General features: G+C 36.9%; 16 protein-coding genes, 1 long non-coding RNA gene and 1 pseudogene across 21 annotated transcripts; 9 read left to right on the top strand and 9 right to left on the bottom strand.

Moving 5' to 3' along the window:
• The first annotated feature begins 17,692 nt into the window (after positions 1-17,692).
• Positions 17,693-21,187, top strand: LOC137717983 (aldehyde oxidase GLOX1-like). The gene is made up of 4 exons (XM_068457515.1): positions 17,693-18,399; positions 18,721-18,881; positions 18,972-19,543; positions 20,493-21,187. The coding sequence occupies exons 1-4, from the start codon at positions 17,740-17,742 to the stop codon at positions 21,086-21,088; spliced, it is 1,989 nt and encodes a 662-aa protein (XP_068313616.1). The 5' UTR covers positions 17,693-17,739; the 3' UTR covers positions 21,089-21,187.
• Positions 21,188-23,562: 2,375 nt separating this feature from the next.
• On the top strand, positions 23,563-25,035 carry LOC137725243 (probable xyloglucan endotransglucosylase/hydrolase protein 26). The gene is made up of 4 exons (XM_068463903.1): positions 23,563-23,725; positions 23,952-24,052; positions 24,154-24,347; positions 24,458-25,035. Exons 1-4 carry the CDS (start codon positions 23,563-23,565, stop codon positions 24,864-24,866), a joined length of 867 nt encoding a protein of 288 aa, XP_068320004.1. The 3' UTR covers positions 24,867-25,035.
• A 461-nt stretch (positions 25,036-25,496) lies between these two features.
• On the bottom strand, positions 25,497-26,226 carry LOC137717004 (uncharacterized). Its single transcript, XM_068456330.1, has one exon. It carries the CDS (start codon positions 26,160-26,162, stop codon positions 25,755-25,757), a length of 408 nt encoding a protein of 135 aa, XP_068312431.1. The 5' UTR covers positions 26,163-26,226; the 3' UTR covers positions 25,497-25,754.
• Positions 26,227-28,458: 2,232 nt separating this feature from the next.
• Positions 28,459-32,160, top strand: LOC137733700 (casein kinase 1-like protein 3). Of its 2 annotated transcripts, none has more exons than XM_068472862.1 (15): positions 28,459-28,707; positions 28,790-28,830; positions 29,048-29,117; positions 29,226-29,374; positions 29,628-29,723; positions 29,816-29,886; positions 30,028-30,089; positions 30,164-30,227; positions 30,382-30,466; positions 30,540-30,666; positions 30,911-30,978; positions 31,082-31,139; positions 31,275-31,420; positions 31,538-31,722; positions 31,844-32,160. In XM_068472862.1, the coding sequence occupies exons 1-14, from the start codon at positions 28,632-28,634 to the stop codon at positions 31,712-31,714; spliced, it is 1,290 nt and encodes a 429-aa protein (XP_068328963.1). In that variant the 5' UTR covers positions 28,459-28,631; the 3' UTR covers positions 31,715-31,722; positions 31,844-32,160. The 2 variants fall into 2 exon arrangements, with proteins under 2 accessions (XP_068328963.1, XP_068328971.1); XM_068472870.1 differs by having other exon boundaries at positions 31,850-32,160.
• A 696-nt stretch (positions 32,161-32,856) lies between these two features.
• On the bottom strand, positions 32,857-36,422 carry LOC137733716 (probable RNA methyltransferase At5g51130). The gene is made up of 8 exons (XM_068472881.1): positions 36,231-36,422; positions 35,562-35,676; positions 35,235-35,282; positions 34,392-34,593; positions 33,731-33,818; positions 33,496-33,561; positions 33,268-33,336; positions 32,857-33,174 (listed from the first exon to the last, which is right to left on the bottom strand). Exons 1-8 carry the CDS (start codon positions 36,354-36,356, stop codon positions 33,085-33,087), a joined length of 804 nt encoding a protein of 267 aa, XP_068328982.1. The 5' UTR covers positions 36,357-36,422; the 3' UTR covers positions 32,857-33,084.
• Positions 36,423-37,548: 1,126 nt separating this feature from the next.
• On the bottom strand, positions 37,549-40,549 carry LOC137735067 (probable lactoylglutathione lyase, chloroplastic). Its single transcript, XM_068474440.1, has 9 exons — positions 40,313-40,549; positions 39,759-39,963; positions 39,515-39,639; positions 39,317-39,381; positions 38,951-39,163; positions 38,781-38,828; positions 38,286-38,393; positions 37,942-38,082; positions 37,549-37,825 (listed from the first exon to the last, which is right to left on the bottom strand). Exons 1-9 carry the CDS (start codon positions 40,449-40,451, stop codon positions 37,784-37,786), a joined length of 1,086 nt encoding a protein of 361 aa, XP_068330541.1. The 5' UTR covers positions 40,452-40,549; the 3' UTR covers positions 37,549-37,783.
• Positions 40,550-43,391: 2,842 nt separating this feature from the next.
• LOC137742449 (protein phosphatase 2C and cyclic nucleotide-binding/kinase domain-containing protein-like) lies at positions 43,392-50,777 on the top strand. Of its 4 annotated transcripts, none has more exons than XM_068482336.1 (16): positions 43,393-43,902; positions 44,000-45,075; positions 45,290-45,421; positions 45,543-45,773; positions 45,895-46,020; positions 46,581-46,643; positions 46,739-46,821; positions 47,146-47,377; positions 47,450-47,766; positions 47,956-48,043; positions 48,152-48,218; positions 48,479-48,756; positions 48,850-48,915; positions 49,046-49,167; positions 49,676-49,832; positions 49,940-50,777. In XM_068482336.1, exons 2-16 carry the CDS (start codon positions 44,044-44,046, stop codon positions 50,183-50,185), a joined length of 3,240 nt encoding a protein of 1,079 aa, XP_068338437.1. In that variant the 5' UTR covers positions 43,393-43,902; positions 44,000-44,043; the 3' UTR covers positions 50,186-50,777. The 4 variants fall into 4 exon arrangements, with proteins under 4 accessions (XP_068338442.1, XP_068338437.1, XP_068338428.1 ...); XM_068482327.1 differs by having other exon boundaries at positions 43,393-43,806; XM_068482341.1 differs by having other exon boundaries at positions 43,392-45,075; positions 45,290-45,403.
• Positions 50,778-52,144: 1,367 nt separating this feature from the next.
• On the bottom strand, positions 52,145-53,500 carry LOC137730668 (E3 ubiquitin-protein ligase ATL42-like; annotated as a pseudogene).
• Positions 53,501-54,061: 561 nt separating this feature from the next.
• LOC137720053 (E3 ubiquitin-protein ligase ATL42-like) lies at positions 54,062-55,493 on the bottom strand. Its single transcript, XM_068459058.1, has one exon. It carries the CDS (start codon positions 55,451-55,453, stop codon positions 54,182-54,184), a length of 1,272 nt encoding a protein of 423 aa, XP_068315159.1. The 5' UTR covers positions 55,454-55,493; the 3' UTR covers positions 54,062-54,181.
• A 2,126-nt stretch (positions 55,494-57,619) lies between these two features.
• Positions 57,620-60,894, bottom strand: LOC137734376 (ninja-family protein mc410-like). Its single transcript, XM_068473656.1, has 3 exons — positions 60,758-60,894; positions 58,629-59,710; positions 57,620-58,383 (listed from the first exon to the last, which is right to left on the bottom strand). The coding sequence occupies exons 2-3, from the start codon at positions 59,635-59,637 to the stop codon at positions 57,884-57,886; spliced, it is 1,509 nt and encodes a 502-aa protein (XP_068329757.1). The 5' UTR covers positions 59,638-59,710; positions 60,758-60,894; the 3' UTR covers positions 57,620-57,883.
• Positions 60,895-72,851: 11,957 nt separating this feature from the next.
• LOC137746639 (putative B3 domain-containing protein At4g03160) lies at positions 72,852-73,172 on the bottom strand. Its single transcript, XM_068486673.1, has one exon. The coding sequence runs from the start codon at positions 73,170-73,172 to the stop codon at positions 72,852-72,854; it is 321 nt and encodes a 106-aa protein (XP_068342774.1).
• A 2,639-nt stretch (positions 73,173-75,811) lies between these two features.
• On the top strand, positions 75,812-79,217 carry LOC137736214 (sugar transport protein 14-like). Its single transcript, XM_068475534.1, has 4 exons — positions 75,812-76,177; positions 77,359-77,681; positions 77,774-78,403; positions 78,624-79,217. Exons 1-4 carry the CDS (start codon positions 75,868-75,870, stop codon positions 79,095-79,097), a joined length of 1,737 nt encoding a protein of 578 aa, XP_068331635.1. The 5' UTR covers positions 75,812-75,867; the 3' UTR covers positions 79,098-79,217.
• Positions 79,218-79,720: 503 nt separating this feature from the next.
• Positions 79,721-82,884, bottom strand: LOC137736203 (CRS2-associated factor 1, chloroplastic-like). The gene is made up of 5 exons (XM_068475527.1): positions 81,844-82,884; positions 81,508-81,635; positions 81,111-81,336; positions 80,880-81,007; positions 79,721-80,775 (listed from the first exon to the last, which is right to left on the bottom strand). The coding sequence occupies exons 1-5, from the start codon at positions 82,697-82,699 to the stop codon at positions 79,792-79,794; spliced, it is 2,322 nt and encodes a 773-aa protein (XP_068331628.1). The 5' UTR covers positions 82,700-82,884; the 3' UTR covers positions 79,721-79,791.
• An 8,226-nt stretch (positions 82,885-91,110) lies between these two features.
• On the top strand, positions 91,111-94,890 carry LOC137739662 (probable glycosyltransferase At3g07620). Its single transcript, XM_068479321.1, has 5 exons — positions 91,111-91,333; positions 91,758-92,680; positions 92,758-92,888; positions 92,978-93,326; positions 93,697-94,890. Exons 2-5 carry the CDS (start codon positions 91,844-91,846, stop codon positions 94,363-94,365), a joined length of 1,986 nt encoding a protein of 661 aa, XP_068335422.1. The 5' UTR covers positions 91,111-91,333; positions 91,758-91,843; the 3' UTR covers positions 94,366-94,890.
• A 1,477-nt stretch (positions 94,891-96,367) lies between these two features.
• LOC137739668 (uncharacterized) lies at positions 96,368-97,284 on the top strand. Its single transcript, XR_011069102.1, has 3 exons — positions 96,368-96,797; positions 96,991-97,104; positions 97,242-97,284. It is a non-coding gene; the product is annotated as an uncharacterized lncRNA (long non-coding RNA).
• Positions 97,285-107,993: 10,709 nt separating this feature from the next.
• Positions 107,994-109,383, top strand: LOC137715887 (ethylene-responsive transcription factor TINY-like). Its single transcript, XM_068455252.1, has one exon. The coding sequence runs from the start codon at positions 108,343-108,345 to the stop codon at positions 109,177-109,179; it is 837 nt and encodes a 278-aa protein (XP_068311353.1). The 5' UTR covers positions 107,994-108,342; the 3' UTR covers positions 109,180-109,383.
• A 15,373-nt stretch (positions 109,384-124,756) lies between these two features.
• On the top strand, positions 124,757-125,941 carry LOC137746826 (uncharacterized mitochondrial protein AtMg00810-like). The gene has a single exon (XM_068486865.1). It carries the CDS (start codon positions 124,757-124,759, stop codon positions 125,939-125,941), a length of 1,185 nt encoding a protein of 394 aa, XP_068342966.1.
• Positions 125,942-129,894: 3,953 nt separating this feature from the next.
• On the bottom strand, positions 129,895-132,304 carry LOC137718385 (pentatricopeptide repeat-containing protein At2g22070-like). The gene has a single exon (XM_068457927.1). It carries the CDS (start codon positions 132,293-132,295, stop codon positions 130,208-130,210), a length of 2,088 nt encoding a protein of 695 aa, XP_068314028.1. The 5' UTR covers positions 132,296-132,304; the 3' UTR covers positions 129,895-130,207.
• Between the last annotated feature and the right edge of the window lie 5,038 nt (positions 132,305-137,342).

The following is a 137,342-nucleotide window of genomic DNA, read 5'->3' on the forward strand; positions in this document are numbered from 1 at the left end:
GACTACTGGTCCAAAAACACTTCGCCTTTCCAAGGAATTTAATTCTGCCTGGATTGCATCTTTCCACATAGGATAATCTTGTCTTTGTTTGCATTCTTCAACAGAGCGGGGCTCAATATCATCGCTTAATATAATTTCTGTGGCTATTGCAAATGCAAACATGTCGTCGATGATTATTTCATTTCGATCCCACAATTCATTAGTACATGCATAATTTATGGATATTTCTTTGCTTTCATGTACTTCTATCTCTTCAGGGACATATGTCTCATCAAGGACATTTTCTTTTTCTAGAGGTACAGAATCATGAATTGTGGATTTATCATTCATTTTTTTCCTGAATGATTTCATTTGGGTTCAACTGTGCCCTTATCTTTTTTTTTCGAGGGGCTGAATCTTTTGAACCTGGGGGTCTACCACCCTTCAGGTGTGCACTAGATAAATCATTCGCTGCCACTTTATTTTGTCCAACAAGGACATCAATTCTTGCAGGTGCATTTGCAGCTGGTATATGTGACTTTGTCACTTTCGAAGCATCATTAAATGCATCTGGCATTTGATTAACAATACTTTGAAGATTAACAATCATTTTCACTTCATTTTCACATTGAATGCTTTGCTGATCAAAATGAGACAAGGTGGGGAACAACCCATGTTAGCTTTTGCAGTTCTTCTAGAACAATCTTCTCTCCCCTAACGACGGAAAGATTGTTTCATCAAAATGACAATCAGCAAAACGAGTTGTAAACATATCATCTGTCAACGGTTCCAAATATCTAATGATAGATGGTGAATCAAAACCCACATAAATTCCCAGTCTACGTTGATGTCCCATTTTAGTACGTTGTGACGGTGCAACAGGCACATAAATAGCACAACCAAAAACTCGTAAATGTGAAATGTTTGGCCGATGTCCAAACACGAGTTGTATTAATGAGTATTGGTGGTTGGCTATGGGTCTCAGTCGAACCAATGATGCAGCATGTAAAATGGCATGTCCCCATGCAGAGACTGGCAATTTTGTTTTCATGAGCAGAGTGCGAGCTATTAATTGAAGCCATTTGAAAAATGCCTCTGCTAAACCATTTTGAGTATGGACATGAGAAACAGGATGTTCAACATCAATGCCCAGTGCCATACAGTAATCATCAAAGGTTTCAGACGTAAATTCACCAGCATTATCAAGTCGGATTGACTTAATAGGATGACCTGGGAACTGTGCTTGTAACTTAATTATTTGAGGAAGAAGTCTCGCAAAAGCTACATTTCAAGTAGACAATAGGCAAACATGTGACCATCGGGAAGATGCATCAACCAAAATCATAAAATATCGAAATGGTCCACAAGGTGGTTGAATAGGCCCACAAATATCCCCTTGAATTCTTTGCAAAAATGATGGGGATTCAGCATCAACCTTTAGTTGTGATGGTCTAATTACCAACTTCCCTTGAGAACAAGCCTTGCAAGGGATATCATTTGAGGTTGTAATGTGTTTGCTCAATAATGGATGTCCATTAGAGTTGGTAATGATCCTACACATCATGGTGGATCCCGGATGACCTTCACGGTCATGCCAAAACATGTAAACTTTTGAATCTATGAACTTCTGGTTCATGACAACATGTATCTCAATTGTCTTTATGTATGTATAATACAATCCACTTGATAAACCATGCAACTTCTCCAATATACGATTCTGGGTATCATTAGAGGTAATGCATAAATATTCCACATTTTCTGCACTTTTCGTTTCAATATGGTATCCATTTAGAGTATAACTTTACTAGGTTGGTGAAGGAAGATTTGTGAAAAACAAGTTCATTTGAGCAACATCAACAACATGCAATTAACAATTAAAAGGCGGAATCATGTTTATATGCACTCAAAAACAAAACTTAACCCATGAACTTCAAAGCCTAGTAGATAGGTGAACCAAGACTCAACTCAAAACAAAGTGAGTTGAGAAATCAATACCTTTGTAGATTCCTCTTTGCATAAGCAAAGGCTAATCACCCAAAGAGAGGGCCTTCATTCCTTGCATCTTAGATCCATGGATTTGGATGGATGAAAAGGTTTCTCCAAGTTCCCAAAATTGAGAACCTCTAATGATTCATCACCAAGGCATAATGAAGAAGAAATGAGTGACCTTGGAGGAGTTTGATTGCTAGATGATCCCTCCAAGGTGGCCGAAATTTTAGAGAGAAAAGAGAGCTTGTATTCTCATCTTTTCCCCAAAAATAACCCTTAATGAATTTTAGGCTATAAAGTCCTTTATATAGTCCCTTCAAATAAGTGACCTAATGGACCAAAATCCCTATTCTTCTAACATGACCGGCCATAGGGTTTATTGGGCTTTCAAGCCCTTTGTTTATTCAAGTTGTCATACAACTTGAGTTAATGGGCTTGACATTCAAATCCCATTGGGCCTTGCGGCCAAAAACTAACCCGAGGTCTTTAACGAACTTATTCGTTTGATTAATTAACATATTAATTAATCCTAGCCTTAGATAAATAATTAAACCATTTAATTATTCTTACTCATCTCCGTTGTTTCTTCAAACTCTACCTTACTCGGTGAACGATCCATTAGGTTCCTTTTAGCGAGGCAGTGGGCGATTAAAACTCTTTCTAATCGATTGTGAATTGAAACTTACTTTCAATTCTCCCGTTAGTGATAATACACTTTTAGGGCTTCCACAAACCATGGTTGACGCCTAGCAGCATGTCATGGTTACCCAAGCTAATCAGAAGAGGTGGAGAACCTATTCAGTTTAGGATTACAAATGCAATACGGTCTTTCTCTAATACAATACTCTTGACCACATTGTTTGGTTTGATAGTTTATTCATGTCTACTATCCAATGTGAGTCTTGTGCTTATATGATTACCTTGAATGTGATTTGGAACGCATTCCAACATCTCATTCATACTCTGGCCAGAGATTCTAAATCATATCATAGAGTATTCTCCCTCAAACAGTTTGAAGGTTAGAGATCCCTTGTTGCGCATTCACTTGCCTCCATGGCTAAGTGGCTTAACCCCAACGATGCCGTGGACACCCTCCTGATGGAGTGACTTTGACATAATCAAAGATTAAGGACCTAACCACAAGACAACTGTGATGCCTCAGGTCAAAAGACTAATTTGCATTATCCCAACCATGAGTTCTTATGTGACATGAATATGAGAACTCTTCGTTGATCGTGTTCAGTGAACTCATTCTCTATTGAGCACCTACGTACTTGTCTTGATGTCACACACACCAATGACTCGAGACTAGTCACTCTCCCTGAGAGAAGACATAGCACGTACTGATCTTAACGGACTGTCAATGCCCAATTGACAATCCTATGATCATGAACATTTAGGATGTGTCAACGAAAGAATGGTCTCATGAATCTAACTTCTTTAGATCGCATTCTTCCAATCACATATTCCTTGGACTTATCGTTTAAGCATATAACATTTATATGAGACGGCTCAAACAATAATCTTTGCCCTTTACATTAAACTAGATTAGTTTAACATGTGAAATGTCGATAAAGTATCATCATATGATTGGTTTTAGGGCACATTTCCAACAGTTTGCTCAATATGGTATCCATTTAGATGTTCCATTTGGTAACATAATCTGGACTTTTTCTAAGCCTTCAATTACATCTGAGTGCCCTAATATTGTTGTTACCTTTACTTTTGCATGTACCAAGTTCGAGAAATACTTTCGATCTCGAAGTATTGAATGCGTGGTTGTGCAGTCTACAAGACAAAAATCTCCGCCATTACTCTTGTTTTGAGAATAACCATAATTTTTATCCATGTTCTCTGAGTAAAGAAATTACAGTTAAAAAACAGTTTATTCATATTGGAATACTACTTTTATCGAATTGAAAATGCGAGCATTAAACCACAAGTACAAATAACTAGAGTACATTAAACACAAATGATTCAACCGGACCCATAAACTTCATTTCCTCTTTCAATAATAAAGTCTGAAACATCCATGTGAGTTGTGTTCAACTGTCCTGATAAATTGGACACTGGATTAGGTATTTCCATTGGTTGAGTTTGGTCGAGAAAATTGGTCTTGACACCCTTCTCCTTAAGGGAGGCTTGATACAAATCCACCAGATGTTTTGGGGTACGACACGTACGCACCCAGTGCCCATTGCCACCACACATATGGCAAACTCTTTCAGGATTCCTAGGAGTGTTCATATAAGCTTTGCCTTTCTAGCGATTTGCATTCTTAAAGCTCAGGCCTGTATTATGCCTTGGAACCTGGTTGTGAAAATGGACATCATGGTTATTGCCTTTCCCATTCCACTGGCCTCGCTTGTGGCCATGTCCTCGTTTGTAATTATTGCCATAAGAGGATGTGGTATTCCCTTTAAGGGAAACATCATTCACTTCTAGGAATGGTGCAGATCCAGTAGGCCGGAACTGATGATTCTTCATCAGAAGCTCATTGTTTTGCTCGGCTACAAGAAGTACAGATATCAGCTGGTTGTACTTAGTAAAGCCTATTTCTCTATATTGCTGCTGCAGGAGTACGTTAGAGACATAAAATGTGTTGAAAGTCTTTTTCATCATATCTTCCTCAATTATTGTTTTTCCACAAAGCTTCAACTGGGAACTAATTCTTAACATTGTAGAATTGTATTCAGCCACCGTCTTGAAATCCTGGATTCTTAGGTGGGCCCACTCATAACAAGCCTTTGGAAGAATCACCATTTTCTGGTGATTGTATCTATTTTTCAGTGCCTTCCAGAGGGTTATTGGATTTTCCACTATGAGGTACTCGCTCTTCAGTCCTTCATCAAGGTGGCGACGGATAAAGATCACGACCTTCGCCCAATCTTGAGATGATGCACGGGTACCCTCCTTGATGGTATTCCTAAGATTTCCTGTCTCCAGATGGATCGTGGCATCCATTACCTAGGTAAGGTAGTTTTTTCCAATAATATCCAGGGCAACAAAATCAAGTTTTACCAAGTTCGTCATTTTCTTTTCTAAAAGAAAAATGAGGTGTGTAAGAACTTGCAATAATATGTATTCTAAAGGAATATATTGTTAGAACTTCTGGTTATTACAAATTTTGATCTTCAGGTCAAAATGAGAAGTACTCGAAACTTTAGGCTCGAGATTTACATGATTAATGAGAAGGGCGATTGCACCGCACCATTCTCATCGAAACAAATATAGGATGGACGATTATTCCGCACCACTTTAAATAGCAGGAAAATTTAAATATACAGAGCAAGGTAGACGATTATACCGCACCACCTAAAATTGCGATAAAATTTAAATATGCAGAGCAGGGTAGGTAATTATTCCACACCACCTAAAATTGCAATAAAATTAAATATGCAGAGCAGGGTGGGTGATTATTCTACACCACCTAAATTTGCAATAAAATTAAATAGCAGACAAATTTAAATATGCAGGATAAGGTGGGCGATTATACCGCTCCACCTAAAATTTGCAGTAAAATTAAATCTACAGTCCAAGATAGGCGATGATACCGCACCATTTTGGATTGCATAAATAAACATTGGGTTAGTAGTCAAGAGTTACACCAAACAAAAAATCAAAGATATAAGTAACTGTTAGGTTAAGAACTGGAAGTAAACATGGTGCAAACAGTTCTTCGGGAGGGTATATGTTACGCCCCAATCCCGACATACGTCCAGAATTGACACGTGACGTCACCAAAAATCCATATCCATCATACACCACCTTCGGAATATGGGCAAAGCACAACTCAATAATCGAATCGCATAGAAATTTTTCGTATGCCTTATGGCTGCATCTAACCTTCTCGTTAGATTACCTATGTACCCTAAGCAGTGATCAAGCCATTCGTAGTTCATCATGCACAATAATTGACATATATCACAGTCCGATTAAGTCGAAAGGCATAACATTTCTCAATCAATCAATAGAACTTGACAAGCATGAAATTACTCGACTCAGGGTTACATAACAAACCTACCTGAAAATCATGATTTCCCCTCCATCTATATATAAATTATTATGTCGCAACATGATACCGCAATTGACAACATATATCATTTCAAAGAACCAACGAAGCACAATACCATTCTCTAGCCACATTTATCAACAAGTCTAATCATAACAATAACAATGATATCCAACATAACAATCCCACATGACGATTAACATTTCCACTTCATCCATCACATAATTCATCACGTTTCCCACATAAAATCACATTTCATAGTGTGTAATATAGTTAAGAATTAACAAAGTAAACATTATTCTCTAGAAATATTAATCAACTAAAATACTCATGATAACCACACTCATATCCAACGTCATTTCATAATCACATCAATCAATAATGTGAACCATTGCATCATCAATAACACATATAACATGTCGAAATGCAACGCTAGAGTAACAATTCAGTTGAAGACTACATCTTTGGAAAAGGGGATTTTGGACCACCTAACGGACCAAGGCACCAAAAGGGATTCCGGACCATCACTCAACGGAATCCAAGCAGAACTCAGTTCCAGACCACCCAACCGAATTGAACGGAAGTCCAAGAAGCATAACAACGGCTCGAAGGAACAAGACATGATTCAAGTTACCCAATTCACGAAAACTCAACGAAACGAAGCAATACCGAGCACAAATCCACATCACAATGGGTTATCGATCAATTACAAGACCTCACATCTCCCAAGCAATTCAATATGCATTTCAATCACATGTCACAACCATTTCCAATACACAAGTCAAATCACATTTCACTTCATCATACAAATCATTATGCTTCCAACATTATATCTCAATATATAGCTTGTAACATATCAAGGAATCACGAAGTACAATATTAATATTTAATTACGTTAATCAATCAGTGAGATAGCATATCATTTCACGAATTTAATTAAAGAACTCTACATAATTCCCAACTTGGGTTATGAATAATAACATGGTAATTCTAATTTATTTTCACAATATCTATTGTGGGTAATTCTCATCTACTCGAATTTAGGATTCTAAGATCACCTTACAGAATGAACAAGAGCAAGGATTCCGGACCACTCAACGGAATCCAACAACATTGGGTTCCGGACCACTCAACGGAACCAAAATATCAAGCAGTTTCTCATAATTTACCCAGACCTGTCATATGTAAAGTTTATGCCAATATTATGGAATTGGTGCACTGGCAAATCAGGCACTCAGATAAGCTGAGAGTCTCGGGTGAGGGACAATAAAATAAGCATATGATACAATAATAAAATCAGCCATCAATCACAATTTATAAACCTTGAATATAAATCTTTCATAAGAAATCAATACCAAACTTTTGAAAACTCCGAGGGAGTCACCCAAACATCCAAAAGTTCATTTCAAACAACCATAACATCTCACACCCATATTCACATACACACAATGAAAGTAGAATTAGGGTGACACAGTTCATCCAAAGCCTACACCTTTGCAACCATCTCAAACTAAACTCAATGAGCTAAGGTGGATACAATCCCGGACCATCACTCAACGGGATCGCGGAGTAAGAAGGATTCCGGACCATCACTCAACAGAACCTAAACCAAGATACGATTCCTGACAATCACTCAACGGAATCGCGGAGTGGAGTAGGAAGGATTCCGGACCATCACTCAATGGAATCCAAACCAGGATACGATTCCGGACCATCACTCAACGGAATCGCGAAGTACATTGCATAACAACCAATCAATGAAACAACACATGAATCAAGTTACTCAAGTTATAAAAGCTCAACGAAACAAGAAATGAAATAATGAAACGAGCATTGACACATGTTTCGAAACAACAAACCCCATGACAATGGGTTAACGGTCCACCACTAGCCCTCACCTTTATCAAATCAAGCCAATCTTACAAATCAAACCATATTTCCAATATGCACGTCAAATCCCACTTCATATAACTACATCATTGGCTAAATATAAAAATTAACAATTTATAGGAAAAATGATTATAAAACCATTTCATATTCACATATATTAAAGTCACTCACATTTCATCATATCCTACCATCTATGTAAATCAACCACATATCGAATATGCACGTCAAATCACATATCACGATCATCATTAGTACACAAGCCAAATCATGTTTAATAAAGATAGGTCTATGGCTAAATATATATATATATATATATAATCACATTTCAATAGAATCACATCATAAGACCAAGTCAAATTCACAGATGATACCAATATAAGAAATCAAGGTAATAACCATATCACATATGTTCAAGTCACTCTCTAACCAATGTAGGCCCACTAGACTTCACTTAAGTCTCCCATAGTACTAATTTTATTATTTAAAACGTTCCGAGACATGTTGACCACAATTCAACTCTCGGTCAACGATGGGGTCCACAACAATCCGCAAATCAGATTTATGATCCATAACTTCCCAAAGTCCACATTATGCTTCGAGAATAACATACCAAAGTTTCATTATGATCCAACGGTCGGATTGTCGTCAATCACACAAACAAGTGGCGGTCCAAATTGATCACCACACCAAACAATTGAATCTTTGAAAACCGAGCTAGACATAGGTTCAACTGGTCACTAGAAGGTATTTGAAACCTAGACAACACTTGTGAACGATCCGACGCACCGCCACATGCAGTGGAAGTCAAGATGGAGGGTTTAGAAACCCCGAATTTTCAACATTAACTAGATGAACTCAAATTTACGTGGTAGCTAAAGCTCAACAAGGGAAACATTTTTCACAACTAGGCCGACGATAAATTCCAACTAGAAACTGTTCTTTCACCAGAGAAAACCGGATTTCTAGGGTTCTAAACACCCAACTCTAAAATGAATACGAAAGCACAAACTAAGCATACCAACTTGAAGATTATGAAGAGTAGATGAAGTTTCATACCTAACTCGAAGGAAATCGTTGTCGAAATCGCTGGAAAAATGATAAAATCACCGGAAAAGTCGTGGACTTTGCGACCTTGAACTGCAAAGATGGAAAAGAAATGGGAAAATCTAACATCACAGAGATGTAGGGCTTGTCAAGAGCTTTCCATGGACACCAAGATCACCCAAAACGGAGCTCGGATGAAGAAGATACAAGGGGGTCAAGTTTGGTGGGTTTATGGGTCCAAGTCTCCCTAAAACGGGTTAGTAACAGCTTTTTTTTTCATTTTTCAGAAACCTCCCCCTTTTCCGGAGGTTTCACTCCCATTTATAGCATTTTGGTAAAATTACCAAAATGCCACCAGCTTCAAACGAATCTAACTTCTCCGCTGACTCGAAAATAAGATATGTTTACGCCTATGTGCTCATGGAATCGAACTCTACCTAACCAATTCAAGAGTTGACCGAAAAGGTCGAGAAAATTGGAAATGACTAAAGTACCCCTCACTTCGTTTTTCTTAAATTTGGAGAAATAAAGAACTAGTTCCAATCAAAATTTTGAAATACGTCAAGAATAAAATAAAATAATAATTTTGGGGACTGGATATCACAGTATATCCAGCAATTGAGGCAGAGGAAGAAGAAGAATAGTAAAAACCTTAGAGGAAACAATTTTTTTTTCTTTCGGCGAAGAGAAATGAGACAATGTTTTAGGGTTAGAGAGTCGTGATGATAACGTGTTATAAATAGGCAAAAGTTAAAGAAATAACCTTTGCTAGGGATATGAGCAAGGTTGTTGCAAAATATTACACAAAATGATTGCAGATTAGAGAGAAATAAGAGGATACTGAAAATATTCTAACTTATCTTTCTTTTCTTATTGCTTTTGTATCATATATTTTGAACACTCATAGTGCTCTATTTATAAAGTAACTATTTTGAAAAATTACAAAAACTTCACTATTTAGCGTATGAATCTTTACTGTATACATGTGGGTAAACATACCCACTGTTCACAACACTACCTACATTTTCCTTTTCCCGCTTGCCTTTCCCATTTACTAAGTGACACCTTGACTCCACTACTATTTAAAACTCAATATTTAACGTGTTAAAATATTTATTATTTAATTCTTACATTTTTTTTTTTTTTGGAAACTATTTAATTCTTACATTTTGCCCTTCACTAATATACCATTATGAACCTACCAAAAGTTAAACTTGAAAAGCTAGCTCTCCCTCACACTAGATCCCTTCATGTTACCCGTCTATTTTTTCTTGCTTCTCTTGTTAATGTTATTCAACCGAATTGCAGAAGAAAAAAAAATCAAAAATTTCAAATAATACCAAATGAAGTCAACACAAATCAAATATTGAAAAACCCATATTCCCACCCAAATCACTAACACCAAACCAATATAACAAAAAAAAAAAATCGTAATCAGATGAATCGTGACGAAAGGTCGTCACTTCCACATGTCTGCCACCCCTAAAATCAGGAAGTGGGATGGTTACAGGATTGGGAAAGAGAGGTTAGGAGCGACGAACTGGGAAGAGCATAAATCGTGGATTTGGAAGGGGGCTGGGGTGGCGTGATGGTGGTGTTCATTGGTAAAGATTTATTGCTTGAAATAAACATAAAAGCTTGACAATAAAAAAAGGTAGCTAGCATTCCTCTAAGACGAAAGATTTATACCAAAAACATACTAAGACAACTCGCCTATAGAAAGACTACAAGGAAACTCAAACGGAAGCCCTTGTAAACCATTGTCTATCAGGTGCTAGAGAGAGAAGAGATAAGAGATAGAGATAGAGAGAGATAGAGAGAGATTTAGCTAAAAAGATTGTATTTTCATTAAGCCATTATGACAGTACAAGCATGCTTTTATACAACTACAATATATTCATTTCTTACACAGTAAGTCATAGTAACTAACTCTAACAACATTCCCTAACTAACTCAGATGATCTTTGACAAGTAGCACTCTCTATAGTCATTGGATTACAATCTTCAACATCCCTCCTCAAGGTCAGTGATGGGAAGTCTAAGACTGAGATTATGACAGTGAGTTTGGTAGAGAGGTGCAGATAATCCTTTTGTCAAGATATATGTATATTGTTCTATAGAAGGAATAAATTGAATGTGTAACAGCTTTTTAGCCACTCTTTCTCTAACAAATTGAATGCCCACCTCAATATGCTTTGTTCTTTGGTGTAATACAAGATTACAAGTCAAGGCAATGGCTGAGATGTTATCACAATAGAGAACAATTTGATAGGGAATCGAAACTTGCATAAATGATAGTAAATGTTTGATATAATCCAATTCAGCAGTGGTAGATGACAAGGCTGGATACTTGGCCTCTGTTGAAGATCTTGAAACTATTTGCTACTTTTTAGATGACCATGATATTAGATTGAAACCTAAAAACACCACAAATCCTGTTATTGATATTTTATCATTGGGATCACCAGCCCAATCTGCATCAGAAAAGGCTTTCACATCTAATTCACCTTTGATATACTTGACTCCCAAGTTAATTGTACCTTTCAAATATCGAAGTATCCTTTTTACTGCAATGAAATGTGATTTCATTGGATTTTGCATGAATTGACATACATGATGCACTGCAAATGCAATATCATGTCTAGTAAATGTTAGGTACTGCAATGCCCCAAATATGCTTCTATATAATCTTGGCTTATTATAAGGTTTCCCATTATCAAAAACCAATATGTTGTAAGGCAAGCATGGCGTAGCACATGATTTTGAATCTTTCATTTCTATCTTGGCAAGAAGATCCCTTACATACTTTGCTTTAGACATAAATAAGCCATAAAATTGAGATATAATCTGTATTCCCATAAAATAATGAAGTTGCCCCAAGTCTTTAAGTTCAAACTCTTGTGTCAAAGCACCAATTACTACATTAATCGTTGAAGATGCATTACAGTAATGATAATATCATCAACATAGAGAAGTAATATGACTATTGAACTGCTAGTTTGTTTGACAAATAATGAAAAGTCTGCATAAGTTAAGATGAAGCCAAAAGATGGGAGAATGCTTGTAAATTTCTGATTCTAAGCCTTTGGGGCTTGCTTTAAACTATATAATGATTTGTGTAACTTGCACACGTAATCTAAGTGATAAGAATCAACAAAACCAGGAAGTTGTGACATGTAGACTTCTTCTTGCAGTATGTCATGCAACAAAACATTCTTTACATCTAACTGCCTTAATAATTATCCATAGTGAGCTGCTAATGCTAATACAAAATCAAACATTGTTGGTTTAACAACTAGACTGAAAGTCTCTCCACAATCAATCACTTCCTCTTAACTAAACCTTTTTACAACAAGTCTAGCCTTGTATCTCCCAATTGAGTCATCTGCATTTTTCTTGATTTTAAACACCCATTTACATCCAACAAGATTTTTGTGATGTGGTAGAGGCACTAAGCTCCATGTACCTTGAGAGTGTAATGCAAAAAGTTCTTCTTTCATTGCCTTAACCTAAATTGAACTTTTCAGTGCAGACCTGTAAGTTTCAGGTTTCACAGTAGTCAAATCAATACCTCAATTCTCATGAACAGTAAATAACGCTGCCATTCTCTTGACGATACCACTCTTTGATCTAGTTTGCATTAGATGCAGATTCAGTAGAGGAATTAGTAAGATGACTTGAAGGCTCTCAAGTTGGAATTCAGGAACCACATGATTTGAATTTGAGACATTCTGTTCATTTGCAATAATGAATTGGGATGGCATTGACACAAGTGATGATACTGGAAAGATGACACAGAAACAGATGAAGCATAAGATGAACCTTCAATGTTTGATAGACTAAACTCACTAGAGGTTGAAGTAATAGAGATATTAGGCTGAGGTATAATCAAGACATTTTCCAAATTGGGTATTGTAGCTAATGTATTTGACATTGTAAGTGATGATGAATCTCTAGGTTGATAATTTGCAGAACTCGATGTTTGGTATGGAAACTCTCCTTCATCAAATATTACATGCCTAGATATATGAGCCCTCTTTTTAGCAACCTCATAACATATATACCCTTTGTATTTTGATGCATATCCCAGAAAAATGCATTTGGTGGTTCTAGGTTGTAGCTTTTATGTGTTTAAAGGTCTTAAAACAGGGTAACATGAACATCCAAAGATCTTTAAGTGATGTACATCAAGTGCAGATTCACATAATGCTTCAAATGGTGATTTTTTATTCAATATTTGATAAGACATTTTATTTATAAGGTATATTGAGGTTTGAACTGCAAAAGACCAGAAATTTGCAGATAAATGAGCTATTTGCAATCGGGTTGGTTTTCTCAATAATATGGCGATGTTTCATTTTTGCCAAGAAGGCTTGAAACTGTTTTCCTATATACTCACCCCCACCATCACTCTGCAATGTCTTTATTGAAACTCAAAATTGATTTAACACAAACTAATAGAACTTAATGAATGTGTTACAAACATCAGCTTTATTAACAATTGAAAAAATCCAACAAAATCTAGTACATTCATCTATGAAGGTTACATAGAATTTAAACCCTTCAATATACAGGCAAGGAGCAAGGCCCTATACATCACTATGCACTACTTCAAATAGTGTAACATACCTATTTTTAACATTTTGAAATGGTAATTTGGTGACCCAAATAGGTTGAGCACAGACTAGGTATTGTATCAGAAACTATGAAAATATGAGACTTTTTAAGCATTTGAGACACAACAAGATTGGAAGGATAACCTAATCTGTGATGCCAAAGACTGGAGGTTACTTATTTCCCAATATATGTTGCAAGTTGTAAAGCTTGCTTTGATTGACTAGATGGAATTGGGATAAGGTATAATCTATTATTGCAGAGACCTTTGAACAGAATTCTCCATGTGGCTTTGTCCTGAATCCAAAAGCAAAATGCATCAAATATCAGTAAACAGTTGTTATCAAGACAAATTATATGTACTGAGAGCAAGTTCTGTGATATTTTAGAGACATATAGAATAAGATTTAATTTCAGATTGTGAAATGGAGTCTGCAATATGGAAGAACCCTTGTGAGAGACATGCAACCTTCTCCACTTGCTGTTTGAATCATCTTATTTGATGAAAAATGTGTAGCTAGGGACAAATTGTTCAAATCAGCTGTTATGTGGCTCATTACTCTAAAGTTTGTCAGCCAAACTTGTAGTGATTGAGACTCCATAGGTGGTGCAGATGCAGAAACATACATTGCAATCATTGAAGAAGTGTTATTTTGGATGTTGGTATTACTTTGAAGTGACAAAATTGAGCACTGTGATAACCATCGTTTACAGAAGAATCAACATTCCTGAATCTGCAAGTATCTGCAAGATGACCATATTTACCACAAATCTGACAAGGTGGCATTGATGTATTGTTGTAAAATTGTTGTCTTGGTGGTGAAGTACCAAGAATTCTAGGAGCTGCATTGTTGTATAATGGATTATTTCCAAATCTTGATCCATATTGAAATTCACCCTTGCCTCTATTCTTGTTAAAGAAAGGCTTATATGCAGATGAACTCTCTTGATGATTATAAGAACCCCCAGAAGATGAACCTTGAGATTAAGACCCAAAATTGGAAGACCCTTTAGATTGACCCCCATTTGCACCAACCACCTTTGTAGTTTGGAATGTTGGAGCTTAAGCATTGTTAATCATTGCTTCTTCAGCAAGTAATTGAGCCCTTAAATTCTTATTTGAAATCACATTGTCCCTACCTCGAATAATGGACCTAATAGTGTTACAATCAGAACGAAGACCATTGAGAGTAAGGATAACAATGTCATCATACTCAAACAGCACACCAGCAGTAGCTAAGTAGTCCTAAGCCTCTTTAATTCGTTGCAGGTATGTTGTAATCGAATAAGACCCTTTCTTGATATTCTAAAGATCGAATTTGAGTTGAAAAATACTTGTACAAGTAACAGTAGAGAATTGTTCCTTCAATCTTGTCCACATATCACCAGCACTGATACTTCCAATCACACAAGAAATAACTGGAGATAAGAAAGTAGTTGTGGGTAATTGCATTGACGCACTATCGTGCATCTTCCAAATCCTAAATTCATCACTTTCAACCGAGGAAAAAGAATTGCCTGAATTTGCTAGATGCAAGTGTGAGCAATCGAGGAGGGCAAAGGGATGAACCATCAACAAACCCCATAAGATCATGCCCTTCAAGAAAAAGGTGCATCTGAAAATTCCAAGTCAAGTAGTTTGCATCATCAAGCTTCACTGTCACTGACGTTAATACAGTTGAAATCAGAGAGTTAATAGGAGATTGAATAATTTATAGTTGTGCAGCAGTCACCATTGTTGCAAGAAACCAAAAAATTTGTATAGAAAAACCAACAGAAGACTTGTGTCAAGCACTTCGTGTGCAATCAAGAACCAGTTGAAGAAGAAAGAAACGGAGAAATCACAAAGCTCCAAGAAATGTAGAGAAAGAAACAACAAGTCTTTGTTGTGAGCAGAAGCAACCAAGATCGAACTTCAAGCGCTTAGCTTTGCAAGCTCTGATACCATGTAAACCATTGTGTATCAGGTGCTAAAGAGAGACAGAAGAGAGAAGAGATAGAGAGAGAGAGAGAGAGAGATAGAGAGATTTAGCTAAGAAGATTGTATTTTCATTAAGCTGTTATGACAGTACAAGCATGCTTTTATATAACTACAATATATTCGTTTCTTACACAGCAAGTCATAGTAACTAACTCTAACAGCATTTCCTAACTAGCTCAACTGATCTTTGACAAGTGGCACACTTTATAGTCATTGGATTACTATCCTTAATAGCCCTTCCTCTAAGCAAATGCACTCACCAAAATAAAAGCCCACCTCTAAGACCAAAAGCGACTCTTGCTGCCATGAGGAGCCGCCATCGCTTTTGACATGGGGTGGACGCCGATGTTGAGGTATAAATGACTACAACATATCAAAACAGCGCACCACAAACCAAGTCAAGTGAGCAAGAAAGAACCTGAAGCAAAGGAAAAGCCATGAGTCAGTCATAGGCAAAGACATGTGGAATTTCCTTTTTCTCTCACTCTCAATTCACATTCACAATTTTCGCGTGCTTGTTTTAATTCTTTTGGTTAGTTTTTAAAGACATTTAGCAACCTATAATTGAAGTGTTTTTTTTATTAGCACCCAATATATTGTTGAATACACTACACATAAAATTTATTATTAAGAGACTTATATATAAACCTAATATAAAATGACTATTTATGCCGGATAAACTTGAAAAAAAAAAATCTTTTCAAAATACACCCCAAATTATTTTCGACATGTATTCTAAGATTGTTTTTCTTCAAACTCTTAAAGTCACTCACATCCTTCATTGCAGAACAAAATCTACATGAAACCTAAACCTTAACCATTAAAAGAACAAAATGTTGATGAAAAAAGATTATTTTTCATCCTCGTTTTGCAGGTCTTCAATTTGATTCTCTAGTAAGAGAATTTTTGGAATTAGAGAAAGGGGAAGGGAAACGTGGGGTGTGTATCAAGTAGCATGTTTCTGCTCCCCCACAAAAAAATTCCTACACACACATAGCTAATTGAGTTCAAGAAGCGAAGCTTCCTAATGAATTAATTAAGAATTATTTACTGAATCTTACTAACAATATCTAAAAATTAGCAGCTTCTAGAAGTCTGATAGGTAATCTCCCTCCGTTCGTTCATAAACAAAAACATCGAAGTAAAACAGAAAGCGAAGACTGAATGAAGATCGAGTAGAACTCTTCTGATTTGTTGATGCCTTTGTTAAAATGTACGGAATGTCATTGTAACCATAAACTGTCCCAAAACTACGTGCTTTAACTAATTGGAATTAGCTGACTCTTAGAGAGAAACAAATTAAGTTTAATCATAAGACAAAAACTAATTATGTCCCTGTCAGTACTTTCTTTTGGGTCAATAATTCCTCTTAGTAGTGGGTAAAGATTGGTTCAATGTGACACTTACAGGCGAGAGAGATATAGAGGTGGCCCATTATACACTAAACAAATATGATACATAAATTCAAAAAACAAAATTCATCATTAATTAATTATGCTCGAAAGGGTGAGACATATACTTTTCATGTGTGGAGGGGAGGGTTCTCCAAGTTAAACGTCTGTTTAATGAAGGTCTCTCTGATTAAAAAAGAACAGAAAAAAAATGCTGTCAAAAAACAAATTGGGATCCATTTTTCCAGGCTCACCTACTAATTAAATGTACATGTCGTTTTCTATCAAAGATAAATTTGTTGTACGGTTGAAGTTTAATGAATGAATATCGTTACTTGAAAAAAAAAAAGTGTACATGTAATGAAACTTATGTAACAGGAAAAAAAAATGTGAGATATTCAAAGGCAACTAATATGTTTCGGAAATTGCTTTACGATGGGTTTAAGGGGTGATTACCAAAATTTAACGGTCACTGCAAAAACATCAATTGCTTGTTGCTTGTCTGTCGGTGGAACTGCTAGAAATAGGATCACCACAGCCATTAACACCCCTAAATTAATGAACTGGTGCATTTGAATTAAATTCAAAATTAAGCGATGATACAAAATGAGGAAATAGTGACAGCCGATAAAAATGATTAGTAGCTAGCTTCGTACGATTAGGGGTTCTTGCAAACAAGATTAACAACTACATTGCTATTTTTGCATAAGGCCATAACCTATTGGTGGCGATACTTACAATGTATAAAAAGGAGAGATGGAGAGCTAAAGCAGGGAAGCAAAACAAAGAAGCACAAAGCAAGCATATAAAGAGCCATTGGAGAAATTTTGAGCTCTTCAATGGCTGCCTTGGACAACAAGCTTTTCTTTTTTCTCCCTCTCCTCTTCATAATTAATGGGATTGATGCACAAATTCATTTTCCTCATTTTCCTCATTTTCCTCATTTTCCTCAAATCCCTTTCTTCAACCCCTTGGGTTTCGGTCGACATAGTGGCAATGGCGGCAACATAGGTGAGGGCCCGGCTTTTGCTACTATTGAAGGCTTCGATCCAAGGGCTGATAGGCCAGAGCGCCGTGATGGTCCTACTGCCGGTAGGGGAGAGCCTGCTGCTGATCTTAAAGATAGACAAGAGCTCCGTGGTATTCCTAAGCTCGGCAAGCCAGTAGGTGGTGATCCCAAGCCTGGCAAGCCAGTGGGCGGTGATCCTGAGCCTGGCAAGCCAGCAGCGGATGCACCTACACAGCCCGACTTCCCAACCCAGTTCACAGGGGCATGGGAAGTTGTTCAATTGGACTCAGGCGTATCGGCCATGCATTTGAATTTGCTCCCCAACAACAAGATCATGATGTACGACGCCTCTGCCTTCCATATTTCCAACCTCAAATTGCCTAATGGACAATGCGTGCCCTACAAGAATGACAAGGGCGTGGAGCTAACAGATTGTTGGTCTCATGCAGTTGAATATGACGTTGAAACTAATGCAGTCAGGCCACTCAAGGTTCGGATCATATGTTGTTCAAATTTATGCATATATTACAACATGAATAACGCTCTTATCAAACTTATGTCAGTGTCATATAAATGTTTACGTTTGTTAATTGTGAATCTTGATCATGTATAAGCATTTTATGTTGCTATACAGTCCATGAATGTTTGCATGCTTATGTTGCTATACATTCCATGACTGTTCGCATGCTTACGTTGATATACAGTCCATGCACATTTGCATGCGAACGTTCAAAAATATGGTTGAGTTTTTCATGTTTTACGAATCTATTTCCAATTACGGGCTACAGTGACGGTGGTTATCTATAAACAGGTCGTTACAGACCCATGGTGCTCATCAGGAGGGCTGACGGCTGACGGTAACTTCATAAGCACCGGTGGTTGGATGGATGGAACTAGAGCTGTTAGATACTTCGATGCATGCCCCACGTGTGACTTTAGGGATCTCCCCAACGTGTTGGCCGAACCAAGATGGTACATATACATTAATTTAAATAAAGATTTTCAAACAAACGTTTATTTATAAACTTGTGTTAATTAAGATTTTTGTTGTTTAAATCATAGGTATGCAACGCAAGTAACCCTACCTGACGGTAGATTCTTTATAGCCGGTGGCCGCAAGTCATACAGCTTTGAGTACGTTCCACCGGAAGGACAAGTCAACAAGCAAGCCATCTTCTTCCCACTGCTCGACGAAACCACCGACCTAGACGAAAACAACCTCTACCCTTTCGTCCACGTTTCGACAGATGGCAACCTCTTCATCCTCGCCAACCGCCGCTCCGTCCTGCTCAATCCTCAGACCAACGAAGTCATCAAAGAGTTCCAGGTATTGGGTGGTGGATCGCGAAACTACCCAGCATCAGGGATGTCAGCCCTGCTGCCGATTGACCTCAGTGTCCCCAACCCTCAGCTCATCCCGGCTGAGGTCATTGTTTGCGGTGGTGCGAAACCCGAGGCTTATGGGCTTGCCGGCAAGCAGAAGTTCCTTCCAGCCTTGCAAGATTGTGCCAGGCTTAGGATTACAGACCCTAATCCTAAGTGGGTTAAGGAAAACATGCCCTCTCGCCGTGTCATGGGAGATATGCTTATTCTCCCCACCGGAGACCTCTTGATTATTAACGGTGCCCAACAAGGTATATGCTTGCCTTGCCTCAATCTCGTAAAGGTTTTTCTAAACTTTATTTTCCCTAGGCTTGGTAAGTAAAATGGTTTTCTTGATTAAGTTCGGATGTTAAATTAGATTTTGATTTATGTCTATTTGATTAGCGGTAAATTATTCTGATAATATTGGCTTGTTTGGATTCTGGAATCACTTCTAAATTCTCCTTAGGATTTAAGTCTGATTTAAATTATTTTGAACCCACCAAACTGTCATATTTAAAACTTTTTTTTTGTTTTTTACTTCTAATCTAACAGTTATGATCAGATGAGTTCAAATCTAATGGTAAAAAAAAATGATGGCCCAAAATTAAATCTAACGTCTTAATCAAATTTAACTTGAAACTTTATAAATACATATGCATTTGTATGATTTTTATTACTTATAAGAATTTAAATATTTTTAGATTAAAATGTTCGTAAAAATAAATTAGGATAATCTACATAATTTTATTTTTAAAAAAGTTACCGACAAAAAAAAAAAGGCTAAAATCATTATTTAATAATCTCGGGTTAAAATTTTAAAGCTATAAGGATTGGAGGATAAAAACAGTTTCTGGGTTATGATTTAAAATTTTTTAACTTAAATTTTTAAACTTTATTCCCGGGTTGGAGATGGTCTTAGAATCATTTTCAAAATTTATTAAAATTTAAGTGTTTTTTGAAAACGCAATTGAGGAGACTGCTTGTATGAGCTAAAGATCCTTTCATTTTTCCAGAAGCAGTCTCAAAAAACCCTAAACATACATGTAGTCCTTATACCAATTTACTTGTACCCTAAGAGCGATCATCAAAATCTAATCCAAAACTAAGGAAGATATTCTAAATTTCTATTGTGTCAAGTAACATAAATGACAAAAAAGAACGATAATAATTAGTGGTGCAAAAAATACAGCAATTTGTAACACTAATTTTCTTCAACAGGTGCGTCAGCATGGTTTCTGGCAGAGCAGCCCAACTTCACTCCTGTGCTCTACAGTCCCAACAACAAACCAGGAACCCGATTCAGGAACCTGCAACCGACCCAGATTGCAAGAATGTACCACTCAACCTCCGCACTCCTCCCTAATGGAAAAATCCTTGTAGCAGGCAGCAACACCAACCCAGGCTACGACTTCAAGGCCAAGTACCCAACCGAGTTGAGAGTCGAGCACTTCTCGCCACCTTACCTGGACCCGGCATTGGCTGTCCACCGCCCTGCCATCATGGTCCAGAACTCCGGCATCAAGTTGAAGTACGGCCAGCCATTCAACGTCCAGTTTCAGCTCCAAGACAAACCCGTGACCAAGGCAGACATCAAGTTGACAATGTACGCGCCGCCTTTCACGACTCACGGGTACTCGATGAATCAGAGGTTGCTTATTCTGGGAAAGAATGACCTGAAGGATGTGGCACCGGATGTTTACATGCTTCAAGCGGTGGCGCCGCCTTCGAGCGTGTTCGCTCCGCCAGGGTACTACCTGGTTTTTGTGGTCTATCGTGGTGTGCCTAGCGTGGGAATGTGGGTGCAGATTAGGTAATTAATTTGGTCTGGCTTAATTAGCTAGCTTCATGTTCACCCGCCGTTCATTCATGTTTAATTAAATCAAAATCAATTAAATAATTAATTAATAATTTAATTATACCATGATATCTTTCTCTTTTCTTTTCTTTGTTATATTAACTTTGATCGAACATAAACAAACCTTGAAGTATGCACAGATTCATTTGGGATAAAGACAGTATTGACCCGAACAATGATGTGTGAACTTTTGAATGACTCAATATTATGCATTCTAGTCCAACAAAAAATTTTATTTGAAGGGGACAAATTGGTGTTATTTTTATAATTCTTGGTATTTACTAGACTGAGTTAAACCTGTCGATTAGCGCAATATATTCACCATTTTCCTTATTCATCACCTTTTAAAATGTAAAACAAAAAGCGATTTCAAATCTTTTATCTCTAATTTCTTCGCACCCTTTTGGTCACCCAAACAAAAATGCATGGTAAGTTTTGTTTGCCCGCAGCCCATGGGTGTTGGTGAATATTACTCGTGACCGTCCATTTATATATTAAGGAATATTGTTACGTTCATCATCTATTTTTTTTAGTTCAAGTACTTTATCTCACTGAATAAGAGGGAATACGTACAGAAAAAAAAGATAGGTGCTAACAATGGACCTTGATAACTAAATAAAAACTTGTCAGGAATTTCAACCCAGATGAAGAGAAAAAAAGTGTTTCACACCAAAAAATTTAAATAGTAGAGCTATCCTCAAACAAAATATCAAAAACTACTTCGGGAAGTTCCGCTCCCAAATAGTAGTGCTACACTCACCAGTCACCACCTATTTGTATAATCTCTCTAATTGAGGTAAGACAAGTCAATGCATGTGGGCCTCATCTCTATTAGAGAGATGGTACAAATGATGGTACAACTATGTGGTAAGAGTAGCACTTTTGTAAATTAAGGTTAAACAGGTACATATAACCCTAACTAATAAACATGTATTCTTAACTATCAATTTTAATGGGTCGCATTACTGCTGGTATCTACATTTATTTTGCTCATCCCTGATTAATGTGAATGATTAATTCGATTGCGTGGAAACTAAAATATAGATTACCTTTAGATTATAACCGAAAAGAAAAAAAGAGTTGATGACATTTGACATAATAGTTTGAGAAAATGGATATGGCAATTAAAATGCTGAAAGAGGTTTCACATTCGAATCATCTTTCTTTTGCCGCTCACAACGGGCGCCAAAGCCGTTAGGTTAATGCAGGCTCAACCCGACGAGAGGGAACTATTTGATTGAACTCTTTGAACCAACCATGGAAGCACCATATATATATATATATATATATATATATATATATATATAGATAGTTGAGAACTTTGTACGAAAGCCTCTCTGCAGGGGTGCACGTCCGGCCAAGCAAGTCATGAACTCGTCATTTCACAGCTGGCCAGCCCAGCAGTCCACACTAGCCATACTTGCATAAGTCCCAGGCACTATTTTCCCGTAAATTCACAATCGCACCGCATCCCAGCTAATGACACCCGTTCTCTCCTACCCTTACAACATCTATGACATTTGCACCACGACCCCACGAACATATTGGCAATGAACAAATGATTAGCATTCAAGTTCCCACTCAGTATTACGGTTTAATGGTATTCATTTTTATTTGTAAGTAAGAGATCTTAAGTTTGATTTTCTCGCCAAAGACGAATTTGAACCGCATTAGTAATAACTCATTGTGAGGCTAAGCCCACTCCCCTCCCTTTTAGTGTAGATTGTATAGTTTGTTCAAAAAAAAAAATTAGCATTCAACTTATTAATCAATAATTTTAGCGTTTGTAATCATTGAGTCTTTAATTTTATGTTAATTTTTACATTATAGATATATGAGAAAGAGGAATGTTAGTTACCTTCCCCATTTGCCTTTTCTCACTTGCCTTTTCCATTCAATGGATGCCTTGTGGACTAATTTTACACCTAAATATATCTAAGTATTAATTGTGTCTAAAACTTCTTCTCCTCTTTCCACTAAACATTAAATTCAAACTTACGACATAAACAAAAAAAACATTGTTCATTCTTCCATCAAACTCTACCACCACATCTACTTTCTTTTTCAAAATCTTGAACTTTGTACATCCGGCTAAAATAGTTCAACAATGTGCTCTCCTCTATATCCAAGTTCGAATTCCCCTCTTTGGTAAAATTATATTAGAACATCGCTTGAATAAAAATAAATAAATAAATTATTTGCAGTATAATTTGTAAGTTTTGAAGAGCATGCTTCAACGCGCTTTTTTTTTTTCTAAAATAGGAATGTCAAAAGCTATGCCGTAGTGGTAGGAGAGAATATTTTGCACACTGCAAAATAGAAAGTTATATAAAGCCATCAAGAATCCAAATTAAGCAAGACGCATCCCGTTTCGACAAACAAATTGTTGTCCTAGAAAAAGAGGAAAATTTAGTTGGGACTGAAGAAGTTGAAATGGCGCTAGTTTTGCAAGCATTTCTGGTAGCTCTGTGCATCACTGCGTTCCATCAAAATTTAGCCGATGCAAAAGTTTCGAAGAGCATGTACCTCACCTGGGGTACCCAACACGCTACGATTCAAGGCGAGAATCTTAACCTCGTGCTCGATCAAATTTCAGGTTACAACTACTTTTAACTCTTTCGATTTCTTGTGATCTACGTGCGTGCATCCGTAAGAACTTGGATTAGACGATTAATTAGTTTGTTATAACGCGTTAGTCCATCCCTAATGTGGCATTAATCATGTTTTGCACTAGAATTCTAACTAATCTGTTCGTAGAATAGTATCCATCGATGAAATGTCTCCTCTAACCAGACTACGTCAATACTGCCTTTGCTTTGCAGGGTCTGCTGCAATGTCAAAGAGAGGTTTCTTATTCGGAAGCATCGAGATGCTGATTAAGTTGGTACCTGGGAATTCCGCCGGGATAGTGACAGCCTACTATGTAAGTCACTACCTGAAGCAAGATAAAAACACGGAGAAAACCCGAGCGAGATACATAGTAAACTAACGCGTGCTAATTTGTTCATACTCGAATTTGTGCAGCTATCGTCAACAGGACCCAAACACGATGAGATAGATTTTGAATTCCTAGGGAACGTTTCTGGACAACCTTACATTGTCCACACAAACATATATACACAAGGAAATGGAACCAAAGAGCAGCAATTTTACCTCTGGTTTGACCCGACCGCTGATTTCCACAACTACACCATACATTGGAACCCTACTGAAATTGTGTAAGCTAACTTTGCTTTCAATCTTAACAGGGTGAAAAGGAATCATCTTTTGTTCTACGAGTCGTGCAACCAAACAACTTGTAAACTTCAATCCACTTTTATGATTTCAGGTGGTACGTCGATAGTTTGCCCATTCGTGTTTTCCGAAACTACGAGAACCAGGGGATTGCCTACCCCAACAAGCAAGGGATGAGGGTTTACTCCAGCTTATGGAATGCTGATAACTGGGCAACTAGAGGTGGGCTAGAGAAGATAAACTGGACCGGTGCACCCTTCACAGCCGGGTTCAAAAACTTCAGGGCAAGAGCCTGCAAGTGGGATGGAGCCGCCAGCATTAGTGCATGCACCGCCACTTCCCGGGCTAACTGGTGGACCTCCCCTATGTACAGCCAGCTGAGCAGCAGTAAGCTCGGCCAGCTACAGTGGGTCAGGAATAACCACATGATCTACGACTACTGCAAAGACACAAAACGATTCAATGGAAAGATGCCACCTGAATGTTCTAAACAACAATTCTGATTTGAGGCTAAGCAATCAAGCTACAGAAAGAAACCCGAATCCCGTTTCAACCAGACGACTGATTCTGCAGCCTTAATTGGCTTTCCTCTTCCCGTTCAAGACTGCCAATTAAATTTCCTTGTGGCTTTTTTGTGTTTCGATTTTTCAATTATGTTGTATTCTGCTATAATTCAAACAGATTTACCATTTTTGTTCCTTTTTAATGATTCACTCACATTTGTATCATTCTTTTACTTGTGTTCCAGCTACATTGATATATAAAACCATAAACTTTCAGAGACAAAGAAGTATCAATTACGTGACCAAATTGCTCTTGATCTTCCATTCTTTTCTCAGCAGCCAAACACTCAAACATAAATAACCAAACAAATCAAGCCCCCTTGATTTTCCGTTCTTTTCTCAGAAGCCAAACACTCAAACATCAATAACCAAACAAATCAAGCTAACTATGCCCCGGAACTCGATTTTAATCAAACAAATCAAGCATGCTAATGCAACGTAAGTAATTTTAACGGATATTTAACAGATAGACAATTCCGGCAACACGAAGCTTGAGTTACAAGAGGAAAAGTGAGATTAAAATCGAGTTATACGGGTATATAAAAAAATAAGCCTAAAATGTATACAAACCGAAACATAGAGTAAATGAACCCAATAAGTAAAATTTGCAATTCAAATTGTTAATCAATCATTCACATTTGTCTCATTCTCTTACTTTTTCAGTTCCTCTGATCAATAAAATTTCAGAGAAAAATCAAGTATTACTAAAATGACAATTTTCCTCTGGATTTTCCATCATTTTCTTAGCAGCCAAACACTCAAGCATTCAGTAATCGAACGAAACAAGCTGATCTACGCATAGAATTTATACAAAACTTGAAAATCCGATTAATTGATACAAAGCCAAATGCCCAAAACAATCAAAGCCGTACCGAACATAGCGAGACCGAGGTGGGTCTGCTCCCCCAAGAGCAAGCCAAACACGGCGGTGGCGGCGAAGGTCGTCGCATTGGTGACGGGTACGGCAAGCGAGATCGGAGTGTGGCTGAGTATGGCGAAGAAAGTGGCGGAGGCGGAGAGGTTGACGAAGAAGGGGACTGTGTACTGCCAGATTGCGAGGAGCTTGAGCCAGCTCATCAAGGAGGCAAGAAGCTTGTGGTGGATTGGGCCGGGCTGGGCCTGGGCAGAGGAGGATTTGAGGGCTTGGTCCCAGAGGAGAGCGCCGCGGCGCATTAGGGCGTTGGTGGCGCCCCAAACGAGACCAACTCCGATCATCTTCTCGACCTCTCCGATCATCGGCGTTGATCTGATCTGTCTGTGTGTCTGTGCTTTGTGTTGCAGCTACATGACATCCAGCCCCAGTTTTACTGGACCATATGAGATAAGTTGCAATTAATTAAAATTGATTAAAAGAAAAAAATTAATGAAAAAAATTTAAAAATTTTAAATTCGTAATAGAGTGAATTATCTAATATATCCTCATGAGTTATAAATCATGTCTTGCATGTCCATGTCAAGCTACTTATATCCCCAAGACATAGGCCTGGTTTGGTATTAAGGTAATTCTGAAAAAAATTGATATCAGAAAAAACTGAGAGTTGTTTTTGTGTTTGGTAAACATTCAGTTTTAGCTTTTTCATAGTTTTGGATGAAAAATAACAAAAAACAAGAAGCTGTAAAACTCAGTTTTGAAAAACCGGTTTTTTTCCACCTCTGTTTTACATAAAAGTTTACCAAACACTATAATACTGCTTCTTTTTTTTTCAAAAAAACTTTTACAAAAAAGTTTACCAAACATTCTGCTACTTATTTTCACAGTACAATGAAATCAACTTTTTTTTAAAATACAACAATACCAAACCAACCCATAATATCATCCCGCTTATCAAACGACATGTAAGATTCGGTACTAAATAGAGCAAAACCACGGCGTATTGAATAATTCGGTATTTCGGTTGTTTTAGAACTTATACATGTAACAATTTTTACTAAGCACCTCTATCAAGCATTTTATTTTTAATGAGGTGAATTTGTGGCATCATTTTTTTTTTTTTTTTACATAACTTTTTACACATATTTTTGTAAAACTTATTCCGTAATATATTTTAATGATCCGAATCATCTATCTTTTAGAACATCATCATATATCATTCTTACACAAAATTAGGCAAATCTAAAACCATTAAGACATTCATTTACAGTAAAAAAAATAGATGAATACATTTCTATAGAGAAACCAACCCTTAATCTAATCATATGATTTCAAATTTGGGTGATCTAAAACCATAGACATTCTTTTATAGTGAAAAAAATAGACGAATATGTTTCTACAAAGAAACCCAACCCTTAATCTAATTATATAATTTTCAGATTTGGCTAATTTTTGGTAGATATGATCTTTGAGGAAATACCTAAAAGATAGACAGTTCGGATCATTAAAATACATTATGAAGTAGGCTCCACGAAAACCTGTGTAAATATTTAAGAAAAGTAGTGTCATGGATCCGTCCTTATTTTTAAAGAAAAACTAATGAAAAATGCTAGAAAACTTTGAGTTTTAATGATAAAGACAAAATAAAGAGTAAAGTGAATAGTATCATGATTGATTTTTTAGTATAAAAATATAGTTTTTCATTAAAGTGAACAATACCAAGAGCTTTTCATTAAAGTTCCTTATTTTTAATACAAGGATATTATATTTTACGGTAGAATATAAATAAGTATTAGACTGCACTACATAATGATCAGTTACTAATTAAATATTGAACTTAGTATAAATGTAATATTTTAGTACTATTTATGTGAGTCAAACTTGAGAACACTACGTATAAGTAAAAGAAAAATATCACTTAGAACTAATTAATCCTATCGGAAACATTTTTACTCATAAATATTTTACTTTTGTTAACAAACATTGTCTTAAGTTTATTTAGCTATTTAAAAATGAGAAATTTTAATTTTCTGTTAAATTAAAATTAAAGGTGAACGCAAATCAAAGCACTTTAGTTTCAAAGATTTTTTGCTGACCAAAACAATTTTATTCCCCTGATTACATCACACTTCGTATCCCCAATCATAATCAAGGGTAGCATTGTAATCCAACTCAACTATTATTGCATGTTGTCGAGCCGGATTTTGACGTGAACAAATCTACTCGGCGATAAAACAAGACCGCGACGGCGCTGAACTGCAATCCCCTGCAGACGCTTTCTGTGTTTCTCCCATAAACCCACGGTTCCATCACAACAAAGCCCCAAACCGGCAAGAAAAAGTACATCCGAAAAGCGCGCATTTCAAAAGCGTACTAAACGCTAGCAGAGGAACAAAACCTGCGCGGGTATCACGTGGCCTCAATCCCACATTTACCCGCCATCCACCACGTTATTTACGGAACTGACACCAACGCATTTGGCGGTAAAAGCAACTTAGTTGACAAGAATACCCTTAATCAAAAAACCAAATCCCCGGAACCCTCATCCGTTACGACATAAATCTGTACCAAGTCAATAAGTCAACGGCTCCACAATTCAAAGTTCCGAAACTACCCTTCTACTTTCGCTCTTTATCCTCCCCACGACTGAACCTATCTGTCTCTTGTTGGTCGGGCCTTCGCCTCTGTGTGGCTTGAGTTTCTCAGTTCCAACGTATAAAAATCCATTTTTCGAATATTGAATTTTTCAATTTTTCTCGATTTCTCGGGTTTTCGATTCGGATCCAAAATCCGAAGTTCTATGAGTTGACTGATCCGATCCGGGGGATTCGGGCATGGAGCGGGTCATCGGCGGAAAGTACAAGCTCGGCCGCAAGATCGGCAGCGGATCGTTCGGCGAAATCTTCCTAGGTGAGTGCTGTGGTTTGAATCTGAGCCGTTGATCGTAGTAACAGTGGCTGATCTCTGTAAATTATTTGAATTTCGTCTGCAGCTACCCACACCGATACGTTCGAGATCGTCGCCGTTAAGATTGTAAGCTCCTTATTATCTCTCTCTGTTTTTTTTTTTTTTTTTTTTTTCAATTTTCAGTAGAAATTACCGATTTTTTAAAACTTGATTTATGTTTATGCAGTTCAATTGTCAGCAAATCTGAAGTTTTTACGTACTTAATTAGTGAAGAAGCATTTTTTTAGTTTAATTACTAGTTAATTTAAGTGATTAAGTTTATTTTAATTTCTGGTAAATGCAGGAGAACAGTAAAACAAAGCATCCGCAGCTGCTTTACGAGGCGAAATTATACAAAATCCTTCAAGGAGGAAGTACGTGGTGTATACGTATTCGAATACGTATACTTTTTCTTAGTAGATGTTGGTTTAGTGTTCTGTGAGCATTACTGTTTTGTTAATTGATTGTGTGTAAATGTTTAGGCGGTATTCCGAACATAAAATGGTCGGGAATTAACGGCGAGGACAATGTGCTGGTTCTCGATTTGCTGGGACCGAGTCTTGAGGATTTGTTTGTGTATTGTGGGAGAAAGTTTTCACTCAAGACTGTCTTAATGCTAGCCGATCAAATGGTAATACATTGTGACGGATTTTAAGTAGAGCTTACGCAGCGCAGCTCATGCGTTACATTCATTGGCATATCATTAATCTGCGTTGCCACCTTACTATTTTCAGCTTATTTTCCTTTTGAAAGTTACAATTTTTCGTGATGAAATTTATTTTCACTTTTGTAATTTGTATTCTTCGTATCACTGAATGATACGATGTTTATGTGTGGTCGTATCAATTGATAATTATTTCTTTCTTTTGATTCTTTAATTCAAGATTACGAGGATAGAGTTTGCGCACTCGAAAGGTTTTCTACACAGAGACATAAAACCTGATAATTTCCTCATGGGTCTTGGTCGAAAAGCAAATCAGGTGATGCATCTTCTCTGTCTTCTTTTTTTTTCATTTAAGATGTATTTCAGTTTATATTGTGATCAATCTCTTCTTTTCATATATCTTATTAGGTTTACATAATTGATTTTGGTCTTGCGAAAAGATATCGAGACGCGACAACAAATCGTCACATCCCATACAGGTATTTCCATTTTCGTATCAAGACAATCTCTCATTTTCTTCTGTGTGTGCTGAAACGCTCAAGAAACAATTGAAATATAAATGCAACCTTTTTAGTATTGTATTGGTTTATATTCCTATTGTTAACACTTGCCTCATACAGGGAGAATAAGAACTTAACAGGAACTGCACGTTATGCAAGCTGCAATACTCATCTTGGAATTGGTAAGCTACTCGGTGTTAGAACCTTGTAATCTGTTGGCATAACTCATTAACCTTATTTATTGTTTTGTTCTTAGAGCAAAGTCGGCGGGATGATTTGGAGTCTCTTGGATATGTTCTTTTGTATTTTCTCAGAGGAAGGTACATAGTCTGTTTACACCCATTTTTTACTTTTAATTTGTAGAAGGGAATTGAAAAACTTATACAGTCGGAAAGAACCCAATAATATATTGCTCATGCCATCTTATTTTTCTTCCGCCTTGTCCCCTGACGATTTTCTTCTTCCTGCTTATAGCCTTCCGTGGCAGGGTTTAAAAGCTGACACAAAAAAGCAGAAATATGATAAAATTTGTGAGAAGAAGTTATCAACCCCTATTGAGGTGTGTGTCAAGTACTATGTGCACTTTGAAATTTGTATCTGGTGTCAACTGGTCTGACTGCTGTCTTCTAAAGGTTCTATGCAAATCTCACCCGGTGGAGTTCGCGTCGTATTTCCATTACTGCCATTCACTGACATTTGATCAGCGACCTGATTACGGATTCTTGAAACGCCTATTCCGTGATTTGTTTTCTCGTGAAGGTAGTGGTGTTCAAACTTTCTTGTGCTTTCATCTGTTCTAAATAAGTTCTTCACATTGCATAGGCCCTCTTAGCTTGAAGTCAATGTGCTTACATATGTTTGATCTGATCTCCCATTTACCTAAAATTCCCATATGATAAAGTATGTTATGTATGAACTATGTATGTCATATGCTTCTCTGAGCATTTTAGAGCTTTATTTTGATGTGGATTCAATAGTCTGGATGTTTGTCTCCAAATGGCAGGATATGAATTTGATTACGTATTTGATTGGACCATCATAAAGTACCAGCAGTCACAAAAGACCGGTTCCGTAAGTGCAATTGCTGTTCAGTCTTTTCAGATTTTTTTAGTTGTATGACTCTTTGAACATTGGGTTACTGCTGCACTTCTAATCTGAAACTCCACATGTTCAGCCGGTTCCTGGAGGAAGCAACAGTCATGCAATGCCAGCGCGTGTAGATAGTCATCAAGGTTAGATCTTCCATATAGACTTTTGCATATCTTAATAACTGACTGCTCGTCACAATATATGGGAGATATGAGGTTAATGTAACTATACAATATCAGTTGCTTTAAATAAATTACATTTTCCTTGTTAATTGTCAGTGGCAAGTGGTGCTAGTGCTCCATACCCAGCTGAGGTCACAGATCGAATTAGATCAAGCAATCCCACTGGTTCTGGTGTCCGCATGCAATTTAAATCTCCAACAACAGGCAGGAATTTAAGTTATGGCAATCCTCTTGAAAAGAACGTAAGTCATATTACTGTCAAATAAAAACTGAGATAAAATGGAATTTATCATTACTCTGTTACATTGTTCAAAATTTAGTTCCGAATATAACTCATGGATAAAAATTTCCCTTTTTAGATTGCGAATGAAGCATACCCTCCTCCGTCTACTTCATTTTCCGGCGCCTCAAGAAGGAATCCCACAAAACCTCATATGCCCACTGAAGCTACAAACACTGGCCATAGACATGGCAACAAAGTAGGTCCTTCGAGTAGCTGGATTCAATCACTCCAGCGCATCTCTTCAGCCAAGTGACCTTTATGGTAATTCAATTGGTTCATACTTGAGTCATCATTTGGTTGGCTGCTTTTGTAATTGCAGCTAATGCTCTCGTCTATCGTCTTAAGCATTATTGTTGATCGGGTGCTCTCCGTTGTGTTTTAGCAACAGGTTTGTTCTGCAAGATTCTAGCACATCTTTGAAGTTGCCGATGTACGGCGATTAAATTGTCAAATATGCAATGTATGTATGCAGGAAGATCTTGGGGACGCATCTCCGGAAACATTGAGTTAGTTCCTTGGTTTGTGCAAGTGTTTTTCCATATGGTGACTAAAAATGTGTTGGTTACAAGATACAGAAAACCCAAAGCTTGGATTCTATGTTGTACATAGTTCTCGCTTACAAGTGTGAGATTCAAACTTAAGACATCTCACTTACAAGTGAAAAGAAATATGATATGATCGTCGTACTTAAATCTTCAACGTGACTGCGTAAGTACATAATAACTAAGCTAATTAAATATTCATAAGAGGAAAAATGAATAGTTTGATCCTCAGTCTCACTCTCTTTAGGTGCTCAAAACTTATTGAGGGCTAACTGCTTAATTTGTAGCTGCCTCGGGTCAGGGACCAGGGTGGTGTCCTTAAGATCAATTAGGCGGGGCAAAATCATTCTCCCAAGTTGACTAAGAAATCGTACACGTTAACGAGATTTTTAGTTTAGGGATACTGTCCCTAGTTTTTGAAGTTTTATGTCTTGGGAGCCAAGGAATCATGTTCATGGCTGTGATTTTTCACGCTTGGTGGGTCCTGATTTTACCATTGTTCGCAGGATAGGCTTCCTACCCATGCCGCTGCCGATATGCTAATTTCAACGATTTGGGCTTCGTGAAGCACTCAACGTTTTACTTCGAAGTGTCTTCAAGCCAGTAGGGCGCACTTGACGAACTTTTGTCAGGGGCATTGTTGCGCTTTTCAGCAAGCAACCTGATAGTGATCAAATTCAAGAATTTAGTCAACTTCCAATCGTCTCTATACTACGACGGCAAAAGCATGAAAGGACAAGAAAATATTCTCTAAATAAAATTCAATCGGATTTTATAAACTTCTAGAATTGTACCATTCAATCGGATTCTACAAACTTCTAGAATTGTCCATCCAATCGGATTCTACAAAATATTCTTCAAAATTGGGGAGCACTTATACATTATAATGTATGTACAAAATACTAGGAGCAGATACAAAATTGGGACAGGAAATGTTCCATCTATTTGGTCGTATGAATCTTACATTAAACCCAACCAAAAACTTGTGCAGCACATGCACACAAAGACCCCAGTCAAAATTGGTACATAAATTACGGCTTTTCAAACGAAACAAACAATCCTGCTCCCGGAACTGCATTACTCATTTGTGGAACACTAAAATTGGCCTGTTGAATCCGGTTTTGCTGCCCGACACGCTTGAAGCGATGTCCTCCACTTTTCTGAATCCTATCTGTAATCATGTTAGATATCAGATATTCCAGATCTCGACTGATAGTCAGTAAAACTGCCATCTGAAGTCGAACTTTAAGAAGATTAAATATACCTTATCCAGAAGTAAGTCTTGAAAATCTTTCGGATAGAACATAAGATTTCTATAATTTTCTCTAGTTGTCTGCAGAATGGAACAAATAATTCTTTAGACCCAATTCCAGTTAAGCAATGAAACTTAAGTCAGAAACATAACCAATGTAGAAAAGTCTCTGACTCGTATTTGATTTAGTAGTGACTAACTAGGTACAAACTCAGAAATGTTGAAAAGAGAAACGATCACCTCAGAAACTCTATAATTCTTTTCGTAGGACTTCCAAGGTTGAGGTTCCAACACAAAAATTCCACCCTGCTCACAAGAAGAAAAAATCGTCATACTTTTCCCAAGATATCATGTAACTAGGGAAAGTTATAAATCAAGATTATTTTGAACTAAAATTCCATGCTTAGTTGACAGCAGGCGAGAAAAGAATAATGAAATGAAATGAGGATGGAATAGCAATGGTTATAAGAATTACCGGGCGAAGTAGACTCCAAACCCTTGTAAATAATGTAATCAATCCATCGTCACCCCAATTCAGATGAATCCATTTTGACACGCTCAAACTGTATTAGAGGAGAAAAACAAATTTAACAACAAAGCAACACAATAAGTAATGTGACGTTTATACTTGCAAATGAGAGGATGTAACTGCACATAAAAAAGCACGCATCAAGATGCAATATCTGCATAAAATAAACAGATAGAAACCCAATGCAGCTATCAGATATGGGAATCACATTCGCTAGAGCTCATAAACAAAAAAACCCGGGAAACTATAATGGCATTTTCTAGATATTTGTCGGGCCAGTGTGGATTCCATTGGTTGTCTCATGATAGGTACTTGTCCTTAGAGTACAACTCTTTGATGGCCTATGGATAGACATACCCGGTTTCGACTTCTTTGATGGTCTATGTTATATTTGGTAAACCTGTTTACCCAAAAGTTTTAGTCACAAATTTTGATGAGCAGTTTTAGTCATATTAATGAGCATAACCATAATTTTTCTTTTCTTATGTACATAGTTGAAGGCCTACACATATCATAGCAAGTTTGCACGTATTACTGATATCCTTAATAGGACTGAAACAAACATAATATATTAGAATAACTGAGAAAAAGAGGCGGCGAAGCTCACCATATAATGGTATCATAATGATTCTTGTGTGGATCCCGACTGTTAACAAAATCTTCTTTTCGGAAAGATACTGTGTCAAGCAGATCTTTCTCCTCAGAAGAGCCACTTGCACCCTCCAATTTAGAAGCCTTTCCAAGTGTCTTTCTAGCATTCTCCGATCTCAATATTTTTCTGGCGTGCCAGTATGCATCCTGAATTCGATCTGAAAGAAAACAAAATTGCATTAATTAACTACAAAGAAAGTTGCAGAATTGACTAGGATATGGGATAATTAGATAAAAACTAGTGTTAAATCTGTCTGATCACACACAAAGCAGGACACCAAACTGCATCCCAACCCAGTGAAGTTTTCATTTTTTTTAAATGGGTATCTTATGAGGTCTTTACAAACTATGAGGTCAAACTATGCCTGATGTCATGTCACATATAAAGACACATCATCGAACCATGTCCTTCAAGTTCAAGATCAAGGTGGTAGGCACCTACAATAAACGCTACTGCATGGTCGAACACAAATTTAGCATCAAGGGAATATTGCACTAGTAAACTAAGAAGAGCTTGTAGAGATATGTCTAATGAATAGAATACATTTACAAATTTGTGGATGTTCATGCGCATGTGTATGTGTGAACACGGTGCATGCAGGCATATGTGTGAGTGTGATGGTTTGCATTCAGATAATAACAGAATTATGCATCCTAGATCCCATGCAAACAAGAGCTTATGAAACATAATAGATTTGACATAAAATGCTGACTACATTTAGAGAACAACGTAAAAATATTTGAACTTCTTTGAACTTCAGTGAGACGATAAGAATTCGAGATATGATTAGAATCTTACTGGCGTCGATGTCAACGCCAAGAATGCTCTGGCAGCAAAACTTTTTGGCTGTAGATAAGCACATACAGATGTCTAAGTCACTGTGAGAACAAACACATTCAAGAGCCACATACATAAAGAAAGCATCTCAACCCGCGACTATAAAACACCCTAAACTTGACAAAACCAAGAAATTCGCTACATTTTTCCCCAACTCAGACTATCAAGTTCTATCCATATAAGATTTAATAATACCATTTGTTTAGGAAAGATGAATAGATACAATACAGTATAATCAACAAACTCATAAATAAATTTCAATTAAGATTTTAACTGAGAGAAAAGTACCAATTTGAATGGTCATGATTCCAGAATTGCAGCCAATGTCAAGACAATCCTTTCCTTCGAACCATTCCTTCTTGAAAACCTTCAACCTAGCATCTTCCTCCATTTCTTGGCCAATCTAAAACACCATACAAGGCAATGAGATTCCACATTGTTATCGACAGAACAAGTTTCAAGACGTTTAAAAAATTACAGACCAATGCAATCCCCAAAATTTTTAACTTGTCCGTTAATTTTTTAAAGTTAAACTCTCCCAAATACTTAAAATTGGGCCACAATGAATCATGGGTGAAGTTTAGCTTACGCTATTTTTCGAAATAAATCCTAGCAGTATCCATAAAACCAATCCAACCACTCAAGAGCTTCACAAATGCACTGCATTCAAAACCCAAGAACACCAATTCCCCAGAAACTTTCAAACGAAATAATACCATAATTTCAATCAAATTTGACAAAACACCTAATTGGGTACCCTTAAACTCAATCAAACACAAACCGCACTTCAATATTTACTTCAAACAACCAAATAAACAAAAAACCGAGAAACTCCCAACCAAATCGAATCTTCAGTTGTTTTTTTTCTCACTTGTTTTAGCTTTCCCTGACAACCAATCAGAGTAATAACAACATTCAAAAGTTAAAATTATGGGGAATGGAGGAGATTTTAATTACCCGATAGCCGTAGTAACTTTTGTAGTTTCCGTAGGGGAAAATCTCTTTGCGTTTCTTATTACTGATCTGCCCATGTTGCTGTTCGCCTTCCTCTGCGCCCTCCTTCCCTTTCCGTGAGCTGGACATGGCCGAAAACGGAATTTCGTACCAGAAGCTCAATAAAATTGCAGTCTTTCAGAGCTTCTTAGGGCCGGGAGGAGAGAAAGGGAATGAAGAGTTTAATTGCTTTTATATGATTGTTTAGGGTTTTATTTGAAAACCTTCTTTAATTTTCAATAATTTATTTAGTAAACGGGAAAGTAACATGAAAGAACCAGAAAATAATAACGGTAATTTAACAGCTATTCTATTCATTTGAAAGTAATAGATTTTATGTTCGAATCTCGTGTATGATGAATTCGATGTCAAATAAATTATACATTGTGTGATTTAGCCAAACTCTCTTTCTTCTTAATGTAATTATATCGATGTACTAAAAAGTAAAAACAAAAAATCATCAACACTAATTTTGATTTTTACATTTGGTATTTTCTACTTTTCTTATTTATGTGGTATTTCCTACTTTTCTTATTTATGTGTCTTGACAAGTTGGATTGGCGTGAGGCAGATAAAATCAAAATAGGGGTTGTAAAAGTGTCTTACAAATGTCGTGATCGAATTCGTGACAGATATTCTTTTTAAATCTCACTATTTAGAGCTCAAGAACCAAACAATTCAAATCATTCAAATTATATTTAATGGTCCCCATTAATTCATTATGCTAGACCACCTTACACAAATCAAGAACTCCTATTTATCTTTCACACAAAGTAAAGGTCCGAATTTCCAAAGTCCAAAGAAGTTCCAAATTCGTCGAACCCCAACTCTTCTTTTTTTTAACCTCAAACTCCCAACTCCCAAAAAAAAAAAAAAAAAAAAAATGTTACCGGCCAACTACAAGGAAATAATTAAGTTCAATGGTGATTGAAGAAATATTATGACAAAACAAGCGACTTCATGGCACGATTGAAACAAATTACTTTCTCACCAAAAGAAACACAGGCCCTGCTCACTTCTCACCAACCCAGATTAAACAAAATTAGGGCTTGGGGTTATCACTTCTCACTTCTCATCGAATCCGAGTCCAAGGAAAGACCTAAGGCGACCATACCATACACAACCATATTCATCTCCCTGTAAATATGCCTAACCGCAGACGGCTGAACCCTGGAAAGGTCTCCGGCGAGCCAGAAGCAAGAGGATGAGTACCAGAAATCTTGAGAGAGAACTTCCCACAAAAACAGTGGCAGATGAATCACCAAAAAATAATAACAACATCTCGAACTAACAGTAACACTGCAAAACTAATTGTTGTTTTTCCTTTTTCTTACAATGACTGCAACGCTATCGTGAGATAAATATTTGTTACAATGGTTATTCAAAGCTAATTATAATTTTATCTACAAAACGGGGATTTAATGCATTCGTTCAAGAGAACAGCTTCATAGAATCATCTTGGCCCGAGATTTCAGTTTCAATATCACAAGCTTGGGTACGCGTAAGCCTCTCATAACTCACTCCAATTCCTTGAGGAAATCAACATTATCCACAAAAACCTGCAAAACAAAATGAGGAGTGAGACCTTGTAATCATGGGGCAATGAGCCACCAAACAACTTTCAGCCGTCAGGGTAGGTACATATATGAGTAAAGCATAAAAGAATGAGCCATACCGATTTCCATCCGTCAGGGTCCAAGCAAGCAGTGATCTTTGTGTTTAGACCAGGTAATGGCCCAGGCTCCCGATTAATCTTGCCCCCAGAGAGTTTAATTGCTTCAGCAGTTTTATAGACATCATCAGTGCCTATTGCTATCTGTTGAGAGAAAAAAGAAACCATTCTTCAAAATTAGTCCGAAAAAATGTTGGCAAGAAAATATATCATTTTTCATGTGGTATTCTCACAATAACATGACGAACCACAGGAAATTATGCATGCATGAATAAGAAAACCATTTTGCAATGGACAGAGGGAATGCTATCAAAAGAAGAGAAGCTGGGGAGAGGTACAGGTTCTACCTGAGCATAAGCATTTCCCTTGTCATATTCGGTGACCCCGTAATTGTATGTCAACTCCAGAACAGCACTTTTGTCTTCGGGGCCATAACCCATCATTGCTATTGTATACTAGAAGTAATGAGCACAATTATGTCAATAACGTATAGTGCACTAGAAGAGAAAAGGCATTTTTCCGTTACTAGAGTACTACTAGAAGTAATAGGTACGGGAGCAACAAGCAAAAGGTTATGTCATTCAGGTAGAAACACTCTATACACTATTCCTGCAAGTAATGACCATTGTGACATGATGAAAAGGACAAAGCTCTAAAACTATTGGTAAGGCATGGCGACTATGTTCTTTTGTAATCATGCTTCAATCTAGAGTCTCATGTTACTATCTCATCATACTTATTCCATCTTTGGGGGTAAAAGAGGCATCAGAATGACCAATCATTTCCAATAATTCAGTGTACAAATATAAAAGGCTATTAGTGTAGACAAAATGCAAAATTACCTTGTATTCCGGATTATCTCTTTTGCGAAGGAGCTCCATGCCAAAAGCCTAGTGAGTGGAAAGGAATTAAGGATTGAGAACCAAAAGTAAATGAGTTCCAAAACAAATAAGCAGTGACAAGTAAAAACATGAAAGGCCAACAGCATATTTCTGTCCAAAACAACCTCTACCTTTTCATAAAAAGTTATGGATCGATCAAGATCACCCACACGAAGCATAACTTGACACAAGGGCTCAGGGGTAGGCCCTCTTTCCAATAGTTCGAACTTATAACCATCTGGATCTTCAATAAATGCGATTACTGTTTTTCCCCCTTTGACCGGACCAGGTTCACGAGTTACCTTGCCACCCTTAGCTTTTACAAGCTCCACAGTCTTGGCAACCTAACCACAAGAACATACATAGATGTCCTTTAAGAACAGAAAATCCCCAATAGTCTAGATAGTAGTAACAACAGGATAATACCAAATTGCATTAAAAAAAATCTGCATCCTGCATCTTAGAGAACAAAATTTAACAAAAAAATAGCGACTTACATCCTCAACGGCAATACCAAAATGACCAAATGCAGTTCCAATATCATACTTGTCAACTCCATAATCTGGAAGTGCCATTAAATGAAATGAACATCAATCATATGAATTTCAATTCGCAGGACAAGTGCTTATGGAAGTAGTTCAAAACAGGTAATGATTCAGATTTTGGAAAAGATGAAAACTAGTTGGATGCCATACTGTAAGTGAGTTCAATAACAAATTGGGAATCCTCTGGCCCGTACCCAAGGAAAGCATTGGTGTATCTTTCCTCGGGTATGTCACGCTTTCGCAACAATTTCATTCCTAAGCATTCTGTGTAGAATCTGCAAGGCACAACACAACTCTATGTTTGAATTCTGCGTTGTTTCATTATAATCATAAGAAAACAGGGCATTACATATGAAATCAAAAGGATAGTTCAAGTTGCATTGAGCGGACATACTTTATGGTCCTGTCCAAATCTCCAACGCGGTAAACCACATGGAGCATCCTCCGCTTGTCCTGTTTGACCCACTCTAGGACATTTTCAGGGGAAGCCGTTGTGCTAGCTTGCGCGGCATTTCCAGCAGCAGCCACCCCCACGGTTTTACCATCTCCTCTCAACAGCTTAGAAGCTTTCAGACCGAAAGACGGCGACTGTGGCACAGCTGGTATACAACTCAAAATCATCAAGCAGGTCGAAATGATCACAAAACCTTATCAATTCACAAATCCAATCACATTGTCAATGCCGTAACTTGATTGTGAAGAACAAATACAATCCCAACAGTTAAATTCACAAAACTTTATATAAAATTCCCAATCGATTACTTCCACACTAATCAAATTTTCCAATCAAACACTCCCACACTAATCAAATCAAATTGTGCATGCATACAACAAAATTAACATCCCAATTCAACCGAAAATCGAGGAATTCAGCGAAAAAGATGGGAAATTCAGGGTTTAACACAAAAGGGTAAGCAGCGAAAGGCGGAGAATTTGTATATATATTACCACTAGCGAGTTGGAAGCAAGCGAGTCGGCGGGAAGGAGTGAAGGAAGCGAAGGAAAAGCCCAGGCGAGAAGCTCCGGCGAACCTCAGCGTGGATAGCGAGGGTCTGATTGAAGACGCCATGGGAATTATCCGCACCATCTCTCTCTCTCCCCTCTGTGAACTTGAAGAAATTGTATTGTTTATTTTTGGGAAGAAAAGGAGAGAGAATAAAGAAATGGGAAGGCCTAGTGGTGTGGTGTGGTGTGGTGACTGGTGGAGTGAAGTGAGAGGAGAAGCAGCTATTGCCGCGTCGTATTCGATTCGATGGCCTTTTTTTTAAGATCCAACGGTGGAGGACGAGGTTGTCTTTGATATGGTGTATAGGTGTGTGTGTCCCCTGTGGGGGTAGACTTCTGGACCTCTGGTTTGTTTTCAAGTTGGGCCTAGCCCAAGGCCCAATTTAGGGGTTGGTACTGTTGGGGCCTTAACGCGAGAGTATTACCTCTAAGATTAGTTTCTTTGTCGTTGGTGAGATTTTTTTTTTTTTTTTTTTTTTTTTAGTCAAACGATATATTTTATTAGATTAGAAGTTAGATTAGTCACTGATAGGATTTAAACTCGCGCTCTTATGCAAAGGTTCAACATATTTCCACCACTGTGGTAAAAGGCCACTTGCGTTGTTGGTGAGATTAGAGCTTGACTAATTTGAAGGCAACTAAATCATATAGTAATTGGTATCATATATACTAGCATATGGGCACACACAAAGTGTGAGAAAAGTTTTTATTTTTATTTTTGAAATAAAAGGAGAGAGGAATGGAGTGATAGAGAATGTGGGAGCGAGAATTTTTTTTTTTTTTTTTTTTTTTTTTATTTATAATTAGAGATTTGTTAGGATCCCATGTAGGTGAGAAAAAAAAATTTGGTTGTGTGAAATTACATTTATGGCTCACATTTCTTATTCATATTATGTTTTAATTAGAGGATTAAACTAATAATTTTATAGAATTTTGGTTGACAATGAGTGTTTTATTAATTAGTAGAGAAGAGATATGTTGATGGTAGTTCAGTTTCCATTCATTTAGTTATAAATATTATTGATGCATGATCAATAAATACACTGAAAATTTGTGGTTTTTCTGAACGCATATAAACTATGTTCAAGAAGAACTGACTGGTATTATATATTTCAACTAATTGAAAATCATGATGACAACTTTATTACTAAACCTATTTAATTTGTAAGCTGTTGAGTGTTCATTCATTCATTCATTTGTACTTGTCCATTCTTTATATTTTTTGGTTCCACAAAATGTCAAGTAAAAGAATGCGATCCATGTTCTAGTCTTAAAAAGTATAAACCCTAAAAGGTGCGCGTAATTTATAAGCTCACAGAAAAACATTCTCTTGGTATGTTTGAACATTTCATGAAGAATCACGATGTAACCAAAGCAAAGAATTTAATTCTTTGTCACTTGCTTGCTAGCAAAGTTTTAAAAAGGAAAGAAAATGTAAATAACACGTATTCAAGTTGGTTAGGATATTGTGTCATCTTATGCTCAAGTTCGAATTCCCAATAGTTTAGATCAATTTATAGGACTAAATTTCAGTGGGGCATGAAGAGGCTAATCTCCAATGGTAGGGGTGGGCATTGGGTGGGTTGGTCGGTTGGACTTCAACCTCCCAAACCATTCTAAGGCAAGTTGGGTTGGAAGGATTTTACGAATTAAGTTTACTTTCTTTCCTATTTGTAAAGTGAGAATCAGTGACAAATAATTCAAAATACATGTCATATTAGGGTTAAATCGTATGAATTTGATATTGTAGAATCACTATTTGTATTTATATATTTAAATTTTATGATTTAACTAAACTATAAATAAACAAGTGTGTTTAATAACGATTAGATTTTATATGTATATCTATGTAATATACATGCTTGATTAAGAATTCTTGATATTTGGGTGGGTCGATTCCAATTTAGTTAATAATATATCAACCCAACTCACCGATTGGACGGGTGACAAGTTTTTACTCAAAAATAAATTTGAAGCTTACAACTCAACCCAATTTCAGTTGGGTTGGTCAAGTTGGTCGGCTACTAAAGTCCCATCCCTACCCAATGGGGCTCAAAAAGGCTAGAAACATTTTCAGCCCGTCCCGTAACCAGAGTCAATTAGCACACATCCTCTCAAAAGTTTTATAAATTTTTTATTACTTTATATTAAATTCACATTTAGACAAAAGAATGGATAAACAAAAAAGAAGTTAATCAAATTGAATTCAAGGGGCCATTCCTATCTTTTTGAAGTGAAGGATCACTTGGGAAAGTTTATGTGATTATGAACGAACGTGGGGCGGTTTTCTCATTCGAGTATGGAAGATAGTCCTATGCACACACACTTTGGTAAAGGCATAATTCAATTATTCAATGAAACAATAAAGCAAAGTGTGTGATAAGGGATGCATTCTATAAACTAATTTTTTTAGTTTATCTTTCATCTATTATTTTAATTATATATAGAAAAAATAGTCCTTGAGAATTATGATGAGAAAAAAAAAATAGTAATCTTTTTACAAGACAATACTGAGCTACAAAGACGAGATTTGAAAAATATCAGATACACATTACTAGAATTATTATTAAGGGTTGAAAAGTGTGAACTTTTTTCGTTGTTTTGAAAAAATTATAATATTTACTAATAAAATTGTGCTTCTTGTCGTACTACTAAGATTAATAGATTTAATCGTATTTTCTTCATTTAAGTTGACGATTTTGAGTTGACTTTTGTGAATGACGAGTAAGCTAAAATCCCATTAAACGATGATTATGCAAATTCAAGACAATGCTAAATTTTACCGTAAACAACGGATAGAATTTAATCTCAAAACCTAACTTGTTTGACAATATATACCTATTCCATAAAAATATGAAGGTGAAAACACTTCCCGTCACGGCGCGTGGGAGTAGCAGTGTCCACAAAAATAGATGCAGTGCACTGATACCGGCCTAATCCGCAATCTGCACCGCGACCACTCCCTGTCCCCACGCGCCTTCCCCTTCCCTCTTCTCCCTATCCCGAACTATTCCCCAAAGCACCTGCTGAGTGACTCACTCAAGCAAGCAGATTTCTCGACTTCCTCTGCAAAACCCAACTGTCTGCTTTCCAATTTTTTGCACGATTCAGAAGTACTTTTTTCAGAAGTGCTTTTATTGGCTTCTATATTTGTTGTATTTTATCGTAACGGTTGTGAGAGGCACTGTAGATCAAGAACGTCGCTTTCCAATTTGCTAATATCTAACAGTTTGAATATCTCATAAAAGATTTGCAATTTAATAGTTTTTATTGTAGTCGGTTTCCTTTCATTCTCTGAAAGTAGTTTTGTGGGCGGCTGTGGAAGATAAGTCTGGAGAAAAATCCAACAAAATCTCATTTATTTTGCTCGAAGAAGCAGAGTAAGCAGAGTCGTTGAGCTTGTTCGAACTCGAATGCTCGAACTGATGAATTTTCAGGTAATTTGGCAGCTGGGTTCTATTCGATTTGCATTTTTGAGTGTTGGGTTGTATAGTGATTGAGCTCGACCGAACTCGAAGCTGATGAATTATTAGGTAAATTCGGCATTTGGGTTCGTTTCAATTTTCTTTTTTGAGTGATGGGTTGCAGGGTGATTGAGCTTGTTCAAACTTGAAACTGATGAATTTTCAGGTAAATTTGGCATCTGGGTTCGATTCAATTTGTGTTTTTGAGTGATGGGTTGTGTGTATTCGAGAGTTTGCATTGGAGAGCTTTGTACTCCAAGAGTTCCGAAATTGAAAGAGAGTCAGGATGTGAGGAGCACTGAGATCCCAGTGTTCTCTCCTACTTCCTCCAATGGAGAAGTAGGTGAGCTCAGAGACCAATTCAACCAGACTGGCTTAACTGGGGATGCTGAGATGGGTATAACTAGGCTCCGTAGGGTTTCATCACAGTTTCTGCCCCCCAATGGGTCAAGAACTGTCAAGGTCCCTTCAGGAAACTTTGAAATGCGGTATTCGTATTTGTCTCAGAGAGGTTATTACCCTGATGCTCTTGATAAGGCTAACCAAGATAGCTTTTGCATCCACACACCATTTGGGACAAACCCGGATGATCATTTCTTCGGGGTCTTTGATGGTCATGGAGAATTCGGAGCTCAGTGTTCGCAGTTTGTGAAAAGAAAGTTGTGTGAGAATTTGCTTAGGAATAATAAATTTCAAGTGGATGCTGTTGAAGCATGCCATTCTGCATTTATCGCAACCAATTCTCAGTTGCACGCTGATATTTTGGATGATAGCATGAGCGGGACAACTGCAATTACGGTTTTGGTTCGAGGCAGGACGATATGCATTGCGAATTCGGGTGATTCAAGGGCTGTTATAGCAGAGAGGAAAGGGGATGACATTGTAGCTGTGGACCTTTCAATTGATCAAACCCCATTTAGAGTGGACGAGCTCAAAAGGGTTAAGCTTTGTGGTGCAAGAGTTCTTACATTGGATCAAATTGAAGGGCTGAAGAATCCAGATGTGCAGTGTTGGGGAACCGAAGAAAGCGATGATGGTGATCCGCCTAGATTGTGGGTGCCAAATGGAATGTATCCTGGGACAGCTTTTACAAGGAGTCTTGGTGATTCAATTGCTGAGACAATTGGGGTTGTTGCGAACCCTGAAATCGTGGTTTTAGAGCTTACACAGAATAATCCTTTCTTTGTTCTTGCTAGTGATGGAGTTTTTGAGTTCCTTTCTAGCCAAGCTGTGGTGGATATGGTAAGGTATCCTGCTCTCTCTTTGTTGCAATCAAGCGTGGAATCTGTTAGAGTTATTTATCTCTGATTCATTGACCTTTTATAAGTTAATTGTGAAAGGTTATGATTGTTTGTTTGCTTTCTTATTGTTGGGCATAGTGTGTTTAGTTAAGTTGAGTACGTCTTATTTGTTTTTCTGTTTTCCACTTTTCTTGATTCTGTTACTATATTTACAGGTTGCAAAATTTAAAGATCCCCGTGATGCTTGTGCTGCAATTGTAGCTGAATCGTATAAACTCTGGCTGCAGTATGAAACTCGTACAGATGATATTACAGTGATCGTTGTGCATGTAAGTGGGCTGACTGATGTAAGAGGACTTGCTGTCCAAACCATGACGTTGTCTGTGCATTTAATATTCAAAGTCCATTGTCTTCACATATATATGGTTTGCTCAAATGTAGTCAATTAATAATGTCTTTTTCTTATAGATGTCCATTGGTCAATCAGTAAGCCCTGCTGGTGCTTTACGACCACCTGTTCCTCAAGTTGTAGAGGTTACAGGATGTGAATCTCCTTCACCATCTGGGTGGAACTCTAGGAACCAGCGCACCAGACATGATTTGTCAAAGGCACGCCTTCGTGCGATTGAGAGTTCTCTAGAAAATGGGCAAATTTGGGTTCCTCCATCTCCATCCCACAGAAAGACTTGGGAGGAAGAAGTATGCTTTATTTCATATCCTTTTTTATTTCCGTTCGTCATGATTTTGTATGAAAGACCAGAAATGATGTCAATTTCTCTATCGCGAGTTCTTACTTTGAACATTTGTTTGTGGTAAATAGGCACACATTGAGCGGGCTTTGCACGACCATTTCCTCTTCAGAAAGCTTACTGATTCTCAGTGTCAGGTGTTATTGGACTGCATGGAAAGGGTTGAGTTCCAGCCTGGAGATGTTGTTGTTAGACAGGTTCCTTTTCTTTATTTTTTTTGCTTTTCTTGTTTACAGTAATAGCTTTTCATAGCTCTTGCACATAATTGTCTTGCTTTGGGCACAGTTATGAGTGGCATACATGGACTTATGACATCCAACAATCTGAAAAGGATTAATATATGTAATAGACTATTAATTCTGGTGTAGTTCTAATTTACTTGAAATGCTCTTACAACTGCAGGATTCAGGTTCGTGAATTTCTACGGAAATAGTATACACAAACTCATGCTTGTCCCTATGGCCAAGAAATTTATGTAACTAAAGTAGAATTATTTACAATTTAATAATACACAAAGCAGTTTGTTAAGTGACCTGGGGACCCCCTGCCCAGTAAGTTTGATTTTTAAAAGTCAATTTAATAATACACAAAGCAGTTGCCGATGCACAAAGCATTATTGGTTTAATTTTTGAAGTTACATTCGCAATGCTGATCCATTGCCAAAACAGCCTAAAGACTCCATGTTCAAAAAATAGAGAAGTTAAAATGTTACAATTTTGTGTGGTTATCTTACTTATAGCATTACCATATTTTGTAGGGTGGTGAAGGTGACTGCTTTTATGTTGTTGGCAGTGGAGAATTTGAGGTGTTGGCGACCCAGGTTTTAAATATATCCTTTTTCTACTTGAAATTCATTTGGATAATTACTTTATGAGGCCCCACAGATTTTTTGTTGACTGGATACGATCTTGGCAGGAAGAAAAGAATGGAGAGGTTCCGAGGGTTCTGCAGCACTATACAGCTGATAAATTGTCATCCTTTGGAGAACTAGCGCTAATGTGAGTTAACCTACCTTTTTTTCATCTGTTGGTTCCAAAAATGGTTGTGCTATCATAGAGTTTCTGTGAGCTGACTTTATGATTTACTCTTGGAAATTTCATGCACAAATTGAACATAAGGTTTTCCTACACCTGTACATCTATGCATTAGAAAATATTAATGATTTGCCATTGCAGAGCCAGGGGAAATGGGAAGCATATTCCTGGGACAAGTTAGATCCAATTTGTTTCGGCTTTCCTTGATCTGTTTGTTTCCTTTTGTAATAGTGCATCATGTGTTTTCTAATTCCTGTTTACTTGATCTTGCGATATGTGATACTACAGGCATAACAAACCACTCCAGGCCTCTGTTCGTGCTGTGACCAGTGGAACTCTTTGGGCTTTGAAAAGAGAAGACTTCCGTGGAATTTTAACGTCAGAGTTTTCTAATTTGTCGTATTTGAAGTTGCTTCGATCGGTGGATCTTCTATCAAGGCTGACAATCTTACAGCTGAGCCATATTGCCGATTCTCTGTCTGAAGTTTCCTTCTCAGAAGGGCAGACGATAGTCAGTGAGGTACTTTACTTTCCCTAAGGGTATCATTTACTCTTTGCCTATATCTAATGTGTATTTCACATGTATCTGCAGAGTGAACGCCTAGTTGGATTATACATTATCCAGAAGGGAAAAGTGAGGATTACTTTTGATGCAAATTCAGTTAGTAGTCCAGTTGTCCGGAGTCTGAAGTCTGACTATCAAAAAAAAGATGATCATCCTCAGAGCAGTAAAGAGCTCTCAGTGGAGAAGACGGAGGGAAGCTGCTTTGGTGAATGGGCACTTCTTGGAGAACATATTGATTTGTTTACTGCAGTTGCTGTGGGAGATGTCACCTGTGCTGTTTTAACAAAGGAGAATTTTGATTCAGTCATTGGCCCTTTGACAAAGCTTTCTCAGGATGATCGGAAGTATGTGGTATTCTCTTGAAGTCTCAGTTCTTAAATTTTAATCAATCTACCAATTGGAAATCCATGGTTAATTTTGGAGCTTTTTAATGACACGTGACAATTTCGTAGAACTCTTTTTTATATTATACAGGATATCTCATGACTGTTTCTTTCATATTTCGGATGCTGTTTGTTGATGTCACTGTGTAGGTCAAGGGATTATTCTTCTGACGTTCCAAAGGGATCTGCCAAGAACGTTGATATTTCTGCTCTTACTAAAGTCCAGTTGTCTGATCTGGTATGGAATTCAGTGCCCTGCTTGTCTGTAGATTTCTAAGTTTCTAAGGATAAATGCTTAATTGAGTTATCGTATAATTTATTGATGCTACATATGTTTCCATTTTAGGATTGGAGAACAATTTTATATAGCACTGACTGCAGTGAGATTGGACTTGTATGTTTAAGAGATTCAGGTTGGTTGGTTGTCATTTAGGGTTTTTCTTTTCAGCTGTGGTTTTATTTGGTTAGATTGGACTTCTACACGATGCAGGATTCATGTTGAAGTAATATATGATATATCATTTGTTAGACAAAGAAAAAAGTCGATAATATATACTGCATTGAATGGGACAGATCTAATAGTAGATTCAATATTTTGAGAAGAATTTATTTTTGTTTAAAACAGTACATAAGCTGACAGGAATTATTCTTGTTAAATCTGATTGCCTATCAGAAAAATTGCTTAGTTTGAAAAGGTTTTCAAAGCAAAAGGTCAGAAGGATGGGAAAGGAAGCACAAGTGTTAAGAGAGAAGGATCTAATCAAGAGTATGAGTTCTTCAGCATGTGTGCCACAGTTTCTGTGCACATGTGTTGATCAGACACATGCTGGCATACTGTATAATACTTGCCTTGCTTGTCCGTTGGCTTCGATACTTCGCACTCCCCTTGATGAACCATCTGCCAAATTTTGTGCAGCCTCTCTAGTTGCTGGTTTGGCAGATCTCCATAAGGTCCATTGTCTGGAATTAGCTTATTAGCTCCTGCCGTGACATCTTTCTTTTTCAACATCTCTCATTTTCTTTTCTTTGTAATTTGACTTTCAGAATGACGTTCTCTACAGAGGCTTGTCTCCTGATGTTTTAATGTTGGACCAAACAGGATATTTGCAGGTTGGTAATGTTTTGTTTTTCCATTCTGAATCATGTTTATTCATGGTATCTGGATTGACGCTGAATAATCGAAGAAGGGAGAAGTTGATGAAATTATGCTTAATTACTAATTTTTTTTTTTGTAATGTAGCTAGTAGACTTCAGGTTTGGCAAGAAGTTATCTGGTGAAAGGACATATACAATTTGTGGAATGGTGGACTTTTTAGCTCCAGAGGTAGTCCAGGGAAAAGGCCATGGTTTCCCAGCTGACTGGTAATATGGTGAATTATGCCTTGTTCATCCTAAGCTTAGCTATTCTATACATCACTGAATACTATACGTAGTTTTTCATGAAAATGTGAAACACATTGTATAAGAAGTAAATTATTCAGAATTAGGCGGTATAGAGGCTTAGAGAAATTGGGAGAATTTAGAGGCAAGTGCTTGACAGAAATATTCATAAATTTACAAAATCAGCATTAGCATTAGTGGTACAGTGAGAATATATGCTAGTGGACTTGAGGGTAATTGCGAGAAGATATGCTTCCACTAGGACACCTGGTGAGATTTGTAAGTATCTAGATTTGTTTAGATCTCTGGAAAAAGTTTTAAGATGGAAACGGTCCCTTCCTGTGTTGGTAACAGTGGAATGATTGAAGTTTTAGGCATTGAGATCTGAGTTGTACATATAATTACATTTCATATTATTTTATTATTTTTTTGTCTTGACAGTATCCTTCTGAGACCTCCTGCAGTTCTGAATTTGTTTGAAAATTTGCAGGTGGGCATTAGGAGTGTTGATATACTTCATGCTACAGGGTGAAATGCCATTCGGCTCATGGAGACAAAGTGAGCTTGATACATTTGCAAAGATCGCAAAGGGACAGCTAACTCTACCGCAAACTTTTAGTCCTGAAGTTGTTGATCTCATCACTAAGGTATTGTAGGAATCTTTTTAGTCATCTCTCTCTCTCTCTCTCTCTCTCTCTCTCTCTCTCTCACAAAAGGAATTTTCACATGCTTCTGTTTATAATAATATGTTCAGTTACTCGAGGTTGATGAAAACACCAGACTAGGAAGCCAAGGTTATGAATCTGTCAAAAGGCATCCCTGGTTTGATGGTATTGATTGGGAAGGGATCAAAGACAGTAGTTTGCCTGTTCCTCATGAGATCACATCTCGTATAACTCAACATTTGGGAAGTCACTCCGAGGACTGTTCTGTTCCTCTAGCTTCTCCATCTCGAAATGGAGAAGAACTCGATACCCCTGAATGGTTTGACGACTGGTAGAAGGATAAAAAATTACAGGACTTTCCACATTTGTAAAAAATTCCAGGTGGGGTTCTTCTGAATCCTCTCTGCTGTGAGATTTGACTCACAGCTTGGCTGAACAATGAGAAACCACCGAGACATACAAAACCAACGGAGGAAATGTCGAAGTTACAATCCTGAGATTCACCTTGCTTGTGGTCCCGTTATATTTTACGTGATTACATAGTAGCATTAGAAGAGTAAATATCTTCTGGGATCATAGGCCGCTGCTGATAGCCATTTGACTATTTCATGGAGAGGCCGGTTGATAGATTTTCTGTTCCCATCATTCTCTTTTTCTTTTCGGCGAATTTCTCCCCCTCTGTAAATGCATATATGTGTGGATGAATGAGGGGCTCATTTCTTCAAGTTCTACTTCTGTAATCGCAGCTGATAGAAATTTGATCGACTTAGCCACGAAGCTCTCGAGTCTCCAACTATCTATTGTTCTTATTGATTACTATTGGAATTCGCTTTTATCATTTTCTTATGTGTTGTAAATACTTGGATCTCTGATTTATGGAAATCCTTACCGATTGGCGGTCTCCAGCAAATTTTGTTAAATCTTGTTCTCATATTCTCTGATTGTTCAGCCATGGAGGATTTGTCTACATTCATAGGGTGGGGACCACCATCGCGGAGTTGAGATGGGGTGGGTACCTGTCATCAAGTGTTTTAACAGTTAGACCTTGAATTTTGTATTTTTAAACAAATATCTAACTATGAAAACATCTGAAGTACTCGATACTCTTGAGCACCGTCTTATGGAGCACCTAAGTTTCTTTATTTATTTATTTTTTTTTGAAAAATCCAATAAAATTATTTCTTGAAGAAGCACTTCTTCAACAAAGCATCGAAAACGGCTTTTAGAATCAAGAACCACTTTTCCTTTTTTTTTTTTTTTTTTTACTTTCAAAATGGTTAAAAGCATTTTAGTTATCAGAAACCTCACTTAGCCATTCGAAAAACACTTTCAAAACCAAAAAAAGAGAGCACTTATTGGTCCTCTTCCGACTAGAGAACAACACCACTAAAGTAAACGAATAACAAATACAATATAAGAACTGCAGAAAAACATAATAGAGGTATCAAGCCGACAAGGACAGAAACGTAAAATTAAGATTAACACTTAATTAAGATCAACATGCAAAGTCGATTCGTGGCTGCTTTCCTCGAGGACAAATGAAGCAGACTCAGCTCTGACACCAATACCACAACTGTGACAAAAATACAATTTTATTGCCTTATAAATAATAAACGACAGCATTTTCAGAGGATTCTAAATTTCATGAGAGGACAACAAGTGACTGATGAAAGTTGAATTTTCCCAACCAAATAGATAATAAAATGATCTGGTCCGATGGTTTCAAGGAGCATCTTCTTCTTCTTCTTCTTCTTAAATCTTTTCATTAAGTCGTTTTCAGACGCGATCATCATTACACACGATTAGCCATGACAATTTTACGATTAAGGACTAATTAGATGAATGTATTTGGCTTAAAAGTCTGGGAGCTTTAGTTTTTTAAGTTTTTTAAGTCAACTGCAAATAAATTATGTTGGTTTGGTGTAAATTTAGGTGGCTAACTATTTAATTGTTGAAAATGATGGAAATAGCATGATTCTCGTTCATGGAACGAGGGTGGTTTACTAGGGAAAGAAGGGATACGTTTTACTAAAGAAAAGCAACAAAAAAAATATGTCATTTGATGGATTCAAGAAGTTGCGAACGCGAGTTAGATCAGTTGCTTAAGACAGTGTGCCCGTCGTCCTTCCAAACCCAAGTTCGAATCCTCCCTCCATCTAGATTAGAGTAGTTTGTCAAAGAAAAAAAAAAACGGATTCAAGAATTTGGTACTTCAAATTTGATAGGAATTAGATTGAACTTATGAATAAAGTACCTAAAATCTATGGAAACTGAAAGCTTGAACTAAAAACAAATCATACATCTAAATGCTGTGGAGACCTTTTCTCTCTAATGGCAAACGACTGGACTGTTCTTCTGGCAATCGGCATCCAAAGCCGCCTCATCCTATCCTCTTTCGGGTTGTTTTCGAGCAGAGAAGGCTCTCTAGTCCTGTTGGTGAAACCCAAGTTTCCAAATCTCGAAAGAGCAGTGATTTCGGACATTGATCTTTTCTCTCCTCGATTCGTAGAACTCGAGGCATGAGCTGAAGTTGCTATACTGTCTGATGTCGAGGGAACAATTGAGTTTGTAGCTGAACTGTTTTTGTTCATTGTACTAACTTTGTTCTCGAACAATCTTTTCATCTCCATCTCCTCCTTGATCTTCATAATCTCCTCATTTTCCGTTGCCTTCGTGGTCAAAAGCTGCTCATCGTTTAGTTTTATGGGAGAGAATCTATTGCTTGACACCGTGTTGAGCATTTCCGAATTCAAGAACATAAGATCAGACGAACTCAGATTGCTCCATCTGTTGTTAAACTCGAAAGCGGAAAAAAGAATTTTGTGCTTGTGCTTGTGCAGGATTTTGTCATCCTCTTTTGTCACATCACCACAAGCAGCTTCTGCCTTGATTAGCAGTTCAGCTTCCTTCTCAACCACCTTTTCGCTTTTTCGAAAGCTGCTTCCGATGCTGAATCTCGAAGAACCGCAGCGATCTTGCTCTCTCTGAACAAAGAGATCTATGTTCGAGTCCTGTCGATGCACTGATTGGTTATTCGACAAGACCCTCATGCTATTCGAGAAGGTAACGAACGTAAGATCCTCAGAGCTAACCTTGTGCCGGCAGAGAGGACAGCTTGAGTGCTTTTCCAGCCAGTGATCAATGCAGTTGATGTGAAAAGCATGTTTGCATTTTGGAAGCAATCTGAGAATCTCAATATCTTCGAATTTCGATAGGCAGACTGCGCATTCGAGACCTTCCCTTGACCCTTTGAGAGAAGAGAATCTGAAAAACGGAAGTGCCTCAATCACCGTCTTGTCAATCCCCGAAAACCGGGAGCTTCTACTGATAAGTCCCGTTTCCAGGAGACTGTTTTCTCGAACAGGAACTCTTCTATGGCAGTATTTGGCATAAACTAGGAGAGTAAAAAGGAACGCAAACATGACAGATAGAACACCGATAACCGTACGAACACTTTGTTGATATTTAGTTTCTTCATCAGAAGCCATATCTGAGCCTAAGGATTGTGATTCAACATGGAAGATCACACAGTTGAGAAGCAAAACAAACAAGCTTGAATGAAACATTGGAAGGTCGAGATTTTGAAACCCCAAAATTTTAATCATCTTTTCGGAGCATTCTGCAGGAGAAAAAACGAATTATATATACATATATGTTTGTGGGAGAACTTGGAAGTTTAAGGGAAATATCAATCTGGTTTGTGATATTTCAGTTTCTTGGTTTCTTCTTCGGTTGTTCGTGTGTGTCCTAATTGGATTAATTTATTTTATATTGCTGTATATTAGGGTTTCTACAAATATGCCCTCTCATGGATTTTATTGTGTAATCATCCTACATTATAATATAAGCTCCAGCTACCACATGACATCAGTCATGTTAAGATCTACCTATAAGCTAATGCAGTCCTTAGCTCGATGGCCCGGCAGGTGAGAACCCGTTAAACCAATCGAACTTTTGGCGATGAGCTTTTCGCAGGCAACTTGTCGCCTCTATGTTTCGGTTTCGGTTTGGTGTTTGAGTTATTTGTCTTGTAAGATTTTTGGTAATGTCTTGCTGTTATCCGAATTCCTTTCTTGGAAAAGAAGCAATATGTTTTCTAAGCAAAAAGCAAACAACAATATATAATTTCATTGATTCAAGAAGTTGGTATTTGTATAAGAATTCTATCGACATCTATATGGCTATATGTGCTAGTCCTTAAAAATTTAGAATGATGCATTGGTACAAAGGAATCCAAAAATAAAACCGCGTTCAAAGTGCGCGTGTTCCTCTAGAACTTCGAAACAAAACTACCTAAATCCTATGAAACTTGAATCTTCCATTGATCCAAATTATACATCTAAAGGCTGTTGAGGCTGTGGAGGCCTATTCTCTCTATTGGCAAACCACTGGACTGTTCTACTGGCAATCGGCAACCAAAGCCGCCTCCTTCTTTCCTCCTCCGTATTGTTTTCGAGCAGAGAAGGCTCTCTAGTCCTGCTCTTAAAGCCCAAATTCCCAAATCTCGAAAGACCAGTGATTTCGGACTTGGATCTTTTCTCTCCTCGTTTCACTGAACTCGAGGCGTGAGCTGAAGCTGCTATGCTGTCTGAATCAGAAGGAACCGAAGCTGAGCTATTTTTGTTCATTGTACCAACTTTGTCCTCCTTAATCTTTACAATCTCCTCATTCCCTGTTGCTTTCACAGGCGAAAACTGCTCATCATTCAAATGTCTGAAAGAGAATCTATTGCTTGACTTCGTGTTAAGCATCTCGGAATTCAAGAACATGAGGTCAGAGGAACTCAAATTGCTCCATCTGTTCTTAAACTCAAGATCCGAAACAACAATTGTGTGCTTGTGCTTGTGCAGGGCTTTCTGATCTTCCTCTGTCACATCAGCAGCTTCTTGGATCAACAGTTCCTTATCAATCGCCTTGTCAACTTTCCGAAAGCTGCTTCCTACGCTGAATCTTGAAGAACTGCGGTGATCCTCCTCTCTCTGAACAAAGAGCTCTATGTTCGAGTCCTGGCGGCGCTCTGATTGATTGATCCACCTCATGCTGTTTGAGTAGGTAATGGAAGTCAACTCCTCAGCACTAACCCTGTGCCTGCAGAGAGGACAGCTCGAGTGCTTTTCGAGCCAGTGATCAATGCAGCCGATGTGAAAAGCATGCTTGCATTTGGGAAGCAGCCTGAGGATTTCAACACCTTCGAATTTCGACAGGCAGACTGAGCATTCGAGGCCCTCCTTCGACCCTTTCAGTGAAGAGAATCTGAAAAAAGGAAGTGCCTCGATCACTGTCTTGTCAATCCCCGAAAAGCGAGAGCTTCTACTGATAAGTCCTGTTGGCTGGAGATTGTTGTTTCCAACCACACCTGCTCTCCTGTGGCAGAGTTTTGCATACACAAGGAGGACAAAAGTCAGTGCAAACATGACTGCTAGAATTCCAATAACCACAGCAACACTTGGTTGAAAATTGCTTTGTTCATCGGAAGGATAATCTGGGCCACTGGATTGTGCTTCAACATGGAACACCACAAAATTCAGAAGCAAAAAAACAATCAAACTTGAATGGAACATTGGAAATTTGAAATTTTGAGACTGACCCAAAAATCTAATCATCTTTGGAAGCAAAAAGGAACTACATACACACACACACACATATATATATATATGTATGTATAGATACAGATATATGGTTGTGGAGGAGTTGAAGTTTAGGGGAAAAGGAACTATATATACATATATATACAGATGTATGGTTGTGGAGGAGTTGAAGTTTAGGGGAAAAGGAACTATATATACATATATACATACAAATGTTTATATCATTCTGGTGAAATTTTATGTGTTACTTGTTGGGGTTTTCATGTGTTTCGAATTTGATAAACCATTTTTATATTATTGGAGTTTATTAATAATAAAGATAATTGAAGAGTTGAGAAGTGATGACGAAGTGGGAGAGAGAGGATAAATGCATGTAGACAAATATTGCCTCTTTTGGTAGGCTGCATTATTATCTAAGCACCACCTGCAACATGACGTCAATCATGTTAACTGTTAGGACAAACCATTAAACTAATTTCTTATACACAACCGGTGAAACTACGATTAAAGAAAGAAAAAATTGCTAGCTCCAATTGTTTACAAATAGATTTCTTATAATGTATTCACAATTCATCAATGATCAAAGGCGACATTGGAGGAGAGCGAAAGTTGCAATCGTATAAGGTTTCAAATTTGAACAGCCTCCAAAAAGTTTTGATATCTAATATTCACAATGAGATATTTAGAGTGTCAATAATAACATTCTAAAAAGGACTTTTATTTTCAATTTTATTATATGATAATACTATATATTCAAGTGAAACTGTAACCCAAGAATTTCTAAAGCTTTTTTGCTTGTATGGTTGTTTAAGATTGAACCGCTTTTGCTTGCTTTTTAGTATCAATATATTGTTCTAATTTTTTTAGAAAACTTTCTTAAATAATGAACCTTTTTATTAACTTTGCACAAAGCCCTCGAAATCTCAAAGACGGTTATGAATTAATGACTTACATCCATGTGCATGTGATCAACACCTGATACTAACTAATTTGACAGAAATTATGTTCCCTTTTTTTTTGTTTGGAAGGGATTGGCCTTTCTAACGCATATTCAGTCGTACCGACATGACCCTACAAATTTGTTTTCGATCCAATATGAGTTTAGGTGAAATTTCGTTATGAGATTTTCACATGTAATTTGCTCCCTCTGTTGGATTAGTTTGTCCTCGAAATTTGGTAATTTATTTGTGATTTGACTAAATTATTAGGGTTTATTAATGGTATACGAAAGTCAAAGTTGTTAGTTGCGTATGGTGCTTGCAAATTAGCTGCTTAGCATGGCTTGGCTCAGAAGGTCAAAGGGTAGAGTTGTGGGATCTTAGCTTAGGTGACCTCATTGCCTAGAACATCATTAGGCATGAATTAATTCAGCTAATGCCTGTTGTGTTTTCTAATGACAACCTTGAACTATCTGAATTTGATATTTTTATTGAGTTGAAAGTTCGGGATAAACAAACATAGCGTGCGTAGATAGAGAAAACAAAATGTATCATTATTTAGTATATTGATTATCTTTTGAATAACATAATTTAAAGGGAGTTTTAACGAAAAGTTTGTGATACTGTTCACTTTAACGAAAAATCATATTTTTACACTAAAAAAATCAAACATAGTTTTCAAGCCATTTTCATTAGTTTTCTTTAATTTAAATGCCAAAAAAACATAGAAGTGTGAAAAGAAAAAGAAAGTGCGGAAATCATTTTTCTTAGCCAATAAACAAGGGAAATGCTTTGCCGGTCCTAGTAATTAAACAATTCTTAATTAATATTTTATTTCCTGTAAAAATATTCAGAGACTCATTTTCCAGAACAGAGAAGCAACAAATCCGCCAGTGTTTCAATAATGGCACGTGGAGGATGATGAGTGAACAGAAAAATCCAGAAGTTAAAAGACACAGAGCAGCTCAATCGTTACCTAAATATTTGACTCTTGATCCATGAATTCTCCATTTGCAAAGCGTTCGTAGATTGCTAATCTGAAACTAATAAGAATCATTAATCAACTAATCACCTTTGCAGGTTTACGTATACAAGTATTTGGTTTTTTGTATCTGTATTTTCAGGTATTATACTGAGGCAGTCTACTAATCGGTATGCATTTCTTAGAAGTAGGGCGAGTGTCTAAAGACCGAGTTATCTCTCTGAATCAGGTTATTCGCTGGGCTGTTAAGCCGTCGAGTCCTCTAGGGTTGATCAACCCGTTTCATACTAGCATCACAAAATACAGTGGAACCGAAATATTTGGCCTTCATGTCGCAAACAGAATAATGTCAGAATATTATTACATACACCTGCAATACTCGATCGTAGCAGATGAGGGAACCGAGAAGAACTGAAGAAGGTTACTACCACACAAGCACAATGACGAGTTAAGCGTACAAAAACATCCCCAGGATTTCCAGACCGCGTATAAAGTTGTTAAACGTACTTCAGACATGGTACAGAATTAGGTATGAGCTGGGGCAGAAGGATTGCCATTAGGAAATGCTGCCAAACCAGTGCCACTTTCGGGATTAGATGGCTCGTCGCTTGCATGACGAACAAACTCTTCAGGGGACATGTGCAAGCCGTGGCAAGCACAAACTATCTTTATTTGGTTTGTGCTGTATCGGTAAGTTACACCCGAAATTGTCTTACCATTTGGCCCTTGGCCTTTGGTAGAAACCCATGGTAGGTTCGGGCATGAACCAGATCCCCCAAATTTTATGTCTGCAGCAATACCTGGCTTTATAGCTGAAAAATCAAGAGATAAGTCCTCTGCCGTTGGGCGGCCAGGTGCATCTTTCATCCCGAGGTTCGCGCTACTTACTTTTGTGTCTTCTTCTACCTGAGAAGATGCGCCCTCTTCAGTGACATTCTGTTTGCCATCACCTCTCGCCCGTTCTAACATCCTCCCATCATATTGTGCCACATCAGGTGAATTATGTGAAACGACTTGCATTATAGCTGCATCAACACAAGAAGGATAAGAATCTGTTATTTTGGTCAAAGCACCACTGATAATATCACTATTAATTTTTTGACAAAAGAATGCCCCGGAGTTGTTGTTTGTGGATGGAAATGGAAAATATTTATCAACATATCCAACATAAAGAGTTGCGCTCAGTAAGTGCCATCACCACGAAAGTAAGGTGTTTCCATGCTCTCTAGTCCAGCGTGCACAAATAAGTTCCAATCCATATTATAGTTACCTGAGTTTGGTGGATTTCTGCCTGCATAGGCAGGATGGAATTGTTGAGCATGAGGAATTGCACCCCAGGAATTATCTTTATCCAACATTGGGAGCTGGACAGGTGAATAGCCAAACATAACTGGCAAGTTTCCAGGATTCACAGGTTGAGTCCCTGTTCGTTCACCAGTAACAGTAGGCATCGACTGCATCATCCCATGCATTGGATGTCCTGATGTGGTGGTTGCACCAACTGAATTAGATTCCTTCGTCGGGAGAGAATAAGGTATGTTCATCATGTTTACTGATTGCAGTGAGAAGGGACTGCCATACGCCATATTCCCAAGCTTATATTCATTTTCTGATGAGATATTAAACCTCTTCTGCCCATTTAGGTCGACAACATTGGAATCAGCAAACCTTCGAACTTCCTTCTGAGCATCAGAAGAGTCACCAGATCCAACAAATCGCTTGACGCCCTCAGCATGTTGAGAAATCGGCACTGAGGATGAACCCTCCACTTCAGAATCTGCCACGTCTTCATTTTCAGCAGTTGAGCCATCTTCTGTAACGGAAATGTGTGATGCTCTCGTCTTGTCATGCATATCAGAGTAATGAGTTTCTCTCTCATGCTTCTTTTGATGGTTCATCTCATCAAACAAATTCTTGCGCTTATTACTAGCCTCAGTCCGTTTTTCCTCCTCTGTTTCATCAGACTTGTTATTGTTTGGAACCCAGACTCCTCTACCGTTCAAGTTCATTGATGCATCTGCATCAACACTGGACTTGGAAAGGTCATTGAAGAAGTTTTCCTTAGGTTTCACTGAATCACTTCTTTGAGAGCTACTACTAGATTCTTGTTTTTGAGCCGCACCATGAAGAAAGTCCTTAAAATCATCCGCTAGTTTGTTGCCTCTATCTCCTTCTTCTGCTCTAGCATTTGGGGAAGCACCATTTTTACCCTTGGTTTTGGCAGATGATCCACCCCAAGAGAGACCCAAACTAAGTTCAAGTCCATTATCATCCTCCATTTTTTTTTTTTTTTTTTGGGAGAGAAAATAACTGTCAATAGAGATCAAGAACAATCATTCCAAAAAGTGATTCCTGCACAAAAGCAATCTCATTACAGGGTGCAACCATGCAAGAATAAAGGACGCTGAAGGCCTCACATTGTCATACATAACCACGACACAGAGATGAGACCACAACATGGCAATAATGCATCGCAATAGAATATAACAAAAAGTAAACATATGAAATGATCAACGCAAGCTAAGTATCAACATATAACTAAATGTCTCTTGAATAGACATAACTCTTAAGCATTAACTACAATTGTAACATTGGCGGCCATTCCATCATCTGGTATAGTGGGACTACCAACGAGAGAATGGCTTTTGCAAGCGTCCTAGACTTGATCATTAGCTATACAACTAGGTCCAAACTTCAGAATGGTGGAAAAAGTTAAAGAGGTACCCCGGTATCAGTCACATTAGAGCCATAATCACCCATTACGAATAACTGAACAACAATTTAGGATATCAGTCCATCACAAAGAGAAAGCAATCTCACACTTGCAAAGACAATTCTTATTAGTAGAGCTAAACTACAAAAGCACTCAGCAAGTTATGCCTTCAACAAACAATACCGATCATCCAAAACATCTAGTCTACATTATGAACAAAAATCCGGAGAGATGTGCACGATTAATTCGATCCAAGATCTTAGGCTCCATCTAGTAATAAGTTAATAAGATTTCCATTTTGCTGGAAACAAAAACAACAATAGCAAAAAATCTCAGGATTTTATTAAGATTTATTTTCCTAAGTTTTCTCGGCAACCAAACAAGGGAACCCAGATCTGCTCCTCACCAGATTATCCATGACATGAATGCCTAATCTTCAACTAAATAGAAAAAATTCCGCGAAATCAAAAGCTAGAAACTTTGAGCAATTAAATTAAAGTGCAATTAAACGAACTTAAAGTCGGATAGGATGGAAAATTAGCCAAATATTGCGATTCGATCCTTATTTGGATCGGTTTCTCAAATATTTCACGAAAAAACGATTTAATTTAATCAACCCAGCTGAAAATTTTGCATAAAAATACCAAAAGCAATGAAGAACACAAAATAGGAAGAGAAATAGAGACCTTGATCGGAAGAGAAGTGGTGAAACCCTAAATCGAGCTGCTTGGTCCAGAGATGAGTGGGGCAAGAGAGAAGAAGTAAAATTTGGTACAAAGCGTGGTGGAAGAAGAAGATGTTCAAAAACACATTTGTCACTCTTTTTTTTTTTTTGCTTTTGCATTTTTTTATATTTTCTGACCGCACGTGACTATTATGCAATTTTCATTGAAACCATGTTTTATTTTATTTTTTTATTGGCGTTAGATTTGACTTGCACCCATAAGAAATCTAAATTGCGAAGTTGGTGTACTGTCTTAGTTATTACGGTATTCCTCGAACAATTGCGTCCTGAACTTAAATATTTATTGCTTTTTATAATTTGTATTTATTATAAAAATATCGTTTATATAAAAATGATTCTAAATAAGAGACAAGGATTCTCTTCGGATCCTTTTTATAGGAATCCGGAAATCAATTAATTGTATCTGTTTATTATACATTGTGTAGTCAGTTTTCATTATATACTATTTATATTCAATTTTAAATTTTAAATTTAAAACAATTTTTAAATATACGATATATCATAAACTGATACGATTAATTGATTTTCCGGATCTCCACAAAAAGGTTTCGGAGAGAATCCTATTCCCTAAATAAGATATCGGATTGGTTGATATTGATAATGTCCAAAAGACCAACCCCTGAAATAAAATGGAGTCAAATTGTTTGCCCTCCTTTTATCGTGCCCTTTCCTTTTCCATCTATTCGTGCGGTCATAGTTAAGTCACGTCAACATTTTATATTCCTATTGTTTTTTGTCTTATTATTTTTATTAAAAAATTAATATAAAATGTTAAAGTAACTTAACTGTGACCGCACAAATAAAAAAAGATAAAAAATGTAGGGTAACAAGAGAGGAGGCAATCTGCCTCTAAATAAAATTCGGCATCTCAAAAGTAGTTTTTAGGCTCTGGCTAGGTAGGTTCGGGTTGTTTTTTTATTTTTTTTAATTATAATTGATTTGGAATTGGGCTGCAGGCCCAATTATATAAAATCCTCCCACCCATTTGATCCATAACGGACGTCATTAAGGTGCTTCAAATAAGGGTGTATAAATGAAAATAAAATGTGTGGTTAGCATTTCTCCAAAAGTTATGGTTAATAATATTTGTTAGAACAATTTATGTGCGGAGTTTGTAAAATCCACTCTAGTTTGATCTTTAGTTAATTCAAAGTAATATTAAAAAATAGGTTTAAATGTTAAAATGGTCCATGTGTTGTAGCCATATGGCCAATTTAGTTTCTGTGTTTTCTATTTTACTAATTGTGTCCTCGTATTGGTCTCTGTTAGCCAATTAAGGATATTTCATCCAATTTCCTTCAAAAAATTCGTAAGAAAAATAATATGAGATATAATTACCCTTTCTTTTTACAAAAAAAATACAAAATCAATGAGAAATAATACATAGAAGAGATAAAGCTTCCAATCTGAAAAATGATTAAGGTTGTGACATAGAAAAGAGAGGGGATAATGTTAGGGAGGAGGTCGGGGAGTTGGGAGGAGAATAAATTTTCTTTTAATTTTTAATTTTATTTCATTTTAAAATATTTTAAATCAAATATATTTTTTTTATAATAATTTATGAAAAAAATTTACGGAAATTAGATGCAAATGTCCTTAATTGGCTAACGAAGATAAACAGAATGACCAAATTGGCCAAATTGAAAACACATGGACTAAATTGACTCAATGACTAAAACACATGGACCATTTTAACATTTACGATTTAAGTGCATGAAGGAGTTTCTATATGTTTTCTATTTTTAGGTATTTGATTATGAATGTAAGGAAAAAACTTACATTCTTGCCGGTTCTATATGTGCAAGTAAACACATGAAAAAAGTGAAGTAGTGAAAAGATTCACATATTCATATTTTAGTAAACGTATGAAAGTAATGTTAGAGAGATTAAAGTTATAGACTAAGTTTGGAAACTAAATGATGTGTCACCAATAAGAAATGAGCCCGGTTATTAATGTTTAAGTAATAATCTAATCATCAACTTCCATATCGTTTGGTTTACAAAATTTAATCTACGAATTTAATCTTCTAGTATTACTCATTTTTATGTGCCTTTTCTCTCTGATGCACTTGCCTAATTGGTGCTTAAACCTCCCGAAGACAAATTGGACAAAGGGCTGGTTTGGTATTATTATGCTTTGAAAAAAAACTGCTTCTGCTGTGTTGTGAGAATAAGCGGCTGTGAAATAAAGCAGCAGAGTGTTTGGTAAATTTTTTGGTAAAAGTGTTTTTGGAAAAAAAAATCAGTATGATAGTGTTTGGTAAACTTTTATGTAAAACAGCAGTGACTGTGTAAAATGACTAAAAATGGTATAATACTAGATGTGCTATTAATTTAATTTTCTTAACAAATATAGGTTAAATTTCTTTACAATTTTTAATCCATTATTGCTATATTTTTTTTATTTCATTCTAGCATTATCTAGTCATTATTCTTACGATATTTTAATCCACTTTGCCATTTTTTATTCCATTCCATTATCCTCTGGTTTTTTTCTTCAATGATACATCTGCAAACACTTCATCCAAATCCTCTCTCTCTGAAAAGCTCAAATCACCTTTTTTTTTTTTTTTTTTTTTTTTTTTTTTTTTTTAATTTTAAATTTTTTTGTGAAAAAACCCAGATCAAAATTCTTCATTTTCGCCGCCACGGAGGTGCCCTAGTCTCGATCGACCGAAACCGGCGCAATGCAGCACAGCGGGTTCATCTTCAACCCCAATCAGACCATTCAATCAGACAAAAAGTGAATTCGATCGTTGAAATCCGAATCCCTTCCAACGCCGATCAAACGGCTCCGATTTATACAAAAGCAGGACCCGATTCGAAGCCAAAACGAACCTTAAAGACTCGGAGCTTCTGGTTCTAGAGAGAGAAAGAAGAGACAGAGACAGAGACTCATGAAGAGCTCTGCGTATCAAGAAGGAAAAATGGAGGAGGGTATTTATGAGATTGTTAAAGTTTCATTAATTAATTACAGCAAAAATTGAAAGCAAGTCGAGTACCTGGTACCTGGAAGGCGACAGTGATGTGGCGCTGAGACCGATGGAGAGAAAGGAAAAGGAAGAGGAGGAAGAGGTGTAGCAGCATGAGGGAAGAAGGGTGTGCGGAGTGTTTTGCGAGAGAGAAAGAGAGAGTGCAAAGTGTAGGAATCAGGAGAAGGAGAAAGGAGGAGGCAGTATTGGAAAATTCAAAAAATTCATTAACTTGGTGTTGTAGCTCCGTGTTTTGGATAATAAACGGCTTCTTGAAGCTACAAAATGCAGCTTCTACTTTTTGGCTTTTTTTCATGTGAAACTTTGAAAGAAAGCTATTTTGGGATGTTTACCAAACACCAAAATCCCTACTAGCTTTTTTTTTTTAATCACCTCAATCCCAAACTGCATCAATGTCTCCTCACATACATCTAGCTACATCTCAATGCAATCCCTATGATACACGTGTCGACATCCAAGCATCGCACACTTGTCTTGTTCCTCAAACGTCTCTAAGCAAACAGCACACTCATCACCTCCAATGCAAAGTAGTTCACTCTTCTTGCTCATTCGATAGCTGAAGATTGCGTAACACCACAGTCCCAGCTGCCGATGTGGAGTTATCGTGAACACCAGCTCCTGGCCAGATTTGATATCATGCGTTAGAGCCGCTTGATCGGAACCGATGATGTACCCGACACAATATGTGATGAGGGCAATTATGAAGATGGGAAAGAGTAATAGGACGATGGCGAGTGAGATCAGCAAATAAAGTAAGACCGGCGTGAATACGGCCATGAAACACATTAATTAAGATGAGGACGGTATGAAGCCGAGACAATATCCGATAGGACAAACCACATTTTCTTCAAGTAGAAGGTAGGGATGATGGAGAGGACGATGAATATTATGATGAAAAGAATAAGCGAAGAGTATTTGTTTCCCCAGAATGTCTATGAATTGCATCAGTGCGGAGGATGGAGATGAAGGAAAAAGGAGAAAATGATGAACCAGTGAATCCACGACTACCGAGCTGAGTTTGATAGATGAGTTATGCTTGTCTTTGTTTGTTATATATAGAATAGTGTAGTTTCCAAAACTACAAGGGATTGGGTTATTCCTGAAAGGGAAGGGAAAAGAGGAAACCTAAACGAAAGAGGAAAATTTAGTAAGATTAGGCTAAAGGTATGCTGGCTTTTACTGTTTAAGTAGGGCTACGTGAGTAAGATGGACACGCGGTCGTGGAAATGTTTTGAGTCTTTTAGAGCAGCTCCAGCGGGAGCTTTTGCCCGATGGACAAGCTTCAGCACAATGCCTGATTGCCCGAGGGAGGAAGTCCAGCGTTGGCTGGCGAGGGAGCCCGAGCAGGCTTGAGCGCCAGGCCAGTGGATTCGTGCCATCCCGAGAACCTGAGGTGGTTCTGACGTCAGACGCCTTTTTTAATTTTTTTTTATCAGGTTCTGGACTGGTGAGCCCGAAAACGAGGAAATTGCAGTTGGATGCGCAGAGGTGGGTGAGGGCGGAGGATATAGAGGTGAGTTCCGGCGGGGACATGTGGGGTGCTGACGAGGTGTTTGATGATGGAATGGCGTAGTGAAGAAGTGCGTCCATGACAGCGGGCGGGAGGGGGAGTATGGAGGTAGGGGTAAGGGATGAGGTGGGGAGGGTTTGGTGAATGGTGGTGCTGATGAGAGTGAGGGTGAATGCGAGGGTGAAGAAGGTGAAGAAGAAGAGGAGCCACAGGCGGTGGCTTTCGCCGTTTGTCGATTACTTGGTGTTCATTTCAACACAGAGAGAGAGAAAGACCGATGCTGCTTTTGCTTTGTCTTTTTTTAATTATCTTGGTATTATTTTATGAATAAAAAAATACCAATATTTTATTGCCTATTGTCAGGGCTATTGAAGTGCAACGGTAGAGATGCAAAAGGCGGTTACTGTTCATTAAGGGCAGTTACTGTTCACTAGGTGGATAGTATAGTGTATTGCCTGGGGGGGCCTTTCCCACGGTGGAACTGCTCTTAATTTATACAAATCGTTACCCTTGGTCAAATTGTTTATTCCCTTCTTTATTTTTCCCGACTTTAATATATCCGTTTTTTTTTTTTTTTACAATATACTTATATTTTTCTTCATTTGTAAGAGAGACAATTTTAGGATTGAATTTTATGAATTGCGAGTTTGATATCAATTGAAATGGTTGTTTCATTGTGTGTCTTAATCCAAATCTCAAACCCCTTAGTGGCACATTCAATATTTAGACACACTTATTGACATGTTCTCTAATGGAGATGAGATCTATTATTTGTGTAAAACTGTAAAGATCCCTAAATTCTGAACAGCCAAGGAAAAGCGAGAGGAAAAAAAAACACACAAATGTTATTTTTGCCACGTTTTTTTTTTACCATATTTGTATTAACTCTAACATACTCACTTACTCACATGTGTTAATGAACCTTACCTTTATTAGAAAAATGATACAAATGTGGCAAGTGTAACATTACTCAAAACAAAACAAGCATGCATGCAGTAGATTATTGACAATTAAAATCAACATGCATGCAAACATGTCAAAGCGGAAGCAAGGAAAATACCAATTATGCCTCAATCTTTTCCTCTTGATGGTTTCATACACCGGCAGCCTTCTTGAACTGATCACAAAGCAAGGGCTTCCATCTTCACCATTCCGAAAAGCCCACAACGTCACGAAATGTTGCTTCCCAATGAGTCCATGAACATGAACGAAGTTGTTCCAGCCTGCAGTGAGGATATGAATTTACCCGCCCAAAATTTGAACACCATCGGGTAATCTTTACCGTCCATACCATAAATCGTGACGTGGATGCAGCTGATAAGCTTTTCGTTGGCATTCAACAGTGGGATGAAGTGATTTTCGACATCTTCTTTTTTCATGGTGAGCCGAGTTGCTTTTCAAATTAAAGGCTTGCTGCACTCTTGAATTAGGTGTAGAATATGTGGGACATGAGGCACATCAGGAGGGTCATAGTTTCCGTAGAACAAACCTTCTTCTTCTGGTTTTTGTTTGTTGTTGTAGCCTGTAGGTGTGGTAATTCATTCTGCTCGTAAATCTTCTTCTTCGTTATTCGTTTTCTCTCGGTTCCTAAATACGAGCCTTTCTTCCCATTTGAGCCAAGCATATTACGTTTATGGCCTCCAATTCACTCGCAGTCTCGGAATCAAGAACCTCTTATGCCTCATTTGTCTAAGATTGCCGTCGGTTTTTTGTTTATAATCAGGGTCATCATCATGGTCTTGATTAGCCATGTCTGGCCTAGAGCTCTCTCCCAATTTCATATTCTTTTCTTATGATACTCGAGAGCAAAAGGAAAATCTTATTGGAAGATTTAATGAGAATTTGTGCTGTTTTCTTATTTGTAAAGTAACAATTGGATAGGAATTATAATATTTTTTTTGGCAATTTTTTATGAGTAGAGTAGGTGTTGTAGGCGCACAACTATGCTATGTGGGTGTAAGGATTGGGTACGTTGTAGAGGGATTGTTTTTTATGGACGTTTGAGTTTTGCATATGATTCTATAACTTGTAAAAGGGTTTGTTTGGGTTGGAGTAATTTTTTTATGTACCTAGAACACTACTGCATAACATAGCGTTCTAATTTTATTCAAATTAAGACATGTAAATTTATTTTTTATTAATATTTCTAGAAGGGGCATATATGAACCCGCCACCCTTATTATTTCATGTTTGGTATTGTTCATCGACAACTAATGATCGACAAGCCAACTTTGCAGAATCCAACTACATTTGGTTGCTACCTAGTTATGGATAGTTTGCATAACTAGTAGGACGACTAGATGAAACTTAAACCAACATATTTTTTTTGCAAAGGCACCCACAAAAGAGGCTCCAAAGGAGCCTTCTGAATGATATCAAGGGACGCTCCTCAAACCATTCAACTCTATCCAGACAAAAGATACAAAGTGAACAAGTCGGTGCATCACACCATTGGCTTCACATTTGTTTTGTTCCTATTATATCAAGAAGTTTGTTTGTTTGTTTGCTTTTTTTTTTTTTTTTTTTTTTTTTTTTTTTTTTACGTAATGATAGATTGTAACTTAATTGGTATCGAATTCGTCATCTAAGAAATTTCAATTTAAAACTTCTGACTTACAAGTAAGGATAAAAACCGATAAATCATAAATAGTATTACGTGGTATTAAGAAAGAGCGATAAATCATAAATAGTACTAAGTCGTATTAAGAAGAAAACCGATCATATCGTGCTTCTAATTCATGCCAGCTAAAAGTATACTCTAAGACTTTTTTTGGTCCTTATCCCTCCCTAATATCCAATTTTTGGTTGGGTTGAAATTTAATTAACAGGAGTAGCTGTTACTCCTCCCTTCAAGTAGCTTAAGGCATTACAAAAAAAAGGGTAAAGTACTACATTAACTATTGGTGTCATGACACTTTCATACCTTATCTTTTAAAATTGACAATGTCATACCTTATCTTTAGAATTTGTGCTAATGTTATACCTTTCGTTAGTTTGGCCGTTTATTTCTCAGTTAAATGCTGACGTGGCTTGATTTGGGACCCATTTTTTTATTAAAAATTTAATAAAATATTATTAAAAACTAAAAAAATCATTTAATATTTTTTAAATATTAAAATAATAAAGAAAAGCAAATAAAATAAAAAATAAAAAAAAACCTCAGGTCCGTTTGTCCCTCCCCCCTCTCTCCTCCCCATCTTAGAAGAAGAGAAAAAAAAAAAAAATCCAAAAACCCAAACCAAACCCAGTTCGTCCCCCCTCCCCCCACCACAAACCCAACCCCCTGCAACCCAGAAAGAAGGAGGAGGAGGAAGAAGAAGGAAAAAAAAAAAAAAAAAACCCCAACCCAACCCAAAGGAGGAAGAAGAAGAAGAAGAAGGAAACTAAAAAAAAAAAAAAAAAAAAAAAAAGGGAAACCCAGTTCGTCCTCACCCCCCCCCCCCCCCCCCCCAAAAACCTGCAGAACAAGAACAAGAAGAAGAGAGAGAAGAAGAGAACAAATAAAAAAAATAAAAAAAAAGAACCCAGTTCGTCTGTCCCCCCGCACCCACCCTCTTCCCTCCACACCCATTCTCCCCCCATTTTCTTCGCGCCCAAGTTCTCAACCTTTGGAATCGGCCTGGGTTGCAATTGCAGGAAGGGGGAAGAAGATGAAGATGGGGAGAAGAGAGAGAACGGGGGTGGGGAAGGGGACGAATTGATGTTGGTTTTTATTTTTTTATTTTTTTTATTTTTATTATTATTATATATATATATAACTTTTCTTTATTATTTTAATATTTAAAAAATATTAAATGATTTTTTTTTAGTTTTTAATAATTTTTTAATAAATAATGGGTCCCGAATCAAGTCACATCAGCATTTAACTAATAAATTCACGTCTAGCTAACGGAACGTATAACATTGACACAAATTCGTAAGATGAGGTATGACATTGTCAATTTTAAAAGATGAGGTATTAAAGTGTCGTGACACTAATAGTTGAGGTAATTTTTTGTACTTTAGCAAAAAAAAAAAAAAAAAAAAATATATATATATATATATATATATATATATATATATATATATTCTACCTATTTACTATTTTCATTTGGTGCCAAATGAATCTTAGTTTAAAATAAAATTGAATTAATATCGTAATCAGATAATCTCAAGTCCATAAAATTGTGATCAAAATTTAAAAGTTTGGATCATCTGGACACAAAGTATGATGAGTCCATGACCTGATTGGATTTTTTGGTATGGAGTAAAAGCCAGCATTAAAGTTGAATACAAGCTGTACAATTTTTTGTGATACAATTTAACATGTTATCTTACATGACTTTCTTTTCATCTTAATTATTTCACCTCCTATTTCACATTTCAATTTATGTTATTCAATTAGTCTTAAAAACACATAATGTACGGTAAAAAAAAAGACTATATGCAAGTCATGTGTTTTATACCTTGATAAAAGAACGATTTGTTATTTTGCACAAGATGGTGCAGTAAAATAAAATTGTAATATGCTTGTTCGAATTGAGATGGTAGGGATGTAAGATCCCACATCGTCCAACGGAGAGGGGGTGATGTGTCTTATATGTACATGTTTCCATTCCTATAGCACGAAGCCTTTTAGGAACTTACTGATTTCGGATTCCATCGGAACTCCGAAGTTAAGCGAGATAGGGCGAGAGCATTCCTAGGATGGATGACCCACTAGGAAGTTCTCATGCCGAGTTTCCAGAAACAAAACCGTAAGAGAATGGTAAACCAAAAATGAACAATATCGTGTTATGGTGGAACCGCTCTGGGATGTGACAAGGGAAGTAATTAAAACTCTCAATCTAGCTTGTTTGTGTAAGTTACAAATAAGACTTTTATAAATATATAATTGAGTGTTCGCGGTTGATTTAAACTAACAAACATGATTGAAAATGTCAAATTTGTTGATCATGCACATGTTTGTATTTGTATTGAAAATGAGACTGACTCACTGATTGAAGAACAAGCAGATCGACTTACAGAACCCTTGACTCCATCGCATTTCTGTTGGATAGTGGCCAAATTAGGCTAGGAAACAAAACAATATTGATGAGGGAACATCATGATGAGAATTATGTTTCCTTGTTTTGTGGCTTGTTTTGTGGCTTGTTTTGTGGCTTACTTTGCTCCTTGTTTTGTGGCTTTTTCAAAGCCATAATTATTTGGCTAGGTATTAAAAGGAATGGATGGAGGAAGGGAAATCATCCAAGGAAGAGATGTAAAGCATCCAAAGAGATGGTGAGAGCATTTGGCTCTACCATGGGTAAGGGTGAGAGAAATCAAGAGAGCTAGAGTGAAAGATCTCTTGTGAAAGAACTCTTGGGGTAGAGTGAGGCTCTTGGGAAAATTCTGTGAGTGGGTGTACAAAGGATATGGGATTGGGTTATGTCGATTTAACTCATGTGTAACTTGTACTGTTTTTTTCTCATAGTGAAGAGCAATATCTCTCCGAGGACGTAGGCAGGTTTTTGCCGAACCTCGTAAATTTCTTGGTGTCTTTATTTCTTGTATTTTATTTTGTTCAACTGTGTGTGATTTTGGTGAGGTTGTAATCTGAATCTCGGTTCCGCACTAACGAACGGGCCAAGGCACAACAATTGGTATCAGAGCATCGTTGGGGGCTTTGGTTCGTTGGAGGTCCAGATTTGTTGTTCACCATGGAATTTTCAGTTGAGCAGTTTAAAGGGAGAGGCGGTTTTGTTCTTGGTAAAGGAGAGTAATGGAAGCATGAAGAAATGGAAGCCGTGTTTAGGGATGCTTGGATCAACTGCGAAAGTTGATGTTGAGGAAGAAGACAAAGGCCTCTTTCTTCTTACCTCACTTTCAGATTTGTACGAGAACCTTGTGAAACTTTACTGCAAGGAAAGAAACAGTAAGTTTGGAGCAGGTGCAAGCTTCTTTGGTGTTGAATGATACACACAAGAGACCATGGATGATGGTGGGCACAAGACTGCTTAAGCTATTCAAGGTTGAAATCGTGGAAGAAAATTGGAAAGAGGATCTGAGAGAGACAGCAGGTTCGGATCCGGTTCCGGAGGCAAGGGTCCACAGTGCTACGGGTGCAAGGCCGGGTTAGCAAGTTTGTGGTGGAAGACTTTGAGTATGCCCTCTAGGTACTCGAAGCAACACTTCTCTTGGTGATGTTTAGTCTCAAATGTTGCAGGGGTTTTGCAGCAGGTGGAGCTATGGGATTCACAGGTGATGAGAAAGTCCTGAGGTAGGAGGAAGTGTGAGGAATGTTTGTCTGGCTCGACGGGTGTTGTTGGAAATGGGTGCACTGACAAGTTTCAAAGTTGCAGACAATGAAGAGGAGGAAAACCTGCTCGAGGAGACGAGGATGTGTCGAGATCCTGTCTGAAGCTAAATGTTTTTTTTTGCTTGCAGCAGCTGCACATGCATTGGCAGTGACTGAATCGGAACAGGACCAACGAGGTTGATTCAGAGTGTGCATGCTGGTACGTAAGGCCAATGGACTTTGGTACAATTTGGCCAAGGTGGAGATTGTTGGATAGTGGCCAAATTAGGCTAAGAAACAAAACAATATTGATGAGGGAACATCATGATGAGAATTATGTTTCCTTGTTTTGTGGCTTGTTTTGTGGCTTACTTTGCTCCTTGTTTTGTGGCTTTTTCAAAGCCATAATTATTTGGCTAGGTATTAAAAGGAATGGATGGAGGAAGGGAAATCATCCAAGGAAGAGATGTAAAGCATCCAAAGAGATGGTGAGAGCATTTGGCTCTACCATGGGTAAGGGTGAGAGAAATCAAGAGAGCTAGAGTGAAAGATCTCTTGTGAAAGAACTCTTGGGGTAGAGTGAGGCTCTTGGGAAAATTCTGTGAGTGGGTGTACAAGGGATATGGGATTGGGTTATGTCGATTTAACTCATGTGTAACTTGTACTGTTTTTTTCTCATAGTGAAGAGCAATATCTCTCCGAGGACGTAGGCAGGTTTTTGCCGAACCTCGTAAATTTCTCGGTGTCTTTAATTCTTGTATTTTATTTTGTTCAACTGTGTGTGATTTTGGTGAGGTTGTAATCTGAATCTCGGTTCCGCACTAACGAACGGGCCAAGGCACAACAATTTCAACACTTTGTCTTAACAGTCAAAGTTGAGAAGATATATGACAACTAATAAAATATTTTCAAATGTTGTAGATTTTCCTGAATTTTGAGATGTGGTATACATTTATGGATTCGCTTGGTAACCAGTAAAAAAAAAAGACACTAATGAAGGAAAAGCAGAAAATTGCAGGAAGGAGTTTAAAAACAAAAGTATCTATATTTCTCAAAACTCAAAATATTCCAATATATAATACCACTCTTCTATTATCAAGTCGTGGACATTATGCCTAAAAATCATGATAATCGTAAATGGACATTATGCCCAGAAATCAGAAATATGAGAAAGAAAAAAAACCCTAAATCTAACCTTATTAAGAAAGAAAAAAAAAAACCCTAAATCTAACCTTATTAAGAACTGTGTGGACACTTAATAATGTTCACATTCTCAATTCTTCCTCAATCTTCTTTCCTTGATGGTTTCGTACACCGGCAACCTTCTTGAACTAATCACAAAGCAAAGACTTCCATTTTTGGCATTACGGAAAACCCACAACGTCACAAAATCTTGCTTCTCAATGATTCCATGGTCATGATAGAAATCTTTCCAGCCTCCGATGAGGACATGAATCTTGTTCACCCAGGTTTTGAACATCATCGGGTACTCGTTACCGTCCACATCATAAGTTATGACATGGATGCCCTTGCTAGCGTCTTCACCTTTCTTCAACAACGGAAAGATGTGGTTTTCGACGTCTTCTTTGTTCATGGCGAGCCTGAACTGGTCATCTGTCACATCACTTCTTGTGAGTTGTTTTTCAAAGGGCTTCCTGCACACTTGAATTAAGTGCTGTATTCTAGGAACATGTGGCACATCAGGAGGGGCATAGTTCCCATAGAACAAACCTTCCTCTGCTTCTACTTTCCCTTTGGTTTTGGTAATTCGCCATGCAAGGAATGTTGTCCTTGTGCAGCAGCAACATTGTTAATGGCTTCTAGGGTTTTTGGGGCTTCGATTTCTTGGATTATACGTTTTCTCTTGGTTGCATGTGAGTATTTCTTCTTCCAATATTTTGAACCAAGAAATTTGCATTTCGTATCCTCCAATTCTCTCGCAGTATCGACATCCAAAACCTTATGCTTCATATGCATAAGAATTAAAGTGCCTTCATTCGTCGTCATCACTTTGTTATAATCTGGATCTTCTTCATGGTCTCAATCAGCTATGTCTTGCCTAGAGCTCTCTCCCAATCGCATATTTCTCTTGGATTCATGAGAGCGAAAGGAAAATTCTATTGGCCGATTTTTTGAAGACTCTTCCCAAGTTGTTAATGTTTGGACGAGGGAAGGAAAAGACAAAGAGAGTTAAAAAGGAATTAGGGTATTTATGCTGTTATCTTGGACATATTTTTCAAAGTAACCAGTAGTAAATCACGTATTATTATACAGTTGGGTTTGAATCAGAATATTTTGGCGACCAATGTCTAACGAGTAGGTGTTGTCTTACAAAAGTTATGCTACTGTTTTAGATACGTTTAGGGATTCGAATCCCTTTCTTATTCCTCATATGGAGTGACTTCTCATTTTCTAGGTCCATTTAGTTGAAAAGCTACCAGGCCCCAAGAGGAACCGATTAAAGGCCAAAGCCCAAACAATAAAGCTCTACAAACTCTCTAAATTTTTGTAAAATTGAACTTTATTAAGAAAGTTACTGTGTAAGTAATGTGATACAACCAATCTACAAATGTTATAACATACGAATTGGTTACTAGTTACCGTAAAATATAAATCCGTTGTTCATCCATATTATGATACGTAAGTTGGCTACATCACGGGATAGTACTTCGACATCGTTCAACAATTTTTCATCTAAGATTTTATGGGGCTTTGATGTATAATTAGTGTTGCTATCGTTCACCAGTTGACAAAACTCAAAGGTAGGGTTTTGATGTTTTGAGAGAACAAATCAGAAGTTGCCAACCGCATAAGGAATAAAAGTAACATGAGACATCATCTCTCACCATCATCTTGTGACAATTGCCAACTTTTGGTTTCTTGGTTATGATTTGCGTAGTTTGAGACTGAACTCTTAAAAATTATTATATCTGCTCATTGAATTTGTAGTCAAGAGAGGAGCAAGGTTTTTTTTTTTCTCTTTGATTCAATCAAGGTCTATATCAGTTTGTAGTTTTTAATTTTAATTTTGATATTGCTTATTATTTTGTTAAATTATGATGTTATTTGTTCTTCATCGTCACTCTCAAGTGTAAGGAGACGAGTACACTGTCTGTTTCTCTCAAAGAACCAAAATTCAATGTAATTTCTTATGGAGAAAATTATAGTAATATTCCTTTCTAAGTGCATGTTTTACCAGATTGGATAAAATGGCTTGTGCGGCTGTGCCAGTCGATGAAAAGTATACACTTGGACTTTTTGTCATACTGCTTCATCTTCTTCCTTATCCCTTATCCGAATGGTTGGACTTGTGAACGATAGCAACACTAATTGTGCATGTTACTCCTGCTTTCAAGTTTCATCCAAACCTGGATAATATCCGAAACTCACTCCTCCCTGTCATGCGGGGCTTCACACAGAAACATTCAGTTATGGAAATCTTCCATATATGATATTGTCTTCCATAACAAATATTCTACCGCTGTTTACTATTTTTATCGACTTTCCCATCATATATTTTACAATTTTATTTATTTTTTATTTGTATCCAATTAAAATAAAATTGACAATTAATTTAAGAGGTAAGATATCTACACATCTCAATTTACTTCTCACATACCTCTTGATAATTTATGTCCATTGATATTCTTCAATTCATCCGATCTGACGACCGAAAATTAAAAAGATGTGTAAGAAGTAAAATAAGGTATGTGGATATCACATTTCTTAATTTAATCATCTGGGGAGTGTGACCCTAATTTAAGCTTAAGTTTGGGTCAACTTGACAAAAAGCATGATGAGTACGTGATCTGGTTGGGTTTCCGGCATGGAGGAAAAAGCCAGCCACTAGAGTTGAATTCTTGGATGCTTAAATTCAAGATTGCATGTCAAAAAAATTATAAAAAATTAGTGAGATTATAAATTAAGGAAAACTAATGAAAATAATTTGAAAACTGTGAGTTTTAACGATAAAGACAAAATAAAGAGTAGAGTAAATGATATCAAGATTGATTTTTTAGTGTAAAAATGTGATTTTCATTAAAGTAAACAGTACCGTGAATTTTTTCATGTAGATAGAGGGAGTTATATAAACAACTGGTCCATGCAGATGAAGGTCCTTTTCCAATTTTCTATCCAGTTTTGTTTTATGTGTAATAATATATAAAATTAAAGAAAAGATATAGATAACAGACTAATTTGTCAATTGGCCAATTTATTAATAGCTCATTCTAATCCGATTGGGTTGGTAATTGGTTGACTCCAGCTGATCTCTCTAACTTCCTACCTGTATGTGTGTGTGTGTGTGTATATATGTATGTATATACACAAACGCACAGACTTGTGCTCTTCTCTCTATATATATTGTAGCCCATCGTTCTCTTCAGAAAGTCGTTCGTTCTACTGCCATAACTGACATATTGGGAAGAGAGAGAGAGAGAGAGAGAGAGAGAGAGAGAATGGCAGGAGGATTTGGAGGTGATGGAGTAGTATCTGAAAGAGCTCAGCAGTATGAGTATAGGATTACTGGGTATTTCGTCTTTGCTTGCATTGTTGCTGCTCTAGGAGGCTCTCTCTTTGGCTATGATCTTGGTGTTTCAGGTCAGATTTCTTCCTGGTTTATTATTCAAAATTTGAAATAAATTAGATTTATTTTATCAGGTAATAATTTCGTTTGCATGCGCTCATCGCTGTTAATCGAGTGATTGAATAAAATAGAAGACAACGGGAGTGTAAAAATCATTACCTTTGATCTGGTCATGTATGTAATTTACAGATTCATTATATCCTGTGAACCGGATTTGTTTGACTGATGCTTCCCGTCCGTACTAATGTTTTTTCAGACCTAATTTGAGAGATTTAGAGGAGGTGTCTGAGATATGAAATTTGAGTTTTTAGGGACATATGGAGACAAACATGAAGACCTTTTTTTTTATGTTTGCTCAGAAAAAAAAATAATAATACAGGAAATGATAATAAAAGGCTTTGTTTGGTGTTCTGAATAACAAAATCGATGGTTTTTCGGAATTTAATTTCAATCCTGATTCAGCTTTTCTTCAAAGTAATTATACACCACTCATGTTTCCATCAATTTATTACTCAGGCTAAAAAAAAAAAAAAAAAAAAAGATTAGTGCAACAAAACAAAAGAGGAGTGCAAACATTTTCCTTTACTAAATTTCCAAATTGTTGCAAAAAAAATTAAAAATTCAATGATATATACCTTAGTTGCAACTTACCATCAGTGATGTGCTCCTCACCTAACATTGAAGCTTATCCTTTCTATGATGATGAGAGTTGTCCCACATCGGTGAGGGACAAGGTTTGCTATATGCTTATATGATTTTGGGCTACTCCCCATATTGCCAATTGGTTTTACGGTGGAATCTCAATTTCATCATATGATTCCCCTTTTGACAAAAATAGATAGAAGTCTTTTACAAATAAAAGTTACTATTATTTTAGATAAGACATTCATTGACAATCCAAAATTAACGTATTATTTGGGATTATATACTGCTGCGATTAAAGGCCTGTTTTAGTTTTGGTATATTCAACAACCACCAAGCCTTATCTCACTAAGTGGGGTTGGCTATATGAATCTTAGAACGCTATTGCGCCAAGTCTTCCATTAGCTTCAAATACTCCATATATTTTCTTATACTCTCTTTAAGAGTCTTTCTTCCTCGATTCTTTTTGTTCTGAGCCTGCATCTCATAGTCGAGTTTTGGTATATCATTCCAAAATCACCATAACTATTTTTACCTCTATGGTAAATTTCAGGTGGAGTGACTTCCATGGATGATTTCTTAAAGGAATTCTTCCCAAAAATTTACAGAAGGAAGCAACTGCACCTCAATGAGACAGATTACTGTAAATATGATAACCAAATTCTGACACTCTTTACATCCTCTTTGTACTTTGCGGGCCTCATTTCTACGTTCGGAGCTTCGTATGTTACCCGAAACAAAGGAAGGAAGGCCAGCATTCTTGTTGGAGCTGTCAGCTTCTTTCTAGGAGCAGTCCTGAATGCTTCTGCGAAAAACATTGCAATGCTGATCATCGGACGAATACTTCTTGGTGTTGGCATTGGATTTGGAAATCAGGTAAGCCTAATGCTATGCTATCCATCCTCCAAAGAAATATAACAACATTTTGATTTCTGATTTACTAACAACTTTCTTCTTCTGTAATCCAGGCAGTTCCCTTGTATCTCTCGGAAATGGCTCCTGCAAAAATTCGAGGAGCAGTTAACCAACTTTTCCAGCTGACGACTTGCTTAGGCATCCTGATTGCTAACTTGATAAACTATGGAACCGATAAAATCCATCCGTGGGGCTGGCGATTATCTCTTGGTTTAGCTACGGTCCCAGCTGTTCTTATGTTTGTTGGGGGTCTTTTTCTTCCTGAGACCCCGAATAGTCTTGTAGAGCAAGGCAGGTTAGAAGAGGCAAGAACTATACTGGAGAAGGTCAGAGGTACCAAAAAAGTTGACGCGGAGTTTGCTGACCTGGTTGATGCTAGCAATGTAGCTCGAGCCATAAAGAACCCGTTTAGGAATCTACTCACACGAAAAAATCGCCCTCAATTGGTGATAGGGGCCTTGGGAATCCCTGCATTCCAACAGCTCACCGGCATGAACTCGATCCTCTTCTATGCACCTGTCATATTTCAGAGCTTGGGATTTGGCTCTGGGGCAGCTCTGTACTCATCTGTCTTCACAAGTGGAGCACTCGTTGTTGCTACATTCATTTCAATGGGTTATGTTGATAAGTTTGGTAGAAGAGCTTTCTTCTTGGAAGCTGGAACTGAAATGATATGCTGCTTGGTAAATCCACTTATAATTACCTGTATGCCTGTAACTAGGATGCCGCTATGGCAGTATCCCAATTCAATCAAGTATTGTCGCATGGGAAAGTTAAAATACACGGCAGTGTTTGATTAGCTTGGGATACTGCCATAGTGACATTTCAGTAGTGGTACGGAGGTTCTTCTCCGGATTTCTACTGTGTATACAGTTATTCACAAGAATGTCTGATTTTATGCAGGTTGCTGTGGCCATTACCCTAGCCCTGAAGTTTGGACAAGGAGAAATCCTCCCAAAAGGGATAGGGATCTTCCTTGTTATCGTCATTTGTATATTTGTTTTGGCTTATGGAAGGTCATGGGGTCCTTTGGGTTGGCTAGTTCCAAGTGAGCTGTTTCCCTTGGAGACAAGATCAGCTGGGCAGAGTGTTGTTGTCTGTGTCAATCTCCTCTTCACGGCCTTGATAGCGCAGTGTTTCCTCGCGGGGCTTTGCCATCTTCAATATGGGATTTTCCTGCTGTTCGCGGGTCTGATAATCATTATGAGTACCTTCATCTTCTTCCTCTTGCCAGAAACAAAGCAGGTCCCCATAGAAGAAATATATCTTCTGTTTCAGAAACATTGGTTTTGGAAAAGAATAGTAGGAGATGGGGAGCACATTGGACCCAATGGGAGGCCAAGCCAACCAGATGGGAAGTCAGGAGCACAAGTTTAGAACCAATCTCTCTCTGGCTATTACGAAAAACATTGTTCAGATTTCTTATTCATAGAATGTTTTCTGAAATCCAGTTCTATAAATAATTAAGAAATAGTTTCAAGAATTTTCAAAGTTTAAGGAATGGATATCATTTAGGTTTGGGATAAGTCCCTAAGTCGTAACTAAAATGTGGAAGAGTCTCATTCTTTTGGTCACCTACTTATCAATAATTCATGGTCACCCACCGCTAGATTTGAATCATTGATATCAAGAGTTGCGATCCAATCATGGAAATTCACTATTCTCTACTCTTGATATCAAATCAAAGAGTAGGTAACCATTTTTTATTACATGTTGACCAAGAGAACCTTTCTGAAATGTAAAAATGTCAAATGTGTGAAGTATGCATAAGTGCATAACCTTCAAGTCAGTTGATTCATCGTACCATAGGATCAGCCTGCTCTAATACTATGTTAAAATTTCCAAGTTAGTCCAATGGCCTGTTACTAATCAATACCGACATTGTCCCCAACTTTCCTGTTCTCACACCTCTGTAGTCCAGTATGTGTGGGGTTTTGTATTTTCAAGACCAAAATACAGAAATTGAAAACTGAAATGGGAAGTGAAATATGGAGAGGAAGTCATGTAGGATAATGTGTCATATTGTATCACCAAAAACTGTGTTAACATTCATAAATACATCTCAGGAACTTCATGCTAATAGCTTAGCAAGTTCATCAACTCTCAAACTTCCCTTTGGTACAACCTTATCTACTAGATTTTCACCAAAATCTCTTATTCTTTTAACTTTACTACCCTTCTGAATCTTCTCACTTCCTGTCTTCGCAGAAACTGTTATCTCTTTCACTTCTGGATCCCCGGCATCTTGCTTCACAACCTTTACTCTCTTTAGAACTGCTACTTTCTTGGGTCGTTGATGCTTAAACACGGGGCCAGGGGGAGCAGACTGCGCGAAGGCAACTGCCCGTTGATAAATAATGTCGGCATTCAGCGACGACTCGTCTAAAATAAGTGCACTCCCACTACCAACAGCTTCATTCAAGAGTAACAGCACATTCTCTGTACAAGGTGCACTCAGCTTTGCTGGCTCACTAAGAATTTCTGAGCCTACTGAACCATCTTCTGGATTCTCATTGCTTCCAGAACCTGCCATGATGGACTCCAACTTTGTTTCAGAGTTTCCAAAAGGCACTGCGATGGCCTCAGAGGCCATTACTGCGGTTGATGATGCTTCATCATCACAGCCTGCATTAGCCAACATGGGCTCCATTTCAGATGTATGGGGCGTAGTTTTTGACTTATCAGCAGCATAGTGGATATTGTCTGGTATGGTTGAGCTGTTATCAGCATTCATTTTAGCTTCTGATTCATTGCTTATATAGCCTTCAACATCTGAAATGGGTTCAGTTTCAGAGGTTCCTCCAACGGTAGAAACCCCATCAACTGTGGCACATGGCCCAACATATTGTGATGGCGAGAGATCCTTACTTCCCTCTGCACCCACAACTTCAGAAGCACGTGATGTTGATGCAATTGAAGTTGAACCATCTACATTAGACTCTTTGACTTCCTTGAGATCATTCTCTGGATTTGGAAGAGAAGACTTCCATTCCCGTCCTCTCCACAAAAGAATGTGCTCAAGTTCAAATGACAGTAACACACAAGGGACAAGATCCTGCATTCACATAGTAAAGAACATTGCTCAACTTGCTTTGTTATGAAAATCATCACGACGTGAGAAATGTTTTGCTAAACAAGGAAACTGTAAGTTTAGCATACCTTTAGTTTACCACCTATTTTTCGGTAGTCACTCGCGTTCATCCCCTGACAATTTATCCGAACTAGCTCACACTCTTCAAAGGCCTCTCTGACATTTTTTACCAATTCAGAGTATACACCATTTTTCCCTGTTAAAATCAAACAACACATTATCAGTTTACTTGAGACCAAACCTGAAACATTCTTATTGCCATTATTATTCAGAATAAATTCAAGGTATATGCATGGTACCTAGCTTGCATATTGGTATCAGATTCCGTCCCTTCTTACGCATCTCAGATGCTTCTTCTACTGTTAGACCCTCAGGTGCCCGCTGAATCAGTCTAGGATATACAGGAGTGATAGGTCTCCAAAGCATTAGAGGAAACTTAGGACGAGTTTTATAGTTGTAGTTTCTGCCTCGGAAAAGGTATATCACTCCACCTTTCCTGTAAATGATCTTCCCTCCAGTTCTTTCCTGTCAAATAATATATGATCCAAGAATGATTAACTTAAAAGACAAATAAAAAGAATCATAAGTTACTATTACTCAAACTACTCCATATCCAAGCACAACGACGAGCATATTCAACTACACCGGAAGAAAAGCACATCTGCAAACATATCCATTCAGCAAGGAGAAACCAACCTCTAATTGCTCGCACACGTTCTCCATGTCGACTGTACAAACTCCTTTGCATTTAATCTTGCACACTCTCCGGCGCTTCCAGTGAGCATGTATGTTATCCAACATGTTGTGAGTCAAACCATCTCTACCTACAAAATCCAAATGAACTGAATCACAGACTAAAAACTCATAACCTTTCCTACTAGTTCCCTGCATTTCGAAGTTCTAAAGTCGAAAACTTTCATCATCGAAAACCCAAATCGAAACTCTCTCCAGTTCCACAATCTCACCAAGCATGAATCAATAACTCAAATGAAGGCTGTAAAAACAAAGGAAGAAGATTATCTCTAGATATACCCATATTCAACTGCCTCTTGGTTTTGATACACCCTTTAACTAAGTCCTTAACTTCCTCAACCGTCAGGGGATCTCCCAAAATCTCCTCCCTGGACTTCACATACTTAGGACCCGATCCGGTCAAATACGGTCCCGGAGATTGCACCGGCTTAACCCCCTTCTTGTGCGGCGGAGGCAGCTGGAACGAGTCGAATTTCTTCAATTTCTTCTTGCTCGCCGGCAATGGGGCCCGACCCGTCCATGGCCGGTCCATCGTGGTGGGCCCGAATGGAGCGAACGGCGGTTCCCGGAGCTTTATGGGCTTGATTTTAGGGGTCTCGGTGTAGCTGTACTTGAATTTAAACGGGGCTCCGTCGATGACGTAAGAAAGCCCATCGTCGCCGATGGAAATGTCGGCTTTTCTGTCGACTGCTGGTTTTTTCTCCCTCGGGATTTTCGAGAGCTTCGTGGGTCGTATGATTCGGCGGAATGCGGGGTGCGAATCGGTAGGGTTTGGGTTTTTAGAGTACTTGGATTTCTTGCCTTGGATTGAAGGGCTCGAGGGATACGACGGCGTGCCGATGGATTTATATGTTTCACTACTCGTGGTGGCGTTGGCCGCGGCGGTTGTGGTGTCAGTGGCAGAGTCGGAAAGAGTGGCAATTCTGGTGGCGGACTCGAATCGGCGCTCCCGGTGAATATCGTCCTCGATTTCTTGCTGGGCCCTCCGGCGCTGGTTGAATTTCTCGGCGTTGGCATTGTTCCACCGAGCGAACCGGACCTCCGTTGGAGGGCGGTGCTGATTCGGGTTGTTGGTCGGGCTCGGGTTCAATAGTGGCGCGAAAATGGGACAGGAAGTGGGCAAATTTAGCGCCATTTCTTGCTGGGTTGCTCAAATTGAAGCCGAAAGCTTCACACTTTTAGCAGAAAAGTGTCATTTTGCTGGGTTTTGGATGCAAATCAGTGAAAACGACGTCCCAGGAGCTGATAGCATGGCGTTTCAAAGTTTGAGTTTTGCAGGCAAGATTTGAGAGAGAGAGAGAGAGAGAGACGGAGAGGTTTAAGGTTTAACTTGGCGCTAACTGCCAACGGCCATGTCCATCCCAGCTAGGGTGGACCGGATCGATTTAATTCGATTTGGCATTAACAGATTTGGTTCGATTGTTCCATTACCATCGAACCAAACCAAATAGTTATTGATCGGTTAGTTTGCTTTAATTCTGTCGATTTAAGTACATTACCAACACATTAATTAAAGAATGTTCAATATTTTAAAACTTTTAATTTTCTAAACATTTGTGCATCTCACACATTTCAATTGGATCAAAATATTAAGTTTTTACAACATAAAATTTTCATCAAATGAAATGTGTGAAAGGCCAGAAAGCCATGAGGGTAGCCACATAGAGAATCCATGAAAAGGTGGTGGCGAGGTGGGTGGTTGTCGCCGTTGGGTGATAGGAGTGGTGGTGGGTGTTGAGTCGAAGACAATGGAAGGAAAGGAGGGTGCATTTCACGAGGTTGGGTTGGGGTTGTTGGTTTTCTTACATTTTATTTTTGTTTGAGTATAATTTATGTAGTAACATATATTGGGCGTCAATATTTGAGCTTCACTACTTAGCTCATGATGTACGTAAGAGGGGAATGAAACATTATTATATAAAAGGAATCATTCACCCTCACTTTAGGGGATAGAAAAGGATGGCAAAGAGAGCAAACCCTAGCCTCTATAGCCTCCATGTACATTATAACCCTCAATTTACATAGTGAAACCGTATCAACACTAGTGTGGAGATAGCCCCAACTTAGAGCAACTCCAGCGTTGGAGCCTTCCCCCCAAACTATTCACTATTCAATCCACCTTATGAACAGTAACTTCCCTTAATGAACAGTAATAACCCTGGCAATAACTTTTGCATCTCCACCGTTACACTTCAATAGCCTTGGCAATAGGCAATAAAATATTTGTTTTTTTTATTTATAAAATAATATAAAATAATTTTAATTGTAATTTGGGATAAGATTTTTAATCGTTCTCGTTGCGCCACGTGTCATTATCCGAAGTATTATTAAATAATACAAAATAATTTTATTTGTAATTTCGGATAAGATTTTTAATCGTTGTCATTGCGCCACTTGTCATAAAATCCGAAAAGACAATTATTGGGGATGGATTTCCGATAAATTTTTTAATCGTACTCGTTATGCCACGTGTCATTATCCAAAAATACAATTATTGGTGATGGATTTCTAATAAGATTATTAACCAATCACGTCACGCCACGTGTCATAATCTGTTTACAATCTTTGAGGATAGATTTCCATCAGATTTTTAACGAATGACGGCATGCCACATGGCATTATCTACAACCTAATCCTTTCTGAATCCTCCATATAATCCACCATCCATCCTCACAAATCTCACACCAATTTTCTCAAGATCTCTATCATTATTCATAGTTTCTGCTTCTTTCTTACAATGTCTTCTTCTTCCTCTAGGATGATGTAGGAACTCGATCAGGAAGAGGAAGAATTGTTTAACCAATCAGAAGCAATGTTCAATCACCAGGGGGCAAAAAATGAGAATGAAGAGGATGAGGAGCGTAGAAGGAGAGATGACGAAGTAAGAATGGGCAGAGCCTCACATTCCCGTCGAGTCATCCAAGTTGTGGCTCAGATCTGCAGGCCCAGCCGTTCCGGAAACCTTGATAGAAGCAGGCAACGATGAGTTATGGAACTCTTGGACGATTATTTTATCCCTAATAATGCATTCCCTGATACGTACTTTAGACGTTTTAGAATGGAACGACATTTGTTCAACAAAATCATGCCTGTTGTTTGCAACCATGATTCTTACTTTGTGCAAAAGAAGAATGTTTTTGGTGTTATGGGTCTCCTACCTGAGCAAAAAATTACTGCTGCCTTGCGGATGCTTGCATATGGAGTATCTGCAGACGAAGTGGATGAGATAACGAGGATGGGGAAATCAACCATTCTTGAGTCCCTGATGAGGTTTTGCGGAGCAATCGAATCTATCTACATCGCTGAGTATCTCCGCAAACCTACAAACATGGACTTGGAACGGCTTCTAAAGAAGGCCAAGATGCGTGGTTTTCCTGGGATGATTGGAAGCATTGATTGTATGCACTGGATGTGGAAAAACTGTCCAAGTGCATGACAAGGCGCTTATGGGGACAGAAAAGGAGCAAAAAGTATTATTCTGGAGACGGTAGCATCTTTTGATACATAGATTTAGCACGACTTTTTCGGGGTTCCGGAAGCTCAAAATGACATCAACGTCCTTGCCCAATCCCCAGTGTTTAACGATGTCCTACAAGGAAAGGCACCAAAAGTCACGTATGAGGTCAACAGACGTATGTACGATGGACCATACTACCAAAAGTCACGTATGAGGTCAACGGATCTTTAATTCGTACCTGCACCAGTAGTCATTTTGTTGAAAAAAAATGGATTCAAACTTTGAGACAAAGAAAGGAATGTGATTGAAAGTAGTTGAGAAAATATGAAATTATTATGTAAGGTAGATGATAATGAGAAGGGATTTATAGAAAAGTAAAAACAATTTTTTTTAAAAAAAAAATTTCAGATTTTTTTTTTAATTTTTTACAATTTTTTTTAAATTTTTATTCAACTAATTAATCTCTGTCGTTGGATATAAAAAAATTTGAATTCCAACACTCCAGATTGTGCCACGTGACACACCCCGATCGAGATCAAGGTATGCTGGTCATCACGTGGAAGTGACGTAACCATGTGCACAGTGCGGAAGCTAATAAAATAGTAATATAAATAGTACGAATAAATAAAAACTAGCTTTACACAAAGTAATAATGAACAAGTGCAAGTGTGAACACTAAGTTCAGAGCATAAAAGCCTAATGCAGTTCAGGAGAAAACGACGCAACAAAAGCACACCCGAAGGTGGTCCTACACTGTTGATCGTCTGTCAGATATGTCGGGGAAATCCTCAGGGAAACCACCAAACATGCTAGCCAACTAGAACCTGGAGGGGCGCAAAACAAAAACGTGAGTAGGCAAAAACAAAGCTTTTCAAAAACCATTTAATAAATAAGTTCTAACCCCTCGCCGTAAAACCTGTATACTTCCCAGAAAATAGAATATATATATATATAAGTCATACTCAGGAAAATGTTATGCCAATACCTCAAAGAAAAATGCAAGTACTCAGGTAATACCACATCAACAACACATAATCTGTCAGCCGGAGTCACCTAATGTGACCTGTACGGCTGAATCTAGAACTCAAATCTCAATCTCACTAACTAGACCTGCACACGAGTCGGAACCACCTAGAGTGGTCTGTACGACAAGCCTAGGTGTAACATATATATACGCTCAAGTGCTATGATCACGTGAAGGCTGGGCAAATAATCGCGGGTCACCTACGAGTCGAAACCACCTAGAGTGGTCTGTACGACAGGACTGTGCACCTAACTTGGATCCAAGCTGAGCATGTGGTGCAGGAGGTGAACATCACGTGAATGACTGTGCCCAACTCTGGACGGGAACACTAACACCGTGGGGTGCAGGTTATGAGCTCTCTAAGCATCTCAAATCACTACTGAATGTAAACATAAATCATAACTCACCTGGCACTTACCTGTGCGTCCGCAGCACCAAACATATATAAATATATGCGATTCATAATGTGTAAATCAATGACAAACTATAAGCATGACATATAAACGAATAAACATTTCATTTCACTTTCTGGGAAAAGTATAGTATATAGGTATATACGGAAAACCAAAAGCCCACTCACTGGTATGTGGAAGGGTCGTAACCCCCCTGGCTCGAGTGACCACGCTCGTCATCGGGATAAGTATCACCTATATGCGAAACAACTATAAAAACGTTAATTTTAAAGCACATAACCAAATTTAAGAAATAACTTCTCATACAATGCTCAAATGGGGTGTATGAATACACCAACGTGATCTACTCAACCTCAGGAACATCCCCATATTTTTAAAATAATTTTTCACCGCCGCACGCGCCCCCACGCGCCGGCCAAGGCACGACCACACGCGCCGGTCACGCGCAAGCACGTGCCTGGCACGTTGACAGCGCCAGTTAACGCCGTCAGGAATATTCCGTTAACTTTAACGGATTCCATCAACAGCGTTAGGAATATTCCGTCCAAACTGACGGAATATTCCGTCGTCTTCTCCGGCGAGGCTCCGGCGCCGGAAAATCGGGAAAACTTCAAATCGTCCTATCTTCTTCGTTTTTCAACCAAATTTCACAAAATTGGTACCAAAATGAAGCTTACAACGAGAGGAACAAAATCATACCACTTTCAAGTGCTAAAATCCATGAAATCTCACCGGGAAAATACCCCAAACTCCGGCCAACCTCAAAACTCACGATCCCGAAGTCCAAAACCTTCAAACGAACCACCCCGAGCCTCCTAAGGACCTCACCAAGCTTCCTACAAGCTTGAAATTCCCAAAAACATAAGAATTTACGTGTGCATGAACAGTGACAAAATCGGGGTATCCCGAGTTCGACATGAAAACGAAGGTATCCTTACCTGAAATAGGTATGGTTGGACTCCAATGGACCTCACGAGCATGGATATGTACTTTATTTCTTCGATCTGTGAAGATTTGGGTGGTTTTGGAGTGTGTCCGTACATATGGGTATGAAAATGGGAAGGGAAATGGCACGGGATGGGTGCAGGGATAGGGGGAAAGGGTGAGGGAAATTATGGGAAGTGTGTGTGTGGTCCACAACCAGCCACACCAACTCAAAACAATTTCACAACGTAAAAATCACACTAGGGGCAAAATCGTCTTTTCATGCGTACGTTTTAAAATATTCAGAACGGGCTGTCACACCACGTGTCACCACGGTAACTTTTCTTAATTTTAAAACTATTTTTTTCTTTTATTTTTTATTTATAAAGCATATTAATATCCACCGTTGATCTCAGATCAAACGGTGGATATTAAATAAGATTTTTTTTTTTTACCGTTGAGATCGAACGGTCCAAATTAAAGATCCGTTGAGATCGAACGGACCGTGGGAAGCCACGTGGCTTCCCAACGGTAACTGAAAAGCACTGTTTTTTTTTCTGATTTTGTGTCAGCGGCGCGCCCCCACGCGCGAGTGGGGTGCACGCGCCTGGCGTCACATCCACTCGGGCTATCGGGCTGGCAATTTTCCACGAGCCCGAAGCTCGGGCCTCCACCTCCACTCGGGCTCTCCAACGCTGAAGCCGGTCCATAGGGCCTCGGGCCCCTTTTCTCTGGCATGTCCCCCGAGCACCCAGCAATGTTGGGCTTGTTCTTAGGGTGAACCATGATATATCATTGTGTTATAGTGCGTGTGTGTGATTTACGGTCAGATTTAGTTGGTCCAAAATCAACCCAATTTTGTGCATTAACAATTTATTTTCTTCAATTCTTCAAAAATTTATATCACAGTTAACTCTGATTAAGTGAGAGACACATAACATACTATAATAGGATGGGTAGCATACACGAGAGAATGTGGGTAGCAAAAATGCACCCTAGTAAAAGTATTTCATGAGACAATTCGAATTCTAGTCTTTATCATTTTGGTAGGGAAAATTTGTTTACACCCAATACATATTTGGACATCCATTTTCTTTGGGCACCCTTACGTAGTAAAATTCTTCAATGTTATTAAATATTATGAGCATTGTTTGTCCTAGATTAATTTAAATTATTGTTTTTATTATGGTACCGTGAATTCATATCATTCGATGCTCATAATATTTAATATTACGTAACATTAAAGTAGAACCTTTTAATTGAAATTTACCCAAACATAATTAGTATACACAACCCAACCTTTGAAATCTTTTATTTTTAATTTTTAATTTAGCAAAAGAAAAATAAGACAATTTGATTGAAAAATGTAGAAACATAGTTTTTCTTTGATTGTCGATTCCAAAAAGAATTCGTCAATTTCGGGCTAAAAAATACCACTATTCCCTTCGTACCTCTTCTTTATACAATTTACAATGAAACTTGTCATATGAGATGAATTGACCTTAAAAAGTTGTACTGGCTGATTTTTATATTTATCGTCCAACTCCAACGCCGAATGTGGATATTATGTCATGAATTTGATTGAAGATTTCGACAACTTCCCTACAAAGGTAATTAAGTGTACAATTCGTAATAATATTTAGCAAGCATCTACATGGTTGGTTGAGTGAGTTCCTAACTTAATTAGTAATACGTGTTAGTGTTTACTACAAACTGGACTAAACTAGAAATGACATCGATGTAGTCCGCTAGGAATGGGTAAACTACGTGTACGACTACAAATTTTTTTGCATAGGAGACTCTAGTTGAAATTCTGGTTGTGAACGCAATTCATCTCCCCCTCCAGATAATTTTCAAGCCTTTTTCAAAACCTTCTAAATTTGTGACAGTTTGCTTTCCGTCTTAAATTGAGACAATGAATCCATACAAATATTTATGACAAAGTGGTCAAATTTTGATTTGCCCTAGTTTGTTTGTTATGTTTGTTAGAAGAATTGTTTTCGGACATGATACATGAGAAAATTTTTATGTACTCTTATGTCGTTATGCAGGTACAACGATGTTCAAATTAAGCAATTTAGTTTACTCTAATATCTCAAATAAATGAAATTATAGCATTCACAGAACAGAAAACATATAGCACCTTATTTAATTAACCTAAAATATCAATTCAAACAAGCATTATAACTTTTGTTTTATTGTAACACATCATGCAAACAAATCAATTTTTATCAAGGTATAAAACACATGACTTGCATCATCAATTCTTTCACATTGTGTTCATTCGTTTTGTGTTTTGAAGATCTAACTGCCAACAGCCAAAGCAGAGGGAGAAGATTAAACGGCGTGCCGTGGTTATACTCATATCCTCACCTTCCGCAAACAAAATGCCACGTGTCGTAAATCAATATCTGCATCACTCTGTGCTCTGTTTCTTCGCCATTGTCGACGTTTTCACTGTGCGTACAACTCATGGACGACGAAAGAGTTGGCTTTACCGTAAATAATATGAAACAGAAAGGGCATTTGAAAGCAGTACCCTACTGCTTCCACTTCCAGCGTAGGAGTATTCCAAGATTATAACATTATGACCAAGTAGTAGCAGTAACAGTAACGAAAAGTTCATAATACAGTTTATTTTAACGAAAAATCATATTTTTACAATAAAAAAATCAATTCTAGTACAATTCATTTTACCCTTTATTTTATCCTTATCGTTAAAACTCAAAATTTTCAGACCCTTTTCATTAGTTTTTCTTTAAATTTATGGAGTTTTTTTTTTCTTCTCAAATTTTAATTTTAAAATCATAATTCTTTTCTGTTCTTCTGGGTTTTGATAGTAAATGTATAATCTTTTCTTTCAGCTATTGCTGCTGCTCTAACCCATAGATTTTGGAACATTGGAATCCGGAGGCTGCTGCTGACGTTGGTTCAATTGGAAGAGACTAAAATGCAAGGGAGTCTTAAACTTTTGTGTACCTTTACCATTAACATAGTCGGGATGTCATCATCTTTTTTTGCTGTTGAGTATGTTTTGGCAAATTAAACAAGTGATATTTTAAACTACTTTAATTTACAAGAAAATATTTTAAACAAAATCAAAGATACAAACACATCTTTCATTGTTGGGTAGATGTTTAACCGTTGAATTTTTAGATGTTAAATCTTTGACACACATCTTAATCTTCATTCAAACGATAAAATCATGACTTTGTAGAGATCCTTACCAATTAAATCTTTAGTTATTGAATCTTTGGTGCACATCCAACTCTTCACTCAGTAGTTAAGTAATATATACAAGAGCAGTAAATATTCGTAAAACTCATCCATTTCTTGTAGGTTTAACTATTCAGCGGGATGGACAGAAGAAATTAATTTTGGCACCGACAATGGGAGGAGGATTCTCCCTTCCGAAAATTGCTCTTTTCACTATTCTCCTACTTGAATGGTTAAAGTTAATCTATATTAATATTTTATATTATTTTTTTATTGAAATAATAAGATAAAAAATAATACACAAAAGAAAGAAGGAAATAAAAAACCAGTATTTTATTATTTAAGAAAAAAGATTATTTTAAAATGGCAATTGGATGCGACTGTGACTGGTGGGAGAGTCTCACTCCTTCTTCCCCAATAATGGTAGTCTGAACAGTGCCACAGTAAAACCAGTATTTTATTTTATTTAAGAAAAAAGATTATTTCAAAATAGCAATTGGATGCGACTGTGACCGATGAGAGAGTCTCTCTCTTTTTTCTTCGAACGGACTTCCGAAAATCCGTGCTCTTCTCCTTACTTCCCCCTAAAAAAGGAAAAATCCGTGTTCTTTGCAAAGTTTTCACTTTTGGATCCTTGTGTTCTTTGCAAAAAGCTTCAACTTCTCAGTTTTTGGGGTTTTTCTGTTTGGCTTCCGAGAAAATCCAGCCTCAAGTTTTGTGCTTTACTGTTCTCAGGTCAGTCAAAATATTTCATTTTCACGGCAACCAAACAGGAAATACCATTTCTTTTTTGCTAATGCTTGGTGGGAAGGCAACTTTTAATCTAATTGTAACTGAATTTTACATTGGGATTGCTTGGATTCTGATTGTCATTGTTGAGATTAGCCTTAATTAATAAGTTCTGACTATGTATGTTCATGTGTGTAGTGTTTAATTAACCTTAATTAACAAGCTCTATTAAGCAAGATTTCACTTTTAGTTTCTGTGATTAATTTTGAGTGTTCTGGAAAGGCTAATGTGCTAATAACTAGTGAATTTCAACCTCTTTGTTTCGGTTTTCGCTATGACCCCGATTTCAGGACTTTGATCTAACTGTTAATGAACTGTACTGTTGGATTTTGATTGTGCATAATTTGTGTGGTTGTGGGAACTTTTGCAGGATTTGGTTTGCACGTGAGTGATTTTCGTTGTTAAGATGTTTCGGTAGCCTCTGAATTATCTGCATTGCAAGTATTAGTACCTGGTATGGGGTGCACATTTCAATTTCCTAAGCTATGCAATATAGAATCCCGGAGCCGGAGGTGGCTTTTACTTTTGGGGGTACTGTCTGTTACTTATTTAGCATTTCAGTCGCTGTTGCTTCCCTATGGAATCGCTCTTCGGTCTCTATTGCCACAGAGTAAGGATACATTGCAAGTCAAAGGTAGCGTCCTCGCTGTTCATTCTTCTGCCAAGTCCATGATGGTTCGCAATCCTCTAACGGTAAATACTTCAGATTCAATTGATGTTTCTATGTTTGGAGGAGAAATTAGGCAGGGTACTGAACCAAAGGGAAAGGATGTATATAAGGAAATTGATTTAATGTTAGAAGAAAAGGGAATAGACAATAATTTTGAAAGTGACGTTGATCGAAATGTAGATGATGATTTTCCGTCTGAGAATGTTGTAGTCATAAATGAAAGTCTAGCATTAGTCAGCATTAAGAATCGAGAAAATGTTACTGTTTTGGATAAGGCTGATGAAACTAGGTATGGCTTCCATTTGGAGAAGATTGTGTTACCGAACTCTGAAATTACTAGCGTGGGTGCTTCAAAAGAAAATTCAACCGTGACAGCGAAAAAATTTGATACTGCTTTTCCATCGTCTCCACTCATTTTACCTGCAGTGAATTTGTTAGAAAATAGAAGCACTTCTGTTGGTTCTATTTCCTTGAAAAGGGTTGTTGTGGCTTCAAAAAATGGTTTAGTGATGACCAGACCTGGAAAGAAGAAGATGAAGAGTGATTTGCCACCAAAGTCGATAACATCAATATCTGAGATGAATCGTATACTAGTGCGGAAGCGTGTTTCTTCTAATTCACCAGTAAGATATTGCTGCTGCTAATCTAATCACCCCCCAATCAATTTGTTTGGGTTCCTAACTTCTTGCATTGATTGTAGAAACCACGATGGTCCTCTGTACGTGACCAGGAGATTCTAGCTGCGAAGTCACAGGTCGAGCGTCCTCCTATTGCAATAAATGATCCAGAACTTTATGCTCCTCTCTTTAGAAATGTTTCCATGTTTAAAAGGTAGTTGGAATTGAATTTAAGAGATAAATTAATTTTTAATGCTAAATGAAAGTGATTCCTTTTACAGTAACATTTTGTTCCATTCTCAGGAGTTATGAACTTATGGAACGCACACTGAAAATATATATCTACAAGGAGGGAAAAAAGCCGATCTTTCATCAACCAATACTCAAGGGATTATATGCTTCAGAAGGATGGTTCATGAAACTGATGAAGGGATATAAGCGCTTTCTTGTGAAGGATCCACGCAAGGCTCATCTGTTTTATATGCCATTTAGTTCGCGGATGCTAGAGTACGCTCTATACGTACGGAACTCTCACAACCGTACAAACCTACGCCAATTTCTGAAGGAATATTCTGAAACAATTGCAGCAAAGTATCCTTATTTTAACAGAACTGGTGGGGCAGATCATTTTCTTGTTGCTTGTCATGACTGGGTATGCTCTACATGAACCTTTCTTTTTTCTTACTTTTTCCTGCGTGACTAATATCTGCTTCGTTATTAGGGATAAGATATTGATACTAAGATAGTAAAATAGGATTCCACGAATGGTTTCGAGATTCATGAAGTAATGCCAATAATCTCTTGAAAATAAATCCTATCATAATGGCCAGCGAGGTTTACCGTTTACTTAACCAGTCCTTAACTTTGGACTTTGTTTAAACTGACCAAGCACCATTTTTAAAAGTAGGGTACCATATGTTCTGTCTATAAATGGGTACTGTTTCTGCCCACACGAATGTATTTCTTACATGCGTGTGTCTCTGCGTGCCTGCCTTTCTAACATGCGAGTTTGACTTTTATAGGCTCCATATGAAACAAGGCACCACATGGAACTCTGCATCAAGGCGCTTTGCAATGCTGATCTAACTTCTGGCTTCAAAATAGGAAGGGATGTGTCTCTTCCAGAAACATATGTTCGTTCAGCAAGAAATCCCCTTAGAGATCTTGGAGGCAAACCTCCTTCTCGGAGGGAGATTCTTGCCTTTTATGCTGGAAATATGCATGGCTACTTACGTCCAATTCTGCTGGAGCACTGGAAGGACAAAGACCCCGATATGAAGATCTTTGGTCCAATGCCTCCTGGTGTTGCAAGCAAAATGAATTACATCCACCACATGCAGGACAGCAAATACTGTATATGCCCCAAGGGTTTCGAGGTCAACAGCCCGCGAGTGGTTGAAGCAATATTTTATGAGTGCGTACCTGTGATCATATCTGACAACTTTGTGCCGCCATTTTTCGAGGTTTTGGATTGGGGGGCATTCTCTGTAATTCTCGCAGAGAAAGACATTCCAAAGTTGAAAGAGATACTTGTTTCGATACCAGAAGAGAAGTATCTTCAGCTGCAACTAGGGGTCAGGAAGATTCAAAAACATTTTCTGTGGCATCCTAAACCCCTCAAGTATGATCTCTTCCACATGACACTTCATTCGATTTGGTACAACCGAGTTTTTCAGATAAAACTCCGGTAAGTTTTGCTGAATTTTCCCAACGAGCAGAGGTGGAGATGCTAGCTCATGAAATAGAAATGAGGCGGTTTCCGGTCGCTTTTTATTCTCCCTGTGATGTTGTAGAAATAGTCTGTTTAAATGCTACACCAAGAAATAACTGTGAGTAAAGTTTTTCATCTGTTTTGCCAGTTTCACTTACATATTTCACATTTTCCTGTTTCGTAAATAATTTTTCTTCTAATCCCAGAAGCTCAAACTATTCTTACTTTTTACTACGAGCAAGAAACTCACCCCTGAAAGCTATCTTTTTTTTCTTTTTTTTTGTTAAGTATACATAGTGATTACCAAGCCAAACGAAAGTGCCAAAGATAAGTCTTTAGAGCGTGACAGACACGAGGAGTACTTTCAAGGCACATAAATCAGCATGGCAGTGTTCTGTGCTAAGTAAGTTGCTCCCGACAATCACAATATGCTGTGCTTGTTATGAACCTACTTCATGGTATGACATCACAGAAAAATTACTCGAAATTAACCACAATCCAAAAATGACTTGAGCTGCTCAAATGAAAAGGACTTGCATGAATCATGAACGCATGGTGGAATTTCCCCAGTCCTATCACGTCCGTGCGTGATAAACTTAGAGACCGCAGTCATGTTAGTCGTAACATAACTGACAGTTTGACTTGGATTCCCAGCACGGTTCATTCAGCAATGACATATCTCCATGCCGAGAAATTTTAAGGTACTAGGAACACGACCCGAGACACTTGGTATCATAATGTATATAGTTTGAATTTTTTTTTTTTCCAGGTATTCAATTATTTCCACGCCGCATGTTTCTTCTCCTCTCACACACGAGCGAGCTTTCTACTTTGAATTTTGATCGAGTTATCATTGAGAGACATCGACGTCTTCTCTGGTGGGCCCCACCTCATATTTTTTGCATATTATCACAAAATATTTATCCGAAAATGATCGATAAACTGTGAATCTCCTTAGCATTTCTCTTGGGATTAAATTAGAAGATTGTTGAATGACAATGAATGTTAATATATAGATATCCCCCATGACTCCCTCTTTTCTCGATCGGTTGGTAGCATTCCCAGGAATCCACTTCTCTCATGTCCTTCGCATTCATTAACTTGATTTTTTTTTCCCTCTATAAATTCAACTGCCCTTGATTCCACAGTCTGAATTGCCTTTGCTTCTGCTTCAGGGGTTTTCTAACCGTCCTCCTTTGCTTATAAGTTGATATGTTTCTGATCTTTTACTTAAATTTTGTTTGAAAGAATGAAGTTGTTTTGTTGCGTTTTTTGTTTCATATGATTGATTTGCTCATCTGGGTTTTTTGTTGTTATACCTTAATTGTGTCAAAGTTCCAAACTTTTTAGTTTTCTTGTTGTAAATTCAGGATTCAAAGAGATAATGGGCGATGTGTTTTTTGAAAATGAAATATCTGAAATGCCTGTTACAGTAAGTAGTTTCGACTTTACAATTCTGCATTATTGCAGATGTTCTCTACTTTTTCTGTGAGAGAGTATATTTTGTAATCTCTTCTCTATTGTAAGTTTGTAACTATTATTTTTGCGCCTTTTGACTTAATCTTCAATCCATTCCGCCATCTAATCTACATTAGCATGTTTGAACTCGGAAGCAACTTCCGGTCCATATTGAGAATAGCAACAAAGTTATAATTAACTTATTGAGCTTTAATTTCTTTGAAGTTTGATTTTTGGCATCTATCTGTAGTTTTGTGTAGGTTTGATTCAAACATTGTATTTAATGGTATCAGGTCTATGATGTTACTGTGAGGAACACGAGTTTTCTTTTCGATAGCTTGGGATTCTATTCGTCGAAATATGACATTTTCACCCATCTATTGACATTGGCTAGTTATATTAGTCGTCGCTTTGTTCAATTTATCAGTGAGTAATTTTTTCTACGCTTACATGTATACTGATGCATAATGTTATATTCTGATAACATAATGGATGGATTTGGAAATGACGTTATTGCAGAGAATCTCACGCACAGAGATGCTGATAGATACTCGGATGATTTGCTGATCAATTCTGCCGGACAGCTTTTAAGATCATTGAGACACGGTGTTTGTAATTCATTTTCTGAAGGTTGTTCATCGTCTTCAAAACCTTGTACTTCTGGTCAAAACCCTGGAATCTGTGAAAGAGCATCAGAGCCCAGGGAAGACACTAGATCTGAAATTGTAGCATCCAATTCCAGTTATGCAGTTGTTCCATTCATTTTTAAAGGGTAATACCATTTGGTCCAATTTATGAGAAAAAGTCATGATCCCATCTACTTTTTAAGTTTTAAGTGAACTGATGTAGGTTAGTACTGCCATTACATGGTTTACAATTTGCCTGGAGGTTGGCAATGTCTTCTTGCAGATGTTCCATGGCATACGTTAGATGTACCCATCTTCGACTTTGTAGGTAAACAAGCAGATTCAAATTATACAAAATTGCAAACCGATGAATTCATATTCATAGTCTATAAATAGTTTCTTTTAGTTTTAATTCAGATTGGATTTTATTTTACTTGGAGTAAGTTACATGTCATCGTTCATTGTTTTAGGTTCTCGTAGGTTAACATTCATTTTTGCATTTGTCGGCATTGCATCTCGAGTACAGAAATCATTGCCAGGCTCATCAATGATATTGGATGGTTGCAGCGCACTCACGGCATGCCTGGTGTGGAGGATGGTACAGCAAGATTTTTGGAATTGCTTGCAGGAATTAGGTACCAAACTAATATAATAAGCTCGGGTGCACTAGACTGTTGGATCGTTAAGAACTGTCTTCAATTTGTTAGTGTGTTTACTAGTCTTCATATATTTATATATTCTTATTGCTTGTATGTCATGTTGCATACTTCAGGAATGGAGAGCATAAACTCCCCAGCTCATTTGTTTATCTACTAATTCCAGGTATAGAAGATTTATTTTGCACCAACTTTTGATTTTGTGCTTCTTCCTTGTTCAATGCACATTTAGCTCATTTGCGCCTATAGTTACAGGACTTTGATTTTTCAGGCCTCCTTAGCAACCGTGGCCCCTTGTACTTTGTTGGAATGAAGAAATTCTTTTCGAAGATGGGTTTAGCGTGCCATATTGCAAAAATTCACAGCGAGGTAATGCTTGATTACTGATCATTGTAAACTAAGATTGACCTGTCTTGTAAAATTTTCTTGAATGACTGCATGTTTATATGTTTTTAAAATATATTTGTCTTCTTTTTTCATATGTTTTTTTTTTGTACGAAGGCATATGTTGCACACAATGCATGGGAACTCAAGCAATATATAGAGGAGCTTTACTGGGGATCTGGTAAGCGTGTTATGCTGCTAGGGCACAGCAAGGGAGGTGTGGATGCTGCAGCTGCATTGTCAATCTACTGGTGATTTGAAAGACAAAGTTGCTGGTTTAGCACTAGTACAAAGCCCATACGGTGGCACTCCCTTGGCTTCTGATTTTGTTTCGCGAAGGCCCGGTTGCTGACAAAGAAACCTGTTGGATCATGGAGCTCGATGTGCAAGCTAATTAAGGTAATAGCTACTTTTTACAAAACAGACATCTAAGGCTTCCCTTTGTCGAGGTTTGTGAACTCAATCCAATGTTTGATGTTTTCAAGACCTTTCCTAATAAGCATCCCTTTTCAATTTCCAAATGCATCTTCAATGTTTTTCTTTCAATCATTTTGATGTGGGTTTGTTCATTGCTCTCTGTTGCACTCATAGGGTGACATTCGGGCATTGGAGGATCTTACATACGAGAAGCGAAAGGAGTCCATCATGAAGCACGAACTCCCAGCAGAGAAAAAGAGCCCTGGTGAGGCTGATGCCTCAGAAATGTGTGAGGCTATTTTGACTCTGCTTGTAAAGCTTGGAAAGTTGAAGGAAGAAGCAAAAGCTATGAATTGGTCAAATCCTTCATACAATTTGTTTATTTTAGCATTTTATTTTTGTTGTTTTTGCTTTGATTTGCTATATATTCTGTTATTTAAATATTCACAGCAATCGATGGTAGAAGAGAAAATTACTGCCTACTTGGCTGCAAGATTAATTATGTCTTATTTTCAGGTAGTCTAGTTTAGGAGAAAAATTTAAGTAGAAATGCCAACTGTCATTCTTTGATATTCTCTAACAAAAACGTGAAATTGTCTATATTTTAGTTTCACCTACTCCAAGTTAACTCTCTTTAATGTGAGAGTTACCCTAATTAGGTCGCCTTACCCAAGTTTCTCCCCTAATTACAGCTTGGGCTAACAAATTCTCCCATTGAATAAAATATTCATGAGTTTGTAGGCAAAATAAGAAAGTGAAACTTTTTATTTATTTTTCTTTTGGAAAGTAGTTTTTAGTGACGGTAAAGAAGGCCCAAAATTGTTAGCCAGGTCCAATTAACAATAAATTCTGCTGGAGTCCATCAACAATTAAACGTGCTAAGTCCTAGATAATAAATTCTTGTACGCCCAAATGGCCCCCAACCCATTAGCTAAGACCCTTAAATTTCTTAATTGAACTAGCAAGTTCGCAACAAAGCTTAGCCAACCACCCATAAATTGTCGATGAACAATTGAACTCTAACATCATATCATAAGAAGAAAAGAGCCATAACAAAAGTAACTTTTTTTTTTTTTTTTTTTTACAAACAATTTGATAACCGCATTAAATTCATTTAAATTACCAGGAGGAGAATTCAAATACAAAATGATGAGTGCATAGACGGATGATCTTAACAACTAACTTAGAAGTTACTTTCACCAAAAAGTAGCTTCTTTCGAGATATTTTTATTTTCTTTGAAAATGTTTCTAGTAGGGGTCAGGTTTTACGTCTCCTTCGTTAAAATGTTTTTGAACTGATTAATAAAGCTTTTCCTCGCATCGTTGAGGTTCTCTTAAGATTTATAAAAATAAAGAATAAAAGGAATAACAAGAGGATGGGGAGTTCGGCTAAGCCACACAATGGATAATCTAATTTGGTATCAAATTTGTCATCCACGAGATTTCCCTAGTGTAAAAATATCAAAGTATTAAAAAAAAAGAATAAAAAGAATAAAAGAATGTGATCTATTGCCATACCATAAGGTAGGAAAAACCAATTCTAAACCTAAGAGCACATCCAGCGTGCTCTTTAGCCCGGTGGACAAGCTCCATTTCCAATCTAATTGCCTCCCAAACTAGCTCCAGCCCATTCAGGTTATTGGGCTAAGGAGAAGCACGTGGGAGTCCAAGGCCTAAGTGCCTGAGGGGAAATGACGTTAGGCTGACGTCATCAGAACGTCAGCCACGTTCTAAAAAAATTTGAGTCAGGCGTGCGTGGGGGCGCATCTCGGGCATATTTTCAAATGATGGCCCTGCATGTCAGCCCCACCCAGTTACTTTTAATCTAGATCGTTTGATTTCCAAATCAACGTTCTAGTTTTTTCGGCTTTAAAATTTTTTTAGAAAAAAGAAAAAAATCTGAAATGTTTGGGTAGGCCACGTGTCTCATTCTAGACTGTTGGATTTCAAATTTTTTGTAATCTGACGGTCCATATTAATTAAATTAATAATTTTTAAAAAAACTAATTAAAAATTCAAAAAAAATAAAAATAAAATTATATATATATTTTTTGAATACCTTACCATTTTCTCCCACCTTACACTATATTTCAGTATTTTCAACGATTCTAAATAGGTAAGGACATGTTGCTGGACGAAATTGGTTAAAAAACTTATCAAAATCTATTCACAAAAATTGTACTTTCGAATAATGACACGTGACGTGACGATATCGGTTAAAAATCTTATTTGAAATTTAAAATTAAATTATTTTTTTATTATTTATAAATAAAAAATACTAATATTTTATTACCTATTACCATGGCTATTTAGTTTATGGGTGAAGATACCAATGCAATAACTATTTATTAAAAGTAATCGTTATTCAATAGAGGAAATTCAATTGCCAATTGTCATGGAAACCTTTCTACAGTGCTCTAACAGAATCCAATAAGTTTTGTTCTTTATAAAAAGTATGGGTGACACATGGATTGCATGTGAATGAGATTGAACAACAATAGAGCTTAGCATTTATATTTTTGAAGGTCGAAATTCGTGAAATTATCAGTTGGCTGCACATATTTATTGGCTCAAATGTTGGGTCCTGCTCTGCACAACTACTCCTCAAACGTGCACTTTAATCCACGTCCACGTTAGAATATTCTAGTTAATATCAAATCACTTTCTTTTTCTTTTCATTAGTATATGGCTACATATTATGTGTGAACATTTTTACTTTTTTTTTTTTTTTTCCCATTAATGATTGTGATTAGTTTTTAAATTTATATTAAAAAAATCAGTTATGGAAAATGGGAAAATGATGAACAGGTTCATCTTACGTGGGCATATTTTTTATTTTTTATTTTTCAAATAGGGCATGTTATATTTACATAACTGTGAGGTTAGTGTAAAAAACAACAAAATATATATTGCTTGTAAACTAAATTGCTTATGTTTTTTATTTTTGTTCAGTTTTGGTGAGGGGTTTAGAATGGTAAATTTCTTGGAGTTGGGGTTGACAAACATAATTCTATTAATAGGTAGTTTAAATAAGAACACTATGATATATATATATATATATATATATATGTAAGATAAAAATATTTGAGGATGATAGAGAAGTTAAAAAAAAAAAAAAAAATTAAAGAGATGCTGGAGAGACTATCTATTTGAACTATATATTATAGGCCACATAATGTGGCGATTGATGGTTGAATTCCTTATTTAAACCATTAAAGAAATAATCCAAACATAACTCGTTACATCATGTAATCTACAAAATATGGTCTAAAAATATAGTCTCTCTAGCATAACTCTTTCCAAAAATAAGTAACCAATTGTCTGATATTGTTTTAGTGAACATGAAAAATACTAATTATAATTCAGTTTTTAAACTTCGGGTTTTTCCTTTGAAACAGTTATGTTTCACGTAGCTATATATAATTTCCACTTTCATGGAATAACAACATCATACATTCACAATTTCTGAACGCTATTGAAGCAGCGAATAAAAGCTTCTTTTTTTTTTTTGTGTGTTAATATATGGAACTTTCGGTCTTGCATGTCGATTGCTTCCAAGGACGTGGCAGCTATTAGAAGAATGGTTGTATTATCCCCACACTCATTTTTATTTCATACATACTTTTTTAATTTGGGGTCGTCGGATCGACTAAATTAAAGAATATCAAATGAAAAAAATTAACAAGGGATGTGTGAGTAGTAAAAAGAGATGTGTGGATAGCACATCTCTAGAACATTAATTTCCATCAAACTGAAACCCTAGATCAATTAATGAGAACATTAATTGCCTTCTTAAGGCCTAAAACCAAAAGAAATCTCACTTTCTGCGCTAGTAATTTGACATCCAAAATACATTTCAAAACCCAATAAAGAAATACTCCTTATGTTACCGACTATGTTGTTTTCGTAGAGAGAATTAAATGGTGGTTTAAAAGCAAATTGTTCTCGTCATTGTACAAACTGTAAGATAAGAACATGATGTAATTAGAAGATAGAAGAGAAACGTAAACAAGAATGGAAAAGGTAGTTAGCATTTTCCCCTCCGTATTATAAATTATAATGCTATAAAAAAGTGGCCCTAAATAGGTAATCAAAGTGAACGAATGCAAATACTTGGTAAAGTTAATATCAAAGTGAAATGCAAATACTGTCAAAATTAATCCTTGTGCCATATGTTTTTGTTGAAGAATGTATATAATACTACATCGTAAACTTGATAAAATAAACTATGCAATGAATTGTTTTACACGAATGTTGCATTTGTCGTGTTAGCATGTAATCATTAAGTTAAAAACAATATCAGTGCTAACGTAGTAGCTAGCCAGGCAACTCGCTATACCCTCTATATATTCACGTACTTAATTAGCTTTGGCCATATTATTTCATTACAAGAAAAGTATAGAATTGGAGAATGATTTTCTCGCACCAATTGCACAAAAACGTTCAATATTGGCTTTTATTTGATAAATTCTACACAGCAATGAATATAAATTTGACCCTCAAAAGGTACGTACCATTGATTTTGCATCAAAACCATAAGTTGATTGGTGGACACTTTCGAGTGGATAGGTCCCCAGAATGAGGATTCTTTTTGTAAGGATCTAGGGGATCATTTAATAATATCCATTCATTATACATTATGTTGTCATAAATTATTTAAAAATTTTTATTTAAAATTGAACTCAAATATTATCTGACGAAAACTGATCGCACAATTTACGATGAATGGACACAATCAAAAGATCCACTGGATTCTCACAAAGAGGAATTGACAGTATGAATTGTCTGCCATTTTTTATTTCGAGAAGCTGAGACGGTCATCTACTTGCTTGCGAGTTTGGGCAGCTTCAACGTCCATTTACTTATAAATGGAATAACACATGCTACAAAGAATATGGTGAATGTATGATAAATGAGGAAAATCAAAACAAAATCAATTGGTGCATGCATGGATTTTATTGGGCCTCATTTTTATTTTTTTTCACATTAATTATATTATTTTTGTTACAATCTTTTGGAGTTATGCAGAAAAGAAGAACAATGTGAAAAATAAGCGGAGAGGTCTCAGTCTGTACTTGGTTCAAAGGAAGAGGACAAATGAACAACCAAATTAATTTAACATGCATGAGTGGTTGATTGATCCTCCTATGAATCGATAAATTTAATTACACGAACATACTCTAAAATAAAATTATTTTTCGTTCGACTTAGATCATGTATTTTCTGTTTCTTTGGGTTATATTAGGAAGAAAATCGAACCCTTGGACCTCTAACCGAATCCTAATTGAACCCTTCTCAACATTATGCTTATATATAAGATGGAAGTGAATCGAACTCTTGATCTAACTTCATCCTATAATCAAACCTTCAAAAGTTCTAGTTAGGATTTACTCATTTCTTATTCTTCCAAATTTCCAATAATTCAAATATCTACAAAGTAGGGCTAGCTCGGAGGAAATCTATGAGTTTGGTTTTGTAATAGGAAGCAATGAAACAAAAATCTATAAAAAAATTGGAGCAACTTGAAAATTAAATCAAAAGTTTCTTGCGGTAGAGTTGTTGCGTGAATAGTCAATTACTGGTGAGTTCAGATGCTGATGGCACAATATATGAAACTCAAACTATACCTAGCTGGACCATCGGTTCCCCGCTTGCTTTTGTTTTAGTTTCAGGCCAAATGATTGAAAAACCCATACTTTACAAGGTTCATTTGCTTTGCAGGATTGATTTAAGATTAATAACTGATAAAAATCAAGGATATCGTTGATGTGTGAAATGAAAGTAGAGATGACTGATTTTTTTATTATTTAGGGCTACAGGAAATAAATTGTATGGTGTTGATATCATATATATACTACTTATGGATTAGAAGGAATAAGTTTTCTTCATAGGTGTCCAATCCCGTTTTCCGAATAAACCCTATGTTATAAGAAAACTATGGTCACTTATTGTCCGATCTAAATCTAACGCTTGAGAAAAAATAAAAGAACAAAAGTTAAATTAGCATTTGTTCTCTCTTCCATCGTTGGACCAAGATCGAACGATAAGTGACCATTCTTTTGACCGTATACAGTCTAGGGGAATGGAACTACCATTTTCTACTTTCAATTTGGATAAAATTCATCCTGAAGCCTTGAATTAATGAGTTATTACAAGTTGATGCGAGTGAACTCTCTGCGAAAAGAAGGAAGCAAACTAATCTTAAACACAAAACCAACCCTACAAACCTAAGATCATGATCCTAATTAGGATAGGGGAAAAGGGAAAATCATCACTTGGTGATGAGGATTAGGGCTTCTGAAATATGCTATATAATTTCACAGATTATGGGAGGTCTTCATATGATACTCGCTAGGGTCCAAACGTACCTGTAATTAATAAAGGCAGTATTTGTCTGATTATGGGATTCATTTTTTATATTAGAATAAAATATTTTCACGTTATTTGTTGGGATAGAAAAGAGTAGGGCTAACTACATTTTACATTCTTTAGATCTGAGGTGATTTTTAAAATAAACTATGAGGTTCCAAGTTTCACAACTTGCACCTTGAAGTTTTGAAATTATATCATATTTATACATTTTGTCTCATTGACGTTTAATCATCCAGTAAATTGATGAGTTTTTTTGTTAATATGGTGCAAATGTGACTTACGTGGTAACACATATAAGGGTCTCAAGCTCACCATTATCATACAATCAATCAAACTTGAATGCACGAATTGATATAATTTCAAGAATTTGGTTACAATACGTACATGTATTTAATACAATCATCATCTTGACGGTCAGATTGTGGTGTATTGAATACATATATTCACCTGAACTAGACCATGAGATGGTTCGATTAAATACATGTAAGTATTGCAATGAATCTCCAATTTCAATATCTTAAGGTGCAATATAAAAAAATTAAAACTTTGTGACCCATTTTAAAAGTTACTCCAGACCTAGAAAGTGTAAAAATGTAGTTAATCCAATAGAGTACATTTCATGGAAATTAACTGCTTTAATTACTAGATTATTATGTTCTCTCTCTCTCATTATTGGAGACTTGATGGAATGAGGAATCTATATTTGCCATTTCATTGCTGGTACCTAAAAATATAAAAGCCCATGACCTCAAATATGAAGCCTGACTTGCCCTAATCGAAGTAACCCCTTTGGTTAGATAATTAATAGATAGATACCCCAAGATAAAAAGTAAAATTTAAAGTTTTTTTTTTTCTTTTTTTTTTTTTAGGGATTTGTTATTAGTATTCTAAAAATCTCATTTGACATTCTAAATTTTCTATAATTAGAAAGAAAAATACACTTATAAGGAATGTAAAATGAAATTTTTGGAATGCTAATAACAATTTCTTTTTTGTAAGTAGAAATAAATACAAGGACACGTATCTGATTAGAAAAGACAATGAAACTGTACAACCTATGTACTATAATATAGTTAATTTAATTACATATCAGATGATAATGAATTGGAATCGATAAATGGACTGAGAAAAAAAAATTTGGATTTTTAGGGGTTACTAATTGCATAAATATATAGACATTATCCAACGTATATATAGGGTAGTGTTACTCACACATTCATTTATACTTCTCACAAATTCCTCTTAAATTTTGCTTGTCGGATTGAATGAATTGAAGAAGATCAATGATAAAAAATTAATAAAGATTTGTAAAAAGTAAAAATGAATGTGTTAATTGTAATTTCTTATATATTTTTCTCGTTAACTAACTGTTTTAGGTAATTTACTAGGGAGGCAAATTGTTTGCCCTCCTGTTTAGGTGCCCTTCCCATCCCATCCTATTTTGTGCTGTCACGGTTAAGCCACGTCAATATTTTATATTGATTTTTTTTATAGAGATAATAAGACAAAAAGCAATAGGAATATAAAATGTTGATGTGGCTTAACCGTGACCGCACAAATGAGAAGGGATAAAAAGGGCACCCAATCAGGAGTGCAGACAATCTGCCTCCATTTACTAGAGATGTGGTACATAGACGAGACTTTGTCATTTATTAATGTCAAATCGTCATGAGTCGCATTGAAAAATTGCTTAGAAATTTTATGTTGATTAATTGAAAATGAAGATTCTTTCAAATTTTACCGCACCCTTAATGTTTATTTGTTAAATCCAAAAAGGAATATGTGTCATTATGGACCAAGTAGGAGAATACAAATTTTTGTAATATTCTAAGATGGTCCACATGACATGGTTCATGTGGTTCGTAGAGTTTAACGTTTATTATTATTTATAAACAATTCTATTGGTGAAATTAAGATAATTATTTTTCTATTTTATTACGGTGATGGGTAGTAATTGATTATCGGTTTCAAAATGAAACGGGTCATCTCTTTGCCTAATATAGTACACACACCCAATAATGGTTACACTAACAGAAAACACAATTAAGGTTTTTTACGTGCAAACTAAGGCAAGAGAGAACACCAATTTTCTTCACCGGTGATTCAAAATCAAACAGATTGGAATCTCATTGCGTCTGGCATCATGGCTCGAGGTATGCTTGGTTGTTTATTGCATTTCCACATCTAATTGAATGTGAAAAATCATGAAGGTTGAAGATTTTGGCTTAATTACACAACAAACCGGAAATAGGGTAGATAATTCTCTTAAAAAAATGTGTTAACACATCTATATATCTTGTTCTCTCATCACATGACTAGAAATAGAGCAGCTTGTCTAAAAAAAAATGAATGTACATCTATGTGTCTATTTCACTAGGCACGTGATGAATCGTGAATAGGGGAGCTTCTCTAAAAAGAATTGGTTGGATACACTTATAAATCTATATCTATTATCATGCGACAAACTGAGAATATAACGAACACAACCAACGATATCTACATTTATTAGTTTATATTTCTTATCATGTGACAAATCAGTAACACGTAAAATTCTCTAGAAAAAACAAGGCATGAGCACGCAAGGGTTTTGCAGGGCAGTAGTCTAGCTGTTAAGATTGGTTTTGGCAAAGGATGTGGGGTATGGGAGGATTAATGAATAAAAAAAATCTTGACGTCGAGGTTGGTTGAAGCTGAAGAAGTAGAAGAGTGTTAATTATTGTTGGTGCCTCTGAGGAGAAAGGATAGAAGGAAAGATTAATTTATTGGCAAAGTAAGGATTGGGTGGTACTGGTACGCAACAGAGGCCTAGCCCATCCTCCATTGAAATCCTAATTGTCCCCAGACGGCTGTGTTGCTGTGCCGGCTGTTCTTTTCTGACCCTTGAAGCACTCTTTGATATCCTACACACCGACTTTTTTCTGCACATATATCTGCACAAACTCTACTTGTTTACCTTGAAATTAGTAATTTGGACCAAAAAAATGGAGTTACATAATTTTTAGCAAATGACTTGGTTCAAAGAAGTAGGTATTTCTGCTAGGGATGTGATATGGTGTTATACCCCGAAACACCATGAAATTTTTATTTCCTACCATCCTTCTAATCATATAGTATGACACTTGAGCATAAATTTTTCTTCTATGTGTTGTGTGTTTTTACAATGAATTATTTTTGCATACGTGTCAAATTAGTTTGTAGAAAAGACGAGTCATCATTTCTCCTCCTACAACAAGGTCATTCATGGGGAACAAGATCCCTATATGGATTCTCTTTGTGAGGATTTCAGGAATCAGTTCATTATATCCGTTCATCAGTCATCTTGCGGTTAGAAATTATTTTGAATTCTTTTTTTTAAATCGAACAGACAATGTCTAATAAAAATTGATTGCATAATATATGATGAACAACTAAGATGAATTGATACCTAGAATCCTTACAAAGAGAATCCGGAATGACCCTCATCCATTCATGGAGAAAGTCGCTCAATTACGAACCATTTATTTGAGCCCACTACACAATGTATATTAGATGATTTAAAGTAAACTCCACGAATTGTAAGTTTCATATTACCTTATTAAGCTGACCTGCGCTTGAGCGGAATTATATTTTATACTATGGTCAATAGAACATGTAAAACGATGGGTTAAAAGGGGGGAAGTCAGGCCAACCCGGCGTTGTTGGGTGGTCACATAACACAGAAGCCCCACGTTTTCCCTTTCACTTCTCTCTCTCTCTCTCTCTCCCTTCCTTCCTCTACTAAAACCCCTCCTCCATTTGCTCTTCTTTCTCAATTCCCGTTCTTCTACCTTTCCCCATCTCCCTCACTCACTCACACACGCAACAAACACGCACACTCTTCAACTCTCTCTCCCTCTCTTCACTCTGATATAACAACTCAGTCACACTGCCTGAAGCTCAAAAAAGCCAACTCCTTTCCACTTCCAAAACGCATTCTATTTATAGCAACCAGAGAACGAAACGAAAGTTCCAATCTTTTTCCGTGGTTTCTATTTTTAGCACTTCAGTGAGACACCGTACTCAACAATGGCTGACCCAACTCACTCAGAGAACGAGTCAAGCTTTAACTCGTCCTCACCCTCTCCACCTTCCCCGTCCTCATCTGGGTTTTCCCAGTCCATACCTAACTCGGGTCTAAACCAACTACCGGTAAGGTCCGACTCGCCCGGACCGGATCAGAAGCGGGCCAAGCGAGCCAGAGAAACCAGCAGCAAGCACCCGGTTTACAGAGGGGTCCGCATGCGGACATGGGGCAAGTGGGTGTCCGAAATCCGCGAGCCCCGGAAGAAGAATCGGATCTGGCTGGGCACATTCTCGACACCTGAAATGGCCGCGCGTGCTCATGACGTGGCGGCCCTGACGATCAAAGGCAACTCGGCGATCCTCAACTTCCCCGGACTCGCCGGGTCGCTGCCCCGACCCGATTCGAACTCGCCCCGGGACATCCAAGCCGCGGCTGCCAAAGCCGCTTCCATGGAGACTCTAAATCCGCCGCCGCTGCCGCCACCACCGTTGCATTCGTCTTCGTCGTCGTCAGCATTGTCACAGTCCTCGTCATCATCCTCAATGGTGGGTACAAGTACGAGCGGGGACGCGGGAACGCCAGAGGAGCTGGGGGAGATAGTGGAGCTGCCGAGCCTGGGGACGAGTTACGAGTCGGCCGAGTCGGGGAGCGAATTCGTGTTTGCTGACTCGGTGGAGGGGTGGCTGTATCCTCCGCCGTGGTGGCACAACAGTTATTTGGAGGAGGAGTATGGGTATAATAATCTAATCAATAGTATTATTAGGGATGATCAAATGTTAATGTCTGAGCCACCAGCTGCCGAGTGTGTTGGAGTCGAGGCCTTCTTGTGGCAACATTAAATATCAACCGTTGGATCTTATTTTCTTGTTTGTTGAGTTCATTTAAAGCCCTTTTTAATTTTATTTTTAATTTTCTTAGGATATATACCTCTCTTGGATCATCCTAGACCTATTTTCGGTTAGTTTTGAGTTTTTTTTTTTTAACGCTTTTGCCAAATGGTCAATGGTCTGTGTCCGCAGTCCACACAAGTCTTCAGTCTCTTTCTTCTGCTCAAATATTTCTAATTTTCTTGGTAATAAATACAATAATAAATACAATTTATTGTTTTGGAGTTTATATTATCAACCGGAGACGTTTGAGTGGCAGATTAGACTAAATCACGCAACGGATCAAACGATATTTAATATTAAAAGGTGTGTTATTTACACATTTTATTTTACTTTTTACATCTCTTGTTAATTTTTATTAACACACTTCATTTCTAACACCGCTAGACCATTGTGCTACAAGAGATCAGTATTTAGCTTTTCATAGTTATTTTGGGAAGTGATTATTTCACTTCCTTGGTGCTCCCATGCACTAATACGTTTTTCCCATCTTAATAAATCAAAGCAGATCCAAGTCAAAAAAATACATATATAAATAAATATATATATATAGGTGCATAAAGAGAAAATAAGTGATAAAATTACTACCTTAATTGATTTTGACAACTTTTAGATATTCATATCCTATGGGTGAATTAAACTTTTCCTACCCAAGGTTTATTAAAATACTGTTACAGGCAATATATTAGTATTTTGTTTTGCAAGGGCATTCCTACAACTTTCTCAAAACATCAAATTAGTGATTTATCCAATTCGGAGTGGTTTACTAATTTCAGTAACTTTGTTTCTTAAATTTTGAGTCATGAGGCAAATTTGACAACAAAATGGCAGGCTCTGACCAATATATGATTTCTTTTGAGATTAAAGATCGAATATATACATTAACAAACTCTACTTGCCTACTTGGTACGTATTCTTTTTTACATGCATTATTGCCCCGCCCATGTACTACATGATTGTGGGCACGTTTGCATGTGATGCATACGTGTAAAAAATGGGACAAATATGAATCAATCATATTTTTTGTTATCTTTTCTTGCAGAGAGAATTTTACATACGTAAATAAATTTCATCTCGTTTAAGATTATGGTTACCTAACTAGATAGGTGCATTATATGGAATTACCTAGAGGTATGCTGTTTTTCGTCTAGTTACGAAGAGATTGTACAACATGGTGCATAATATTTTATTTTCGTATTTCTCATCACATAATAAGCACGCACATAACAAATGTGAAAACAATAAGGTACAATATCGAAAGTACCTAACAAATCTCTCCTTGTGATTTCTGCATCCAGCCACTACTAAGGTCTTTGGTGTTCTGGGTCTTCTGACAATTACATTCATATATGCATTAGCACATATTGAATGCTCTATGCCTGCACTTTTTTTGCTTACTGTAACTGGTTCCAAAGATCCTACTGAATCAATCACATTTATTATTAAAGAGATAGATATAAGTTTATGATCAAACTAAGATCGAACATGCATATAAAATAAAAAAAAAAATAAATAAATAAATAAAAAATATATATATATATGGTCATTAAAATATGCTAATTTTAGACCAGAACTATGGGGTTTCATAGGGTTGTTAAGATTTTCTTTGTCCTCTTTCAACTTCCTTAATTGTTGCTGAAAAATGGTTGTTGGTGCTATAATATTATTTACCCTCGTGTGAACAAATTTTTGCGACAATATTGCAATTAAAATATATGGGTTATTGTTTATAAACCCTAGTACTTTTGGGTTAGTATTTGAAATTCACATTATACAAGCTACAATATAATACTAAATTTTTCTTAACTACGAAGTAGGGTGTTCAAACTTGAGTGTAAGATAAGGAGTATACTGTTCTAGCCAACTTGGCTCAGCTCAGATATATATCTTCATTTAAAACCTTGTATTTCGTCTTTTTGTTGCGAAAACAAAAAGTCTATTTGCATGGAGCCCATGCCACCTAGCAGCTGCGTTACTTCACTTTCACTCTCATCTGAGGGACAATCTTGCTTTCAAGCTCAGGTTCGTGATGACAGAAGGTGCACAGCTCCTATTTACTATACTTCGGTGGATGACATATGCTGAAACAATAAAACACTAAATATTAAGCCAGTAATGCAATAATTAAGAACATAACGATCAAGAACTTCAGTGTATACTAAACAGAGTAGATATGAATGCGAAACCCTAATGAATTGAAATATTAAGCAGGGACAGAGCGTTGACTGTTGAAGGTGAGATATGCGTGATCAGTCGTTGAGGAGGAGTGACATGGGAATGCAGACAGTACCTTGTTAATTGGTTACTTTAAATTAATTTGACGTAATATTACTATGGCAGACACTGCAAATTGCAGCACCTCCAGGCTCCACCGTCCACCGTGTCCACAGAACACGGCTCCGACGCCGACGCTGTGGTCTCTCGGCACGAGTGGTTGCTTAATTCATGACAGAAACAAATCAGTCTTCTTCTTACCGCAATAAATTAGTCTTTCTTTGATAACAAATTAATCTTCTTAATTATAAATACCAGCTGCGCACATGTTAATGTTTCGTGGTTTAAATTAATGTGATTACACCTTTGTTAGGCAACAGCATGCCATATATGTAATCACATCAGATTAATTAAGAAAAAAAAATATCATCAGTCAAGGCACTTTTATAAAATCTCATAAATACTATAAGTTATGGCAAATATCAACATATCCGGATCCCATGAACAAATTAGCATGCCAGTAAATTAATATCATTCATGTTATAATGCACGTTTTTACTTAATATGTCATCAGCACATTATATATATATATATATATATATATATATATATATATATATGTGCAGGTTGTGCTTCTCCCATGTTTCCTCTCTTTTCTTTGTATCTTTCTTGTTTTTATTTCTAGTGACGTAAAGTTTATGTTCTCCCCTCATTAAGTATAACTTCTTTTTTTCATATCAATAAAATTTTCCTCTTTCCTCCGAAGTTTATTTTGATAAAAAAAATCCTTTAATAATTCAATATTTTTTTGGAATGTACTATCCACACATCTCTTTTTATTTCTCACACATTTTTAGTAATTTCTGTGATTTGATATTCTTTAATTCATCAAATTCAAGGACCTAAAAATTAAAAAATGTATAAGTAAAAATGGATTTGCAGTTATCATACTCCTATTTTATTTCCTTCTTTAGTAATTTTACATATCTTGGGTTTCTAATCAGTCATTACATCAGTAATATGCTCGATCAGTTGTAATGATTAATGTTTCATCATTGTACGAAGATAGCTGTTTATCAACACGCGGTGAGGCATGGCTAGTTGGGCCGGTTAATTGTACTTCTTTTTGTTTTATCAAGCGTTAATTGTACTTATTTGTCGATATGATGATCCTAATCATCTTTGGATTTTATTTATTTATATATGTTCATCGTATATTATGTAATTAAAATTTATTTTAAATTATTTTATTTTAAATTGAATATAAATAATATTTAATGAAAACTAATCACATAATGTAAAATAAATGTAATTAAAAGATCTTTGAAATCCTCAAATGATACTTATTCGGACTCCTATACCTCCATATTCACATATCGTACGTGCCATGCATTTTTTAAGCGCACTCGATCCAACATAGTGATCTTCTTCCGCTTAATTAATTACTAAATTATTTTTGCGTGTTTTAAGAGGTTGGCAACCCATAACACAATGATGAGTGGGGATTGAAGACAGCTGTTAGTATTTATCTTATAATTATTCCAGTAAACTCGCAAGTAATTTTCACTTGAGCTGCTACTTTAATTCTCTGGGTAATTTTACAGCAAATTCACATATGCCTGAGGTCAGATGGCATTTTGAGAGCCAAGTCTCGTTCATCATGAAAGGAGACCTGGTTTACCAATTCTTTCTTTTCATTGTAGTAGGGAAAACGTGTACGAATTTAACTCGCTGTTCTTTTTTTTATTTACTTGCTCACGTCAAGATATCTCTTACAAATTCAACTATATTAATTGTGAGTCTTACTGAGAGAACTAATTAAAAATATGGAAAATCATTGACTATGAATATTTTCTACACAAAACCATAAAAAAAAAAAAAAAAAAAAAACAAAAAAAACTCGTCAGTTGGTTGGTCCTATTGGGTTAGTGATAATATTTTGCAGTTATTCTTAGTCAGGGAAAAAGTAAGAAGAGATGTTACCAAAATATTGTAATATTTACTCTCTTTTTTAGCTTGTAATATTGTAGATGATCAAAATAGTTTAGCTTACTAATTCACCTCTTAAAACTTAGCTATGCAAAAAATCAATTAAATTAGAATTTTTTTTTAAATGTTTGATTAACGCCATCAAAATTCCAATACTTAATCAAATACTATGGTTCGTCTTTTTGGTGGATGGCCATTAATTAGATGATTAAAATATTTCAGTTATTGTTTATTTGTGGTTTAAATCAACATAGTTATTAAGCTACTGATTAAACCAACTTGGAAACAGGATTAATAGATTTTTTATCTTTAAGTCCAATATATAGATGTTCTGTTTTATGAACAACATGGAGTTTAACAAAGCAGTGGTAATTATATCTGATTTTGGATTAGAGGCCAAAAAGTTGCCTAAGATTTAAGACGCTATGCTCTCTATTTGTTCCTCTTTGTTTTTTTTTTTTTCGTTGTTGTGATCATACCATACAAATTTAATCCAAAATTTTCGCATGCCAAAAGCTAGTAGTCTTTGAATTAGTTAACTAGTCATACCAATTGATTAGAAAACTATATGGAATGATTTAACAAGTTTTAATTAATATTAGGATAATCTGAAAAGGTTACTCTAACAATTGCATCCAGTTTAATTGTCATTTATCAATCGATGAAAACAAGATCGTATAATGCTAATCATACTTTGGATGGGATTATTTCAATGCATGCCGGATAAATTTTGTAAGTACCCCAAGCAGAAGCCACGAGGATTGATATGCACCAAACACGCGCACAGTAAACACGTTTTAGGTAATTAATATTCTTAAACTTATTCCCAAAGTAGAGCAAGAAGATAATCAAGAAAGAGGACCAAAGCCTTGAGCGAGCTACCAAGTTGGTATAAGTCATTTTGGTGCTCATTAAGGTACTCGAACTTGATAATTTGTACTTAAAGATCGATCATGACCTAGAACAACTTGGAAGAAGTTAGGGAAGGCTGTAACCTATAACTTAATTAAGATCAACTAGAACCTAGAACCCCCAATAGTTTGTTCGTACTTAACCATCTCATTGATCAACTAGAACCTAGAACCCCCAATAATTTGTATGTACTTAACTATCACATTCATATGCTTGCATATATAGTGATCTTAAACAATTAATTCAATGGTGCAATTATGCATGCACTGTTGGAGAATAGGAATCCCACATCAGGCATATGATAAAAATATATACAATTAATATATGGGGTTTTCCCCCTAATGTAACTGGAGCATTTTGTGATAAAACCCACCAACTAGTAATAGGTGGTTAAATTGGGACAAAATCAATTTATTGGTGGTGGATCATGTTGGGCCTAAAAATCTTATCTTGTACAGTTAGTCTCACGTGAGTTGATCCTTATTCTTGATGCATTAAAATCAAGGTTCTAACACAATGTTAGGCGCTAATGGGGCGGCGAACAGGGACCTAGCGCCTAAGTGTTTAGATAAGGCCTAGGCGGTTTTTAATTTTAATTAAATTTATTATATACTATATAAATAAATGTCGACTTGTAGTTAAGAAAAATATATAATTTCATTGGGATACATAAATTGCAAAATAAAATGATACATGGATTAAAAAAATGTTTGAACATATTAAAAACATGGAAAACAAGCTTGTAATGAGTGTTCATCCAAGTATTCAACTAGTCACTTACAATTTATTGAAAAAAAAATGCAAAATGAAAGTTATCTATTTTATGTCTATGTGAGAGTCAAAACCTGGGCAAGTGCCTAGGCGGGTCTAACAAGGCTAGATGGGTACCAAGGTGGGTCTAAGAGGGCTAGGCGGATGCCAAGGCGGGTTAGGCGAGCACCTAGGTAGGTCTAGGTGCCATTTCTTAATTTTTAATTGCAGACTAATCGTGGCAGTGATTAATTGCTTAGCACTTAGGTGGGCCTAGACGATACTAGATGAAAATTTTTAGAACAGTGATTATAATACTATTCGTATCGCAGGTTATTTAGAAAGAGGCAACGTACCACCAACATTTCCTATGGATGAAAAGGTACTGTTAAAGGTAGACATTTGAAATCTAGTTGCTAGATATGATAGAACTGAACATTGTACCAAATTTGATATAAGTAATAAAATTAAATAACGATTGTGGATGTAAAGCTAGCCAGTTGGATGAGAATTTCTGAAAGCAAATGAAAACCAATCAATTGTATCGATACATCGCTGTTCAAGTAAACTTAATTAGCCAGGGGTTGTATATGTCGATCTCTGACATTGTTGTCCTACATCCCTTGATATAAAGGCCCCATAATTTGCATTACAATACTAGTCCTAACTCCATGGGACTAATAACATATTCACGTATGAAATATCAGGAGGACCCTTCGGAAAGATATTGGTGCACAGACCCTTTACATTATGGTCTCTCCCACGAGAATATGTACCATCAAATTAATCATCCCAACGACCTTCAGAAGGGTACATATGCATTAGATTTCATCACAACAGCTATATGTACATATAAATGATTTCATATATTAATGGAAATACTGTATCTCAATGATTGAACAAGGCATGTGAGCCTGTGAGGGCCTCACAATTAAATTAGGCTTTATATTTTCTTCATACCCTTAATATATATATATATATATATATATATATATATATATATATATATCTCTTAAAAATTTCATCATTCTTCATATTCTTGATTAGAAATAAGAAACGAAATTTCTTATTCTCACAATTCTAATATATACGATGTACCTCAAATTTATGTTGTTGCGCAAAATGGAAAGAAAAAAAAATCATCTTAAGGTACTAAATTAGGAAAACTTCATTTCATTTTCTTCTTAGGCCTTAATTTGCATTGGGACGGCTCTTTGATTGAATGTCCATGTGTGCTTTTAGCATGTATATGAGAGACTTGTCATGTATTCGTAAATTTATATGGGCCACAAATAATTCTACCTGCTTACTTTTGATGATTTTATGTATATATAATACTTTCCAATATAAATTGTTGAATCATTTTGGACTCGGGAAGAGAATTTCAACTAAATTATCAGTTGGAAATATATTATAATTAAGGATCACATTTGTAAATGGACTGAGCAGTCTTCATTTGTAACCCTTTTTTTTATGGAATGAAAGTCTATCATCTAATAAAAAATAAAAAATAAAAATAATTGTGGAGGAAGAGAGAAAGACTAATGCTATTTCACCTTGTTGATGAGCAATTCAATCGAGATGGACTTCACCTATGTACATGGGACTTATTAAAGAGGTGGTCAATAAATGCAGTCCAAATAGCAACACTCGATAATTTCATAGCTATCTCTGTTTGTATATGTCTATGTACATATACTTTTCATCATGTAACTATTAAAAAATAATTTTCACATTATGAGAAGGATATACACAATAAAATATCAAACTGGCAATATGACAAATTTTCTTTTTTAAGAGAAGTATTATATGGGACTTCATGGACACATCTTTGACCAAAACTTTAACTACAATAATGTAAGTTTTGGCAGTCAATATGTAAATGCATATTAGTTTTACCTTTCATAAAAATACGATTTATGTATAACAAGTTTACTAATGAAGTCGGTGTATGTTCAATAATATAATGGAAACACATGCATCTCCTGCATCAGGGCCTCTTCGATCATCATTTTATAATAATCTTTCATCATCATCTCACTAAAATGGAAGCAACCACAAGTTGGTCAATTTCGAGCGCATACAGAGGTTTCGTAGAAGCATGTGCCCCCGGAACTTATTAGTTACCGTCGCTTCTCCAAACCCTAATGTGAATCACGATAAACCAAATCAGATCTGCGTACGATGATCATATATTAAAATACTATTGAAGAATGATTAGTTGATGATTTGACTTGGAAGAACGAAGATTAGAAAGCAATAACTAGTGTATTATGCTTGAAGAAACAGTATATTCTATTGAGTTAAAAATTGCATCGAAGTTGGTGATTTACACCACCCAGTCCGACGCCTAATTAGATGCTACACTAATCAATCTAATTATTTTTAAATAGAGGTGATTAATTAATTTAATTTTCGGCCTATATACTCTATATTATTAATTCAGAAATTACAGATTTCAGTCATTGGAAAACGAAGACGAGCAGAGAAAAAAAAAAAACCCTGTTTATAAAAAAAGTCACTGACTGATTCGTGAAACCCTAATTTTTTATTTACAGTTTAATTAGCACGGAAATTACAGGTATGGAAGAACACATCAAATGCTTAAGTTGGGTTTTGGGTTGCCCGATCAATTGCCTAGATAATCAAAGGTCAACTTCCGAATTTAAAGTGCACGAACTCACTACCCAATCACTTTTATAGTCTTGATTGTAGTAAATGAATGTTTCATTTTCTTGAAGCAAACTGGTAAATGTCACTCACTATTTGCACTCACTAATAAATAATCTAGTAATCACATAGTAAAGTAGGAAAAAGTGTTGTAAAATACTGAATTATAATTACGTGGTATAATCAATTTAATTATGTATCACGGAAACTAACTGTTAATTCATATCCTGATCGACCGTGAACGTGATCATACTTTGATACCATACAACAGATTCTCGAAAATCTACATATACATTTTATGTCCCTAGCTAGTCGCTTTCATATCTAAAGAAGTGTTAATAATAATGTTGAGGAGCCTTATACAGGTGAGACGTCTTGTTTTCTAAAGGCATACATGAAATGAGAATGCGGTCGTGGGTAGTGGACACAAATATTATGTAATCTTTCTCATCACCATAGATTAAACAGTGAAGATTGTCCTGGATATTTTTATAAGTTTATAAATAATTGGTCCTTTGATGTTTATTTGCGATGATCGAGCAATATTTAAATAAAAAAGGACTCCCAATTTCCAGCCACATAAAATAGTATTACAGAAACCTCCAAAACAATAATCTTAATCCTAGTTAGAAGACAAAGATGTTAATCAAATAACTGGGGTCCTTAATTTGCTTTGCTCTCACATCTTCCAGCGATGCAAAATATACAATGGGGTCGCAGAGATATTTGACTACAATTTTTCAATCATTATATATTTTTTGTATTCTATGGAGAGCCACGCATCTCAGAGCTTCGTTGTGAAGAAAATTAATGCTTCATCATAAAAATCAATTCACAATATAAGAAGTAGCCAAACTTTCATAAACCCATATAAAGTCCCTCATCTCTATCGATGTGAGATTCCTTCTCAACATAGGAAAACCATATGGTTTCAAGATCTTCTTGTCCATAGATAATTGAATGAAAAGTTTCCATTTGTAATCAACTAAAAGCAAAAGTTATGAGGAGAATGTGAACAAAAAACCTTTTCAAATTTGTGTAAAATGTTTAGCTCGATCCTAGATACCAGAAACTTAAATAGTACTTTTTGTTTTGGTCGATGAATGGAAGCACAAACTTGAATAGTACGGGAGCTTGGTTGTGAGCTGGTAGGGATGCTTATGCAGTGCTAGTTAGGAAGCTGGTGAGGTTGATTAACAAAGGCGATTGACAGCTTTCAAACCCTAGAAATCATTTAGTATTTTAAACATAGTTTGTACTATATATAAAAAGGTTTGTACTATATATACTATATATACTATGTATAATGGACTCATACAACTTATGTTACTTTTACCTGGACATGTGAACAAAGTCAGAACTACAACTTCATTAGCGGTGTTGTAGTTCCGTCTTTCAACTTTGGTTCTATACGAAAGTAAGTAAAATGGTCAATGGATCCCTCTCCCATGAGAGATTTTTTAGTGTGGTCAGACATGAGCATATTCAGAACTTTACATGTGTCATATTCAATTAGGAGAAAGTATTTTTTCAAGTATCTTTTTAATTGTATGAAAACATTTGATGTTCTACTTCATATTCCGAGTACATTATCCCATGCATGGATCCCACTAATCATCCTTTTTTTCAATTATTCTATTCTTTTATTTCTTATTCGTTTCAAGATTTAGCAGGTGTCAGAAAATATATATCACCAAAAGTATGGCTTGGCTTCACTCGCCGGTCACCAAGGAAAAGGCAAGGCAACGACAGAAGAGGTAGATTGTCTGCCCTTCTATTTTCATACTCTCATCATACCTTTTTGTTTGTGTTTTTATAAAAATAATAAAACAAAAAGTAATAGGAATATAAAATGTTGATACACATCAGAAGGGCATAAGAAGAATATAAAAATAGGATGACAGACAATCCACCTTCAATGACAAAAGACACGTAAAAAAATAAATAAAATAGAAAACTCCTTCAGCTTTTCCATATCGCATTCGTATGTCTTTTTTGGCGATTTTGCCTCTCGGGGTGTAGAGTGCAGTGCTTGAAAGTTGACACACCGACCCCAGTCTATTCAGTTTTTATTTTCTTAATTAACAAGGTGGGATTAAAGGCCTGTGCATGGTAAATGTTTGAATCCTACAAGTAATTATTCACCAAGTCTGAAGTGTCGGATGACTCTCGAGACTTGGTGAATATAAAGTCGATTAGTGAAAAAATATTCATTAGACATTTTGTTTAGGAGCTAAGCACTTCTTTAGGGTATACCTTTAATACGAAGTAGTATTAAATTACAACATGTACAATTATAGCTGTGTCAAAATATCAGATACGCTATGCTGTAACAAGCAACTAAAGATGTAAACTACATGCAGGACGTGAGAAAGCATTGATCATTTGAACGCTCTCACATCCCACATTTGAGATTCACTCGGTTTGTGATTTAGTATATATCGATAGCTAGCACTCTTCTAGCTCATATAGTTTGCATTTGTAATGAGTCGTAAGACTAATAACCAATATAACAGAATTGCCACATGGCATTATCTAGAAGATGGGTTAGTTAATACAGGTAGAAGGGTACTGTTGTAATTAGTCCTTATGGGTATATAAGGAGTAATAGTGTTCTCATTTGAAGTAAGAAAGCATTGTAAGAATTTCTGAAAGTATTAATACATTCTCTCTTTCTTCCTCTCTATCTCTCCTCATCTTCTTCTTCGTTTCTGGTATCCAGTGTTGTTCACAGCTTCTCTGTGTTAATATGGTATCATCGCCCATTTAGGCTCGTCGCCACTTTCGGTTCTGGTGAAGACTTCCGCTGGTTTGGGTGCTATCTTGAAGATTGGGTGCTCGAAGATTGGGTGTTTGGTGGTTATCTGGAACGGCGTTCTTAGGAGATTTGGTGGTGCGTTTTTCAGCGAATCAAGTGTATTTGTTTCTTTCTTGGGGTTGTGATTCAATCTGTTGGAATTTGATTGAAGTTGGGTCAATTTGTTGGAATTCGATTAAAGCGAAGATTTGGGGTTTTTTGGTTGAATCTTGATGTGTTGATTTCTGTTCTTGTTATTCTATGTGTTTGTTCCTTGGAGTATCATTCTCTAGGACTTGTCGATTTAAAGAAGAAAGTGTCATTCTTTCTATGAATCTTGGAGTTTCAATCTCCTGAGCTGTGTTTGTTCCTTGGAGTATCATTCTCTAGGACTTGTCGATTAAAACAAGAAAGTGCCATTCTTTCTATGAATCTTGGAGTTTCAATCTCCTGTGTTGTGTTATATTGGAGTATCAATCTCCTGGTTTGGTGTCTTTAGTCGAAGTGTGCAATTTGGGTTGTGATTTGGAGTGTCATTCTCCTTACTTGGGTATTGTTTTGTGAATTTTTCGAAGTCAGTTGTGTGTTCCTTGTTTGGTAATTTTTTGGTTTGCTCAGAGTTGTGGTTGATTGAATTCTTTTCAATGGCGTCGTCTTCATTCAAGATTGAGAATTTGTTGGGTATGCTGACTATAAAACTTCGAGATGATAATTTTGCCAAATGGGCCTTTCAGTTTCAGTCGGTTCTTAAAGGGTACAAATTGTTTGGTCATTTTAATGGTACGATTGGTTGTCCATCAAAGTATGCCGTGAGTTCAGAGACTGGTGTTACAAGGGAGATTACCACAGCGTTTCTTGATTGGGAGTCTACTGATATGGCTCTTATTAGTCTGCTCCTTGCTACACTAACAGATGAGGCAATGGAGTATGTCTTGGGGTGCAGGACTGCCTTTGAAGCATGGTCAAATCTTGTTGAAAGATATGCTTCTGTTTCGAAGTCTCGGGTTAACCATTTGAAAACAGAGTTGCATACGATTCAGAAGGGGGCAGATAACATTGATAAATACTTGTTGCGTTTGAAGAATATCAGAGATCAGTTAATGGCTGCAGGGGAGACAGTTTCTGACAATGATATTATCATTGTTGGGCTGGCAGGTTTACCTAAGGAATATGGTGTTATTCGCACAGTTATCTTGGCTCGGGAATCTTCCATTACCTTAAGGGAATTTCGTGCTCAACTACTTGGAACTGAAAAGGAGATTGAAGGGGAAATGAATCTGCTGCCTCAGAATATGGCTGCTCTTTTTGTTCAGGGTTCTCAGTCTGGGCAGAATACTAGTTTGGGTTCTGTCATGTATGGAGGTGGATCTTCGAGTGGTGCATCTTCGTCAAATTCTCAACACCATGCTCATATACCTGCTACTACAGCAGGCACTATTGTTCAGCAACCACAGGGTTCATTTAATAATGCTCATCAACATGGTGTGGAGTCCCAGATGTTTGGTTCGAATACTTTTCCTCCAGGGCATCATGATCAATCTTGTGGATATGGTTTTGTAGCTCACTCTCATTCTGGTCAGCAGCATGGGTTCAAATCTCAGACCTACAATGGGGGTTACAGGGCTGGAAATGGTGGTCAATTCAGGAATAATAGCAGCAACTATAGAACTGGTAATAATTTCAGAGGACGAGGGTTTTATGGTGGAAATAGTCCTTACTCTTCAGGGACAAAACAAGTTCAGAATGTTACTGGGTCGTGGTCCGGCAATACAGAAGCTAGAACAAATGTTGTAGTTGAGTGTCAAATCTGCAATAAAAGAGGTCATACTGCAGTGAACTGTTTTCACAGAAATACAGGAAATACACCAGCTGGTTTCATTATGGAGTGTCAGATATGTGGGAAAAGAGGACATTCTGCGCTTGACTGTTTTCATCGGGCCAACTACACATATCAAGGTCAGCCACCTCCAGTCTCACTGTCTGCCATGAATGCACAACAAACATCTCAGGCTCCTCCTCAGGATTTGTGGATTGTGGATTCAGGTGCTTCACACCACATGACTGCAGATATAAATGCATTAAGTCAAGTGGCTCCTTATCAAGGGTCTGATAATATAACCATTGGTAATGGTTCAAGTCTACCGATTAAGCATATCGGTTCCTCTGCAATTCATACTCCTGATCATTCTCTTGTTCTCAGTAAAGTTCTTCATGTTCCAAATATTGCCAGAAATCTTCTTTCAGTTAAACAATTGTGTGCAGATAATAATAGTTGGTTTATATGTGATGAGTGTGAGTTCTTTGTGCAGGACAAGAAGACAAGGGAGGTGGTGTATCACGGAAAGAGTAAACCAGAAGAGTTATTTCAGATTCCAGTGGTTAAAGCTTCTAGAGGGCACAAGTTTGTTACAAGAGATCCAGTGGCTTACTTGGGGAAACTGGTAAAATCCGATATTTGGCATCAAAGGTTGGGACATCCTGCACATGATATTGTGGCTGCAATGTTAAGGCAATCTAAGGTTTTACACAAGTTAGATGAGACTTATACTACTTGTATTTCTTGTATTAGGGGTAAAATGTCTAGGATACCTTTTCCTGTTAGAAATGACAGTTGTAGGGTTCCTTTTGAGAAAGTTCATACCGATGTTTGGGGTCCAACACCTGTAAAATCTGTGGAAGGTTTTCGATACTATGTACTTTTTGTAGATGAATATACCAGATTTACTTGGATATTTCCCATGTGCAACAAATCTGATGTGTTTGCAATTTTTCTCAAGTTCTATGCTTTCATTCATACTCAGTTTGGGTTAACAATTAAAGGTTTGCAAACAGATGGTGGAGGTGAATACACTAGCAAGCGGTTTACGTCCTTTTTGGCTGCAAAAGGCATTCTGCAGTTTATTTCTTGTCCTTACACACCTCAACAGAATGGGATTTCTGAGAGGAAACACAGACATGTGGTGGACACTGCTCTCACTTTGTTAAATGCTTCTGGTTTAAGTAGTGAGTTTTGGTACTTTGCTTGTGCTCATGCAGTTTTTCTGATTAATAAAATGCCGTGTAAAACCTTGTCTTTTAGATCTCCCTATCAGCTACTATACAACAAAGTGCCTGAGGTACAGTCCTTAAGAATTTTTGGAACTGCTGTGTTTCCATGGATCAAGCCGTATAACAATCATAAATTGCAGTTTAAGTCCAAAATGTGTATCTTCTTAGGCTATGCAATGGGGTATAAGGGAGTAATATGTTATGATCAACTGTCTAAGAAATGCATTATATCACGGCATGTTATTTTTGAAGAGTCAATATTTCCAGCAAGGTTGGGGCCTTCTCACAGTGGTGTGGCATCTGCTGAGACAGTCAATCAAACTAGCTCTGTGGTTATACCATTTCCTATTCCCATGAGGTCTACAAGGGGTCAATTTGAGCACGGTCAGCTATCACAGAATCACATTTGTGAAGACTCTTTAGCATCAACATCTCATGGTTCCTACTCTACAACAAGTGATACACCAACTCCACCTCCTTTGCTTCCTGTCCTCGATACTACTCAACTTCAGGTATTATTACCTTTGTCTGAGCATTCATCTAGCACTGATTCACATGTCTTACCTGTACACCGACCACTTCATCCTCGGATTCAAACTCGGTTACAAACAGGTGCTATTTCAAGAAAGAATTATGCAGCTCATTTGGCAACTTTCCCTGAGTTAAATTCATTACAAATACTGGAGTCTTGCTCTGATATGTCCTGCTCTGGTTCGATTACTAGTGCATGTCCTGGAGTGTTTTCATTCCTAGCTGATATCACAGAACCTGAAGAACCTAAAACTTTTAGGGCAGCATCGTGTAAGTCTGAATGGCAACATGCTATGCAAGAAGAATATGATGCATTAAAGGCTCAAGGTACATGGGTTCTAGTTCCACCTCCATCTCACAGAACAATTGTAGGTAGCAAATGGGTGTATAAAATAAAGAAACATCCAGATGGAACAATATCAAGGTATAAGGCTCGGTTAGTTGCTCAGGGGTACACTCAAGAACACGGGCTGGATTACTCAGAGACCTTCAGTCCTGTGGTCCGACACACTACTGTTCGATTAATTCTTGTTTTAGCTGCACAGCTTGGTTGGAATCTGCGACAACTAGACATTAAAAATGCTTTTTTTGCATGGTGATCTCGAGGAAGAGGTCTACATGCAGCAACCTCAAGGATTTGTGGATCCTTCCTGTCCAAGTTATGTGTGTAAACTCATTAAATCTCTATATGGCTTGAAACAAGCCCCGAGAGCCTGGAACTCGAAGTTCACGAGTTATCTTCCATCCCTTGGTTTCACAACTTCCTTATCTGATACAAGTTTATTTGTTAAAGTAGATAAAGGGGATATTGTTATCCTATTGCTCTATGTAGACGATATTATACTCACTGGTTCCAACCCTACAACAGTTCAAGCAGTGATCAGTGACCTTGCAGAAGTCTTTGATCTCAAAGACATGGGCAGATTGTCTTATTTCTTGGGGTTGCAGATTCAGTATAAAGAAGATGGTTCATTGTTTATCAGCCAATCGAAATATGCTCAAGATCTCCTCAAGAAGGCAGCAATGGAGACATGTAAACCTACATCCACACTGTCTAAACCACATGCACAATTACTTGAACAAGAAGGTGATCTTCTCTCTGACCCACGTCATTATCGAAGTTTGGTCGGGGCTCTCCAATATTTGACCTTTACTCGGCCAGATCTTGCTCAGGCTGTTAACATGGTCTGTCAGTTTATGACTTCTCCGACTGATCTTCATATGCATCTTGTCAAACGCATTTTACAGTACCTGAAAGGAACACTTGAGTATGGTTTGCATTACAAAAAGAGCTTGGATTTCAATTTGCTGGCCTATTCTGATTCCGACTGGGCAGCAGACATAAATACCCGACGTTCAATAACTGGTTTTGTGATTTACTTGGGTGATAATCCCATTTCATGGCAGTCTAAGAAGCAATCCACAGTATCTCGCAGCTCTACTGAGGCTGAATACAAAGCTTTAGCACATTCTGCAGCTGATTTGTTTTGGATTCAATCTCTTCTCAAAGACATGCATCAGCAAATTTTGGTGCCTCCAGTACTTTACTGTGACAATCTGAGTGCTTTAGCTCTAAGCTCCAATCCTGTCTTTCATTCGAAGATCAAACATCTTGATACCGACTATCATTTTGTTCGTGAAAAGGTCCAACGGGGTGATTTACTTGTCCAATATATACCTACTGAAGAACAGGTTGCAGATGTATTCACCAAAGGCCTGCATGGTCCTGTGTTTGTAAAGCACTGCCGACACCTTGCTCTTGCTGTTTCAGGTCCAGTTTTAGATCCCGTTTTAGGTGTTTAGCTATTTCAAACTTCACCTGGCAGATCCATGTTCAGTTTGAGGGGGGAGTAATAACCAATATAACAGAATTGCCACATGGCATTATCTAGAAGATGGGTTAGTTAATACAGGTAGAAGGGTACTGTTGTAATTAGTCCTTATGGGTATATAAGGAGTAATAGTGTTCTCATTTGAAGTAAGAAAGCATTGTAAGAATTTCTGAAAGTATTAATACATTCTCTCTTTCTTCCTCTCTATCTCTCCTCATCTTCTTCTTCGTTTCTGGTATCCAGTGTTGTTCACAGCTTCTCTGTGTTAATAAAGACAAGAATAAAGTGTGGTATTACAATATTATTGTCGGATACTATCAATTCATGTATTTTATACTATATATATATATAGGTGACATATCTTTATATACTTATGAATGATGAAAAATCATATCATGTGATGTTATCTCAACATCGACCAATATAGGCAATAGTAAGACAGACATACTTGGTCCAAAAGAACCTCTCATCTTATTTGTAATCTTTTAGCAGCATGCGGGCTAATGACTAAATAACTAGGCAATGATGACATACCATAATCTAATGAACGATCTATGCTTTTTGTTAAATGTTTATGCGTTCTAGCAGGAGGAATACATATCTTGATGAACAGAAAAGGCAATCTTGTCTGGTGGCGGTGGAAGAATTAAAAAAATGTGGGAGATGTTTATATTTTCTACAACTTTCGTGACATTATACAAAAGGCCAAGCCTACCAAAGAGATCGACAACCACATCTATCTAATTTTCAAATGAAAAAAAAATAAAAAAAAATGATGCCGACAGCACAACAAAAATATTCCATTCCATTAATCAGGCTTATATTCGTGAAAGAGTACAATAATTTTGGATCATAAAGTGTGTTGAGTGTTACAACTCATGTTAAAGGGAAAACAAATGTGAGTGGAGATGCTGCAAAAAAAAAAAAAAAGTTTCTATCTCCAATTTGGTTGTCAACATTCTCATCAATTGTGAACCTCTTTTTTTTGTTGGATCATCCTATTCGATAATCTATGTCGCAGACATGTTTTATTGCGTGACAGATCTTTGACCATTTTTTCAATCCACGGGGATAACACAATAGTTTTCATATAGATCAACGTCGTGTACATTTACTTCTATTTTACCTTTTGAACTCAAAAGAGCTAGAACCACATTACAAAAAGTGATAGGAGTATAATTGATGTAAAAGACTTGCAACTTGAATGGTTAAGAGAATTTTGGCTTTCTGTGCCAATTGTTCATCACCTAATATCACTTGCATCAAAGAAATTATGATTGCAAATCTAATTAAATTTACAATCTTTTCCCTACTTCCTCATTATAACAAGAGAAAGAAAACTAACAGATGCAAAAAACTTGTAACTTAAGTAACTAAAAAAGAATAATACTTACATTCTCTGATGAGATATAAGCTCATTCTCCCATTTATAAATAACGTAAAACAAACTTTACTACCTTATCATTGATTTTGAACGGTTACGATTATAAATTATTTTCAGCTGCCATTCTTCAATACCTATCATAGCTCGAATGAAATGAAAAAAGGGGGGTAACTTTTGGGCTGGGCTTTAAAGTATTGATGGACCCAAAAGTTCCTTTCTTTTGATTTCCCCCTTTTTTCTAAATTATTGTCAATATCAGAGTCTAAGACAAAGGACCTAAGCTACCTACAAGATTCTGCCGACTTTTACTTACAGATTACATGAGACAATGGGAGGGTGCCGACCTACACCCAGATTCTGGTGAAAAGACTACGTGCTCTGAGCCGTCAGATCAGTGCAGTCACATCCTGCGCACCTTTATTGGCTGGAACGTTGGTTGTGGTCAAAGTTCAAACTTCTTCTCCTGTCTCGATAACGTGGCAGTGAAAAGTTGGGCGGTGTTGTGACCTTATGGTGAGGAGCACTGTAGGACCTCAGGATTTGCAGCGTCTCCTCGGAGTCTCGGACAGTCGCACGTGGGTATCGATTCAACGATCAACCCCAAGTGTGGAACTCCCTCCCCCCACCAACTTTATATTCGCCTGAACCCACAAAAATCCCATCTTTTTAAATTATCTATTTCCCGAATCTAACTTAAGATTTTATTTGCCTTAGTACCACGGTTTAGTGTTATTTTTCTTTATTTATAAGTAAGAGATTTTATATTTAATTCTCGTCAAAGACGAATTTGAATCGTATTGTTGCTATATCCCTTAGCAAGATTTAGCTCACCTTATTCCTTAATGTAGATAACATCATTTTTTTTAAAACAAAAAAAAAAATTAAGATTTTATTTTAATTGAGGAAAAAGATTATAAAAATAACCCACAACAATGACCTGAAACGACCAAAATTAAAAAATGAAATAATTGAAAGTGGAATCGGGTATTTTGATTTGAATCCATGGAAAACGATTATTTAGCAGGAAATTAACCTATCTCGATCAAATGTAGGGGTGAGCACGATGCAGTTCCATCCCTAAATCGGAACAGGAAAATATCAACGGTTCGGTTCGGTGCGATTCCGTTTAAATTTATTACTAGAATCGTACAGTTCGGTCTACCCTAATTTCGATTCGGTTCTTGCTGGTTTACCGTTCCAAATACTAAGCGTAAATGGAGACAATATAACATTTGATAGTACCCTCGGCCCTTACTCAATTATTGAAATTGAGTTGGAAGGCAGATACCAAAGAACAAATATAACAGTAAAACTGACTAAGTGGGAACAAATAAGCAGCAAAACCAAAATATGTAAAAAATCTCAAGTATAAAAGTAATAGAAATTAAATAGTAGGTTTCTTTTCTGCTTCGTAAGTGGAACATGTTAGTATTGCAAGAAGTCCCAAGCATGATGTACAATGTCTAACTAATAGTTAAGACTTGATCAGAGTAATGATGCTTATGGAATAATGGCATGTTATAAAATACATTTTCATCAAGGAAATTATTTTGACGCAAAAACATCTCTAAGGTGAGGACGTTTCTCCATTAACAAAGAAATCAACGGGGAGTGTCAACAAGGAAGAGGGGTTGATTGTGTGAAATGGGGGAATGGGGATGTGAGGCCGTGAGGTGAGTGAGCCCTAAATGGGATGGGATTCACTACTTTGCAACGTGGTGAAACTAATTTTTTAACTTATTATACCATGACATGTTTGTATATATATAATTAATTAATTTATTATTAGTAAAACGGTTCGGTTCGATTCGGTTTCGTTCCAGCCGGTTCTTGTTCATTCAAAATTGGAACCAGAACCGGCTTGAATGGTCCGGTTCGGTTTTTGACTCAAAATTGACTTTTGTGGTCAACATGATTCTTTTCAGTTTTTTTTTTTTCATATGGTTCGATGCGGTTTTGCAGTTTGACAATTTTTATGCCCACCTCTAATCAGGTGACGAATTTTTTTGGTTCAACATTAGTGAAGCTCTTTTTTTTTAATCCACGATGCATGTGAAGTTGAGAAAGGCTTGAAGGAGCTGGAGTCAAGACAAAATAAATTTTAATTTAAAAATTAAAACAATAAACCTTGAATTAATACGCATATGGTGACATGGGTTCCATGTTCCATCCAAGACCACTCTGAACAAAATGTGAGATTTTGGCATTTTACCATTCACGTTTTGCAGTGTACACAACTACAAATGATGCCAATAAATGATGACACATGCCCACCCCCACAAAGGAGGAAACCGAGGGCCGAGAGAGATTTTTAGATGCAACCGAAGATATATCCTATCTATGTACAACTCTTGTTAGGTAATGAAATCGGAGCATATATCCTACGTTAGAGAGAGAGAGAGAGAGAGAGTAACAACGGATGCATGCATGATATGGAATGGATGAACATGTTCATGTTATTGGCCATCTGGCAAGACAGAAATTTCCAAGAAAAAAAATGTAACGTATAATTTCATGATGGTGAAAATTAGAATGGTTGGCAACTTTTATTTCCTTATTATCACGAGCGATAAACATCTTACATGACATTGTTTTATCGGTTTCAGATACCTTCACAACTTTGATGGGCAAGTTTCTCTCCTCTTGCGGACGCCTAAGCCTCCTGCAGGGCTTTCCTCTTAGGGCTACCAGTAGCTTGACGGGCTCTTGTGCACTCTTCTTTTGGGGCTAGTAAAGTTGGGACGTTTTTCTTTTCTATGGATTGGGCTTAGATGGATCTGGTCCTATAGGCTTCAGTGCAGGGCCTACCAAATGGGATATCCAAACTGAATCCTTCACTTCAAATGTTGGTTTTCACCAGCAGTTCTTGCAGGAGCAATTCCCATCATTAAAATGGTGAAACCTTTTTGAATCTCTTAAGATGATAGCCCTTCCAGTAGCTTGAGACACAAGCTTCATAAACTCATGGCAATCTCCGCAAACACGGACGTTCTTTATGATCCTTATGGGTATCCTTGCATTAGGTTTTTTGATTAAACCAAATGCAAGAGCAAGTTTCTCGCTGTGATAACAGATGGACTCAAACTTCTCCTCCTCCCCAACGTTATGAAGAACCAGTTTCGTGTTGGGAGTAAACCCAGATTCCTGCAGTTTCCTTATCAGTTTGTTTAGTTCCTCATAAATTTGTTGTGTTTCTGGATGAGTTCGGTCTTCTGATGAAAATTTGTGAACATTGTTTTCAATCTCAATCCAACTGTAAGCAGGAAACTTCTTGACATTCTTGTCCTTCATGAGAGACCTTATACGTGCCACGTCTTCCCATCTTCCAGAAGTAGCATACATGTTGGAGAGTATGATGTATGGTCCAGCACCGAGTGGCTCAAATTTAAAGAGATGCTTAGCTGCTATCTCGGCATGTTCAATGTCACCTTTCACTGCGCAAACAGATAGAAGAGTCGACCAAATCAAACTATTCGGTTCATAAGGCATACTTTCAATAAGACATACTGCTTTGTTTATGCAACCTGATTGGCCAAAGAGACACACCATACATGCATAATGATCCATAGTGGGAGCCGTACCACTTCGTTCACTTATTGAATCGAAATACTTCTGTCCTTCTTCAATCAAATTAGCATGGACACAAGCAGATAAAACACCTACGAAAGTAACATTATTTGGCTTTATGTCTTCTTGTAGCATGTTCTCATATAGGGCTAAGGCTTCTAGGTCCTTCCCATTTTGTGCATATCCTGTAATCAAAGCATTCCAAGAAACCACATTCCGTGACGGCATCAATTCAAAAACCACACAAGCATCTTCAGTAACTCCACATTTGCAATACATATCAACCAGAGCACTAGACACAAGCAAATTATTAACGACTCCCATATGCACTGCCTTTCCATGAACAACCTGTCCATGATACAAATACGACAACTTTGCACAGGTACTAACTATACTTGAGATGGTAAAACTATCAGGCCTGACATTTTCCAATAGCATCTTACCGAACAATATTAAAGCATCCTCTTCTCTGCCAACCTGCGCATATCCTACTATCATTGTTGTCCAACAAATCTTATCCTTCTCCTTGATCCCATCAAATTCCTTCTTTGCTTCTACTATATTTCCGGTTTGAAAGTAAGCACTGATAACATTTGACACCGCAACCTGGTCAGGCTTCAAACCTGATGCTTGCATTGCACGAAACAAATCAATGCATTTTTCAGGCTGCCCATTTTTCAAATACCTGAAAATCATCAAATTCCAGGACACCACATCCTTATCAACCAACCAATCAAACAACCACCGAGCCTGATCAATGCCACTGCACTTGGCGTACATATCGATCAATGCATTCAAAAGAAACTCATTGCCTTCCAAATTACGAACAACCACTCTCCCATGAATTTGCTTCCCAATCCTAAAATTCAGCAATCTGGTACAAGCTTGCAACATGCTCACAAAAGTATGCTCTGAAGGCTCGAGTCCTTCTTCTTGCATTTTCACAAAAGCCTCCAACGCCTTGCTCAAACACCCATTAGCCACAGCACCAGCAATCACCGTATTGTACGAGACCAAATCCGGCGAAGGCATCTGATCAAACATTGTCCCCAATTCCTCAAGGGACCCGGATTTCGCATAAGCAGAAAGCATGGAATTCCACGAGTAAATGTCTCTCTTGGGCATTTTGTCGAACAGGTTGCGGGCGTCAGCAAGATTTCCGTATTTTGCATAGAGCTGGAGGATCCTGTTATGGACGAAAGTCTTGGTGGGCTGAAACGAGTGAAGGTCCATGTGAGATTGCAACCTCTTCGCTGCGGCAACATCGTTGGCTCGAACGCATTTGAGCACGAGCCGCGTGTAGGTCTCGGCGGTGGCGCTGCCGCGCGAGAACAATAGGTCTATGGCGCCACGGAGACTGTGCCTAGCTTTCATAATTTTACCGCTTTGAATTTGAAATTACAGGGATCCGTTATATGGCCTCACTCGCCTTTGAAATGGGTAAAGTTCTCCACCTTTTTTTTTTTTTTTTTTTTTTTTAACAAACGGTATCATCTAGCATAAGAGAAAAGAGTCAGGCTAAACTTACCTATACCTTAATTTAAGTCTGGCCCACCCCAAGCTTCATGTGCCAATACTCATTTTGGATCGATGGCTTGTCCAATTTCTTGTTCCGTCTTAAAATATTCGATAATAACTTACATGCAGCAAGAGATTCTACTATGAAATAACTCAAGCCAATTTAGTACCATATGTAAAAGAAAAGATAAAACACATGATATTACGTAATTGGCTTGGAATAGTTTCACAGTAAAAACTCTGATATATGTTAGTTTATGAAACGTTCTTTAGTTTGACATGACTTGATATAAGTGGCTTATGTAGTCATTATTTTTATTATTTTTTCTCAATTATGTTGCTTATTTTATTTTGTTTTTGAATCATTTATTTCCTTTTTTTGTACTTTGTAGGTCAACTGGACCAAAAAGAGAGAAATGAAGAATTCTGAAGAAGTGGATGCAATTCATGTTATGTGCTGGAAGGGTTGTACAGATATGTCTACTAGAATAATTTGTCGAGAACAACTAAAACAACCAAGTACGAACTAGGTGATGAGCCATATATGGATGAAAAACTCTAGATGGTATTTTTGAAGAATTTTACGTTTCGTGGATTCAATGTCTGATGTGATATTATTAAATTTTTAGTGATTACTACTCAGTTTAAAAATCTCTACTGGATTATGTGATGATCTTATGGTATAGGACGTGATTGGCTTGTAAGATTGCCATATTTTTCAAGTTGCGGGTCGAGGATTTAGAGAGGTTTGTTTGGGGGTTGGGGGGGGGGGGGGGGGTGTTGTGGTGTGGGGTGTGGGGTGGGGGGTGGGGTTTGTGTGTGGTGTGGGGTGTGGGGTGGGGGGTGGGGTTTGTGTGCGCGCCGCTGTGTTTGGAATTCGTATGGCTGTTTTATTTTCCATTCAAATTTGGTTCAAAACATTAGCTCTTCATCAAGGGATCAAGCACGTCTCCACCTTCACCTCATTTGTTGCCATTTTCTGTCATCTCTTACTTATGCTTGTAGTACTTATATAGTTGAAAATCAAAGTACACATAATAAACAAGTGAATAAATGGACTTCAAACGGATATAATTATATTAAACTGAAAATTAAGTAATGACATGATGGTTAAAAATCAAATGACTGCATTGTAATTGCTAACCCTAATCCCTAATAGGCAAAGAATCCAAATCCTTAACCTACAATAAAACCTAAGACGTAAAATACCAAAATATATTGTAAATAATAATAAACCAAAATGCAAAATAATTAAACTTTTGTTTTGCTTATGTCGTTGAAAAATTTGTTTATATTTTGAATTGATGTCTAGCTAAACTAATGTCCTAAGGTTAGGATGAAGCACTTGATTGTCAATGAAAACTTGATACGACTTTCATATCTTTGTTCTTGAATCTCTAAACATGATATATCATTGATTATTTTTGGCTTGATGCTTAGCTGTCATTATTATGTGGATATTTGTGTTTGATTGTGTCAAGTGACCATCTTAATTAACATATAAGCACAATAATTTAGAGGTTGCATATGATAAGAGCTAGACATAGACTTGTATGATTTGTATGTTTATCGTTTCCACAAAGCTTATGGATTCTTGTATGTTAAACTGGACCCCGACCATACGCTAGTTGCATACAAAGATACTTAGACTTTTGCCATGCTTATTAGGAGACTTCTGAAGGGAAACAATTACATATTGAGTTGGATCAAAACCTTTTTGTAGGTAAAGTTTAAGAACCATATTTGGAATTGTATGAATGATGCATTGACTTGAGAGAGTAATACCACTAGACTTTTCACTTACAAGTGAAGAGAAATACTTAATATATTCGAATTAAGACATGTCACATGCAAATGAAGATAAATACTAATAGATCATTGTATTAAGGGCACACCAAGCAATATATCAAATTTTGAGAAAACCCCCGTAAATTAAAGGACATTACAAAATCAAACGGGGAATTAGAACCACTGTTTCGATTGAGTACCTTATATGGACAAGTTCAGAAGAGATTTGCATAGGCATTCGATCAATTAAAACTGCTATTGCTACGCCAAATTATAATTTTACAATACTCCAACGCTGCAAGTGGAACCAGCAGGTACTGCTAAATGCTCTTGCTGCTTCATAGTATTTACGGTGAAGATCTCAGAGATCTTTTTTACCTTTTTGGTAGATACAGGAGCGAAACGATAAACCTATTGATAATGAAAGACTAAAAAGATTCAAGAGGGATTAGTAGTAAAAGTAAATAACTCCTGTTCATCTTTTCCTCCAAGGTCTTCTCAAGTGCTTTAGCTTGAGCTACTACCTCTGCCACGATGACGTTCTTGCTTCTTTCTCGGTCAATTGGAAATATGGAACTGTAGCAGCTCAAGAAATCGGTCGGTAGGTCCTTCCTCTAGTTCAAGAGTTAAGAGTACTTGCATTGCGGTCCGTCCATTAGTTCGATCAATGCATCATCTCTTGAGTCCAGAGAAATTCATAGGTGATGGGTTTTGGCTTTACACACAGTAAACACGTCGACACTGGCGAAGAAACAGCGCAGATCGACTGCTGCAGCCTATGATTTCCAACACGCCGTTTCATCTCTTTTGAGAAACGACGCCCCTTTGGCCAGACTTCAGTTGGCGGTCGGGTCTTCAAAACACAAAACGAAAGAACACAAAATGCAAAAAAAAAAAAATGATGATATAGAAGTCATTTGTTTGATACCCTTTTTGATAAAATTTGACCTGTTTGCATGATTTGTTACTATAAAAGAAAACTTACAATGCTTGTTTGTATATGTTAAGTTTAATATCAATTAAATAAGCACTAGATGCTTCTGTTTATGACAATATCCGAGTTATTTGAGATATTGGAGCAAATTAAACACTTTCTCTTACTTACCGCGCGTATGTTCAAACCAACATGCAAGAGAGTTATACTGGAACATGAAGTTATTGGATCAAAACCGGTAGTTCTGGTCATTTATATGGGGTAAATTTTTTTAACAGATTGAGCTCTTAATTAACTAATTAATTAAACACAATTTGTACAAAGGTTTAATGAATATAATCCAAAAAGTAAGCTTTGTGAATCCTGTCCTAATTTGTGCTCAAACTAGTGATGATCGAGATGCTGCAATAAATTATCCACCAGCCACGAGTTATTAAAAGATAAAATTGTAGAATGAATTTGAAGAGTAAGTGTATTAGTTAATTAGTGCATGGTATTAAAAATATTGATCAAGTTTAATAAAATCAATCAACGTGGTTTCTTTTGGTTGTGCGAAGTTGGATTTGTGGAGTAAGATATTTAAAGTATTATGTTTGTTAATATTATGAATGATGATCAAAATCTATCTTGATGAGCTCTAACACAGCTAATACATTACATGAACACACGATTAAAATAAAGTGACAGCAACGTCTTAGCTAATTATGAATTAATAATATATACAAATTACAATCATACAAATACAAACAATATGTATAATATAATGAATGAAAAGGAAGGCCTATTTCCTTTTTGACGTGCAGAATTGTGCCAAATGGAAAATACTCTCCCAAATTCCCAATATATTACTTACAATTTTATAATATTATGCCAAATGCGGGCCCCGTGTGCCATTTAGTCCTGCCTGCCTAATTTGATATATGGCATCCACTTTCAGAGTTAGACATGTTACTTGTGAAATTACTAGTTTGGATGACATGTTTTATAAAATCATGAATAAAAGAGAGAGCGAATGGATATGGATCAACTATCCCCCTCTCTAATCTAATCTAATCTAATTTATGGTTTTTAGGTTTTGAGTTACAAATTGTAATGCAAAACCGCGTATTGTTCGATTCTGCATGTATATATGTAGTAACGCATGAAAAGTATTTTTTATTTTACAAAAACACATAAAAAGTTTAGAGTTAAAATAATTTCCATATAAGAATAGCTATTCCATGTAAAAAAAAAATGCCATAAGAGTCACATTGCAATTTGCAAAAGATTTATTTGTAAATATTACCTCCCTATTTTCTAAAAAAAAATTTCCTCCACTTTTTCTTGTGACCTCCAAACTAACAAAAGAATTAAAAAAAAAAAAAAAAACACAGAATAAAGAGATGTTAATTAATAATTATTTTCTGTGCTTTCATTCACAAGTGAGATATGAGTGGGTTGGAATTTGGTGTAAATATATATAGAAAGTGACATTAAAGCATTCACCTTTGTTGGCTGAAGCAACCTAACTACACAATCAGAAATTCAATTTTGCTTTATAACTCTGGCATACAAGATCTGTATGAGTGGCTTCTTCGCCGGAGACTCTTACTCTTGCCCTGCTAGAGGAGATACTGCACCCGGAGCCAAACCCTTCTTTTCGTTTTGCCTCGAATTGGCCAAAACTTTAAATAGAAGAGGCTGAATGAGAGTTAAACGAGGCCCATTCGAAACTGAACTACTCACAAAGAGCAAGAAAAAGAGTATTTTCAAGTATTTGTATCATGTTAGATTTAAAATGACGAGTTATACTAAAAAATGACTTACATATATGTAAAACAGTAACATCTATAACGTTTTAACGTTATCAAATGACATGTATTATTGGTTTGAAAATTAAAACGTTAAGATGGTAAGCCGAAAACTGTTGGTAATAAATATGTCTCTAGTTACACTTTTGCTTAGGAATAAATAAGACAAATACCGGACTTATTTTAAGCATTTTGCAAGGACAAAAATCCTAATGTAGAACTACAAGAAAGTTTGGAAGAAGTTGACAGGTTTGGGGGCAGAATCCAGGAAACAACATGGTACCACCCAGTGGCATGTTCGCCCTAAATTCTGTTGCGGTGTGGGCTCACCTTCCAGTTTCAAGTACATAAACAAATCTAGAAAATGGAAAAACGGTGGTCCTAACTCCCA

This window comes from Pyrus communis, chromosome 1 (assembly GCF_963583255.1).
Source record: "Pyrus communis chromosome 1, drPyrComm1.1, whole genome shotgun sequence".
Lineage (NCBI taxonomy): Eukaryota > Viridiplantae > Streptophyta > Magnoliopsida > Rosales > Rosaceae > Pyrus > Pyrus communis.

What these genes read in the sequence shown, in the direction of transcription:
- LOC137717983 (XM_068457515.1), top strand. Translation starts at nt 17,740, where the DNA reads ATGGCTGCCTTGGACAACAAGCTTTTCTTTTTTCTCCCTCTCCTCTTC. An exon ending in ATGCAGTCAGGCCACTCAAG is followed by an intron (nt 18,400 to 18,720) that starts GTTCGGATCATA and finishes ATCTATAAACAG; the next exon opens with GTCGTTACAGACCCATGGTG. An exon ending in TATTAACGGTGCCCAACAAG is followed by an intron (nt 19,544 to 20,492) that starts GTATATGCTTGC and finishes TTTCTTCAACAG; the next exon opens with GTGCGTCAGCATGGTTTCTG.
- LOC137725243 (XM_068463903.1), top strand. Translation starts at nt 23,563, where the DNA reads ATGGCGCTAGTTTTGCAAGCATTTCTGGTAGCTCTGTGCATCACTGCG. An exon ending in GGATAGTGACAGCCTACTAT is followed by an intron (nt 24,053 to 24,153) that starts GTAAGTCACTAC and finishes GAATTTGTGCAG; the next exon opens with CTATCGTCAACAGGACCCAA. An exon ending in TGGAACCCTACTGAAATTGT is followed by an intron (nt 24,348 to 24,457) that starts GTAAGCTAACTT and finishes TTATGATTTCAG; the next exon opens with GTGGTACGTCGATAGTTTGC.
- LOC137717004 (XM_068456330.1), bottom strand. Translation starts at nt 26,162, where the DNA reads ATGATCGGAGAGGTCGAGAAGATGATCGGAGTTGGTCTCGTTTGGGGC.
- LOC137733700 (XM_068472862.1), top strand. Translation starts at nt 28,632, where the DNA reads ATGGAGCGGGTCATCGGCGGAAAGTACAAGCTCGGCCGCAAGATCGGC. An exon ending in TAATGCTAGCCGATCAAATG is followed by an intron (nt 29,375 to 29,627) that starts GTAATACATTGT and finishes CTTTAATTCAAG; the next exon opens with ATTACGAGGATAGAGTTTGC. An exon ending in AATCGTCACATCCCATACAG is followed by an intron (nt 29,887 to 30,027) that starts GTATTTCCATTT and finishes TGCCTCATACAG; the next exon opens with GGAGAATAAGAACTTAACAG.
- LOC137733716 (XM_068472881.1), bottom strand. Translation starts at nt 36,356, where the DNA reads ATGTCCAGCTCACGGAAAGGGAAGGAGGGCGCAGAGGAAGGCGAACAG. An exon ending in TGGCGTTGACATCGACGCCA is followed by an intron (nt 34,594 to 35,234) that starts GTAAGATTCTAA and finishes GTTTTCTTTCAG; the next exon opens with ATCGAATTCAGGATGCATAC. An exon ending in CATTATGATACCATTATATG is followed by an intron (nt 33,819 to 34,391) that starts GTGAGCTTCGCC and finishes CCTCTAATACAG; the next exon opens with TTTGAGCGTGTCAAAATGGA.
- LOC137735067 (XM_068474440.1), bottom strand. Translation starts at nt 40,451, where the DNA reads ATGGTGCGGATAATTCCCATGGCGTCTTCAATCAGACCCTCGCTATCC. An exon ending in TTGGTATTGCCGTTGAGGAT is followed by an intron (nt 39,164 to 39,316) that starts GTAAGTCGCTAT and finishes TCTTGTGGTTAG; the next exon opens with GTTGCCAAGACTGTGGAGCT. An exon ending in ACCCTGACGGATGGAAATCG is followed by an intron (nt 37,826 to 37,941) that starts GTATGGCTCATT and finishes TTTGTTTTGCAG; the next exon opens with GTTTTTGTGGATAATGTTGA.
- LOC137742449 (XM_068482319.1), top strand. Translation starts at nt 44,044, where the DNA reads ATGGGTTGTGTGTATTCGAGAGTTTGCATTGGAGAGCTTTGTACTCCA. An exon ending in CTTTCTCAGGATGATCGGAA is followed by an intron (nt 47,767 to 47,955) that starts GTATGTGGTATT and finishes GTCACTGTGTAG; the next exon opens with GTCAAGGGATTATTCTTCTG. An exon ending in TTGTTGATCTCATCACTAAG is followed by an intron (nt 49,833 to 49,939) that starts GTATTGTAGGAA and finishes TAATATGTTCAG; the next exon opens with TTACTCGAGGTTGATGAAAA.
- LOC137720053 (XM_068459058.1), bottom strand. Translation starts at nt 55,453, where the DNA reads ATGATTAGATTTTTGGGTCAGTCTCAAAATTTCAAATTTCCAATGTTC.
- LOC137734376 (XM_068473656.1), bottom strand. Translation starts at nt 59,637, where the DNA reads ATGGAGGATGATAATGGACTTGAACTTAGTTTGGGTCTCTCTTGGGGT. An exon ending in CAGAAATCCACCAAACTCAG is followed by an intron (nt 58,384 to 58,628) that starts GTAACTATAATA and finishes GTGTTGATGCAG; the next exon opens with CTATAATGCAAGTCGTTTCA.
- LOC137746639 (XM_068486673.1), bottom strand. Translation starts at nt 73,172, where the DNA reads ATGAACAAAGAAGACGTCGAAAACCACATCTTTCCGTTGTTGAAGAAA.
- LOC137736214 (XM_068475534.1), top strand. Translation starts at nt 75,868, where the DNA reads ATGTGTGTGTGTGTGTGTATATATGTATGTATATACACAAACGCACAG. An exon ending in CTATGATCTTGGTGTTTCAG is followed by an intron (nt 76,178 to 77,358) that starts GTCAGATTTCTT and finishes GGTAAATTTCAG; the next exon opens with GTGGAGTGACTTCCATGGAT. An exon ending in CTGAAATGATATGCTGCTTG is followed by an intron (nt 78,404 to 78,623) that starts GTAAATCCACTT and finishes GATTTTATGCAG; the next exon opens with GTTGCTGTGGCCATTACCCT.
- LOC137736203 (XM_068475527.1), bottom strand. Translation starts at nt 82,699, where the DNA reads ATGGCGCTAAATTTGCCCACTTCCTGTCCCATTTTCGCGCCACTATTG. An exon ending in CAAGAGGCAGTTGAATATGG is followed by an intron (nt 81,636 to 81,843) that starts GTATATCTAGAG and finishes TGGATTTTGTAG; the next exon opens with GTAGAGATGGTTTGACTCAC. An exon ending in ACGTGTGCGAGCAATTAGAG is followed by an intron (nt 81,337 to 81,507) that starts GTTGGTTTCTCC and finishes ATTATTTGACAG; the next exon opens with GAAAGAACTGGAGGGAAGAT.
- LOC137739662 (XM_068479321.1), top strand. Translation starts at nt 91,844, where the DNA reads ATGGGGTGCACATTTCAATTTCCTAAGCTATGCAATATAGAATCCCGG. An exon ending in AATGTTTCCATGTTTAAAAG is followed by an intron (nt 92,889 to 92,977) that starts GTAGTTGGAATT and finishes TTCCATTCTCAG; the next exon opens with GAGTTATGAACTTATGGAAC. An exon ending in TTGTTGCTTGTCATGACTGG is followed by an intron (nt 93,327 to 93,696) that starts GTATGCTCTACA and finishes TGACTTTTATAG; the next exon opens with GCTCCATATGAAACAAGGCA.
- LOC137715887 (XM_068455252.1), top strand. Translation starts at nt 108,343, where the DNA reads ATGGCTGACCCAACTCACTCAGAGAACGAGTCAAGCTTTAACTCGTCC.
- LOC137746826 (XM_068486865.1), top strand. Translation starts at nt 124,757, where the DNA reads ATGCAGCAACCTCAAGGATTTGTGGATCCTTCCTGTCCAAGTTATGTG.
- LOC137718385 (XM_068457927.1), bottom strand. Translation starts at nt 132,295, where the DNA reads ATGAAAGCTAGGCACAGTCTCCGTGGCGCCATAGACCTATTGTTCTCG.